General features: G+C 37.0%; 9 protein-coding genes and 3 pseudogenes across 11 annotated transcripts; 9 read left to right on the top strand and 3 right to left on the bottom strand.

Annotated features, from left to right (window-relative positions):
* Window positions 1-6317: 6317 nt before the first annotated feature.
* Window positions 6318-39810, top strand: LOC133869138 (tyrosine decarboxylase-like; annotated as a pseudogene).
* Window positions 6663-23628, top strand: LOC133867983 (uncharacterized). 2 transcript variants are annotated; one of them, XM_062304770.1, is made up of 4 exons: window positions 6663-7045; window positions 7452-7609; window positions 7717-7779; window positions 23217-23628. In XM_062304770.1, the coding sequence occupies exons 2-4, from the start codon at window positions 7520-7522 to the stop codon at window positions 23526-23528; spliced, it is 465 nt and encodes a 154-aa protein (XP_062160754.1). In that variant the 5' UTR covers window positions 6663-7045; window positions 7452-7519; the 3' UTR covers window positions 23529-23628. The 2 variants fall into 2 exon arrangements, with proteins under 2 accessions (XP_062160754.1, XP_062160753.1); XM_062304769.1 differs by having other exon boundaries at window positions 23202-23628.
* A 6389-nt stretch (window positions 39811-46199) lies between the features above and the next one.
* Window positions 46200-47978, top strand: LOC133869137 (tyrosine decarboxylase-like). The gene has a single exon (XM_062306099.1). The coding sequence runs from the start codon at window positions 46200-46202 to the stop codon at window positions 47742-47744; it is 1545 nt and encodes a 514-aa protein (XP_062162083.1). The 3' UTR covers window positions 47745-47978.
* A 10673-nt stretch (window positions 47979-58651) lies between these two features.
* On the bottom strand, window positions 58652-72926 carry LOC133869351 (mediator of RNA polymerase II transcription subunit 19a-like). Its single transcript, XM_062306327.1, has 7 exons — window positions 72761-72926; window positions 71744-71811; window positions 62493-62782; window positions 62104-62301; window positions 60079-60138; window positions 59849-59948; window positions 58652-58842 (listed from the first exon to the last, which is right to left on the bottom strand). Exons 2-6 carry the CDS (start codon window positions 71772-71774, stop codon window positions 59904-59906), a joined length of 624 nt encoding a protein of 207 aa, XP_062162311.1. The 5' UTR covers window positions 71775-71811; window positions 72761-72926; the 3' UTR covers window positions 58652-58842; window positions 59849-59903.
* A 7092-nt stretch (window positions 72927-80018) lies between these two features.
* LOC133868589 (BAG family molecular chaperone regulator 3-like) lies at window positions 80019-85790 on the top strand. The gene is made up of 4 exons (XM_062305518.1): window positions 80019-80397; window positions 81324-81580; window positions 84927-85073; window positions 85497-85790. Exons 1-4 carry the CDS (start codon window positions 80163-80165, stop codon window positions 85635-85637), a joined length of 780 nt encoding a protein of 259 aa, XP_062161502.1. The 5' UTR covers window positions 80019-80162; the 3' UTR covers window positions 85638-85790.
* Window positions 85791-87710: 1920 nt separating this feature from the next.
* On the bottom strand, window positions 87711-89673 carry LOC133869462 (pentatricopeptide repeat-containing protein At4g21065). Its single transcript, XM_062306469.1, has one exon. The coding sequence runs from the start codon at window positions 89620-89622 to the stop codon at window positions 87781-87783; it is 1842 nt and encodes a 613-aa protein (XP_062162453.1). The 5' UTR covers window positions 89623-89673; the 3' UTR covers window positions 87711-87780.
* A 2372-nt stretch (window positions 89674-92045) lies between these two features.
* Window positions 92046-100157, top strand: LOC133867628 (protein BREAST CANCER SUSCEPTIBILITY 1 homolog). Of its 2 annotated transcripts, none has more exons than XM_062304381.1 (14): window positions 92046-92302; window positions 92697-92750; window positions 92849-92919; window positions 94023-94136; window positions 94885-95375; window positions 95841-95951; window positions 96069-97121; window positions 97231-97331; window positions 97911-98097; window positions 98197-98288; window positions 98380-98503; window positions 98595-98760; window positions 98962-99080; window positions 99538-100157. In XM_062304381.1, exons 1-14 carry the CDS (start codon window positions 92247-92249, stop codon window positions 99883-99885), a joined length of 3087 nt encoding a protein of 1028 aa, XP_062160365.1. In that variant the 5' UTR covers window positions 92046-92246; the 3' UTR covers window positions 99886-100157. The 2 variants fall into 2 exon arrangements, with proteins under 2 accessions (XP_062160365.1, XP_062160364.1); XM_062304380.1 differs by having other exon boundaries at window positions 99535-100157.
* Window positions 100158-100174: 17 nt separating this feature from the next.
* Window positions 100175-102030, bottom strand: LOC133867629 (uncharacterized). The gene is made up of 2 exons (XM_062304382.1): window positions 101647-102030; window positions 100175-101283 (listed from the first exon to the last, which is right to left on the bottom strand). Exons 1-2 carry the CDS (start codon window positions 101846-101848, stop codon window positions 100463-100465), a joined length of 1023 nt encoding a protein of 340 aa, XP_062160366.1. The 5' UTR covers window positions 101849-102030; the 3' UTR covers window positions 100175-100462.
* A 4444-nt stretch (window positions 102031-106474) lies between these two features.
* Window positions 106475-109817, top strand: LOC133869524 (F-box protein SKIP19-like; annotated as a pseudogene).
* Window positions 109818-110493: 676 nt separating this feature from the next.
* Window positions 110494-113479, top strand: LOC133869523 (putative F-box/LRR-repeat protein 23). Its single transcript, XM_062306551.1, has 2 exons — window positions 110494-110874; window positions 112761-113479. Exons 1-2 carry the CDS (start codon window positions 110555-110557, stop codon window positions 113404-113406), a joined length of 966 nt encoding a protein of 321 aa, XP_062162535.1. The 5' UTR covers window positions 110494-110554; the 3' UTR covers window positions 113407-113479.
* A 4795-nt stretch (window positions 113480-118274) lies between these two features.
* LOC133869135 (putative F-box/LRR-repeat protein 23) lies at window positions 118275-129907 on the top strand (annotated as a pseudogene).
* Window positions 129908-131294: 1387 nt separating this feature from the next.
* Window positions 131295-134163, top strand: LOC133868723 (putative F-box/LRR-repeat protein 23). The gene is made up of 2 exons (XM_062305703.1): window positions 131295-131725; window positions 133345-134163. Exons 1-2 carry the CDS (start codon window positions 131406-131408, stop codon window positions 133973-133975), a joined length of 951 nt encoding a protein of 316 aa, XP_062161687.1. The 5' UTR covers window positions 131295-131405; the 3' UTR covers window positions 133976-134163.
* Window positions 134164-144179: the final 10016 nt, after the last annotated feature.

Raw genomic sequence — 144179 nt, 5'->3', positions numbered from 1 at the left:
GTAATAACCATTGAATCATACACACAAAAAAAGCTTGATACAAACTTTGAGTAGAACTTACTCTTAAAAATCGACTTCTAAGGGAGAGAGTGTCCAAAAGCTTATATATATATATATATATATATATATATATATATATATATATATATATATATATATATATATATATATATATATATATATATATATCCAGCAACAAGAAAAAGGAAAATGATTGAATAGAAGAATTCTCGAACATTTGGCGATCTCAAATGTGTCGATATCAATGGTAACTCATTATTTCGATGAATCATTTTTTTGGATGAGAAAATTTTGAAAACATTTAATCGAAGTAAAAAATGATTTAGTTCATTAAATTAAAAAAAAAATGTGTAAAAAAACTGTTGCAAATGCTTTTAAATCACATCAATTGATTTATTCTTCATTTTTAATAAAATATATATATATTGAATAACTAAATTAGAGATGCTCTTATTGGGCCGTACAACTAGTGGGCGACCAAAGCATGTGCTTTCCAAGCCTTAAAGCCCAAAGCTAGCATGGCAGGGAAGGGGAGGCTATCCGACACACATACGTCCTTTCTCAACATGTAGACCCACTCTACTGTGCCGCCGTACTTGGGCAAGGAAGCTAGCTATAAGTAACCTACTCTTCCACAACCACCAAACACACCACCCCACCCCACCCCCCCCCCCCCCCCCCCCCCCCTCCCAACAAAAGTCGAATTTGGATCCTCTCTGAATAGGAGAGTATCCGGTTAATTATAAAGCAATAGTATATTTGTCCAAAAAAATATGAAATAACAAAAATACCCTGATATAATAACTAATAGGATACTCTCCTATGCTAACAAAGTCCTCCCAACTACACATCTTCACTTAACTTTATCCAATTCCCTCCACCAAGAGTAGTGATTGGGGGGAGGGAGGGGGGACCCTTCCCTTTTTCGATAAACAAAATAATTTTATTAAAAAATTAATTTTTTTTTATTGATTTTTTTTTTTATTTTTCAATAAAATGATTTTTTTATTGAATGTTGATTTTCTACCCAACCATCTACCATATATAGCTGTCTAGCTATTGTTTTTCTTGATTTCATAATTTACCAATTTTTTTTTTTTTGAACGGGGACATTCATTTCATAAAAAGTCCGAAGGCAAATACACCAGCCCGAAGGCAAATAAACTAGTCTCAAAATCTACAACACAAATCCAGAGGCTAAAGGTAGTGAATAGAGATGAAGAATCTCTAAATACTAAGCTAGGATTAAACATAGCTTAAAGCAGTTACCAAAGCAACAAGCTAAAATTACAAGAACAAACATTTGGCTTTCTATACAATGAAGCACCACCCATCTAAAAGTGAGAAAGCCTGGTCTAGCTGTCAAGCCACCTAAATGTCCAAGTAATTATCATCTCATTACAATAGTAAACTGTGAAAGAAAGTAAGAATATACAAAAAAACAGAAACAAAACGCTAAGCCAGCAAGTGGAGAGCAACTCCAACACCGGCGCGTGTTTTACACGCGCCACACCCGGGCCACCCCTGTTGCAGCCAGTCAACATTCCTTCCCGAAAACACCACCCCGCCAGCCAGAAAAGTGGTTTGTGGCCCTCACGCATAAGCCATACCCTCGTCACGTGCAGACCACGCTCCGAGCGTGGAAGTTCAACGTCGCCGGTGGATGAGGTAGCAAGAACAGAGGTTGACGGCGAGCAAACTCTGGGTGGTCATGTCGTAAGATCTCCGGCGTATCAACATAGATTTAAGAGAAAAGAAAGCTGGAAGAACACGAACGAAGGTCACACCCAAAGATGACTTAAAACGAAATGTATCTGTCTAAACAACAAGAAAACACAAATAAACAAACTTCATAGCCCCAACAGCTAGGAGGACAAACACCACCATCGGAAACTAGCCGGGAGGAACAAAAAGTCCCACTGGAACAAACCAAGGGAAACAAAAAATCACCCTAACTCATAATTTACCATTTGATTTGCCATGGTTGTCCTATATATTACCTGGCCTTCTTACTTTACCTTAAGGCTGTTTTTTTTTTTTTTTTTTTTTTTTTTTTTTTTTTTCATTATAGCATTGCTTTGCGCATGCCAAATTTGATTAAGAAAAAAATTGAGAAAAATTGTATCATTGGTCTCTAAAGTTTATCTAAATTACAAATTATTTCATGTTGTATCAAAATTAATTCAGAGATTTATGTGGTTGGCTTAATTTATAAATCGCTCCCTGAAGTCAAATTCTATTAAAAATTTTGACAAATTTTATTAGACAAGATAGTGGCATGCACTCACTATTATTTTTAAGTAATCATCGTTTTAGTGTACGTAACTGCTAACGTGCCCTCAATATGAAATTAAACTTATTTCTGTCACTAATTAAAGATTAAAAGTAAACTTATAGTAAAGTGATAAATCGTAAACTTTACTTTATCGTCAAAAGTAATATATTCACTTTTTCTCTCAACTTATTTAGTTTCTTTTTTGACATGTGAAAAGACTGCGATATATTGATAGATTTTCTTCATACTTCATTTGCATATATGTGCGGTAATAATTTTTATTTTTATTTTTTTGGTAATATAAGGTAGAATTATAACACATATTACTTATAATAGTTCTCATGTTTTGACTTTGTACTTTATTGGCTCAGTAGAGTTTGAGGCTTAAAGACAATAAGTTTAGGTTGAACATTGTTTATAATTAAATATATATTTTTTTTTTTCTGAACGACTTGCAAAATTTATTTTTGTTAAGAGACATTTAATTTAAATAGATATCATATTTTGTGTTGAGATACGTATAATTTCTTTTATGCAAAATTTAATTTACTTCATTCTAAATATTATTTTAATGGACAATTTAGTCTTAGTTTTAAGTTCATTTAAAATTATGAGTTCATTGAGTTTAGTAACTGCTTTAGAGGTACAATTAGTGTAACAATATTCCATTTTTATTTCTTTTTCTTCACGGTATCTTAGAATTCAATTCTTAATTAAAGAGCATTGATTAAATTTTTTGTCATAATTTGGGCTTTAATTTTTTTTTTATTTTATTTTATGAAAGAAAATTTAATTATAGTATTACTATTTAGAGCCTTATTTAATTGGACAGAAATTTTCTACAAACCGGTTTGTAGGAAATTTCTTACAAGCCACATATAAGATTGACACGTGTCTTTTAAACATGTAAGAATCACATTTTTTTTTATTAATGCTATTAAAAAAGCATGTAAAAAGCACATACTATTTAAATAATATGTGTTTCTTACATGTCAAAAAATACATGTTAATTTTATATGTAAGTTGTAAAGTATTTCTGTCCTATTTAATTAGAGGCTTTAAATGATTGTCTAATTTACCCGACCATTCAACCGGTCCCAGCCTTCAAAGCTTCACGTATATATAAGTATCCTGGATTCCCTTGGCTTGGAACCATATATTGTCAGTCGTCTAGATTCTGACTCTTTCTTTTTGTTTTTGTTTTTTTTTTTTAATTTTTTTATTTGAGGTATAGATCATGATATTTTTAATGTCATCTAGGAACTAGGTCATGTAGATCGGGACCAACATGAACTGTACAAAGGTGGTGCCACTAAGATTCTGACATTTTGTTTTGTTTTTTTAAGTATAGGTCACAACATTTTTAATTTCTTCTTAAACACATGGTAGCTCGCGGTCGCTTAAGGCCCCAATCGAGTAAAGCCCCCAACTAATAATTATATAATAAATTTATATTTTTCTAAAAAAATTAAGTTTCAAAAAAACATTTTAAGGCTCTAATATGGTAAAAAAAATTAATAAAATACTCTCTAATTAAGGCTCCCACTTAATAATTATACAATAAATGTTATTTTCCAAACAAATTTTAAGACTTTAATATGGTAAAAATTTAATAAATAGTTTCTAACTATGGCCTTCAATTATGCTAAAAGTAATTACAAATTGGAAGTCTCATTATTCACATTCACGAAAAAAAAAAAAAAAATCAATAAATTCTTGAAAAGTCCCACTTATTTACTATTTTTAAAAGCCCCACTTTTACATTCATGAAATCAGTCCAATGTGCATAATTTTTTCTCCAACGTTTATTTGAATTTTTTTTTTTTTAGAACATGTAGCCAACAGAAATTTCAAGAAAATTTGAGCATTACACAGACCGGAGGAAACAAGAGGAATATACAACACAAAGCAGAAAAAAAAAAAAAAAAAAAAAAAAACCCAAAAAAGTTTGCTGGCAGTAGAGACAACAGCGAATTCTGCCGAAAACGACGGCGAGTGGAGGACACGCGCCGTCACCGATACTACCCAATCGTAGATCGATCATCGTAGACCCCATCCAACATCGTGCACGGTCAGAGAAGGCGAAGCGTGGCCGTCACGCGCGCCAAAGAGCAAAAGGCTCTCTAGAGGGTGCAGGCCATGCGCCGGACATCGACGACCGACGCGGCCTAAGCTTCTAACGGTTGGAGCGAACGACGACGGGAAACACGACTGAAGGGCGTGGGTCTTGGAAAAAGCAACATAGTTGTGTAGATTTGCCTCCAAAGTTGTAGATGAAAATTTGAAAAAACTGGCCAAACAACCACCGTTAAAAGACACGATCATCGCCACACCCCCAAGCTGGATCACTTAGATTTGAGTCTTCTGCCATAAACAAAAGAAAGAGAAAGAAGAAACACAAATACAAGCCTCAATAGCCTAACAAGGCTAGAGGAACAAAAGCTCCATAGTCCTAATGGCTGGGAGAAATTTAGCTTCCACTGAGAAAAACTCAGGGAGGAAACAAAAAACCTTAGTCCAAGAAGTAAGTCATTCTATATCTAATAAGTTATTAAAAAAAAGTTTTAAAATACATTTTACAAATAGAAGAAAGTGCTCTAATTAACATGTTAAATAAAAATAATATAACATAAATATTAAAATAAATTTAATTTAATTAATATTTAAATATAAGAAAAGAACCTCACTTAAACTTATCGACTTAGGCCTCAAAATTTATCAAGACGGGCCTGACCAGTCACGTGAACGGGTCTAGATTGTTAGATAATGACATTTTGGTACTATATATAATTACAAGAAATAGGGGTATGAAGGAGTTGAGCTACTCCCAAATGAATATTTTATATAGAGGCTATAAAGCTCAGAGAGAGCTACTCCAACCTAATCTATAAAAATGTTATGTACATGTAAGAATCACATGCTTTTTTTAATTGCAAGGACAAAGTTAGAATAAATTTGATTAAAAATGCATTTGCTTTTTCAACTTTGTAATTGCAGTTAAAAAAAAAATGCGCTTCTCACATACAAAATGACACACAACATTTTTATAGATTAGGTTGAAGGAGCTCTCTTTGAGCTTTATAGCCTCTATATAATATTCATTTGGGAGCTAGTAACTCAACTCATTCACACCCCTATTTATTGTAATGATATATAGTAAAGTCATTATCATTTCTTGGAATGATATATAGTAAAGTCATTATCTTGGTTTCACTTGGCTTGGAACCGTATAGTGTCGGCCGTCTAGAGATTCTGACTTTTTTTTTTTTTTTTGAGGTATCAATCAGGACATTTTTAATGTCATATATCTTGAAGGGTAGTGATACATGCACTACAAATGCACTACAAGTGTACAACTCCAAGGCACATTGGGGTGGGGCCTACACATGTGAGTCCTCCCAATGTGCCTTGGAGTTGTGCACTTATAGTGCACTTGTTGTAATTTTAGCATTTCCCCATCTTGAAACTAGGTCATGTAGATTGGGGTCAACCAACATGAATCGTACAAAGGTAGCGGCACTAATTCTGACATTTTGTGTTTTTTTTTTTAGATAACTAGTCAGATAATGACATTTTGGTATCATTTATTATTATAAAAAATAAAGGTGTGGACGAACTGAGCTACTACCGAATGACTATTTTATATAAAGGCTATGAAGCCTGGAGAGAGCTCTTTTAAGCTAGTCTATAAAATTATTATATGTTCTTTTATATGTGAGAAGCATATACTTTTTTTAATTGTAAGGACTAATTAGTTGAAATAAATTTTATTAAAAATGTATTTACTCTTCTAACTTTGTTAGTGCAATTAAAAAAAAATTGTACGTAAAAAACCACATGGCATTTTTATGAACTTGATTGAGCAGCTCTCTCCGAGCTTTATGGCCTCTATATAAACTATTCATTCACTTCATTTTATCTCATCAACTAGCCAATAATTACTCCATAATTGCTAATTTCTTTCCCACACTACTAACTCTCCCTTGTGAAGTTAGAACCATTTCTTTTCTCGGTGCCGAAAATGGCTAGCCTAAATTTCTTTTCTATCTTTAAGAACAATCCACTAGACCCTGAGGAGTTTAGGCAACAAGGGCACAATATGATGACAGACTTCCTTGCTGATTACTATGTGAATGTTGAGAAATACCCTGTTCAAAGCCAAGTGGAACCAAGGAGCATGTTTGGTTACCTGTTTTGGAAACAGTTTTCTATTTCCAAAACAGAAAACCGTGTTTGAAAACATAGGACACCCGTTTGGTTCGTTGTTTTTAAAACAAAAACAATGAAAACAAAAACTCACTGAAACACGTTTTTAGGAAACAATTCTAACCTGTTTTCTAAAACTGTTCTCGTTTCAAGTCTCAAAACACGCGCGGAACATGTCTGAAAAGGTTCTCATTTTAAGTGCACAGTAACAAGGCCACCGTTCGAGCCATGGTACAACATTTTTGAAAGGATTTTATGTACTTTCATCTCCATCTTCGCCCTCCCTTCAACCAACCGTAAATCAGCCTCCATCTTCAAGTCTTCAACCAAATCACAGAAGCCTTTGCTCCATCTTCAAGTAGCCTTTACTCCATCTTCACTCAGCCTTTACTCCTCCATCTTTCTCTTCACGTCACCCTCAACCAACTTATTCAATTCCTGCATCTACTCCAAAACCCATCGCACAACAGGATTCCAGCATCGTCGTGAGCAGGTTTACGTTATGTGCATCATCAGGGCTACCGCATCTGTAATTTCGATTTGGTGAGTAATTTTCCTTTTCCTAGCTTTAACCTAGGTCTACGTTTTGTCACTATGTAGTAGCCGAGCTCCAATGATTTTTGATTTCCTACTATTTTGCAATTCTTTCCAATGATTTTAAGTCATTGTATTGTGCATTTGTCTATTATTGGGGTATAATTGAAGTGGGTTTTGGATTATACTGTTGGGTTGGGGTTGTTATGAGCTGTTCTAGCTCTGCTTGGTTGTTGAGAAAAATGTGGGAAAGAAAAATAAAATTAGACTTGTGTGTGGTGAATTCAACCATGAAGGTCATTCTCTCTCTGTTTAGCTCATGCTGGATCATTTCCCATGTGCTGAAATATAATTTGGCATAAATCTAGTTTAGGATTCTTTTTCAATGCTCACTACTTGTTTGGTGTATGTCGAGTACAATTTTGAAGATCTTCCAAGGAGAATTCAAAAGCTGCAGAGACAAAGCCCAAGTCTGATGAGGATATGTGTGAAAAGAGAGACACAGAGGTGGATACTGGAAAGAAAGCAAACTCTGCTGTCAAGAAGGTTGCTATTGATAAAGAACTATTGCAGGTATTCCTTACCCGTTTGGGTACATTTTGTTGTTATTCATGTTTTTTTTTTTTTTATGGTATGTGATGTTATGATTAGTAGGGGAAGGAGTTTATGTTGTGTTTTAGGTTGAAGATATGAGGTTGATCATCCACAACTTGGGGAAGTTTAGTTCGCATAGGGATGTCAAGGTGAGAATCTGTAATTCAATTACTATTTAATCACCACTTGGTTTTTTGTTTTTTTAGTGTGCTATGTACTCCTTTCTTCTTCTTTTTTTCTTATATATATATTGTTTCGATATTTTGATCTTGATGGTTTGGTAGCTAATGTCTGGCATTTTAGATTGGAAAGGTCTTCGGATTTCTTCATTTTTCTTGAAAATAAATTTCAGTGTATGCCATTGCTTTTTTATGGTATGTGATGTGTTTTAAATTAAGTACTCGCAAGTGCACGAATCATTTTGCAATATAGTGTTATGCAAGTGCGAGGTCGATCCCACAGGGAATTGTGTTGCGAAAATTAATCTCTATTCAAACTAATCCTACTTTAACCTAGTTCCAAATTTAGGGTTTTTTTTTTTGATAAAAGAAAACATAAACAAGAATAATGAAAATAAAGGGGTCTAGGGTTTCGGAATCCACACTCACCAAATCATATCAACCTAATCTCATGCTCATCACACTTATTCGAGGTTGTCACGTATAAATCTTAGGTATGCTCTACATTGCTTCAAAAATCATTTAGATCATTCAATGATTTCGTTCATAGCACAAATCACAAAGAGTACCAATTGAAATCCAAACATCCAATGTATCATTCAATCACAATGGATATCTTCATTCGAACCGATAAAACAATGTATTAGTCAAACGACGCACAATGAATGTCCAATGTTTTGATAGATGAAAAACCAAGCAACCGATTTAATGAAACTTATTCCACATCATCACTTGTATCCGGAAACCACAAGAGATATCAAAACATCATTTCAAGAAAATCGAAGTAGAACAATGAGAAATCAAACCCATAAACTCAAATAGCATGAACAAGCAAGAAACTCGGTTTCTCTTCAATGGTGAGGTTTCATCCTCAACCCCAAACGAAAATATTAGCTACACATGATAAGATAACTACAACTTAAAACATTAAAAGCATAAAAATCAAAGAGTTGCAAAAGGAAAGAAATAAGCTACAAGAAGAAGAGAAGCAAGAAGTTATGTACAAAGAGGCTCATGCCTCTTCTTCTCTCTTGATTTTCAGCCTTGGTCTCCTTTTATAGCCAAGTGGTTTGTGTGGAATGGGTGAGTGGGTGTATGAGTGGAGAGATGAGTGGTGAGTGTTTTATGGAATGAGTGGTGAGTGTTTTATGGAATGAGTGGTGAGTGTTTTATGGAATGATGTTGAGTGGAAAAAAAGGTGATTAAGTGGCTGAGAATGTGGAGAAAAACGTGTATTGGCTCTAGCTTTGGGGAGACAAGGGATGAAGCAAAAGAAAAATAATAAGAGAGATGGTTCCGGATTTTCGGGATGATCCGACGACTGAAATTCAAACAGCTATATCTTTTTCCACGCATCTCCATATTGGCTGAAAATTGTTGCGTTGGAAAGCTGACATCTTGAACTTCAATTTAGACCTAAGAAACTCCCAAAAAGGATATCTTTTGGTCCTGTTATGATCAGTCTAAATGTACTGGTCTGCTGCATCCGAATTTCCTTGTATTTTGCTTGAATTGTATCATTTCTCTCTTATTGTCCTACAAAATATAAAAACACTAAAACTAACCAAAGCATTAGAAAATAACAAAGCTAAAGGTTTAACTAATATAAATTAAGGGGTCCAAATACACAATATTTGGTACTCATCAAATACCCCCAAACTTACATTTTGCTAGTCCCTTAGCAAAACAAAATGAAAAACAAAATCAAAGCATGAAACATAAATCCTCTTTCGTGGGAGACACGATTGCATTTAGCATATGCAACAAGCCTTTTAAACCCCTAGGACTCCCTAGTGGACGAGTGAAGTCTCGTGAGGGTTTGCCAGAAATGATACCCACAAACATTCAAACATTATGCTGTCAACGAGAAAAAGTTTTACCCAGACCATGGTTCATACGTCATTGGCATGCTTAAAAAGACAAACCCCATCATAAACATCAACAGGGGATCCAATCATCAAATCACTCATAAATGGACAGTTAAGACATCACATTTCCTCAAAAGTGTAGAGTGAAATCAACATGCAATTATGAGGTTTCATTTTAATCTCAAGATAAGTACTTCAAAAATCATTGGAATCCCTATCAAATGAAACAACCAAGGCAAGATATGCAAATTATTTTATTTTATTTATATATATATTTTTTTTTGTTTTTTTGTTTTTTTGTTTTTTTGTTTTTTTAATATGTTGGCTGTGCAATGCTCGGCTCCCTTAAGCTTTCTAATTGACCCATGTAACGAGTGTTGGGCCAGTGGCTCCCAAACCAAATGGTCTTAGGGCACTAGATGTAGAAACATCCCTAAGGGCTTAATTACTCAAGTCAAAAAGGCTACGAAGCCAAACTAGCCATACAATTAACCAAATTGAAATTCTCACCTTTTGACACGAACACTCAATGCTTAGTGAGGCAAGAGGCCCGGTTACTCAGTGAAAAACTCAAAATGATCTTCTTTTTCTTTTTTCTTTTTTCTTTTTTTTATTTTTTTTTTTTAATAAATATATAGCTTGCAAGCCAAGGTTATTTATCAATAAGTCATCCAACAACTCTCAAAATACACAATTAAGCACAAATTCATACCCCACAAATTACATGCTAACGTGCTCGTGATAGTTCAACTCAAGTGAAATCTTACTAGCCCAAAAATAAGTCAAAAGACTCAGATTCCTAAAGACATGATGTGTTCAAAAACTTAAGCAAGCCGATGAAATGCAAACCACAGCTATGGCTTAACTCAAACTTGACAACATAATTTTTTTTTTTTTTTTTTTTAATTAAAACATTTTAAGAACAAAAAGACAACTAAAAATAACTAAAAACAATTAGAAAAATTAAATAAACACACAAATGGAAACTTAAACAAACAGAAAATTTAAACAAACAAACAAATGAAATAAACAAACAAACAAATGGACAGAGTGCTTTTCCATACCCCCAAACTTGAATTACACATTGTCCGCAATGTGTAGTGTAGAAATACATTACCAGAAATACGGAAACATCGAGGTGTGAAAGGTCAAGGCGTCCCCCAAACTTAAACACCAAAACACCTGTCAACAAAAACTTAACAGCAACATTTCTCATAGACACAAACATCAAAATGTTAGTTGCTGTTAGAAATAAAAGTAAAATGAAAAGAAATAAAAATGAAAGAAATCAACTATACAAAAAAAGTAAAAGGGAAAAGAAAATTTACAGCGCCTTCTCAGATGGCCAACTTGCTTGCTTCGCAGGATCTTCGTAGTGCCATTTTTTATTATTATTATTATTACAGTCCATAAATAAATAAAAATAAAAATAAAAAAAATAAAAATATAATTATTGTCTTACAAAACGAAGTACTTCTAAGAAAACATAAATAAAAATAAAAAATAAAGAAAATAAAAATATAATTATTGTCTTACAAAACGAAGTACTTTTAAGAAAACATAAACTTGCGAATCGGACCTTTCCTGCAACATCCCCAGAGTATGCTTATACCTGACTAAGTTTCTGGGCGGAAAACCCTGAGGTTTTGGACTACACGCAAGAGGTCCTGGTGTTGCTCTTGGAGACGATTGGTATTTTGCTCCAACTCAGCATACCTCTTCTCCAAGTCTTTCGCATATGAATCTACCACCTTCTTCAGCTTTTTATTTTCTTGCTGTAGGACCCGATTCCTACGCCTAAAGTCCATGTACATTCGCTGCAAAGCCAAAGTTTGAGCTTTTAGCGCTTGAACTTCATTCCCTCGAACTTGCAGACGTCGAGCTATGTTTGTAACTGAAGAAGCACTCTGAATACTGAAAGCCAAAGAGTCATTGATGGCTTGAGCATCAGTCCTATCCGCCAACAACTTATCATCTCGAGGAGTTATGATGCCTTGAGCCACGGCTGCAGCTGCTGCATCATTCAGCATCACAGAGTCATTGGTCATGAGAGGACCTTTTTGCGTTAAGAATAATGGACGCCAAATTTCGGGTTGTACTACTGGCGTAGCATTCAGGTCAAGATTATTTTGGGAAGAGGAAGAAGCCATTTTTCTGCAAAACTTAGGAAACGATGATATTCCTCAAAGAATCTGAAGGAGAGAAGGATAGAAATGAAGCGGTGATTCAAAATATTTGAAGGGAAGGAAAGAGAACTTAATCACTGGGCGAGACGCGGTTTAATCAACGTCATTCTGAGCGCAGCCTCCACTATCACTAGTAGACAGCCGCCCACGAATCACGAGTTCTCTTCTTTTTGAGTGCAGCCTCCATTATCACTAGTAGACAGCCGCCCTCGAATCACGAGTTCTCTTCTTTTTGAGCGCAGCCTCCATTATCACTAGTAGACAGCCGCCCTCGAATCATGAGTTCTCTTCTTTTTGAGTTTTCACCCTTTTCACCTTCTCGAATTCCGAATTTACCCAATGACTTTTCCGGATTCATCGCCGCACTTTCCGCAACTAGCAGTCGTAGAGGGGCATCCCGAGAATGAGCTGGATGAGCGTTCCGAGAAAGGGATGGAGATATTACGATTCACTGTCGGCATCACTTGCACCGTCCCCTCTCAAATTTTCTCTATAAATTTACTCGTCTTCTCTCTGGCAAAGCACACCTATGAGCTCTCAACCCTTCACACTTCGAGAGCCAAATCTTTCTTCTAATCTGAACTCATCATCGCTTCTTGGAAGGGAAGATGTAGTTCATAACCAATTTCAAAGTTTAAAGTTGGGAAAAATGCAGCATCACAACCAGATTCACAAACAACGAAGCAAGACTATTCTTGATCATACTATCCAGAAGCAAGATTATTCTTGATCATGCAAGACCTTCTCTTCCGTCTTGTCAACCTGGACGCTCTTCACATCTATCCTCAATCCGGTGATGGCGATCTATGACAGAAGAGAGAGAGCACTACGATATGAGTACCGCGCTCATATCCTTTCCGGATTGCTTGCCTCGCCTTCTTTGCTTTCTTCACATTCCCCACCTTCCTCTCCTTCGAGGCTTCCATGTTCTCATTTAGCAAGCTTTCCATGGTTCATGTGGGTTGAAATTGTAAGGGTAGTTGGTTGGAGCAAGTGTCCTACCACTAGGTGAAACATGTTGTACAGAAGAATCTCAATAATTATCAAAATAAGAATCCATGCTTCACTTACACCCTATAGCAAGAAGTTATCCCACCATTGAAAAATTAAAAATAAACTAACAAACAAAAACAGACAACAAAATAAGATAAAACAGAAACAAAATATTTAACAAAAATAATTAAAAAAAACAACTGTGCGAAAAGGTAAAAGAAAATTTACAGCGTCTTCCCCGATCATGTGGATGTCCAACCAATCCCTTCCACCCTTTCTTCTTAAAGAATTGATGTCCCTCGAGAGAAATGTTTCGCCATCTTATGTAGCTAACTTGCTTGCCTCGAAGGATCTTTGTAGGACAATGGTTCCTAGATTTGCGCGGTTCTGTGCATAGATCCTTGACAGTTTTGGCATAAGATGGCTCTTTGAGACATTTAAGAATTGAAGCTTGGGGTTCATGAAATGTCTCAAGAGGGATGGTGATGAAGGAATGAGCTTCAGTACTCATTCCGTATTCGGACATATTTGGATTGGGCGGGGGCGCTGCTTGCTCCAGGTGCTCCTCCTTTTCTTCCTCTTCATTTCCATCCACCATTTCCTCACTCTCAATTGTTGATGTGTCTTGGACATGCTCATGATGAAGATTGCTGGAATCATCCTCATCAATCATGTAGTGCCCTTTAGCCATCAACTGACCTTGAAACTCTTCTTCCTCCAGTCTGTTATACTCAGCAACCAGATATTCGAACTGTCCTTCTATCCTGGCAATCGCCTGAGTGTTTTCCAAGGTGGCATTCTTTATTTCACTAATAGCCTGCTTCACTTCATTAATAGATTGGGTGTTAACCAATGTGGCATTCTTCATTTCATGAATGGTTTGGCTTGAAAACTGCATGAAGGCCTTGAGAGTGTCTTCTAATGATGACTGTGGTGTCGGTTGGTTGAAGGATGAAGGATGGGAAGATTGGGTATCGAACTGCGAATATTCAGGATAGTGCAGTTCCTGAAATTGGGGAGCATGATTTCCCATGGCTTGAGCTTGCCACGAGAAATCAGGATGGTCGCTCCAGTCCGGGTTGTAAAAATTGGGATTTGAATCGAATCCCGGGCTGGAGGAGTTTGTGTTCAATTGCTCAGGTGAAAAATTATAGAACTGTCCCCAGGAGGGACAATTACTATCACTATGATAAGGATCAGAGCAATAGGAACATGGTTCATATGGGTGATAATTCATGTTTTACAATCACTTCCTACCAAAAATATGAACCCCTTTTTTTTTTTTTTTAAAGAAATTGCAAGTGGGGCAGACAGAATTCTCTAAGAACCCAGGTTCGTTCCCAGGAAAGTGAGGGGGGTCACACCGGACACACTTAAATCCCAAGACTTTCCTAGCCAGAACTTGCCTCGACACTTAGATAGCGCCGTAAGACCACACTTAGCAAAATATACTTTTTTTTTTTTTGAAGATTAAAATAAAAAAATAGCACAAACAAAATAAATAAATAAAAAAAAATTAAAGACTAACACGAATGCATAAAACAACCAACGACACCAGAAAGGCAAGAATTAAAACTTACAAATTTGGACCAAAAAAATTATTTTTTTGGCAAGAATTTCTGCTACTGAACTATTCCAGGTAACACCTCCGGTGTTGGTTTGATCGATCGACTTCGCAAAATTCCGCACAACCTGAAATAACAATAAAACAGAAAACCTTTTTTTTTTTTTTTTTTTTTTTTTTGGTTAGACAATAAAACAAAAACAAATAAAAATAAAAAGAAACAAAAATTGGAAGAAGAAAAAGAAAACAAAAATCTACCTAAACTAGTAGAAAAATAAAATCAATTCAAACAAAAATCAATTTCCACAAATAAAACAATTCCCCGGCAACGGCGCCAAAAACTTGATGTGTTTTAAATTAAGTACTCGCAAGTGCACGAATCATTTTGCAATATAGTGTTATGCAAGTGCGAGGTCGATCCCACAGGGAATTGTGTTGCGAAAATTAATCTCTATTCAAACTAATCCTACTTTAACCTAGTTCCAAATTTAGGGTTTTTTTTTTTGATAAAAGAAAACATAAACAAGAATAATGAAAATAAAGGGGTCTAGGGTTTCGGAATCCACACTCACCAAATCATATCAACCTAATCTCATGCTCATCACACTTATTCGAGGTTGTCACGTATAAATCTTAGGTATGCTCTACATTGCTTCAAAAATCATTTAGATCATTCAATGATTTCGTTCATAGCACAAATCACAAAGAGTACCAATTGAAATCCAAACATCCAATGTATCATTCAATCACAATGGATATCTTCATTCGAACCGATAAAACAATGTATTAGTCAAACGACGCACAATGAATGTCCAATGTTTTGATAGATGAAAAACCAAGCAACCGATTTAATGAAACTTATTCCACATCATCACTTGTATCCGGAAACCACAAGAGATATCAAAACATCATTTCAAGAAAATCGAAGTAGAACAATGAGAAATCAAACCCATAAACTCAAATAGCATGAACAAGCAAGAAACTCGGTTTCTCTTCAATGGTGAGGTTTCATCCTCAACCCCAAACGAAAATATTAGCTACACATGATAAGATAACTACAACTTAAAACATTAAAAGCATAAAAATCAAAGAGTTGCAAAAGGAAAGAAATAAGCTACAAGAAGAAGAGAAGCAAGAAGTTATGTACAAAGAGGCTCATGCCTCTTCTTCTCTCTTGATTTTCAGCCTTGGTCTCCTTTTATAGCCAAGTGGTTTGTGTGGAATGGGTGAGTGGGTGTATGAGTGGAGAGATGAGTGGTGAGTGTTTTATGGAATGAGTGGTGAGTGTTTTATGGAATGAGTGGTGAGTGTTTTATGGAATGATGTTGAGTGGAAAAAAAGGTGATTAAGTGGCTGAGAATGTGGAGAAAAACGTGTATTGGCTCTAGCTTTGGGGAGACAAGGGATGAAGCAAAAGAAAAATAATAAGAGAGATGGTTCCGGATTTTCGGGATGATCCGACGACTGAAATTCAAACAGCTATATCTTTTTCCACGCATCTCCATATTGGCTGAAAATTGTTGCGTTGGAAAGCTGACATCTTGAACTTCAATTTAGACCTAAGAAACTCCCAAAAAGGATATCTTTTGGTCCTGTTATGATCAGTCTAAATGTACTGGTCTGCTGCATCCGAATTTCCTTGTATTTTGCTTGAATTGTATCATTTCTCTCTTATTGTCCTACAAAATATAAAAACACTAAAACTAACCAAAGCATTAGAAAATAACAAAGCTAAAGGTTTAACTAATATAAATTAAGGGGTCCAAATACACAATATTTGGTACTCATCAAATACCCCCAAACTTACATTTTGCTAGTCCCTTAGCAAAACAAAATGAAAAACAAAATCAAAGCATGAAACATAAATCCTCTTTCGTGGGAGACACGATTGCATTTAGCATATGCAACAAGCCTTTTAAACCCCTAGGACTCCCTAGTGGACGAGTGAAGTCTCGTGAGGGTTTGCCAGAAATGATACCCACAAACATTCAAACATTATGCTGTCAACGAGAAAAAGTTTTACCCAGACCATGGTTCATACGTCATTGGCATGCTTAAAAAGACAAACCCCATCATAAACATCAACAGGGGATCCAATCATCAAATCACTCATAAATGGACAGTTAAGACATCACATTTCCTCAAAAGTGTAGAGTGAAATCAACATGCAATTATGAGGTTTCATTTTAATCTCAAGATAAGTACTTCAAAAATCATTGGAATCCCTATCAAATGAAACAACCAAGGCAAGATATGCAAATTATTTTATTTTATTTATATATATATATTTTTTTGTTTTTTTGTTTTTTTGTTTTTTTGTTTTTTTAATATGTTGGCTGTGCAATGCTCGGCTCCCTTAAGCTTTCTAATTGACCCATGTAACGAGTGTTGGGCCAGTGGCTCCCAAACCAAATGGTCTTAGGGCACTAGATGTAGAAACATCCCTAAGGGCTTAATTACTCAAGTCAAAAAGGCTACGAAGCCAAACTAGCCATACAATTAACCAAATTGAAATTCTCACCTTTTGACACGAACACTCAATGCTTAGTGAGGCAAGAGGCCCGGTTACTCAGTGAAAAACTCAAAATGATCTTCTTTTTCTTTTTTCTTTTTTCTTTTTTTTATTTTTTATTTTTAATAAATATATATCTTGCAAGCCAAGGTTATTTATCAATAAGTCATCCAACAACTCTCAAAATACACAATTAAGCACAAATTCATACCCCACAAATTACATGCTAACGTGCTCGTGATAGTTCAACTCAAGTGAAATCTTACTAGCCCAAAAATAAGTCAAAAGACTCAGATTCCTAAAGACATGATGTGTTCAAAAACTTAAGCAAGCCGATGAAATGCAAACCACAGCTATGGCTTAACTCAAACTTGACAACATAATTTTTTTTTTTTTTTTTTTTTAATTAAAACATTTTAAGAACAAAAAGACAACTAAAAATAACTAAAAACAATTAGAAAAATTAAATAAACACACAAATGGAAACTTAAACAAACAGAAAATTTAAACAAACAAACAAATGAAATAAACAAACAAACAAATGGACAGAGTGCTTTTCCATACCCCCAAACTTGAATTACACATTGTCCGCAATGTGTAGTGTAGAAATACATTACCAGAAATACGGAAACATCGAGGTGTGAAAGGTCAAGGCGTCCCCCAAACTTAAACACCAAAACACCTGTCAACAAAAACTTAACAGCAACATTTCTCATAGACACAAACATCAAAATGTTAGTTGCTGTTAGAAATAAAAGTAAAATGAAAAGAAATAAAAATGAAAGAAATCAACTATACAAAAAAAGTAAAAGGGAAAAGAAAATTTACAGCGCCTTCTCAGATGGCCAACTTGCTTGCTTCGCAGGATCTTCGTAGTGCCATTTTTTATTATTATTATTATTACAGTCCATAAATAAATAAAAATAAAAATAAAAAAAATAAAAATATAATTATTGTCTTACAAAACGAAGTACTTCTAAGAAAACATAAATAAAAATAAAAAATAAAGAAAATAAAAATATAATTATTGTCTTACAAAACGAAGTACTTTTAAGAAAATATAAACTTGCGAATCGGACCTTTCCTGCAACATCCCCAGAGTATGCTTATACCTGACTAAGTTTCTGGGCGGAAAACCCTGAGGTTTTGGACTACACGCAAGAGGTCCTGGTGTTGCTCTTGGAGACGATTGGTATTTTGCTCCAACTCAGCATACCTCTTCTCCAAGTCTTTCGCATATGAATCTACCACCTTCTTCAGCTTTTTATTTTCTTGCTGTAGGACCCGATTCCTACGCCTAAAGTCCATGTACATTCGCTGCAAAGCCAAAGTTTGAGCTTTTAGCGCTTGAACTTCATTCCCTCGAACTTGCAGACGTCGAGCTATGTTTGTAACTGAAGAAGCACTCTGAATACTGAAAGCCAAAGAGTCATTGATGGCTTGAGCATCAGTCCTATCCGCCAACAACTTATCATCTCGAGGAGTTATGATGCCTTGAGCCACGGCTGCAGCTGCTGCATCATTCAGCATCACAGAGTCATTGGTCATGAGAGGACCTTTTTGCGTTAAGAATAATGGACGCCAAATTTCGGGTTGTACTACTGGCGTAGCATTCAGGTCAAGATTATTTTGGGAAGAGGAAGAAGCCATTTTTCTGCAAAACTTAGGAAACGATGATATTCCTCAAAGAATCTGAAGGAGAGAAGGATAGAAATGAAGCGGTGATTCAAAATATTTGAAGGGAAGGAAAGAGAACTTAATCACTGGGCGAGACGCGGTTTAATCAACGTCATTCTGAGCGCAGCCTCCACTATCACTAGTAGACAGCCGCCCACGAATCACGAGTTCTCTTCTTTTTGAGTGCAGCCTCCATTATCACTAGTAGACAGCCGCCCTCGAATCACGAGTTCTCTTCTTTTTGAGCGCAGCCTCCATTATCACTAGTAGACAGCCGCCCTCGAATCATGAGTTCTCTTCTTTTTGAGTTTTCACCCTTTTCACCTTCTCGAATTCCGAATTTACCCAATGACTTTTCCGGATTCATCGCCGCACTTTCCGCAACTAGCAGTCGTAGAGGGGCATCCCGAGAATGAGCTGGATGAGCGTTCCGAGAAAGGGATGGAGATATTACGATTCACTGTCGGCATCACTTGCACCGTCCCCTCTCAAATTTTCTCTATAAATTTACTCGTCTTCTCTCTGGCAAAGCACACCTATGAGCTCTCAACCCTTCACACTTCGAGAGCCAAATCTTTCTTCTAATCTGAACTCATCATCGCTTCTTGGAAGGGAAGATGTAGTTCATAACCAATTTCAAAGTTTAAAGTTGGGAAAAATGCAGCATCACAACCAGATTCACAAACAACGAAGCAAGACTATTCTTGATCATACTATCCAGAAGCAAGATTATTCTTGATCATGCAAGACCTTCTCTTCCGTCTTGTCAACCTGGACGCTCTTCACATCTATCCTCAATCCGGTGATGGCGATCTATGACAGAAGAGAGAGAGCACTACGATATGAGTACCGCGCTCATATCCTTTCCGGATTGCTTGCCTCGCCTTCTTTGCTTTCTTCACATTCCCCACCTTCCTCTCCTTCGAGGCTTCCATGTTCTCATTTAGCAAGCTTTCCATGGTTCATGTGGGTTGAAATTGTAAGGGTAGTTGGTTGGAGCAAGTGTCCTACCACTAGGTGAAACATGTTGTACAGAAGAATCTCAATAATTATCAAAATAAGAATCCATGCTTCACTTACACCCTATAGCAAGAAGTTATCCCACCATTGAAAAATTAAAAATAAACTAACAAACAAAAACAGACAACAAAATAAGATAAAACAGAAACAAAATATTTAACAAAAATAATTAAAAAAAACAACTGTGCGAAAAGGTAAAAGAAAATTTACAGCGTCTTCCCCGATCATGTGGATGTCCAACCAATCCCTTCCACCCTTTCTTCTTAAAGAATTGATGTCCCTCGAGAGAAATGTTTCGCCATCTTATGTAGCTAACTTGCTTGCCTCGAAGGATCTTTGTAGGACAATGGTTCCTAGATTTGCGCGGTTCTGTGCATAGATCCTTGACAGTTTTGGCATAAGATGGCTCTTTGAGACATTTAAGAATTGAAGCTTGGGGTTCATGAAATGTCTCAAGAGGGATGGTGATGAAGGAATGAGCTTCAGTACTCATTCCGTATTCGGACATATTTGGATTGGGCGGGGGCGCTGCTTGCTCCAGGTGCTCCTCCTTTTCTTCCTCTTCATTTCCATCCACCATTTCCTCACTCTCAATTGTTGATGTGTCTTGGACATGCTCATGATGAAGATTGCTGGAATCATCCTCATCAATCATGTAGTGCCCTTTAGCCATCAACTGACCTTGAAACTCTTCTTCCTCCAGTCTGTTATACTCAGCAACCAGATATTCGAACTGTCCTTCTATCCTGGCAATCGCCTGAGTGTTTTCCAAGGTGGCATTCTTTATTTCACTAATAGCCTGCTTCACTTCATTAATAGATTGGGTGTTAACCAATGTGGCATTCTTCATTTCATGAATGGTTTGGCTTGAAAACTGCATGAAGGCCTTGAGAGTGTCTTCTAATGATGACTGTGGTGTCGGTTGGTTGAAGGATGAAGGATGGGAAGATTGGGTATCGAACTGCGAATATTCAGGATAGTGCAGTTCCTGAAATTGGGGAGCATGATTTCCCATGGCTTGAGCTTGCCACGAGAAATCAGGATGGTCGCTCCAGTCCGGGTTGTAAAAATTGGGATTTGAATCGAATCCCGGGCTGGAGGAGTTTGTGTTCAATTGCTCAGGTGAAAAATTATAGAACTGTCCCCAGGAGGGACAATTACTATCACTATGATAAGGATCAGAGCAATAGGAACATGGTTCATATGGGTGATAATTCATGTTTTACAATCACTTCCTACCAAAAATATGAACCCCTTTTTTTTTTTTTTTAAAGAAATTGCAAGTGGGGCAGACAGAATTCTCTAAGAACCCAGGTTCGTTCCCAGGAAAGTGAGGGGGGTCACACCGGACACACTTAAATCCCAAGACTTTCCTAGCCAGAACTTGCCTCGACACTTAGATAGCGCCGTAAGACCACACTTAGCAAAATATACTTTTTTTTTTTTTGAAGATTAAAATAAAAAAATAGCACAAACAAAATAAATAAATAAAAAAAAATTAAAGACTAACACGAATGCATAAAACAACCAACGACACCAGAAAGGCAAGAATTAAAACTTACAAATTTGGACCAAAAAAATTATTTTTTTGGCAAGAATTTCTGCTACTGAACTATTCCAGGTAACACCTCCGGTGTTGGTTTGATCGATCGACTTCGCAAAATTCCGCACAACCTGAAATAACAATAAAACAGAAAACCTTTTTTTTTTTTTTTTTTTTTTTTTTGGTTAGACAATAAAACAAAAACAAATAAAAATAAAAAGAAACAAAAATTGGAAGAAGAAAAAGAAAACAAAAATCTACCTAAACTAGTAGAAAAATAAAATCAATTCAAACAAAAATCAATTTCCACAAATAAAACAATTCCCCGGCAACGGCGCCAAAAACTTGATGTGTTTTAAATTAAGTACTCGCAAGTGCACGAATCATTTTGCAATATAGTGTTATGCAAGTGCGAGGTCGATCCCACAGGGAATTGTGTTGCGAAAATTAATCTCTATTCAAACTAATCCTACTTTAACCTAGTTCCAAATTTAGGGTTTTTTTTTTTGATAAAAGAAAACATAAACAAGAATAATGAAAATAAAGGGGTCTAGGGTTTCGGAATCCACACTCACCAAATCATATCAACCTAATCTCATGCTCATCACACTTATTCGAGGTTGTCACGTATAAATCTTAGGTATGCTCTACATTGCTTCAAAAATCATTTAGATCATTCAATGATTTCGTTCATAGCACAAATCACAAAGAGTACCAATTGAAATCCAAACATCCAATGTATCATTCAATCACAATGGATATCTTCATTCGAACCGATAAAACAATGTATTAGTCAAACGACGCACAATGAATGTCCAATGTTTTGATAGATGAAAAACCAAGCAACCGATTTAATGAAACTTATTCCACATCATCACTTGTATCCGGAAACCACAAGAGATATCAAAACATCATTTCAAGAAAATCGAAGTAGAACAATGAGAAATCAAACCCATAAACTCAAATAGCATGAACAAGCAAGAAACTCGGTTTCTCTTCAATGGTGAGGTTTCATCCTCAACCCCAAACGAAAATATTAGCTACACATGATAAGATAACTACAACTTAAAACATTAAAAGCATAAAAATCAAAGAGTTGCAAAAGGAAAGAAATAAGCTACAAGAAGAAGAGAAGCAAGAAGTTATGTACAAAGAGGCTCATGCCTCTTCTTCTCTCTTGATTTTCAGCCTTGGTCTCCTTTTATAGCCAAGTGGTTTGTGTGGAATGGGTGAGGGGGGTGTATGAGTGGATAGATGAGTGGTGAGTGTTTTATGGAATGAGTGGTGAGTGTTTTATGGAATGAGTGGTGAGTGTTTTATGGAATGATGTTGAGTGGAAAAAAAGGTGATTAAGTGGCTGAGAATGTGGAGAAAAACGTGTATTGGCTCTAGCTTTGGGGAGACAAGGGATGAAGCAAAAGAAAAATAATAAGAGAGATGGTTCCGGATTTTCGGGATGATCCGATGACTGAAATTCAAACAGCTATATCTTTTTCCAAGCATCTCCATATTGGCTGAAAATTGTTGCGTTGGAAAGCTGACATCTTGAACTTCAATTTAGACCTAAGAAACTCCCAAAAAGGATATCTTTTGGTCCTGTTATGATCAGTCTAAATGTACTGGTCTGCTGCATCCGAATTTCCTTGTATTTTGCTTGAATTGTATCATTTCTCTCTTATTGTCCTACAAAATATAAAAACACTAAAACTAACCAAAGCATTAGAAAATAACAAAGCTAAAGGTTTAACTAATATAAATTAAGGGGTCCAAATACACAATATTTGGTACTCATCAGTATGGTCCTGAAAGGGGATGGATTCTTCTCTTATACTTGGGTTTTGGTTTCTGCAATTAGAGTGTTCTAGTGTTTGTTTCTAATGTCTGCCAAAATGCAAAAGCACATTCTTTTGTACTGTTTTTTTCCGATGATAATGAGAAAGATGCGCAATTTGCCAGATGGGCAGCATTTTCGAATGATGAAAAATCTTTAAGCCTTTCGAATTCTCCTTTGTTAACCATACTGATACAGCTGCTTTCGTTGAAGATCACACCACTGGAACACAGCACCTTGAAGATCCTCCTGCAGAATCTCATCACGCATATCACTCAATCATGTGTGACATCAAAGGCAACTCATCAAGACAGTATCTTGGAGATCCTACTGCAGCATCCTCTCACGCATATCACTCAATCATGTGTGGAATCAAAGGCAACTCATCAAAACAAATATTGCTCAAATCAGCAAGTCCACACTTGTCATACTCATTCACAGAAAATAGCCGTAGCCCGCACACAATGGCAGTGCAGAACTTATAAGGAAAGATTGACAGACATCTTTCTCATATATGAGCAATAGTATCATGTCTGATATTAATTTTGATTTGTTGTAAAGATCTTTCTATACGTATCACCATGTACAAATAGTATATAATACAGTGAACATCATTTTATAATTAACCAAGAAAATTTTCTCCCATTTCAAAGTCTTTTATGGTATCAGAGCCTTTCTAGGCACACGCCCAAACAACTCTCACATCCTTAACCTTTTGATGTGGCTTTCTTTACTATCTTCATTCACTCGTAACAATTTATCTATATTCTTTTATGCAAGAAAGTGACAAGTTTGGTTACTAAAAAGGATCTCTTGTTGGCCACCCGAATATAGCATACATCATTAATAGTTTTAAACAAAAAGAGTGTGAAAGAGTTTTGCTTTGAACATCTCAATAATTACAATATATTATTCAAGTCTAATGACATTTAAATTTAACAAAATTCTATTTGGAAATCACCCAATAAATGGAAAAATCAAAAAATATATAGAAACACCAAATAGTTTTCTATTTTCTTCTTAAGTAAAACAGTTTTGAAAACAATTGTCCAAACGCCTTAGGTATTGTTTTCTGTTTTCAAAAACTGTTTTCGAAAACAGTCTGCCAAACACTTTTTTAAAGAAAAAACAACAGAAAATAGTCTTTTGTTTTTGTTCTCGAAAACAATTCTCAAACACAAAAACAGAAAACCGGTTTGCCAAACGAGCTCAAGATATCTCCAAAAACGCTTGCCGGAGTCCACCCCATATAATCCAGAGCCCATCGAAACCATCCTCCAAGACGTGCAGGAGCATATAATTCCTGGTATAACACATTGGCAAAGCCCAAACTTCTTCGCCTACTACCCAAGTACTAGTAGCACTGCAGGGTTTATAGGCTAGATGCTTAGTGCCGGATTCAATGTGGTCAGATTCAACTAGATTGCATCTCCAGCCGCGACCGAACTGGAGACAATAGTCGTGGATTGGCTTGGAGAGATGCTCAAGCTTCCCAAGTCCTTTCTTTTCCCTGGCAATGGCGAAGGTGTGCTAGAAGGGACCACTTGTGAGGCCATTTTGTGCACACTCGTCGCTGCGAGGGATCAAATGCTATGCCGAATCGGGAGAGACAGCATGGTAAAGCTGGTGGTTTATGGCTCCGACCAAACACACAATGCACTCCAAAGCTGCGAGGGATCAAATGCTATGCCGAATCGGGAGAGACAGCATGGTAAAGCTGGTGGTTTATGGCTCCGACCAAACACACAATGCACTCCAAAAAGCAGCACAAATAGTGGAATCCACCCCAAAAATTTCAGAGCCATCAAAACCACAAAGTCAACATCATTTGCGCTCTCACCAGACTCACTGCAATCCGAAATTTGCAAAGACATTAAAGCAGGGTTGGTCCCATTATTTCTCTGCGCCACTGTGGGGACTACTTCCACAGCTGCCATTGATCCACTAGGCTTGTTATGCAACATTGTAAAAGATTATGTTATATGGATCCATGTAGATGCTGCTTATGCCGAAAGTGCAGGCATTTGTCTGGAGTTCCGGCATTTCATGGACAGTGGCCACATGTGCGAGGCATGGTAGATCAGGTTGTAACGAATTGTACAATTTGCCGCGTGTACTGTGATACATGTGGCACAGTGGCCACGTGTATCACAATACACGTGGCACTTTTTTATTTTTTATTTTTAATTATTTTTTTTATTTTGTATTAATTTTTTTAAAAAAAAATTTGGTTAATTACTTTTTTAATTTAATTACTTTCTTTTTTAAAAATTTCTTATTTCCGCCCAAAAATATCGCAAAATCTATTTTACCCAAAAATATTACAAAATTGAATTACACAAATCAATAATTAATTACGTGTTTGTTAATTACACAAAGCAACACAACAATATCTACACATTTGAATACCATATATTAATAAACGTATTCATTACTAACAAAAAATAATTACAAAAAAATAATTACACAAAATATCTATACAGTTGAAGGGTGTCCTTGCAGATCAAGAGGTACTGTCCCAGGTGTGTACTCGCCAATCGGCAATTGCTGCGCAAGGGATGGTGTAGTGGGCGATAGTGTAGCGACAGGGGAGTGCTGGCTCAGCCGTCGTCAAATAAGCGACAACGGACCAATCGTTGACGCATTACTTGCAAGTAATAAAAACAATTAAAGTATATAATATTATATGCAAACTTGAACAAGTAATGAAAACAAATTAAAAATAATTTTGTTGTATACACAATATGAATCATACCTACAGATGCACTACTAGCAGACGACGTACTACCTACGTTTGCAGGTGAAGACTGCTAAGCACCAGTGCATGCATGTGATACCCCCATAGAGGACATGAATGCCTCGAACTGTCGCATGAGCTGCTCCAAGACGTCATTCCTCTCCCGCTCAGCACGTAGCATCGTTTGCATTTCCGCCATCTGCCGGGCATGTTCGACCTAATCCCGAGATGTGCCCTCAAATGGCCCCCCTTGTGAGCGAGCCCTATACGAGAAACACGTCCCACGAACAGGAGTAACGTTTGCCCCAACCTGCCGAACCCTCCCCACGTACTCAGGCCTCCCAACCGCCTGTTCGTACGCATCATTTGGTTCCCAACGCAACATGTCTTCTGAGACGCTCTGCGTGGCGGCCGGATCATTGGATAAACCCTGCGTCATCCTCTCCTGCACGTCGTCAACATAAAATACACATGTATTGAATAATGTCATATCACACGCATAACTTAGAAATATTAGTAAAATAGATCAGTATCATACGCATAGGACCCGTGTACGTTCATTCAGGTAAGTGTCGTCCTTCCTTGTGTGCGTCTTCACGAACGACTCGGTGCGAGTGGGGGGCATGCCAGATGTACATGCCTGTCGCCATCCAGTTGAAATAAATAACAAACAATAATACTATATATAGTGTAAAAAAGAAAAAAAAAATTAGGCACAAATACGAAAAACATATATGATGTGGTCTTTTGTTTACCAAAATATATCAATAATAAATAACCACTCGCAATAGGACGAATCCTTGTAGGATAAGGCTATAGAGAGGGTGTCGAACATCAAGGACTACAGGGGTATTGCTATCAAGTTTATGAAGATTAAAAATAACTAATGAAAAGATTGTTGAATTTGTAATTAACTAAAGTGCATAAAAATAAACGTAAAAGAGAATTGAAATATAAGAGAGAGAAAAAGAGTAGAGTATTGACTTCACCGCTATCCGCACATCAATGGTTAATCATATTTAATTAGAGAAATTCATTCTATACATGCTATAAATAAACAAGAAATTACCATATTAAAGCATAAGTATAATCCATCTTCGGTTGGCACGGACCGTCCACCTAACCACTAAGATGCGGTACGACCCGTCTTCCCTAGGCATGGATTAGCTACGTCTTTAATAGGATACATACAATCAATGAAAAAGTATAACCCATCTTCGGTTGGCACGAATCGTCTACCTAAATTACACTAAACTAGGGTGTAGTACGATTCGTCTTCCCTAGGCATGGCCTATCTAATCCTCTTGATCATATGTCAATTAAACCCGTTGTATAATCATCATTCTCATAATCACAGAAAATAAGAATGATTTGAGTTCAATAAATGTAAAAACTTTCTAAGACAAGAGAAGAATTCTACCAATATTGATTATGAATTGAAGAACAATTGCATTAAAAGATGAAGAACAATATCAAATTGTAGCAATTCTCATAATTATACAACCAACATGCATAAACTAAAATTCTCTAAATTAAAATACAATCAAACCATTGTGCTTGGATGGGGCTACATCAATACCCTACAAAGGTTTTTAGCTGCTCATGAAGTTGCTGCAGTGGCCTCTTGCCATGATTACTTCTCTTCAACTCTTCAAGCCTTCAAGAAGTTTTTCTCTGAATTTACTCTAGGTAGCAGTGTGTCTTTCTTCAATGTTTAGAGGCCTATTTATAGAGATTAGGAGAGGCCTAGAAGCTCTTATAATTCCAGAAAAATCGTCTCTTGAGTCTTCTTGTCCAAGTAGGAGATTGAAACTTCAATCCAAGTAGGAAAAAGATTCCAAATTCGGCCAGAATTGCGGTCCTTTATTGCGGGGCGATTTTGACATAGTAAACGTCCGAATTTGGGAAAAGCTATTTCTAATATATTTGTTGGATTTGTTGTTAGCTTTCCAACGCCACTAATTTTATCGCAATCCAATATCTGATGCAAAAGTTATGATTAAAACACTGAGACATGTGTAGAATCCAAATTTGAACCCAATCCGATTTTGACTCTTATTAGAGAAATTCCGATTTAGTCCTTCCTTTGATTTGATTAAACTTAACTGATGTGTGTTTTAAATAGTACTCGCAAGTGCACGAATCGTTTTGCAATATAGTGTTATGCAAGTGCGAGGTCGATCCCACAGGGAAATGGTCAAATATTGGTATCTTGCTTAATCAACCTCATTTTAACCTAGTTCCAAAGGTTTGAGACTTGATTCAAGAACAAAAGACTAAATGAAAGAGATGTAATAAAATATGTAAAATAAAAGGAACTAAGTTTAAGGAATCCACCAAACCAAATCCTACAACTCACACTCTTGGTTTCCACTTGAACACCCAAAGAACATTAAGCTTAGGGTGTTATTCAAGTTTCTTAACCATAAACCCAAGAACCATTAAATGAATCCAACACATTGACAAATCACAAAGAGTACCGATTGAAATCAAAACATCCAATGTATCATTCAATCACAATGGATATCATCATTCAAACCGATAAAACAATGTATTAGTCGGTTGAAACACATAAAATGTCCTCTATCCACCACTAACCACATTCATTGCAAAAGATAAAGCTTTAAATAAATGGAACTTGAACAACTAACATCATATATCATTAAATGTGCAAGTGGTACAGCAAGGTTGTGAGTGTCATCAATGGAAAGGTTTCATCCTCAACCCTAGTTGAGGTTACTAGCCTTCCATGACTAAGAACACCACAAGAAAATGATGAACAACCATGGAAATGAAAGAAAAGCTCTACAAAGAGAAAGTATTCTGAAAATAAACTACTGAATTACACTACAATAAGCACGAAATTAAAACTAACTACAGAGTTTCTGCTCTATTCTTTCCTCTCCTACTCTCTCTACTACTCTCTCAACAAGGGGATGGCTATGGCTTTTATAGAGGAAAGTCATGGCAAGAAATGACTCCTCTACCCTCCTCTAGGGTTCTTCTGCAGCTAGAGACAACCTCAAACACGAAACCAGCGTGTTCTGCAGCGGAAATCAGAGGGAGGACTGTTTTTTGGCTTCTGATTGGGCGTTCTGGCGCGCTCTGCAAAAGCAGTTTCTGAGAAAATTCGATCGATCGACTTTTATTTCGATCGATCGACTTTGGGCAAATATTCGATCGATCGAATTTTAAGTTCGATCGATCGAATTTTAAGTTCGATCGATCGAATTTTAAGTTCGATCGATCGACTTGTCAGGGTCTCCGAATTTCCAGTTATCTTCTTATGAAGTTTGTCATTCCTCTCTTATTGTCCTACAGAAACAGAAAACACAAAAACTAACCAAAACATTAGAAAAATAACAAGGCTAAAGGTCTAACTAGTGCAAATCAAGGGGTCCAAATACACAATATTTGGCACTCATCATTAACCACATCACATAGGTATTCTATTATGATTGGTTAAGTTTAAACATATCTTCTAGGTCTTCTCAAAGTGTGCTTTAAGCCCAAAATTAATGGAATTAATTGCATCTTTATTTAAAACCTGAAAACATTAAAACAACACAAAATTAAACAAATAACAATGCTAAGGAATTAACATATATAAGCTAAGTGGCTTGAATGTGCAACATTCGACGCTTATCAATATACATATTTCTGTTCATACCTCATCATGATTAAATCTGGCATAACTTTTGGAGCCCAGACAATGAGGGAGGTCATTCTGCTGCCGCATCCGCTTCATTCGTTCACAAGTCGCCTACGCATTGAACATTTCATAAAAATGTAAGCATTGACACACTTAAAGTAGTAATAAAATTAAATGAACTGTTATTAAAAATGAGCTCTAATTTTGTAATACAATCAAAGATCTACGTACCCTTTTTTGCTCAGTGGACCAATCGCTCAGCAGGTACTCCACTTCTGCTGTGTCATACTTCTCAAAAACTTTTTCCGGCACTCTCGCACGTATAATCTCGGGCGTGTCACCGTCTCGAATACCTAGCTTGGTTCTAAACTTCAACTTTCACGAGCGGTGCTTACGGCCAATATCAGCCCACACTTCGTGTTGTGCCTTGCGCTCGTCTACGGATACAGGTAGATAAAACTCCTCCTGCACATTCAATTTAAAGATTAGTTTTAAAAGTTCAACAAAAACTTAATCTTAAGTTTAATTTAAATAAATAAATAAATTATGTACATAAACATACCATCAGCGCGTCCCACATAGCCTTCTTAATGTGCTTATCTACCTTCGCCCATTCGTCCCGCATATGTATGTGGGACCCGCTCCTGACATGCCCGTAGCACGCCTAAAACAATTGCAGGCTCGTCCTACGGGTTGTGTTGCAGCATTGTACTGTAACACAATCTTCTTTCCCCTCGAGAGCACCCAATTCCTCTCGGGGTCCTTAAACAACTCATAATAGATGCTCCCGTCTAGGTTGTACCATAATAAAAAAGTATAAAACATTTCATTGTTTTTTAACTAAAAAATAAATTATATTAATAAATGATATAATTCAATTCATAATTTTTTCTAACGACAATATTAATTATTGAGAACATTATATGGGTTTCAATGATGTATAAATATGTACTTAACCATCAACTGAATTTGATCAATCTGTATGCGCTGGGTCCCTGGGTCGCCTGCATGCTCCTCGCCAACCCCTTCCGCCGGGGAGAGGCTACTGATCGCCATCTGAAAGCATATCCTGGGGGTTATCGGGAGCCAACTGATCGGGACCCAACATCGCAACGTCCCCCTCATGCAGCATCTAGCTCTCCCTCATATCTGGCACCTGACTCTCACCAGAAAGCGGCACATGGCTCTTAGAAAGATGCACCTGGCTCTCCCCATAAACCAGCACCTGGCTCTCCCCATGCCCCGGGCCCTGTCTCAACCCCGTAGCCGACATCTGCATCTCCCCCGGCTGTGACAGCGGGAACCTGTCATCCAGTGTCTCACTATCAGGTCCGCAAGGCATAGGTCCAATATAGGTGTATGAAAAGTATGACATATTAGCCCAATGTGGGCTAATCGCATCATGACCCTCTCGCACCCACCATCGAGTCACATGGCTCGGTGAGGCGATCCCCACCTGCGAGAACGTTGGCAGCACCGAATATGGAGAACAAAAATATCCAGTTGTGCTGGTCTGTCCTTGATCTGATGTGGTCACACCCACCGTACCTGGCAGCAATGGTCTATAAGCAGCATCTGGGTGGTGTGGCCACACCACAGTATATATGCTTTGTACTAGGGTGGAGTGACTTCTTGGTAGTCTTTAACAACTCGTGGTACTTCAATGCGTCCCCTCCTGAGGTTCCTTTATTAACTTCTCCTAGCTGGCTACTGAATGCTTCACCTACTTCGTGCACGTCAAAGGCGTCACGCAACATGGCGTGCATGTCACCACCCTGTTCTAGGCCTCCACCTTGTTCTGTGCATTCAACCTGTTCAGTGCTTCCGGCAACCGAATCCATGACACTGGGATAACTCGGACACCGACCAGGAACAGCAAACCCTTGTACGGTTTCACCGTGCATATACCATAAACTATATCCCGAAGTCATTCCCCTACTCCCTGTCAGGTGGGCAAGAACGTAATCTGGAGCGTGCTACTAGTTATTCCGGCAGTACTTACACGGACAGTAAATTTTGCCATCAGCGACCGTACAGTTACAAGCGGCAAATTCCACGAACGTTCTACACCCGTTGTTATACTGTGTTGTACCCCTACGTGCTGACATCCAAGACTTATCCATGCTTCTCTGTACGTGATTTAACATACTGAAACATTTTAAGTTATTTGATTTCAGCAATTAAAGTTGTTAAATTCCTTAGAATATGGACTTCTTAAAAAATTAACGTGGTCGTTAATCTTGTTTTAATTTAATTTTTGTTTTAAACTGTTGATTCAGAGTATTGTTTAAGGGTTTAGGGTTAGGGTTTTTTTTTTGTGAATTTTTTTTTTTTTTTTCATGGGTTAAGGGTTTAGGGTTAGGGTTTTTGTTTTTGTTTTGTTTTGTCTTTTTTTTTTCTTCTTCTTCCTTTTTATTTTTTTATTTTTTTTATTTTTTTATGGGTTAAGGGTTTAAGGCTAGGGTTAGGGTTTTTGTTTTTTTTTTTTAGGGTTAGGGTTTAGGGTTTTTTTTTTTTTTTATGGATTAAGGGTTTAGGGTTAGGGTTTTTGTTTTTGTTTTTGTTTTTGTTTTTGTTTTTTTTTTTTTTTTTTTTTTTTTATGGGTTAAGGGTTTAGGGTTAGGGTTAGGTTTTTTGTTCTTTTTAGGGTTAGGGTTTAGGGTTAAGGGTTAGGGTTTTTGTTTTTTTTTTTTTTAGGGTTTAGGGTTAGTGTTACGGTTTTTTTTTTTTTTTTTTTTTAGGGTTTAGGGTTTAGGGTTAGGGTTAGGGTTTAAGGTTAAGGGTTAAGATTTTAGTTTTTTTTAAGGGTTTAGAGTTAGGGTTAGGGTTTTTGTTTTTTTTAGGGTTTAGAGTTAGGGTTTTTTTTTTTTTTTAGGGTTTAAGGTTTAAGGTTTTGGTTTTTTTTTTATTTTTATGGGTTAAGGGTTTAGGGTTATGATTTTTGTTTTTTTTTTTAGGGTTAAGGGTTAGGGTTTTTGTTTTTTTTTTTAGGGTTTAGGGTTTAGGGTTAGGGTTTTTTTTTTTTTTTAGGGTTTAGAGTTTAGGGTTAGTGTTTGGGGTTAAGGGTTAGGGTTTTTGTTTTTTTTTAAGGGTTTAGGGTTAGGGTTTTTTTTTTTTTTTTTCATGGGTTATGGGTTTAGGGTTAGGGTTTTTGTTTTTGTTTTGTTTTGTCTTTTTTTTTTCTTCTTCTTCCTTTTTATTTTTTTTTATTTTTTTATGGGTTAAGGGTTTAAGGCTAGGGTTAGGGTTTTTGTTTTTTTTTTTTAGGGTTAGGGTTTAGGGTTTTTTTTTTTTATGGATTAAGGGTTTAGGGTTAGGGTTTTTGTTTTTGTTTTTGTTTTTGTTTTTGTTTTTGTTTTTGTTTTTTGTTTTTTTTTTTGTTTTTTTTTTTTATGGGTTAAGGGTTTAGGGTTAGGGTTAGGTTTTTTGTTCTTTTTAGGGTTAGGGTTTAGGGTTAAGGGTTAGGGTTTTTTTTTTTTTTTTTTTTTAGGGTTTAGGGTTAGTGTTACGGTTTTTTTTTTTTTTTTTTTTTTTTTTTAGGGTTTGGGGTTTAGGGTTAGGGTTAGGGTTTAAGGTTAAGGGTTAAGATTTTTGTTTTTTTTAAGGGTTTAGAGTTAGGGTTAGGGTTTTTGTTTTTTTTAGGGTTTAGAGTTAGGGTTTTTTTTTTTTTTTTTTTTAGGGTTTAAGGTTTTGGTTTTTTTTTTTTTTTTTTATGGGTTAAGGGTTTAGGGTTATGATTTTTGTTTTTTTTTTAGGGTTAAGGGTTAGGGTTTTTGTTTTTTTTTTTAGGGTTTAGGGTTTAGGGTTAGGGTTTTTTTTTTTTTTTTTAGGGTTTAGAGTTTAGGGTTAGCGTTTGGGGTTAAGGGTTAGGGTTTTTGTTTTTTTTTAAGGGTTTAGGGTTTAGGGTTAGGGTTTTTTTTTTTTTTTTTTTTTTTTTTTAACGGTTTAGGGTTAGGGTTTTTGTATATTTTTAGGTTATAGAGTTTAGGGTTTAAATTTGTTTCCAAATTGTTGATTATAATTATTGCGTTTAATTTTGGTTGAAACTGTTGGGTACGATCATTTTATTATAAAATGATGGGGAGTTTGTTTTAAAACAATTTTTGATAAAATTTATCACGAAGGATAATAGCAACACAAATGAACAATTAAACTTTATATTTTTTTAGTGTAAAAAAAAAAAATGCTGAAATTGTACAGCATACTTGTTTAAATTTGATTTTAAACAATTCCACAATTTTATTTTAAAAATGTGATTTTGTATATGTCGACCACTTTTAAAATTCATTTTTTCATATATTGGTTTTTTTTTATTTGTATATGTCGACCATTTATAAAATGCTCATGTTGTTAATAGCGGATATTGTTTTATTTTTAGCACGTTCAAATAAACTCTTAAATTCATAATAACACATTAATATATATATATATAAAAACCTATGCCATCAACAAATAGAACTTAAAAATTAAGAATAATAAAAACACAACATCATAGTGAAAAAAGTACGTGGCTTTAAAAATATAAAAACAAACCCTAAATGAGACTAAAAATTTGAATGAGTGTACACAAAAATTCCATCATCTATATAATAACCAAATACAACAAAACCCAAATAGTCCACAAATACAAAAAAAATAAATAAATAAATACAAATAAAATAAAATTAAAATACAAATAAAATAAAATCAAAATCAAAATCAAAATCATATATATACAAATTACAATAAATCAGTAATAAAAAAAAATCAAACAATTATTTAAAAAAAAAAATTATTAGGAAAAACTACGCTACACGTGCTATTTGCTGAGTCCAAAAAAATAAGATAATATTACAAAGAAATGAACAAAATGTACAAAGATATACAGAAGAAATGAACAAAATACTCACTGCTGATTTCGGGGTTTATGAATTTAGGGTTGCTTTTTTAATACCTGCATATTTGGAGGAACAAATAAGGAAAAAAGTTAAGAGAATATCAACATATATATATATATATATATATATATATATGCGTAGAAACCGATAGAGAGAGAGAGAGAGAGTAAACTGAGCTCGACCAAGTTGGTGATTACCGGAGCAAATCCACGCACGGCCGGAGTACGCTGCCGGAGAGTAGTCCCAGTAGAGAGAGAGAGAGAGAGAGAGAGAGAGAGAGAGAGAGAGAGAGAGAGAGAGAGAGAGAGAGAGAGAGAGAGAGAGATTGCCGGTGGTGGACGGTGACCAAGCCGAAGAGAAGCCGGGAGGCGGTGGAAGGGGCTATCGCTAGCAGTGCTTGACGGAGAGAGAGAGAGAGACAGACAGACAGAGAGAGAGAGAGAGAGAGAGAGAGAGAGAGAGAGAGAGAGAGAGAGAGAGAGAGAAATGGGAAGCTTTCAGAGGAAGCTACCCATTTATATAATATATATTATTAATAAATAATGATTAATGTAATTTTAAATTATTAAAAAATAAATTTCGGATTTTTTTTTAAAAAATCCGGACAGGTGGCGCGCGGGAATTGTCCCGCGCAGTTTGGCCAAACTATTGGCCACGTGTTATAAGTACACGTGGCCAAATGTAAATAAAAAACTTATTTATACATACATATGAAAAATAAAATGACTTCTAATTTATACAAGTATGTGTGAACAGTGTGCAACAAAATATTAAATGCGGAAATTAAAGGAGACAAATATTTTGTTGACGAAGTGGAAACTTAATTAAGAGAAAAACCACTTCGGGGCAGCCAAACTCAGGAATTCCACTATTCAGAAGACAAAGCTAGATACAAGACAGTAACACTCACATATACCCGATGCAGTGGTCGTATCTTGATCTCTGACGTATAACCCAACACGAACGCCTCCCAACCAGGTCTCCTATCTGAAGGGGTCTTCAATGGAATCCTTTACCTTAGGGCCAACCCCTAAGATAGACTTCACGGCTGATCAAATCACACACTTGGCAAAGCTAGAGAGCTAGCAGATCTTCAATATCTCCATAAACACCCTCTCTAAGCTGTAGAGAATTCACCACCGAATTCTATGTTGAAAGCATGCCTAGAGCCTCTTATTTATAGGCTTAGGAAACCCTATTTTGAGTCAAAAATGGAGTCTGAGGCACGTGCATCCGGACAGGAGCCAGGGCCGTCCGGACGGGCCAAGTTTTTCTTGTCCATAAAGTAATTCTGGAATTTTCTGCAAGGCCGTCCGGACGGAGGCCGTCCGGACGCTTCTGGTGGCCGTTCAGACGCTCAAATTACAACATTTTTATTTAAGCTTTCCAACGACGCCAATTTCGTCCCAATCCGATATTTGAGTAAAAAGTTATGACCAAAATACTGGAAGGTGTCCGGACAGATTGATCGAGCGTCCGGACGGTCAACTGCAACCGCCTCTCCAAGATAGCGCTGAAAGCTTCCATAACAAGGCCGCGTCCGGACGGTGTTGCCCTAGCGTCCGGACGGTTACACTTCGACTGCACGAAATTATCATAATAAGTCTTGGAGCGTCTGGACCTTGAAGTCTAACGTCCGGACGGTTGAACTGGTGCACGCAATTTCCATATATGAAGCTTGATCGCCTGGACCAAGAAGGCTAACTTCCGGATGGTTGAACTTGGTATGCACGTTCTTGCCTTATAGAGGACATCGTCCGGACGGTAGCAGCCGTCTTCCCATAACTGTGTCTTGAGGCAGAAACCCTAATTCTTGTCAAACACTGAATGGCGTCCGGACGGTATAACCACGTCGTCCAGACGGATGCACTGAAACACTGGGATTTTCTTGAACTCTGAAGAGCGTCCGGACGATTTGCCATTACGTCCGGAAGGATGCAATCTTGAACTGTTCGAAGCTTCTAGACACTGATGGGCGTCCGGACGAAAAGATCTCGTCGTCCGGACGGATGTTGCTGACTGTTGAGCTTCCGGACGGAATACCACGTCGTCCGGACGCCTGACAGGGAACTGAAATAAATCCTTGAAAACTTCACAGAATCTTCTCGAAGAACATAACTGAAGAGTAGACTCTGGATAAAGCAACATCCCTGTGAAAGTAGCAACATTACATAAAAGTGATTTTGTCCAACAGAATACAGCCAACACAAAAACTAACAACATATATATATATATATATATATATATATATAAGTTTTTTATTTATATATTTATATATATTTATAATTTAATAAAAATTGTAGCATTTTTATTAAATAAAAAAATTGTATTATAATTTAGCCATGTAAACACAAATACAAACCCTAACCCAGCCCTAAGTGTATGTACTGTACATATTGCTAAACCCTAAGCCAAAACACTAAACCCTAAACTGTAAAACTAAACCCTAACCCTAAAGCTAAACCCTAACACTAAGTATACATACTATATATAGCACTACCCTATGGTACCTTAGAGTTGCATATATATATATTTATATATATGCCCATAAAAGTGCATATACATTAAAATATATAAAGTAATATTAATTTTTTAACGTCAATAATTTGAAAACGTACTATATATATATATATACACACACACGCACGCATACTAGATATAGCACAAATATAAGATTAAGGTGGTATATAAATATTAAATGTACAATATAAGGGACTAAACCCTAAGTATGCTATTTATATATAGCATGAATCCGTAACAGTCTCAATAATAAGTGCATTTACTATATATAGCCATAAACCCAAAGGTTAAGGTATATACAAGTCATTATGAATATATATAGTTTTTAAACCGCTTACATGCATGCATGCATGCATACATTATGCATATATGTCTATAGTATTAATTTTTTTTGTTTTTTTAACTTTTTTTATGTATATTTTATTTTTTATAAAAACTTAGAAATTTTTAAGGCGATGGTGTACCAAAACAATATGTAATTTGGTGTTATATATATATATTTAGGGATTATTACTATAGTAAAATATGGTATATATATAGTACCAAATTAGGGTTTAGTTTTATACAATATGCCTATAGCACTGAATTAGGGTTAGGGTTAATTTAGTGTAAAATATATCATACGTACGAATATATGTATAATATACAATGATTTATACGAGATTTGACTAATTGAGAAAATGAGTTGAATTCATTTTTACTACTAAATTGTTAAAGTATAATATAAATAATAATTTGTACTGCGTCCACAAATGTAAACGCTAACCCTAATTAGGGTTAGGGTTTACTTATAAGGAACTCAACCCGTAAACCCTAAGTATACCATGTACATATAACACATAGCTCTAAACCCTAGCCTAACCCTAAGTGTATATACTATATATAGTCATAAACCCTATTTACATATAGCACATAACCCTAAAACTTAATCTTAAGTGTATATATTATATATAGCCATAAACCCTAAAACCTAACCCTTAGTGTATATACTATATGTAGCAATAAATGAACCCTAAAATCTAAACCTAGGTGTATATAATATATGTAGCAATAAATGAACCCTAAAATCTAACCCTAAATGTATATAAAAAATCTAACCCTAAGTGTATATAATATATGTAGCAATAAATGAACCCTAAAATCTAACCCTAAGTGTATATAATATATATAGTCATAAACCCTAAAATCTAACCCTAAGGCCTCATTTGGTTCGCGGAATAAGCCCTTAGAATGGAATGGCTATTCCATAGGAATAACTATTCTTTAGTTTGGTAGGAGTATATTCCATGGAATAGCTATTCCCTTACGAAGAGGAATACCTATTCCTCTAAAAAAAATGAGAGGAATAGCTATTCCTTGGGGTAAAGACGACATTTCTAAAAAAAAACTCATTTTTTATTTTCTTTCAAATATTTTTTTATTAAAAAAAAAAAGAAACAAAAAAAGTAAATCTAAACCCCAAAGTGGTTGGCCAGGGGTGGTCGCACCACCCCTGGAATGCCTCGGGGGGGACCACTGAGGCATTCCGGGGGTGGTGCGACCACCCCTGGAGTAAGTGGGGTTGGCACAGGCCACCCCCAGTTCTCATCGGGGATGGCCGCGGCCACCTCCGGTTCAATGGTGGGTGGCCGACCACCCCAATGGGTGGTCAGCCACCCCAATGGGCGGTTGGCTACCCACCAGTTTAGTTCAAATTTTTTTTTGTTTTTTTTTTGGGGTTATATATATAATGTAGGGTTTTTTTAGTAATTTTTTTTTAACTCTGATTAAAATGTGTGAGTTATTACCAAACAAAAAAATAGGAATAGCCATTCCATTCCACCACCTTTTATTCGCAGGAATAGCTATTCGTTTTCCTAATGGAATGACCATTCCGCAAACCAAACGAGGCCTAAGTGTATATAATATATATAGCTATAAACCCTTAAACCTAACTCTAAGTGTATATACTATATATAGCCATAAACCCTAAAACCTAACTTTAATTAAGTGTATATACTATATTTGTTTCTTTTTTTAAAAGAAAAACAAATATTTGGGAAAAAAAATTAAATAAAAATTACAGTTGGCCACGTGGCATATGGAACAAGTGGCCATCTAGACACTTGTATAAATACACGTGGCGGACAGTCAGTCAGCCACGTGTATTTATGACACGTGGCAATGTTGCCGCGTTTCACCATTACACATGTCCATGTGGACACGTGTAATTAATACACGTGTCCATGTGGACTCGTGTAATTATTACACGTGTCCATATGGCCGCGTGTAATAAATACACGCATCCATGTGTATGCCTGCTACATCTAGCCATGTTTCCGTTATGACACGTGGCTATACGGACGCGTGGCTATAGTAACCGATATTGTAGCCACGCGGCGAATTACAGGGTTTTTTATAGTGTCATTTAGTCTCAATGCGCATAAATGGTTCTTAACCCCTTTAGATTGTTGCTGCCTTTGGGTAAAACATCCGAGTGCCTTGGTAAAATCACTCTCAACCAACCCTAAGTTCTTGAGGAATAAAGCCACCGATGCAAGGCAAGTGGTGGATTATAAAGACTGGCAGATAGCCCTAAGCCGAAGATTCCAAGCCTTGAAACTTTGGTTTGTGCATGCTTAGAAGCTATGGCGTGGCTAACCTTAGGAACTTCATGAGAAGTCATGTTGAAATGACCAAGCTTTTTGAAAGGCTTGTAGCAATGGACAAGAGGTTTGAAATCGTGCTCCCTAGATATTTTGCTATGGTTTGTTTTAGGATTTCGCCAATAGCAATGGGTAGGCTAAAGGCAGTGCACGAAAGTGCTAATGTTGATGAGAAGAAGAAAGTTCAAATGAGATTAACCAGAAGTTATTGGAGTCGATTAACATGCCAGGCCGCATTTACTGGACGCATGCAATGGTTGGGAATGTGTACATCATACGGTTTGCCGTCGGCACGACTCTTGAAGAGGAACGGCACATTATCATGGCTTGGAAAGTGGTTCAAAACCATGCATCTGACATACTAAGCACAAACTAAAACTAAGACCAGTTAAAGAGGGAAATGAGAAGTGGGCTATTTTGTTTTCTAGTTGTACGTTTTGTGTGGTTGAATTGTATTTGCTAGTTTGGTGTTTTCAGAGGATTGTAGCTCGCCACCCCTTGTGTGTGTCTGAAAGAGTACAATATATATAACGAATATCTTCCATATTCCGATCCTCAGATGAAGTAATCATTGCTTTTGCTCATATGAGCTATATAGTCACCTCAAAGAGTATATATATATATAATTTGCAGTGGCTGGTATCCTTGGTCTACCAAATATATATAAACAAATTAAAAACAAATAATATATTTGGTAGACCAAGGATACCGGCCACTGTAAATTATATTAGGCTTCATATATGTGGTAGACCAAAGACCCATTGCAAATTATATTAAAGAACACGAACGACAAACGATTGACTGCAATGTAGGGGAATAAACGGAACAACCCATTGCAACGTTGTTTGTGTTTAAGCTTATATTATATAAGCTTCTAATCTTTATTAATATTAAAGAACACAAACAACCCACTGCAGCGTAGGGAACAACCCACTGCAAGATAGTTTGTGTTTAAGCTTATATTGTATAAGCTTCTAATATTTACTCACACCCGCAGGAAGATTTATACTTGTTAAACATGTATTATCTTCTATCCCTGTTCACATTCTGGCAGCTTGTTCTCTTCCAAAGGGAGTCATGAAGACTAGAAACTCTTTGATGTCCAACTTTCTGTGGCTGATAAAACCAATGACCATCGTAAGCATTGGATTTCATGAATCGTCAGTGCACTTGGTTGGGAAGACTGGGTCGAGTTCAAACCCGTCCTCATTGCTCCCTTTTGTCATTTAGCAGGGGACTCAAAGTTGGTCATGAAGATCACCTTGAGACGTGAAAGTTGAAAGTCGTGGGGAACGCAGCAGATCCTTAGTTAAACGGTGCGTTTTGAAGACAAAACAAAAATCCCTATTCGTCTTCAACCTTCAACCCTTCTTCAACGTCTGTAATATTTTTTTTAACCTAATTATTGAAACGTGAGGCTGTGACAAAAAAAAATAAAAAAAATGTGAGGCCCTATTTGGTACGTATGTACCCCTTTCGCTTTGTACGTATAATATGGCCAATTTTGATTCGTACATGCCATGTGCAAAGAAGAGCAGTGTTTTGTTTATGAAATGATCAACACCTCAACTTGATTAACCATCCATGATCCAACTTTGGTACGTGCATGCTAAGATATATTGGCCAAAAAATGGGGTAATTACTTTTTTCCCCATGAACTACCACCTTCTTCCAACATGTCCCCATGAACTAACAACAAAGACGAGGGTAAAAGAGAAAAAAAAAAATAATAATAACTAGAACGGCACGTGACTCGTTAACCATCCAACATAACAGGTCTGACTGACGAAATGAGGCAAATTATGTAACGTTGGTAGTTGGATGCTTTATTTTGATCGAAGTGTCAGTTCATGGAGGTATATTGACAATGACTGGTAGTTCATGGGAGGAAAAGGTAATTACCCCTTATGGTTTTTTATGTTATGAATTTGTAATGTTATTTTTTTAAATGTTGAATTTGTAATTTATGTTTACTTGCTTTATTGTTATGCTCATTGAATCGTTGATAAAAAAAATAAAAAAATTAAAACATATATAAGGGTGTTTCTTGTGAGCATTGATTATAGAAATATTTTGAGGTCGTATCAATCATTCTTTTCTCTTTTTTTTTTTCCTTAATTCTACATATTTTTGGTGTTACATTATATTTTCAAAACAAGCGCAAAAGACTAAAAATTGATCAAAATTATTTTTAAAAGCATTTAAAATAGGCTTATTACCTATTTGTTGATAGCGGATATTAACCGCACTGAGTAACCGCAATAACCTCGCGAATACGAATAGTAAAAAAATGATACAAATGTGGATATCTAAAAGTGATATATGCATTTTGCGGGTGTGGATAAAAAGGTACGGATTCTATGGCGTGGAACCTTATAAAGTTTTGGAGGTGTGATTCACATGGGACGGGAAACCGTTCCCACCCGCCCCTTTTCATGAAAAAATAATTTTTTTTATCAAAAAAAATAACTTTAATTATCGCATCAAAAATTATTTTTTGATTAAAAAATTATTTTTAATTAAAAATACCAGTTGAAAGACGGATAAAAAGGTCCCCACAAATCATTTCTGAAAGTTTTGATAATGGACGTACGGATTTCTTGTAGTAGTGTGCACGTGATTTCTCTTTACCTAAATGCAACCAAACGGTGCATTAAATTCTCTGCATGTCCTATTGGCTACTGCCACGCATTACTGTGTTATTTACTGTCTGACATAATAGCCCTTACGTACGTAACTTTGACGTGCAGGACCACAAGCTTCACCTCATACTTGTTATTTGTTCTCAGACTTCCTCCGGCTAGGTATAAATTGTTTTTGTTGGAATAATAATAATGCTATTTGTTATTTTTATATTTTCTTTTTTATATTTTTCTAAAATTAATGTGGCTCTTAATTAAATTACTATTGAATTTATGGTAAATTACTTTTAAATTTATTTGATTCAAATATAATTTTAAAAGTCACATCAATTTTAGGATGACACAATGGTGATAAATACCATTACTCGTAGCTCATATTCTTTTGAGCATGGAAAGTAATACGAGAATACATACCAGTATATAGTTACCAGTTGATGGAGTATCGTGACAGTACAAGATATTTTAGGATTTTCTATATATATCCGTACAGTAGGATTTTATTATTAATATGTGATATTGTAACCTTAAATCATTGTTAAAATGGTTGAATTCCTGTAGATGTAGGTACATTGTCAAACCACGTAAATGTCTTAATTTTTTTTTACTATCTCTCTTTTTAATTTTATATTATTCATTATTATTTTGCACAGTATTAACATCGGCCAATGTAAGTTTTAACTGCTAACATGTGTACATTTTGTTATTTGCCATATAAAAAATAACACGCACACATTTTGTTACATCAATTTTTCTGTCTCTGGCTTTATAACCATACGTACACATGGTACCATTTTTCTTCCAGTAATTCAATGTGGCACTTGTCTATAAATATATGGTTTATAATAGCAGCACCATCCATGTTAAATATAGAGAGGGGCTACCAAGAATCTTGAAAAAGAAAGGCAACATGCACGTGTTTTTTCAGCCATAGGGAAGGGGAGCCTAAAAGGACGTTTGAAAAAGTCCTCACCATCCCACTTCTACGTACACCTAATTTTCTTATACCACACATACACATTGTGACATGGGGTGAGTTGAATAGCCTCTTTTATATATATATATATATATTACTTTTATTTAATTACAAAATACATTTTTGTTTTTGTTTTTTTTTTTAAAAAAAAAAAAAAGCCTAATCTTAATCTGAAATGGTTTTTAAAAAAATAAAAAATTATGATCTTTTCTATGGAGACTCTTTAACTTCAATAAAATAAATAAATAGTTAAAGGCTCAATAACACAACAATCAATACCAATAAAAAAACAGTGCATTTTTTCTCTTATTAGGAGACTCTAAAACTCCTACATAGAATAAAAAAAAGGATTTATCTCTCTCCCAAAGAGTGTTGTCATTCACGAGTAATTCTAAATGTTCATTAAGTGTTCATAAAAAAAATGAGATGGCTTTTAAAATTACCATTTGATCAATCGCACGCCCAATGATAATTTTAAAAAGGCAACTCATTTTTTATGCACACTTGATGGACACTTAATGTACATTCAGAATTACTCGTCATTCACTGTTGCTCGGGTTTCTCTTCTTCTTGTCTGAAGAATGTGTTTCTCGCACACAACAAAGTGGACCCAAAAATGTGTCATCTATCGCACCCTTCCTTTTAAGGACCGAAGCTGCTTCAGCTTTTCAACAAAACCTTTTTTATCCTCACTTTTTTTTCTTTTCTTTTTTCACTTTCCAGAAGCTTCTCACTTCCACACGGCCTTTTTCTTTTCTTTTCTTTTTCTTCACAAAGCTTCCACAATAAGCTTCTCAAATCAACAGTGAATGACGAGTAATTCTACTTGTTCATCAAGTGTCCATCAAGTGTCCATAAAAAAATGAGGTGACTTTTAAAATCACCATTGAGCATGTGATTGATCAAATTGTGATTTTAAAAGCTACCTCATTTTTTTATGGACACTTAATATACTATTAGAATTACTCACTAAAAGGATATGGAATACAAGGAAGCCAATGAAGAGAGTGGGGCCCAGGGAAAAGACTTGTTGAAATACAAGTCATAACTCTACAAAAACAACCAGCACTATAATGGATAATCGGAGCTGCAAAATTTTTTTTTTTCTTTATTCTTTTTTGTGCGGACTGCTGAGAGTTCAACTTTGATGTTTTGTAGTCATAGATTGAAAGAATATATTAGATGATCTTTTTATAATGGGAAAGCTAAAAGGTCTTCAATAAATCAGGTTCTATTATTCTTTTATTATAATTTTTTTTTTATCATAGATCATGTTTCTTTTATTTAAAAATATTGTTTTAGTTTGTTAGAAATATGCATTTGGATATATAAAAAAATTTAAAAAAGAGAAGAATAAAACATTAATTGAAACTCAAAGAAAAAAAATTATATAGATTAGCTATGAGCAATATAACATTGAATCTTAAAGGAGATAAGAATAATTTTTAGATTAAAATATAATACAAAAATTAAAATAAATTATATTATTTAATATTTAAATATAAAAAAGCTTCGTTTAAAATTCTCACCTTAAACCTCAAAATATATTGAGCCGGCCCTAACCGTCCATCGCCCTCTCTGGTGCCTCGCCGTCATCATGGGTCATGCATGGGGAGATAACGATAATACAAATTGTTTTATAATCACCCCCATTACCTATTTGCGGATAGCGAATAATAACCGCAATAACTATGCAGATACTGATAGTAAAAAAAGATACGGATGCGGATCTGGATATCCAAAAGTGATATCCGCATTTTTTCGGATGCAGATATCGCAAATAACCATGCGAATATCCACATGTACACCCCTAACATATACCCTCAAATTACTACTTAATTGACAACCGTGGTTAGTAAAAACATTATGTAGATCTATATATCTAAAAGTGATATCTGCATTTCGCAAATGTGGTTACGGATATTGTAAAGACCCACCAAAGCAGAATTCTTGCATAATTTTTAGTTTTTTTTTTTTTTTTTGAATTTATAAGAATACTTTTGACTTATTGAAAAAAATTTAGGGTGATTTTTATTTTTCTTCCTGGCATTGGGGGACATTGATAATTTTTTGGTAGATTAAAGAAACATTGTAAATTAAGTGATAATTTGAAAGGGATATGTGATTTTTTTAAAAAAAAAAATTAAAAAATGGTTAATTATAATGAGACTGAATTTCTTTTTTCTTCCTTCTACAGCGGCCGATCCACAATTTTTCTCTTAATGAAATTTGGCATGCGGGCAGGCCGGCAGCTATGCTATAATGGACAAACCCCCAACACCCCCCCCCCCCTCCAAAAAAAGAAAAAGCCCTATGGTGTGAAAATTTCGCACCAAAACTTCAAAACAGCGTCATTTCAACATTCACTTTTGTCTTTACATTCTTTAGTAAAAATGATTATACTTGAATCTTTAAAAAATTTTAAAAAAAAAAATTAGTAGTTTAAAATTTTTGATAGAATTTAAAAGAAAATTTTAACGAATACTTAAAATTAAAAAAAATTGAAGTATGAATATTTTAAATTAATACTTTTTAAATATAAAAATTTTAATTACAAAAATAATGAAAGATTAAGAACTTTAACAGAAATACTTATAGGTCATATAACAAATAACACGTGCGTACACATTTTGTTACATCAATTTTTCTATCTCTGTCATCTATATATATATATATATATATATATATATATATATATATATATATATATATGCTTAATTTATAACCATACGTACATGGTACCCATTTTTCTTCCAGCAACTCAATGCATGTGGCACTCTTATAAAAAAAAAAAAAAATCATGTGGCACTGACTCTATATATGATTTATAATAACACCATGCACTGTCCATGTTATACGGCTAGCTAGGACCCCACAGACAAAAGTCCTCCTCATCACACATCTAGGACGTACACCTAATTTTCTCATACCGCACACACATTGCGACATGGTGTGAGTTGAAACTTGAATAGCCAACTAAAAAAATAGATTTTTTTACATAAATATCTTAACAAGAACCGTACAAAAGATTCAACATAAATATCTCATCAACCAGCCAATACTTACTCCATAATTTCTAGTTTCTTTCCCACACTACGTACTATACTCTCCGTTGTGAAGCTAGAACCATTTCTTTTCTCTTTGCCGAATATGGCTAGCCTAAATTTCTTTTCTATCTTTAAGAACAATCCACTAAACCCTGAGGAGTTCAGGAGGCAAGGGCACATGATGATAGACTTCCTAGCTGATTACTATGTGAATATTGAGAAATACCCTGTTCAAAGCCAAGTGGAACCAGGATATCTCCGGAAACGCTTGCCGGAGTCCACCCCATATAATCCAGAGCCCATCGAAACCATCCTCCAAGACGTGCAGGAGCATATAATTCCTGGTATAACACATTGGCAAAGCCCAAACTACTTCGCCTACTTCCCATGTTCTAGTAGTATTGCAGGGTTTCTAGGCGAGATGCTTAGTGCCGGATTCAATGTGGTCGGATTCAACTGGATTTCATCTCCAGCCGCGACTGAACTGGAGACAATAGTCGTGGATTGGCTTGGAGAGATGCTCAAGCTGCCCAAGTCCTTCCTTTTCTCTGGCAATGGCGGGGGTGTGCTACAAGGGACCACTTGTGAGGCCATTTTGTGCACACTCGTCGCTGCGAGGGATCAAATGCTATGCCGAATCGGGAGAGACAGCGTGGGAAAGCTGGTGGTTTATGGGTCCGACCAAACGCATAGTGCACTCCAAAAAGCGGCACAAATAGCTGGAATCCACCCGAATAATTTTAGAGCCATCAAAACCACAAAGTCAACATCATTTGCGCTCTCACCAGACTCACTACAATCCGAAATTTGCAAAGACATTAAAGCAGGGTTGGTCCCATTGTTTCTCTGCGCCACTGTGGGGACTACTTCCACAACTGCCGTTGATCCACTGGGGTCGTTATGCAACGTGGCAAAAGGTTATGGCATATGGGTCCACGTGGATGCTGCTTATGCTGGAAATGCATGCATTTGTCCGGAGTTCCGGCATTTCATGGATGGTGTTGAGGGTGCGAACTCATTTAGTCTCAATGCACATAAATGGTTCTTAACCACTTTAGATTGTTGCTGCCTCTGGGTAAAAGATCCGAGTGCCTTGGTAAAATCACTCTCAACCAACCCTGAGTTCTTGAGGAATAAAGCCACCGATTCAAAGCAAGTGGTGGATTATAAAGACTGGCAGATAGCCCTAAGCCGAAGATTCCGGGCCTTGAAACTCTGGTTTGTGCTCAGAAGCTATGGCGTGGCTAACCTTAGGAACTTCATTAGAAGTCATGTTGAAATGGCCAAGCTTTTTGAAGGGCTTGTAGCAATGGACAAGAGGTTTGAAATCGTGGCCCCTAGATATTTTGCTATGGTTTGTTTTAGGGTGTCGCCAATAGCAATGGGTAAGCCAAAGGCAACGCACGAAAATGGTAATGTTGATGAGAAGAAGAAGGTGGACGTAGAAGAAGAAAGTTCAAATGAGGTTAACCAGAAGTTATTGGAGTCGATTAACATGTCAGGCCGAGTTTACATGACGCATGCAATGGTTGGGAATTTGTACGTTATACGGTTTGCCGTCGGCGCGACTCTTGTAGAGGAACGACACGTTATCATGGCTTGGAAAGTGGTGCAGGACCATGCAACTGCCATACTAAGCACCAACTAAAACTAAGCTTCTGTTATCATGCCGGACAACATTTGACAGACCATTGAAAGAAGGAAATGAGTAGTGGGTTGTTTTGTTTTGTAGCTGCATGTACGTGCTGCATGTGTGGTTGAATTAATGTATTTGCTAGTTCGGTGTTTTCGGAGTATTGTAGCTGGCCTCCTTCTATTCAGTTTTTTTTCTTTTTTTTCAGTTTTCATTATTAAGGGTGTAAATGCGGTGGGATATTAACGGCATGCATTTGTCCACCTAATAGATAGATACGGATGGCAAAAATCACTATCCGCACGCACTTGGAGATAGTGGTTACCCGCACCAGCATATATATATATATATATTCCACTTATGAATGTGTAATATTTAGATAATTTATGTTTTTTATATTGGATTTGTAATTTATGCTTCTTCTTTTTTCTTCTTTTTTTCTTTTTTTAATGTTTGTTGGCTTGATTTTTATGTTCATTAAATTGTGGATAAAAAAATAAAAATAAAAAAACATATGTAAGGGTGTTTCTTGTTAGCATTGATTACATGAATGTTTTGAGATTGTATCCAACATTTTTTTTTCCTTTTTTCTTTCTTTTTTCAGTTCTACATATTTTTTTGTGTTGCATTATTTTTTCAAAAGAAGCCTAAAAGAGAAAAAATGGGTCAAAATTATATTTAAAAGCGGCTAAAATAGGCTCATTATCTATTCGCGGATATCGAATAATAACCGTGCAAATACTGATAGTAAAAAAAGATACGGATGCGGATCTGGATATCTAAAATGATATCCGCATTTTCCGAATGTGAACATCGCAAATAACCACGCGAATATCCACATGAACACCCCTAACATATACCCTCAAATTACTACCTAATTGACAACCGTGGTTAGTAAAAACAATATGCAGATGCATATATCTAAAAGTGATATCTGCATTTTGCAAATGTGGCTACGGATATTGTAAAGACCCACCAAAGTGGAATTCTTGCATAATTTTTAGTTTTTAGTTTTTTTTTTTCGAATTTATAAGAATACTTTTGACTTATTGAAAAAATTTTAGGGTGATTTTTATTTTTTTCCCTGGCATTGGGGGACATTGACAATTTTTTGGTAGATTAGGGAAACATTGTTAATTAAGTGATAATTTGAAAGGGATATGTGAATATTTTTTTTTTTTTTTTTTAAAGTTTGGTTAATTATAATGTGACTGAATTTCTTTTTTCTTCCTTCTACAGCGGCCGAGCCAAAATTTCTCTTAATGAAATTTGGCATGCACGCAGCTATACAAAATATATAATAATAAATAAATAAAAATAAAAAAAATAAAAAAAGCCCTATGGTGTAAAAATTCCGCACCAAAACTTCAAAACGGCGTCATTTCAATCTTTATATTCTTTTGCAAAAATGACTATATATGCTTCAATCTTTGAAAATTTTTATAATTTTTTTTTATTTTAAAAAAAAGTGTATTTTAGAAATTTTGATAGAATTTAACAGAAAATTTTAATGCAAGATTAGAATTAAAAAAAATTAAAATATAAATATCTTAAATTGACACTTTTTAAATATAGAAACGCTAATTAAAAAAATGATGCAAGGTCAAGAATTTTAACAGGTATATTTATAGGTCATATAACAAATAACACGTGCGTATGCATTTTGTTACATCAATTTTTCTGTCTCTGTCATCTATATATAATATATATATATATATATATATATATATATATATATATATATATATATGCTTAATTTATAACCATACGTACATGGTACCCATATATGTCTCTATATATGATTTACAGTAAGGCTCTGTTCTTCCACGTCTTATTATTGGCCAGGACAACGTCTAGTGGCCGAGCAGGGAGGGGGGGTTACCAATGCTGGCAGGGAAGGGGGACCTAAAAGGACGATTGAAAATGTCCTCTAACCACACAAGCACATCCTCTCTCAAGAACATAGTACACACGGTTTACCATACGAGAATAGAAGCTAACTAACTGAGAAATGTTACATGTACTTAAACTTTTATAAAAAGAATTTTACTAATTGATGTGTAGCTTATTCATTGGAGATGATCAAAATAATTAATAAAAAAAAATGCTACAAATACTAATGAATAATCTCTACATTATCTTAATAAGGCTCTCTTTGTAAAAGTTTCAATACGTGTAGCATTTCTATAGCTAGCTAGGCCCCCACACACAAAAGTCCTCCCCAAATTCATCTATGACGTACACCTAATTTTCACATACCGCACACACATTGCGACAAGGTGTGAGTTGAAACTTGAATAGTCACCTACAAAAATAGTTTTTTTAACCTCTATTCAACTCATGTCACTCAGCGGTATGAGATGAATATGATAAAATGAATGTAAAGTATAGCATTATATTTTTTGGTTTTTTTTTTTTTTTTTTTAAAAAAAAAAAAATGAAACCTTCCTAAAAAAAAAATTGAAATGTCTTGTGACCGTGGTCCCAATAGAACTAAAGACATGTTTGGTACACATAAAAGTAATAATTATTTCTATGGAACATCTTTTCTGTTATTTGGTACGTAGAAATGAAATAACTTGTGATATGTACGTGGTCCCAACTCATGACTTTAGCGGCCCTTACCTGTCACTAGCTATTGCCGTCTCTGGAGGCCCTTTCCCATCACTTGTCATCACTGTCTTTGAAGCCCCTCTAGAGTGGCTTGAAATCGTGGTCCCTGGATATTTTGCTATGGTTTGTTTTAGGGTCTCACCAATAGCAATGGGTAAGCCAAAGGCAGCGCATGAAAATGGTAATGTTGATGAGAAGAAGAAGGTAGACGTAGAAGAAGAAAGTTCAAATGAGGTTAACCAGAAGTTATTGGAGTCCATTAACATGTCAGGCCGCGTTTACATGACGCATGCAATGGTTGGGACTGTGTACGTCACACGGTTTGCCGTCGGCGCGACTCTTGTAGAGGAACGGCACGTTATCATGGCTTGGAAAGTGGTGCAGGACCCATGCAACTGCCATACTAAGCACCAACTAAAACTAAGCTTTTGTTATCAGTTCTCATTTTTTATATTTTTTATCTTTAGTTTTCATTATTAGCAGTGAATATGGAAGCGGATATTAACCACATGAATATGTTATCCACACCTAGTGGATGTGGATAGTAAAAACAACTATTTGAGCGCACTTGCGGATAGCGGTTTGAAAGTATGCAGATGCGAGTTAAATCTAATATATATATTTATATATAATTCACTTATGAATGGGTAATATTTAGATAATTTGTGTTTTTTATGTTATGAATTTGTAATATTATTTTTTTATGTTGAATTTGTAATTTGTGTTTTTTTTTTTTTATTACTATTAATGTTTATGTACGTTTGCTGACTTGATTGTTATGCTCATTAAATAATAATAATAATAATTTTTTTTTTCTTTTATTGTTCACTGGTTTGTTATGCCCATTGAATTGTTGATAAAAAAAAAAACATATATAAGAGTGTTTCTTGTGAGCATTGATTACATAAATAATTTGAGGTCGTATCCATCATTCTCTTTTTTCCTCGGTTTTATATATTTTTTGTATTGCATTATATTTTCAAAACAAATTCCCTCAAATTACATTTTTGTCTTAATGAAATTTGGCATTAACGCGGCTATGCTATAATGAACAAAACCAAAACCAAAAAAAAAAAAACAAAAACATAGAAAAAGCCCAAGGTACAATAACAAGGCCAAATAATATATAGGACAACCCTGGCAAATCAAATGGTAAATTATGAAATGAAGAAAAACAATAGCTAGCCAGCTATATACGGTAGATGGTTGGGTAGAAAATCAACTATGATCTCTCTTATATATATACATTATAAATATATATAATAGGTCGCCGTTGACATTAGATTTAAAACCATGCCATTTTGTTAATAAAAAATTGGGAACCAATGGTGCTAAGGTGAAAATTTCGCACCAAAACTTCAAAACGGTGTCGCTTCAACATTCACTTTTGCCCTAACATCTGTTTGCAAAAATAAGCATATCTAAATCCTTGAACATTTTTATAATTTATTTTTTAAAAAAAAAATAGCGGTATTTTAGGAATTTTTATAGAATTTAATAGAAAATTCTAATGGATGGTTGAAATTAAAAAAAAAATAAAAAAATAAAAATAAATAAAAATAAAAAATTGAAAGATAGATACCCTAATTGCAAAAGTGATAAAAGATTGGGGGTTATAAGTAAAGTTATCTATCAATAAATGGTATCAACATTATTGTCCTTAAGAAGAAGAAGAAGAAAAAAAAAAAAAAAAAAAAAAAAAAAAAAAAAAAAGAAAAAGAAAAAAAAAGAGACATTTCCAAGGCGTGGGAATCTTATAAATTCTTGCTAAACACTACTTAAAATCGAGCTACTAGTGTCGTTTTAATGAAAAACAACTCCACTTTGAGTCATTTAAACCAAAAATGATTCCACTTAGAGTCGTTTTAACCAAAAACAATTTCACTTAGAGTCGTTTTAACCGAAAACGACTCCACTTGGAGTCTTAGGGGTCGTGCGCCACACTCCCAGCCGTAGGAGTGTACAACCGGTTACGGTTATTTATATTTTTTTATTATTTGTAATATATATAATTATTTATATTTTTAACCGGTTTCCTAAAACCCTACTGGTTATTCGGTTGCGACTATTTCTGGTTTTTCGGCTATTCGATTAGCAATTATTAGCAATTGTACACCCCTACCCGGCCCCATCACATTTAATAATATATCTATAACCCTAACCCTATATACTATATATATCACTAAACCAAAATATGAGTAGTTATATAGTTATATATATATATAAGTTTTTGTATTTAGTATGTCTATTATATATGTATAAGCCCTAACACTATATATATATACTATATATAGCACTAAATTAACCATCTTACATAAGTTGTATTTAGTAGTACTATATACTATATATGTACAACCAAAATATATAAGTTATATATATATATATATAACCCTAACCTCTATATATACTATATATAGCATTAAACTAAAATATATAAGTTATATATTGGTATATATAGTATAAATATATGTATAGCCCTAATTAACGCTATATACTATACATAGCTCTAAACCAAATATTTGCTCGTGTTGAAGTAGATTTAATAAATTTAGCATTGAATGCTTAAACTATTAAGCATTCAACACTAAACCCTAAACCCTAATTAATGTATTTTTGATAGGTATGTACAGTCAATTCTAACTATCAAAAAATATAGAAAACTTGCCATCAAAGAAAAACTCATTCTTCATAGTTTAAATAATATTAAAAAAAAATTGAGTAAAAATTAAAAAACAATTGGTGTCGTTTTAACTAAAACGACTACACTTGGAATCTTAGGACGCATGCGCGGGACATTTCACATATCCCTCGCCACACCCCCCTAAGATCTCTCTCTCTCTCTCTCTCTCTCTCTCTCATCACGGCCACTCCTCCCTGGCATCCTCCACAACTAGTGGCACCACCGGCCAGTTCCTTGACAGTTTGGTACATTCTCTCTCTCTCTCTCGCTGGCCAGCCTCCTCCCCTATTGTGCCGCTGCCACCACCACTGCCGCCACTCCTTCCACCTTAATTTCCAGCATCTTCATTACATCTAGGTAATAAACACTAGCTATTTTTTTTTTAATTAATTTGATTGCATTATATAAGAAAATGTTATTTAGTAATATTATTTTTGCATGTGCATGATAATGTAAAATGCATACATGCATGATGCTTAAAACACTGCTGCATTATTGTGTTGGATTTCAATATTATATGGATGCATAATTTTATGGGAAGAAAAACAAAAGAAATGTACATTGCAAAAATATCCATGCATTGTGTTTGACGGATATGCATTGAAGGTTTTAAGAATTTTAGGGTTTAGTGTTGCGTGTTTGCTGTTTGGTGCACATGCATGTTTGGTGTTTGGTTTGTTTTGTAGCTGTACGTGCTGTGTGGTTGAATTGTATTTGCCGGTTTGGTGCTTTCTGATGATTAATGTAGCTGGCCTCCCCCCTTGTATTCATTTTTTTTTTTTGTTAATGCATTACTTATTCAAGTTATTCCAATAAACGTACGTACACGTTGTTTGAAAAATATTTGGCTTTGGCTTCACACTTTGGTAACCTGTTGCTGTGAGTTGTATTAATAGAGTTAAGTTTAAGATCAGTAATTACAGCTATTGTTTACAATTGTAATTGAACTACAATTAATTATATCTTATATCTATTTCTTGATTATCTTTTGATCTATATCTCATCCTTTCTTCCCTTGGTGTACACGGCTCTGTACGTTGTTCATTGCTTTTTATGTATGCAATGACTTGTGATCATCTTGTGTCATCATACGCCCGGCCCCTCAATTAAGCTCACTCGGAGAGAATTGACGTTGAGATTGTCCCTGAGTATGATTACTTTCGGAGCTGGAAGGGGCTTTGTGAAAGCTTCCAGTTGATCTTTAGATGATATAAATTTGACAAGCTAGCGGATCTGTCTGTGTCTATGCTTCATAACCATACACATGCTACCGATATTTCTTCCTGCAACTCAATGCATGTGGCACTGTCTATATATGATTTATAAGAGCAGCATTATTGTCCATGTTAAATAACAGTAAGGCTCTGTTCTTCCACGTCTTATTATTGGCCCGTACAACGTCTAGTGGCCGAGAAGGCCAGGGAGGGAGGCTACTGATGCGGGCCAGCTAACATGAGTATACCCGAGAAGGATGATTTAACAAAGGCTCATGCTTCAGCCCAATTAAGTCTACAAGCTCAATAGAATGTAAAGGCCCAAATTGAAGAAATTCTGATGCAGTCTAGAGAGTTCTAAAATGCCTTGTGTCCGTCCAATTATCCATAATTTCCAAAACATGCCTAGGTCTAATTTTAAGTTCAAAATCTTATCTTTCCAACAAAAAGGATTTTATTCCAATTGGAGTTGCGTGCCAAAAGTTATGACCGTTTGAAGTTGAGTGGTAAAGGCTTCTAGGGAATATGCATTAAGGTGGTTGTTTGTTCCCCTGTCTTCTGCCCCTAATTGATGATTGTTTTCTGTTATTATTACTTGTTTAACTTCATTAGATGCTTATCCTATGCTTAGAGGGTTGTTCTAAACTTATATAATACTTGTGTGTGGAAGTGTAAGGTAGATTAGAGTTTTGTGTTAAACACCAGCCTTTGGTTTGTAAGAGGAGAGTTCTCCTTATATCTCTGTGTATCTGTTTGGTATGATCCTTAGAGTTGTGAGTTTCTAAAGTTCTGTATCCCTTGTTGTAATCCTTTGAGTGGTGATATTCTATATCCCTTTGATGTTATCTCTTGGGTGGTGAACTTCTATCTTTCATTTTGAGTGTGAGTTTGTGTAGTTGTTTCCATCCATTTCTGTCCGGTGAGGTTTTGGAGATTTTGAAATTTTGGGGGAAAGAGTTTTCAGAAGTGGGGGGAATGGTGGTTCAGGGGTTTGGGTTTTCTGATTCTAATTTTTTTTTAAAAAAAATAAAATGCTGCCACGTGGGGCGAGGGTAGGACGAAAATGTGACCCTCGTCTCCCATATAGACAAACTCTTCTACGGTTTTGACATTTAACGTGTAAATAAATTGCAATAAATTTATGGAGATGTTAATCTTTCGTGGTCGTCGATTTGGGTGACTATAATCGTGGTGCTGACATGTGGTGGTGGCTCACAGGCCGGCCACCGTACCCCCTTCCCCAAAGGAGTTGTGGCAGCCACCCCTTCCCCAAACCCTCTTTTTTTTCTTTTCTTTTTCTTTGTCTTTTTTTAAAAAAAAAAAAAAAAAAAAAAAAAAAAAAAAAAAAGCTTTTAATTTTTAGGTTTTATATATTTATATTATTAATATATTAGTCTATTTTTTTATTAAGAGTTGCACGTGTTATCATTCTATTGGTGCTGCCGTGACACACTAATGGAATTCGTCAAGTGTTTTGACGAAATTTGACTATAGAAACTAAATTTTTATTTCGGCCAACTCCGATGACCTCTGAATTATTTTTTATTTTTTTATATTACAGTGAGCGATTTGTAATTCATGCCAACAATAGAGACTGGTTTTTCATTTATCCTTTAGTTTTAGCTATTTTTTAAAAATTATTTTTTAGTTTTTATTTCATTTTGAAATTTTTAATTTTTTTTTTAAAGTCTTAAATATTGATATTTTTTATTTGATGGTATTTCTGTCTTTTAACAAGATTTAACGTTTAAAAAGAGAATATTATATCCAATTTAACGATATTTCCCAACGGAATGAGGGTTTTAGTAAGTAAATGATAGTTCGATGCGGTTGGGTGTGAGAGTGTCAATTCATGGAGGCATATTGACAGAAACGAATAGTTCATGGGGAAAAAGATAATTACTCCTAAAAATTAAATCCATCATTTTCTATCAATTTAAGATTTTAGAATACGTTGTAATTTAACATAATGTCAGAACAAAAATCTTGAGTTCGAGCTTTAACTCTACAATATATCTCACATTTTCAACTAACATAGTTCACGTGTCATTTGCTCCTAAATAATTATTTAACATGACATCATATCAAAGTTAGAGGTCGTAAATCCATGCCTTAACTCCCACAGTTTACCCTTTCATTTTGGTGTTAAAATATTAATTAGGGGTAATTACCTTTTCTCCTCATGAACTACCAAAAAATGCACGATGCCCCCATGAACTACCAACTCGACCAAAATAGAACATTCAACTACCAAAGACAACCATTTTCCCCCCTTCCGTCAGTCAAAGAGGTTAAAACAAACGGTCAACGGGTCACGTGACCGTCACACGCCGTTTTACCCTCATTTTCTTCATCTTTTCCCCCCATGAACTACCACCATCTTCCAACATGCCCCCATGTAAAACGGCACATGACCCGTTGACTGTTTCTTTTAACCACTCTAACTGACGGAAGGGGAGAAAATGATTGTCTTTGGTAGTTGAATTCCCTATTTTGGTCTAGTTGGTAGTTCATGGGAGCATCGCGCATTTTTTGGTAGTTCATGGAGGAAAAAGGTAATTACCCCTATTAATTAACATGGGCTTAATATATTGTAGGAGCTAATTAATAACCCTAGGTGACACGCCTAGCCAACTTTATATATATACAAATATTTACCAAACAACATGGGAAACGTCACATAAATATCATAGCAAGCTTAAATTATTTGATCAAATTTAAGAGAATTCGGACAAACGATTATAAAAGACTACTTAAAAGATCTATCCGACCGGATAAGTGATTGGACAATCTCATTTTTATTTGGTAAAGTAAGTTTTATAAGTGGTCTCTCACAATCGTTCATATTCTCTTAAATTCGAACGGATAATTTATAATGATCATAATCAAATACGTGGAGCTCTAAGCCCTAATTTATCATCCATGATCAGATCCTCTTCATCATAATGCCGCTTTCAGAACATTAATTAGTTTGGTCGGCTCAAAAACATATGTTAAAAAAAGAATCAACCGTCTCGCTACGTTCGTAGGCTCAACAACCTTTTGATGGGCCCCCAAAACCTATCTCTTTGGCATTCCGTGATAGGTAGATTTATTCAAAATTTGTCTTATTTTATGCTTTTAGGCTAAATAATTTTTGTTCGGTCCTATTTGTTAAAGAGAAATGATATTTCGTCACTTAAATGCATAATTATTGACTTTTTTTCAAAAAACTTTTTTAATGTTTTTTTTTAAAAAAAAAAAAAACACAACCAGATTCTAACTTATTTCTATGATTTTTTTTTATTTTTTGTTTAATAAAATAAATAAATAAAGTTAATAATTGTGTCGTAGGGTGGCAGTATATCATATCTTTTTATTAAAAGGTAGTCCAATTATATGACGCTAGTCCCTGCCTCTCAGTCCCAAACGTGCTAGAATAAATAAAATAAAAAGTGGTCTCAAACTCTATGCAAACAACGTCGCGGCTCTTCCAATTCCATAATTTTTACCAAAATATAGCATCAATTTTCAGGTAAGATTGTCCAATATTTTCTTTATTAATAAATAAAAAAAAAAATCTAGTATTATTTTGCTGTGTTTTTATTACAAAGAATAATAGAGTCAAGAGCTTAATTAGTGTCTGAACTATGACGCTTAGGAGCTCTGTTTGCTTTTGGGTTTCTTGGTGCCATGCAATGGGTGGTGAAAAGTACACGCGAAGCTCTGTTTGTTTCTCAGGAAAAAAAGAAAAGAAAAAAGAAAACAGAGGTAATCGTTTCAGATGACGCCCAATGACTTGGTTGTAGTTTATATAGAATGGATCAGGAAAACCCAATATTAGAGCGCACTTAGAAATAATTTTGGTGGTACAAAATATTCTTGTCGATACTAAACCATAATAATCCGAAATAAAGAATAAAGTCAGAATAAGGAAAAATCCCATACTGCTATAGAATAATAGAAGAGCGTCGTTCTTAAATGTTGATTCGTTCCTTCCGGAGTATATAACTCGGTGTGATTCGATTTCTTGACACGCAACATCTCAAAATTAGACTATAGCATTTATATTCATTAGAAACACATTTCCAAGAACGATGATCAAATAGAACCCTTTGATTAAAATGGATGAGAGACTTCAAATATTTTGTGTAGAGAATCTAATAGAATAGTATATGGCTCAAAAAATGTTAGGGATACCAAATTTTTTATCAAGAAATGGTTACCAAAATAATGTGGAGCTTATTCATTAGTATTAATTGTGTTGATTCTCTCCAATGAATAAGCTCCACATCATTTTAGTAATCATCTCTTGGTAAAACATTTGGTATCCGTAGCATTTCTCTATGGTGAAGCCCGGGTTGAAGTACACCAATAGGAATTGAGTTGCTGTCATTGAAAAACTTCCAATGTATTTATAACAAACGCTAACTCAATCCTATCGTTCATAAGCTGCAGTGTTTAGGTGCCGCAAAGAGTTCAAAACTAGATTATATCTAAATATCTGGTACAGTGTTAGGTTCATCCATTGAAAAAGGCAAAAAAGAAAAGCTAACAAGACTGCATCAAACAATAATATTGAATCTCTCAAAGTTCAATTGCTCCCTCAGCATGATCCGCCGCTTCTCTGCATCAAGAGAAGAAAAAATTTCAGTCAGAGAGCATGGAGATGAGATTGAGCAAACGTCATGGGTTTTTATATCCCTATGCCAGGCACCTTTTCTTATTGTTGATGAATAAAGGCTTTTCAAACTAATCCTAAAATTCATAGAGTTTTTCAGTCCATCCATTCCTACCCAACAACAGTGGTGAAGTCCATGCAGTTTACTTGATTTGCAATTAGCTCCATGTGGTATCAAAATGAACTCAAAGGTCCCTGAGATATGCCGAAAGAAAAATTTTCACCCTACAATCACATTTTGTCCACAAAATTAATAGGTTCCGTCAGAGTAATACTGAGACTTAAGTAGGACATGTGTCATAATTATATTGGCTCTGACATGTCGCACTATCGGAATCTGTTAATTCAGTAGACAGAATTTGGTTGCTCGGAGTAAATTGTTCTTTTGGTATACCTTAGGGAGTTTTAAGTTCATTTTGATATCACATGGAGCTAATTGCAAATCAAGTAAAACACAAGGATTAATTTTCCATTTTTCCCAAAAATTTGTGTACATATTTAAAGAGAGCAATATGAGTCAACAAGAAAACTGATAAACCACTGTCGTTTTGCAGTATGCATATCAGGAAGAGACAGATGAAACATTGTGGTTGCATTATGGCATCCGGAGTAAGATGAAGTTAATTAAACAAAGAGAATTTTGTCTCAGGTTGTATAGTTGTTTACAGAAGCTACACATGCCCAGTGGCTATAGTGGGAATGCTGAGACAAAGCTGGTAAAGCAAGTATGGATTTCACTTTAAACAAAGAAGATGACGACGACAACAACAACAACAAAATCATATTTTTACTGCTCTGGCATTAGATTTCACATCAGTCTATATCAAGAAGAATTACAAGCTTCCAAAGGATAAAAGCTGACGTACATGGATAATAATTTTGGTTTTTATATACTTCGGTTAATTGGTTGTTCTCTTGATTATTGTTCTAGATTTAAGTGGGTAATTCGTACCTGAAGGTTGTTAAGAACAAAGAGTAACATCCCAACCAAGCCAAGCGAGTTGTTTTCAGCCCGTAAACTTTAGCTTTCCCGTTGCAGTTATCATAGTGTTCTGATGTGAAAGGAACTGTTATCAGACTAGCACAAATTGCAAGTAAAATGCAAAGCATAAAGATTGAAAAAGGAATGAGCACCAGGAGCATTCATGCCAAACTCAATTAGTCCAACTTCCCCTTCATTACCTGGATCTTTTGATGTTTACGTGTATCAAGAAGATCTCCATTTCCTTCATGCTTCCTCTTCTGAATCAACAAATTAAAAGAGCTATATTAGGCCCATTCAAGATGTTAAAAGAAAGTATTTAAAATTTAACTTACAATGGCAAACTGGGCGCAACCACAACCAATCAAAACTGATGACTTTCTTGGATCAATTCAACATTCTAAATATTTTAAGAAACAAAATCTGGGGTCAATTTAAAACATTAGAAAAATATGGTAAAGGGATGAGGTGGGGATCGAGAAGATCCTATCTGTCCAAAACTTATCATGCACAAACAAAAAAAAACAGAGTAATTTAAAAATTAATGAAATTTTACACACTTTTGGGATTAATTTAACATATTAAAGTCTTCAAAAAAAATTCAAATTCCCCCATCAATTACTTTGAGAAAGAAAATCCAGGATCATTTTAAAATATTTGGGAAAGATTGTAAAAGGGTTAGGTGGAAATCAAGGAGATTAATAAATTAAAGCGAGTTTAAAAGAGAAAAATAAAAAACCTGCTCTTTGTTTTCCTGTTTATTTTTCGTATCAGTAAAATAAAATCAGCCACCACTCTCCTCTAAAAGATTTTCCTATAAGAATTCTATATCACTAAAATTCATCTCAACCATGAATCTTTATATAATAAACATCACTTCTCAATCTTTGCACCAAATGAGTTTGTGACTACATGTGGGTGCATATAAAATGGAAAGAAAGATTTGTGTTTTGCAAGACAAGACACAATTGTTCTTTTTTTGTTCACTTGGTACCAAAACTTGATTGTTTGTGGCTGAATGATCTTTTTCTTCACGTTGTTTCTGCAGAAACTGTAGAGAATAAGCTTTGCATATGTTCAGTGTTATCCATTTGGGGGCTCCATACCTTTTTTTATGATTTTACTAGTTTTTTGTATTTTCCTTAGAGAACACCCTAGAAAATGGACAATTTCGTTTTAATCTGTTTTACACACATATATATTGCTTGCTCTGTAACTCATGCACCAGACATAATTTGAACAATTTGAAAGCACAACCATAACCACCACAGAACTTATAAAGGGTGGAAGTGCCATTAGGCTCAAAGGCTACTGAATTATATATGTAAACTATACCATGGTATTGTTTATCACATTGAATGCTTGGCTATTATTCTTCCAAAAAAAAAAAAGAATGCTTGGCTATTATAAATCGATAAGCAATATGACAGTACAGCTTACACTTTCAAAGTAGAATTATCAACTCGGTTAGGGTTTATAAATCTCTTATATAGTTTTTTTAAAAGTGCTTAAACTTTTTAATTGACACAGCACGAGCAAATCCAATAGTTTACTGAGATAACCTAAAAAGAAAAAAAGGAAGTTGTTCATTGCCCCAACTCAAGAAAAATCCTAGATCCAATACGTAAAGCGATGCTACCATTGAAGGTTAGTTAGGTTGTTCCTGTGTACTTAGGGACGCTTTTCGATTTTTTAATAAAGTTTTTCTTACTTATCAAAAAAAACCATTGAAGGTTAGACTTTTTAGTTTTGTAACAATCCCTGGCTAACTCTTTATTAATTAATTATTACATGTGCACAATTGAAAGATCAATAGAAAATAAATTATAAATTGCACTCAAAACTTGATATTTCTTTAAAAGTGGGGAATGTAAGAACCAAACCAGACCGTAGGAGTTGGCCTCTCAACAGGCACAATGAGGACCTAGGGTAACTAAGCTTATGTTTGACACTAGAAATGCTACTAGGTAGTGATGTAATTTAAGCTTATGTTTGACACTAGAAATGCTACTGGGTAGTGATACAATTTAATGAGGATGTACAACCTCACCCCCCCCCCCCCCCCCCCCCCAAACACAAAAAAAAGTGGCTCATAACCTATCATAACGTAATATGATCCCATACTTTATCACCAAATAAAAAAAATGTTTCATCCAAAAAGAGTAGGAAGATTGTTTGAAGCCACGACATTCATAATATGACAAGAAAAGAGATGATATGGAAACCTTGTCTAGCTGTTTCGAATCATGACGCTTGTTTTTATTCTTGTCCTTATCATCACTTTCGTCTTTGTGGCGGTGTTTGTGCTTCTTATGATCCTTATCCTTCTTCTTGTCTCTGTCTTTATGCTTTTTATGCTTCCTCTCCTTGTCTTTGGAGTCACCATTTGACTTCACCACTGCAGTAGAGATCCCCTTCTCAGCCTGTTAACACCATACAAAATGACACAACTATATGTCACTGAATTCACACAACAAGATCGGTTCAAGTCAGAAAGTTAATGTAATCATCCAGCTCAAGACATCACAGAAGAAAACCAAAATTTAAGGGAAGAGGAAGACAAGTTTAGATAATAACAATAAGAATACAGTTACCAAAGTAGAATTGGTCTTACAGCAGGCAGGTAGACAGGAGTTGTCTCTCTCATTTGAAAGGCCTCCCTGAGCACATCCAACTCAAAAGCATGTATATGTGTATTTCTCTGTCTACTATAGGAAACATTCTGAAAGAGCTGATCCAATTCCATCCCCTCTCCTTTCCTGATTTCCGTGTCTCCCACCACATTGTGTAGATAGTGAGTCTGCGATATTGACAAAGGAAGCGACTTCTTGCAAAAGAATTCATGATGCGGCCAAAGCTTGTACTGATTTATGAGGTCAACAGCACCACCAAGTTCCCTAGGCCCTGATTATTAAGAAAGGGCCTTGGTTATATGAAATGTAATGAAAACTGAACTTTAGCAAGGGAAGGAGAGTTAGAAGGGAGATAAAAGAAAATAAAAAAATTCCTCCAGTAGCATGATTCCTAATAGCTAGTCCCTTACAAAACCATCAAGAAAACAATTTTTCATGAACTCCTATGACCATTTAGAAAAAGGCAACTAGGGCTGCAAGAAAGGCTTGTCTTAAGCCTTTAAGGTCAATTCCACTAGGACCACAGTGTCTGCCCTCCCAAACCACTGCACTCTTGAAGCATTTTCTTGATTTCTTTCCCTTTTTTCTTTTTTCTTTTTTTCCTGATAAGTAACTGGCTCATTAAGTCATTTATACATCCATTACAGAATGAAAAAAACCCCCACAATAGTTTATCATTTTATTTTCCTTGTGCATAGAAGAAAAAAAGGATCATCAAATGTTAAGCATAAAGAATTAAAACTGAAATCTTAATCAACCATCAATTAATAATCAAAAGACGGACACATTCACACAAAAATTCTGAATATAGAAATATTTGTTATGTTTGAGTAATTGTCTTCTCAAGGCTTCCAAGTTCCAAGTGATCATTTCACGATCAGAAGGGTTAAGTGAAGCTCAGATTGCTATATCACTGTGTTTAAACCTCACGAGACACTCTTTCCAGCGTGAAGCTCTAATGAACAGTGACTCAGAAAACATGAAGGATTCTGAAAAATAAAAATAAATAAATAAACAGATAATGTACACCAATATATAAAGGCAAGGGCAATGTTTTGTATCTCACTGAGAGACACAAGCCTTCCATTGTTTCTCAAGTATATCAGTTACCTAGAATTAGACTCCTCAGCAAGACAGCTACAAAGGAGTAAAATAAGAAGAAAAAGCAAAATGGTAAAGATATAAAAGTTTCAAAAAGCTATTCAAGATAGCTATTCCAGAGAAAACATCAACGGCAGATAGTGCATCACCAAGTCATTTGTACAACCACGGGTCAGTAGGTCATACCATCATGTTAAAAGAATGTCTAATGCTAAAACAACCAAAAATAATCAAAATCGTGTAAGCTTTAGTGGAAACAAAGAAAGCCTAATGGCTAGGACTGCTTTCAAAGCACATTTCAGCACCTCCCAACACCAACCTTTCTGTCTAAATTGCTATTGGTTCAATCCAAATCAGCTTCCCTACCAGTTTTTAGCCAAAACCCATGGTTGGACTGCATTGTGACCGTTTCTGGCCAATTCAATTACTTGTCCAGAGTCTCCAGACCATCATAAGAGCCATACTGGCTTTGTAATGCCCCAACTTTTCACCTACTTTTTTAGTTTTTTTCCACATCCATGAATACCATGAGGTACTACTACTATGACTTGACTTTAAAAACAGCTGCGAAAATTAGTTAAGCTATAACTATAAGAATACCAGAACACTAACTGAAAACCTCTTTTATATTTATCCACATAATTGTACAACTATGTTCATACTAACATTCTACTATTACATTATTTCACATTTCTTAAAACTATATTTTCATATTTACATTCTAAAACTATATATATAAACAAACGATACTATTACAACCCAAACCTAATCAATTCTCTCTCAAAGCTTCGTTTGGGTTTTGAAAATACTATGGCTCCGTTTGTTAAAGCTTTTTAAAGGGTGTTTTTTGTTTGAAAATGTGTTATAATTTGACTTAAAGATGAAAGTAGTTTTGAGTTGTTCGTTAATGTTTTTGTTTTGAAAATAGAAAACAAAAAGGAGAATGAAAGCGTTAACAAAAAGGAGAATGAAAAAGCCTGTCTTCCTTGGACTCTAAGGGTAGTAGTCCAAGCTATCTGACTCTCCTAGGTCTCAGTCCTCTACAACTGTAATGTTTTTTAACAATTTACAGTTGGAACTGTGAGCCCGTGGTTCAGTAAGTAAATGCAATTAACCATGTTGTATATTTATGTGAGCCCTTTAAAATTCTCTCTTTTGTTAATGCAAGAAAATCCTTTTTTATTGAACGTCTAAAAATGAGACTTTTTTGATTCCAAAGTTTCCTGAACAAATGTATTTTGAAACACAAACATATATATTATATTGTTACTGAACTAGTTCCTTAGCCTATGTCGAACTTTCAACCTCATTCAACTAAAGGGTGTTGAATGTCCTCCCTCATTCAACCCTTTGGTTGAGCAAACCACCTTGCTCAACTAAATCTCCGAATGATTGACCCCAAATAAATTGGGCTTGTTGAATCTCCTCCCCCATTCAACTAAAATGGTCGATCATGCCACTCTGCTCAGCTAGGGCTCCACAAGTTAACCTCATACGGATTAGGTTTGTTAAGCGCACCACACCGCTCAACTCTAGGCAACGAATAATTAACCCCATTCGCTTTGGCCACATTGAGCGTACTACTCCTACTCAACACCGGTTTTCGAACGTATAAACCCCAATTGAAATGAGTTTTTCCAAGGCAAACTTGTATACTGTGAACTCACTACTTTTCTTAAATCATAAAACTTTGAAAAATAACCTTTTAAAAATATACCTGTACTATGTATAATTTTCAAAAATCCTTTTTGGAAAAATAAATAAATAAATAAAATCTCAATTAAATTGCAAGTATTATAAGGCTCCTCATATCCACAATTCATGATAAAATATAAATATTGTTGTAGGTAAATAAATTTAGCTGCGGATGCATGCAAAAACTTATTGAATACTTTAGATGGTAGAATGCTTTACTTACCGGTTTCACTTAAATCTTCGTTAAATTTTTCTATATGTTCATTTATTAAGATTCTCAGTCTTTGAAAATCCTTACCTCATGTCAAAAACCCTAATCTTCAAACCTTTAGTCAGTCTAATAAAATCTATGCAGCATAAGCTCTAATATACTATGATAATCAATATGGAATTTAACTACTACTGAAACGAACGGGAAGAAAAATGGGTAGAACCGTTACCTCACTGAGCTTCTTGCAAGATTTCTCTCTCGGACTTCTCCAATTGTTTCCCCCTTCCTCACACTATTCAACACTCTCAAAATCTCTTTCTAGTTGTTTAGGAGGTTTGGAAAAAAATTTATGAAAATTTGAAATCAGAGCAGCCCTATTTATAGAAAAAATTAGAGGCTCAGTCGACCGAGTTACTTGATGTGGCAAAACTAACTTGTGACAAGTGGCAGGCTAACTCAGCTTTTGACTGACATGTGGTATGACACGATGCCGGACAGTTTGATGATGTGGCCTGCTAACGTGGCACTTAACGCGGTTTTGATGGCATGGCATGCTAATATGACATCTGATTGACACGTGGCATGACATGGCACCATACACGGCTTTGCTAGCGTGGCACTGTATGCGGTTTTGCTGACGTGGCATCTGATTCGACATGCCATGCCATGGCCTCGAACATGTTTTGCTGAGGGTGCAGTTTTGGTGCCACGGTTTTGCTAACGTGGCATGTTGAAATGTCACCTGAATGACACGTGGCAAGCTCCAACACTTGGTGTTGTTGATATGGTAGGCTCGGTTGATCAAGCCCCAAATCTCGATCAACCAAGATATTTATTTTTGTATTTTTCCTTAATTTTTTAAATTTCTTAAAAAACTTATTCCTCCTTAAATTTTCAACTTATTTTATTTTTCTTGTCTTTTATTTTTTCTATTTTATTTTTATTTTTATTTATCCTAGTTACAGGCTTACTAGGCAGGTGATGCAGCATAGCCTAGGAAAATTCAAAGTTTGGTGTCTAGCAGAAGGAAAGAAGGTGGCATAAAAGTAGATAGCTTTTACAATGACAGAAATGAGTAGGATAGCATTCTAGGGACTGCTTTGATGTGTAGATGAAAGCAGCAAAATAAAGCGATATTGCATAGAGGTTAAAATAGAGCCAGCAGAGAACTAAAGAGAAAGATTAACTGGAAGGAGGCAAGCAAATGACGGGAGGCATTACAGGTTGACTAAAAAAAGCAAAGCTTCGTAAAGAAGTAAGAAACTGGACAGCCTACGTCCACACTCAAATGCTGAGAATACCATCCTGAAATGTTTGATTAAAATTTACCATATTTAAAACTGGTAGCCTTGCATGGCAACTAAAAATCTTCCACTGATATGGAAACTACATAAGACTCGATTCCAACCAAAATAAAATAAAAATTAAAAAATTAAAAAAAAAAAATATAAGATATGAGAAGGTAAAAAGACACCTCATAAATGATAATCCAAAGACAAGAAAGCACATTGGACTACTAGAAAAACCATAGACTCATGACAACACGAAAGTCAATGCTGTGGAGGACTTGACCCTATGAGATATTGCATGAGGCCCTATACATAAAACCTTAAATTGGCCAATCTAAAAATTACATCTGAAAAAAGAAATACCAATAAACCCCTTTTTACCATATACATCACTGGATTACCAGTTTTTCAATTCAACTGACCAGGCCAACACAAGGTTAACAACCATGCTTGCAACAGGTCAATAACAAACATCTTGAAAGTAAAAACATTAAAACCTCTAAGGTAAACCCGCAATTCCCCCTCTTCCCTCCTTTCTCTTTCTCCCATATTGGTTACTTTGAGTTTTCAATTAGTATTGCAGGGGATATTATAATGTGGTTTATGCTTTTCACTTTTCTAGCTAGTTTATCTTTTAAGTTCATATCACTTGAATTTTTCAATTGATTATACTTCAAAGGATTCACTAATTTTGCAATGATTTCTTTTTCTTTCTTTTTTTATATATAAGCAATCAAAATATCAATTAAAAAAAAGCACTAAGGCACAACTCAGGTACATAGGAAGTACACAAGATATATACCTAGCCAAATAGATAAAGAATTTTTTGGAAATAATTAAAATTAGGCAAATAAAGATAGTCTAAAGAAATTGTCTACTGGTAAAGAGTATTGAAGAAAAAGACTTTAGCTCCACCACCGTCCTCTCGCGCTCTTCAAAACTCTTATCATTTCTTTCTTTTTTTTTGATAAGATTAATAAAAGCGTAAAGCGCCCCTAAGTATACAGGAACCAAAGCTAACCCGCAAAAACCCAAAAGAACCAATACGACCCAAACCCCCGAAAACGAAGAAAAACCCCGAAACAAACTACAATAGCACCCAACTAAGAACAAAACAACCCACCCACCAAAGCACACAAACCTACATCATGTGTGCCTTGCCTTTCCTACTCCTAGAGGAACCTTTAGCATCACCATAATTGATGGAGCTATGCAGATTTAGAAACTCCCTTTTTCCTTTAGACTTTTGGCGCGCAATCATCTTCTCCAGCTGAAAATCTTCTTCCATGGCATCCCTAATTGCCAAGGCCTCCTCCCCAAAATCCCCTTCCAATGCCCAATCCAAGGGCAAACCATCCCAATAATCATCTTCCACCTCCTCCCAAACTACAATCTCCCCGTTGTGGTCAAAACCGACAGGCCAATTTCGAGAATGGGAGAATCCATTTCCCTCAACAGAACAAGGAGAGATGCAGCCACTTGGAGGAGAGGAAGGACGAACCACCCCAACGTCCTTAACCTCCTGCGGCAAAACGGGGGGGACAGAAACAATTGGGGGAAGATTAAGAAATCCCTTCCTAAAAAGACCCTTTTTCGCTGAAGATTCTGTCTTCTTTTTCTCATGAAACTCTCCACCCGTATCCTTAAAAAGAACAGGTTCTGCGGACAGCTGCGAGGCTTCCAAAGAGTCAGAAAGAAACCCATCATTCCATAACACAGAGTGCCCTGCCCTGAGCTCCCTAGCCCTCCTGAAATATCGCTGAAACGGGCGACTATGCAGCAAAGGGGAGGGGGAAGAACGAATCTTCTTCCCCAACTCAAAGGCCCCTGAGAGAGAAGGAACAGAAGAGGTAGACAGATCTGCACCACACAGAAGCCCAGTCGACGCCGGAGAAGCAGCCAAAGTCGCCGGCGACGGCAACTCAACAGTCGGCAGATGAGGGAAGACAAACGGAGGAACCGACTTAACCAGAGACGACCCACCCCCAGATCGGTCTTTGCACAAAGGAACCCCAACGGAAAACTCCGACAGATTGAGATCGCACGGCCCAGAAGAAGCCACCAGCATCGTCTCCGTCGAGAAACACGACGATCGGAAGGAAATAGGTTTTCGCAAGAAGCGACCCAAACGCAATCCCTTTCGTCTCAGTCCATTCCTTGCAAGCCGGCCCAGAAGCTTCTTAGCAGCCCAGCCAAAAGCCAAGTTGAAACCTATGACCCGCTTACTCCACGTGCGCAACTTTGAAATTTCAAATTTCAAACTCGCATGTGGGAGAAAAGTCTTACCCATCGAACGGTGAGCCTGGTCCTTACCCAACAGATCAAACGAAGAAGACTACAAGGTTGAACAGTCCAACGCCGACCTCAGATCTGCATCTATCCCCCTCACCGCCAGAAGAAAGTCAAGCTCACACTGATCCACTGGCGTAACCATTCTCCCGGACAAACGACCCCCCACGATAGGTGCCTTCTTCACGGCAGCGGCCGAGCCAGCCTTCAACACCTCCACAAAGGAGGGCCCCTTCATGAAAGGAACTAAACCCGGCCACGCCTCTACTTTCTTCCCCTTATTCTCCACCGACTCATGCAAGAGCCCAGACCCCCAGCCCATTGAAGCAGAGAAGGAAACAGCGGCCTTCCTCAGCTCGTCAGAGAATTTGATCCAACCCCACCCTCCACGTCCCTCAGGGATCAGAATAAACCTTTTCCGGCCACCCAACCCGAATGAAGCTGCCTCTAAGAAACGGCCGGCTTGGTTACACCCTCTTCGAGCAATCAAGACTCTCGATCTTCCCTGAAAGATTTGATAAAAACTTGATCTTCCAGAAAATCCACAAGACACTCCAACGTCGAAGCCAACCACTCAGAGCACAAAGAACTAATGAAAATTTCCCCGGAGAAGCTTTTTCTCTTCTCCCCCACCCTTAGCGTCGACGCCCCATCCAGAACCGAGAAGACAAAAGTCTTCGACTCCACTATAAAACTTCACTCCATCTCAAAAAACACCCATAACCCAAGCGGCTGACCCAGAGAATGATCACATTTTCGACTGAAAGGAGCCACAAAGACACGAGCCCCACCGGCTGACGCCCCTAAACGAACAACTAGCGCGACCCACAAACACCAGATGCTCAACACACTATCCTCGAACAGCAACCGAGCGTCTGATAGGCGAATCAAGGCAAACTCCTACGCAACGCGCTCTCATGCGCCGCCACTAGGGCAGAGAGAGAGAGAGAGAGAGAGAGAGAGAGAGAGAGAGAGAGAGTTTTTCATTGCAACTAAGGAGGGAACTTGATTAAGCCCAGAAAACAACTCCTATCATTTCTTTCCCTCCAAAGACACCACATTAGGCATGATGGAATCATCTTCCACACTGCTGCACTCAGACTGCCACACAACCCTCTCCAGCAAGCGAAAAGGCCATAACCCAAGCTAACCCACCATGATTGAAAATAGCAATACATAAGGCCCTAACAATCTCATAATGGAGCATAAGATGATCCACAGACTCCTCACTCCTCTTACACATACAACAATAATCAACTACTAAGACAGCCCGCTTCCTTGGGATATCCATGGTGAGCATCTTTCCTATGGCAGCTGAGCAATAGCAATGATTTCTTGATTGAAGCATCATTCTTTGAGGTTGCGGTAGGAATTTTTATTCTTAAACTATAATTATTTAGATGCCCATTAAGGAACGGTTACTAGCTGTCTAATACGTAATATTGGCTTAGTCGCATATGATGGATCATGTTTTTGTCATATGAGTACAGAAATTATCCTAACAGAAGCTTTTAGAAATTTGTTGGTTATAATAAAAAATTGGTGGTTCATGATCCTTTTGCATGTTAAGAAGGCACTTAAAAGGCAAAACCTGTGGACATGCATCACTAGTGCCCAAAGGCAACCAAATTATTGGTCATCCAGTATGTAAAAAATACCACATTTTGGATCGCTGAAGGACTGCATCACAGAAAATATTAGTGATTATAAGCATTGTCCACAAGGGAAGCAAAAAAATAATAATAAGAATAAGAATAACATATATTTGCAGGAAGAATTGATAAGTAATTTAAAATCTCCATATTCTTGGATTATTTTTACAGGGTCAAAAGATGGATCATCAACAAGTCCTGACAAAATGAACTTTTTAATGGTTATAGAACTCCTTAAAATAAATTTTGTCTGCACTGATGTTCATACCACATTCCAAATTTATTTAAATATAAATCTTTAAGTTCACGTTACTGCCAAAATTCTATTTCCCAAAGCTAGACATCACTACAATCAAATCTCACTAATAGAATTGAGCATTCCCCTCTCTGTAGCCTAGATGCCTGCTGTGCAAGTATGTCAGCTATTTGGCTACCATGATAAGCCTTCCATATTTATGTTATGCATATCAAAACAAAGAAACCAATACCATAACTTTTGAAACAGCCTCACACATAAGAGAATGTGGATCTATAGCTCTCTCAAAACGGGAACATAAACAATCAACTTTAACCCTTGTTCTCAAAGCAAAAAAGAGAATTAATTTTCCCTATATTTAAGATTGAGCCATAAATTATAGCCTATATAACCGTAGTGGGTATGATCAACACACTCTGTCCAGACATAATTAAGAAAGGAGGAAAGATGACCAATGAAATGATACTAAGAATCAATAGAATCTCCACTAGTAAGAATGGCAAAGACAGTTTCTTCCCATTGTTGCCCTATTGTGATGAGCAACTTGACAAACTCCCATGTCAAAACAAAGTAACTCCACAACCCTCTCACATTAGTTCTATTTCAAAAGTTTGGAAGGGAATTACAATAACTATTTTCAAAAAAGAAAATTACCGTATCTCAAATATTTAATATCTATAGGACTTTAGCTACACAAGTACAGCAAAAAATCAGATAAGCAGCTTATTAAGCTTCTTACCCCTTCCAAACTTTCTGCCTTCAAGATCCATCACTGTAATGACAGAATCAGGTGAAGCTCAAGTTCATCTGTCAATAAATGTAAAAAATAAGAAAAGGAAATACACACATGGATACACAAACATATACATATATAGCACATATCAAGTGTAGGTCAGTCCAAATATAGCCTAGTAGCCAGACTACTCAAATTTAGTGAAACAGAATTGAGCATATATTTTTTCATAAAATTTCAGATCCCAAAGTAAGACAATCCATCTCATGATTCTGCAACCAAAAAATCAGGATTTGATCCCCAAATAAATTCAAACAGGCTGCATCAGCCTTAGACTGGGATAGATGACCATGAATGTTATTCCTAAGACATGAGAAAAGAATATTAAAAAAATCAAGATTTACATGTAAATGCAGAGACTAGATTTAAAATTACTGATAAACAAAGACCCAACACCATATGTAGTGAGTGGAAATAAAAATAATGAAATAGACAAGCTTTGTTTCGACTAGTAGGTAAGATATGTTACATTGGATTATATATTGCTATGAACGTAGTAGAAATCAACTAGAGAGCATCTAATTTAACATGTTAAAAATACTGAACTCCTTAAATCAATCATCCTTTAAGTGAAAGCATCAACAGCATCGTAAATCTCCATTCTTCTTGTTGTATTCTCGAAAAAAAATGTATTAAATTTCTCATACCCTTCCAGCAAAAGCAACCCAAATAATAATAAACTCAAAATCCTCAAAACATGATTTTCTGAGAATTAGTGTTTCTTATTAACCAACTGAACTAAAAACATTAGCACGTATAATCAAGTCAAATATCACCCTTACAACATATAGCTCAGGAAAAATGTGGCCCAGAAAAACCACAACAGCCTATGACCCAACAAAAATTACCAGACACCCATCAAAAAATAACATGATTATGATCAAACCAAAGCGTCAAAACAAAAACCCATGTCTCATATTCCTCTAATTTGCTTCAATGTATTCTTTCAGGCACTGCAATCACCTGAGAAAGACAAGTCGGAGTGAAAGTCGAAAACCAGGAATTGAACGGTGGAGCGGTTTGGATTGGCAGCCAGTGATCGTTGATGGGATTGAGAGGGAACGGAAGGTTCGAATTTGTTAAGCAAGAAAGTCCCACCGTTGAGAGAGAGAACCCATAGCGCTGCCTCATATTTATTTCTTTTTAATACTCGACACGAATTCTCGTCTTGCTTTGTGACATAAGGTCTAATAATAATTTGACCTCACTATCTTTATTTCTTTTTTCTTTTTCTTTTTTGTTGGAAGAGTGACCTCACTATCTTTTATTTTTTAAAATAAGAGGAATATTCTAAAAAAATATGGTTTATCAAATTCTCTATTCTATTTCTAAATTGGCACTTGTCAAATTCTCACTCTAAATTTGGTTCAAAATTTTCTTTCTCTATTGATTTTTTTAATATTTTCACTTTTTATTCAATGCCTTCACTTTCGGAAGCAAGAGCTAGAATTCGAAGAAAGTCTTAGAGCATTCACAACGAGCTCTTTAAATTTAGTTTTTTTCCTACATTTTTAACAAAACACACAAAACATACAATTTAACAAACTCTTTATCAAAAATTAAATTTAACATCTGTTATAATCACTCTCTAAATTTAAAGAATCAAAAAATGATTTTTAAAGTGTTTTTTTAATATATATTTTTGCATTGAATGCTTCAAAAGGTTTAGCTTGACTTGAATTTAATACATTGAATGCTTTTAGTAGTTAACTTTATCAATAAAAAAAATAGTATTTATTTAAAGTACATAAATATTTAGAGAGTTTGTTATTTAATAGCTTTAAAAAGTTACTAGCTAAATCAGCAAAAGTATATTTTTGGAAAGAAAAAAATTAAAAAGCTCATTGTAAATACTCTCAAATTATTGAGGTCTTGAGCGGAAGCAGGAGATAGAATTCACAGAGCAAAACAAGACTTGCAAAGAAAGAAGGTATATATCATTTCGATATTTTATAAGCAATTACTTGAAACTGTGTTTGGATGCTAGGAAAATGAGATTTGTGATTCTATGATTGTTTCAATGTTTGGCGTATGTGAAAAAATTTGATTTTATTGTCATTGATTGATGGGCATTCGTTTGAGACTATGTTTAGATGCCGGGAAAAAGTGAGTTGTGATCAATAAAGAATTATATTTTTTTTGAAATAGAGAAATATTTAAAGAGTTTGATGAGTAATGTTTTGGAGAGTGGTTGTTAAAAATTAAAATAGCAAAAGTATAATTTTTTTTTAGCTAAAATTTGGCCAAACTATGAAGAGCTCACTATAGATACTCTTATTGACATCATTTTTAACTATAAGTGTATTTTTGGTATTTTAAGATATGATACAAATGAGGGAATTTTGTTTCAATAATGGACGCGCGTAATAAAAGAAAAATACAAAATCAATTCATGATGTTATATTGATTTGTTGTAAGCTTTATGTGGTATAAAAAAATTTTAAGAGCTCCTTGTAGTATACAAAAATAATAAATAGGTCTATGCTATAAACTTTCATCCAAATTATTGTCAAACTCTGTTATTGTGCCATGTCAGATTCAATTATATAATGACCATGTCTAATTTTATTACTGACTTAAAAAAAACTCATATATAAGAATTGCCACGTTTCCAATTATATAACGACTCGTGATGTGAATAGGTGATATACGTGGCAATTCTTACATGTTTTTTTTCTTTTAATGAACATATATTATATACATGGCAATTAGGTATCATGAAATGGAAGTTTGAAATAGGGATGGAATCCTATATATTGTATGATGGGAGGAGGGTTTGAATATTTTGAATTGATTATAACTTAAGGTGCAATAAGATAACTTCTACTACTATAAATTACACCAAGTAATTACGTGTAAAAAGCTAGCTAGACAAAACCTTTTTTTTTTTTTTCAGCTAGTTCTTCATATATACACTATGGGGTGATGGCCAGGTCTTTCTTTTTCTTGTCAAGTTGTACGGACTACTATAGTATTGCCTTAGTTGGAAGGTCAAGAATATATCATAAGCAAGAGTAGATCGATCTACAGTAGTTAGATCTGTTGCCTCAGCCCTCCCTTCTTATGTCATGCGTACCTTCTTGTTACCCTCCAACCTCTGCAGCAGCGTTGATAATCTTCTAAGGACTGCATGTTGGTGGGGCTTCCCTTCAGGAAAGAGAAGGAATTTGACATTAAAATCTTGGAGCTCTGTCGCGTGTATCTCCATCACTGTTTCACGAGCTCTCCAACCTCACGGATTCCAGCTTCTCAAAAATAATGTTGGCTAGGACCTTCAAAATATCCTAATGCCTCGTAGGATCCTTCGCCTACTATACAATCTATATATAAAACAATACATGTTTTAGTTCACGACTTAGTGAGTATAAATATGCTTGGCGTACACGTTATCATATGGTAAAACCAGATGTTTTCTGTATAGATCACATGCAACAATGCAAATTCATAGTTCCTCATTTGACAAGATTATCATGAATGCAATATAAATATAATATATGTTGTGATAAGATAATAATGTCATGATTCAATTCCATATAAACTATCTAAGCCCTTAACCGTACCCCTTCTTGGTAGGGTTGACGTTGTCCCAAAGAAACCATATTACTTAGACTTCAAATATATGATCATGTTGTATTCTCTTCTTAACATGTTTTATAACCTATATAATTATTAATATCTTTATTATTTCTGAAGTGTTACTTCTGATCTCGCTCCTTAAAAAAATTTATTCCTCGAAATTTTAGCACAGCTTATCTCTAACAACAATGTCAACAATGTACATGTAAGGCTACTACAAAAAGGAATGATACATGTCACCATTTTTTATTCTTCCGCCACCGTATCAACACTTTTGGGATAAGTGAATACATTCGAGCCTGGGCAGGTTGTCACTGCTAATAGTTGCTTCCCTGCAACTTTGATCCTCCCACAACTGGGTTTGGGTCATAAACGGGTCAACTCGTTTATGACCCATTTATCTCGGTCTGGCTGGTCGGGGGTGACCCGCCAGACACGATTAACTTTTTTTTTTAATTTTTTATTTATATATATATTAAAAAAAAAAAAAAAAAAAAGGGGGGGGGGGGGTGGAATGAGCATATGTAGGTCATTCAATAAATCAAGACTCAAGAGTTTAAAAAAAAAAAAGAGGAGGGGAGAAGGGGGGGGGGGCGACAATTAGGGGTGGGCAAAAACTGATCCGTCTCACACAAACTGCCCCGATCTGACCTGCACATACCAATTTTTCCAGTGAAATTTGCGGGCACGAGTAATGTTTGTGTAAAACTGTGCGGGGCGGGTCTCAGGCAGTGTTTTTTAAAAACCTCAGGTATTCGCCCCGCCCCGCCCCGCCCAGCACAAAACCAAAAAAACCCCTAACAAATTACATATCTAATAGTATGTGCATCATTCGTAATGATGATGTAGTGTTTTTTTTTTTTTTTGTTATTTGATTACACAATTAAACATATTAAGTGATTTGGTGCTAGCCAACTAGGAGACTAGGAGTAGGAGTTTAGAGATGAATTGCTAAAATTATTATTATTTCATTTAAATGCCCACAAAAAAAACCCTCCAAAATAATAATAATAATAATATTTTATTTATTTTTTTTTATTTTTTTTTTAAAAAAAATACTTATATGTTGAACGGGTCGGGTTGGCCCGATTCGACCCATTATGTTAAACGGGTTTCACGGGTCATGTCGGGTGACCCGTGAAATTATCGTGTTCGTGTCGTGTCTAGAGCCCCGACCCGTTAATATAAACAGGTCGTGTTTGGGTCTAGGCTAAACAGGTCGCGAGTCTTAACAGGTCGTGTCGGGTAACCCGTTTTGCCAGCCATAGACGTAAGTGAAAATATATCATTTTCCACGTGATGCTATTACATCTTATTACACGTAGAGGAATATTTTTTTTTAAATTTTTTTTTTCCTTTGATCAGATAACCATTTCATAATATATCAAGGCTGCTAAAGAGAGCATCTATATTAAATAGATATTTACATTGTGCTTTTACATTTTAAAATACACACTAATATATTGTATATCAAAAGGTGCCATATACAGCACATTAGAAAAACATACATCAAAAATAGACTAAGCCAAGGTAGTCTATAACAAAAAAGAAACTATTGTAAGCCTCAAATACAAAACCCTAGACTAGCGTATGGATCCTCATCCTCCGCCTCCTTTCCTGCAACATCTATGAAATTGTAGAATTGCCACAATTTCACAGGTGCATATATGAGTCCCCAGTCCCAATAAGTATATAAATTACTAACCTTTTAATAGAAGCATTCTTTTTAGAATATATCCCTAACATATGTTTATAACAACATCTATATAGGGTTTTCCAAAAAGATTTATTTTTCATATAAAATTATAACCAATAAGATAAGCACTGTTGAGTTTTTTAATAATACATATATATAGAAATCCTCTTATCTTTTCATTGGCATTTTCTTTCATATATCATATAACATCATCATATATATATATATATATATATATATACATCATACGTCCCATAACCGCGAAACATGTACATACATTTATATCTAAAACAATAAAGCAATTCATCAAATCATATAAATCTCACCATCTATTCATATGCAATGCAATGTATCACCCCGTATTTTCTCACATTTCTTAGAGTAATTCTACATGTCATATAAACCAATAGTGATTTTAAAAGTCACCTCATTATTTGATGGACACTTGATGAACATTTATATGACATGTAGAATTACTCCATTTCTTAGAGACTTATGCCTTCGGTACTAGAGGACTCCAACCCCTGGTTAGCAGCTTACTTGGGGACTCCAACCCCAAATTCTAGTGGACTCCAACCCCCAGTTCTCTCTTAACTTTTATTATTTTCTATTAGTACTAGGGTCTCTAACCACCGGTCTTGGGGACTTTAACCTGATACTTTAATATTTTTTAACAATAAGTATAATATGACAGTATACAATATCATGTCTCATTAATTCTTAAATCAATACTTCTCTTTCCATAAATCATCATCTTAAAAACATGTGAAATTTATTGAAATCATATAGTCATATCATTTGTAACATAAATATCATGCTTTTAAATTAAATAGCAAAACTCAGTAAGTATTATACTTACAGTCTCCCGTAGACTATTGGAAACTTTCGATTCAAGAACTCAATGCAATTTATCTCATCGCGCGTGACAATGTAATATTAGTCTATCATCGCATGTTTACAGTATCATAGTACGACTTAATTGACATTATAAAGATATATCTAAAATATTATAAGGTCACTTGAGCATTAATTATAACAGTTATATAGCATTTTTCACGTATTTTCAAACTAACATTACTACGAAATTAATATAATATTTATTTAAACACTTCTAACTTATTCAAGCATTACAACGGTGCTATTGTAGAATGCCTAATTAATTGTATATAGGTAGCACAACAATACTATTTAACTAATTATTTATAGTTATTCAGGCATTATAACGACGTATTTAAAACTCTAAATGATTTAAACAAATAAAAATAAAGTTAGAATTTATACCGAGCAATTTATCTCTTTTAAATGCATGCTCCAATTAAAGCTTTGAGATATAAAGCCTCATTTTTCTCCAAGTATTTATTTCCCACTATTTCCTTTAAACTTATATCAGATACTAGCTAGAGAGAGAGAATTTCATAAATGAAAATTCTACTGGAACTCAAACTCTATTTCTAAGCAAAATTTTATACCTCCGTTCGAATTGGCCGGCTAGCACCTAGCTAGTTCGAATGACACGTTACAATCAGTGGTGCGAGAAGTTTTCCTAAAGCTACATGAATCTATCACAGTTTGAACTACTACCAAGCTACTGTTTCTCCTTCTGACAGGTGTTTTGGGCAACAAATTAGCTCTTATAATTTAAAAAAAAAAAAGAAAAAAAAAAGAAAAAAAAAAGAGGGTAGCATCTTCATCAATCATCATCACTATCTCATTCATGTTACATTTCATCTTTTTGTCTTTCATGATTCCCACCTAAGTCCACTAATGTATTATGAGTAGCTTTAATTTGTTTCAACTAGAAAAGCTTTGCATTGAGTTCGTTGCTTGTGGACGAGAACTAGTCATAATTAGAGGTTATAGGGAGCTTCTACAAAATTGACCTCCTACCATCTTTTAGTGAATATATGGAGTCTGTTAAACTACTATTGGACTTTGCTCTATCTACTATTATTAATGCTTACAAATATTTCTCACTTATTATATATTATGAGCAAAAATTGATCGATCCCACCACATGATCCGATCCCAACATCCCTTAATGTTTAAATTTTCTCATCCTCGCTAGCTCTATGAGATAAAAAAATTTAGAATTTGATATGATCGAAAATGTATAGCATTTCATGGGACTTAATTAGTATTACTCATGATGAAGGCAGATCATTAATTAATTAATTTACTTTAATTAGGATTAGTATTACTCTTATCATTTAATTTGTTTAAATCAAAAGATGACCTAGCTAGTCAACCATACTAATTTCAGGCTGTTAAACCTTAGTTATCACTTATCCCTTCCTACCACATTATTAAAGTAAACTAATTAATCCAGTGGTGTCAATTGTCAAAGGGTTAATCACTTTAATTTGATTTGGCCATGCTAACTGTAGGTTGTTAAACCTTACTTATCCCTTCCTAACAAAATCAAAACTCCAAGCAACATTTATGCTCATTAATTATGATATTTTTAAACCCTCCTCGATCCACCCTCCGATTCACTGACTTTTATTCGATCCGACGGCTGCGGTGATCCTATCATCTTAAACAAAGTTAAACCCTCATCTGCATGCAATCACATCAACATGTAGCTAGGCCCCAAATGACTTCACTTGGAAACCTTTTTCAATTTGTAAACCAACCTTATATGCGGAAGTCACCCCGCGCCATCAGACCGGGACCGACACCGTCACCACCCAATCCGTGCCCTCCACGTGTCCAAGAAACACTATGCGCGAAGCAAACTAAACTGGGTTCCGCTTCACTGGCCAGGGGAGAATGGGGATGCTTCCTTTAGACTGTCGGCAAGTTCTCTCTGCTTTGCTGTCACTACAAACAATCTCACAGACACCAACACGTGGCCAGCTTCCCATTGGTCCGAACATTTTCCCGTCATTTTCCGCATGTTGTTGTTCCTAATAAAAATATTTTAGTTTTTAGTTCCTCTTTAAAACAGAACATTTGTTTACAGTATAAAACCCCACACCCTCATGATACACTCTGTTTGTGTCGGCAGAGAAACAGCCTATCGATTCCTTAGAGATATTTTCCTTCTCTAGCTAACTCGTTCTTCGGGAAATTTTGGGTTTCCTGGAAGAGACAATGATGAAGAAAAGGTCAAATGGGTATGGTAAAATGAGTGAGAGCTCAACGACGACGACGACGACGTCGTCTACATCTAGAGAAGAAGAAACTGAGTGGGAGATGAGACCTGGAGGAATGTTGGTCCAGAAAAGAAGCGAGAGCAAGGATATTGTTTCGGCTCCGACTATACGGCTTCGAGTCGCTTACGGTGCTCTCCGCCACGAGATCTCTGTGAATTCTCAGGCCACGTTCGGTAAGATGATCTGGATCTATCTTTCTACATTTTTTTCACCCATCAACATCATTCTTATTTTCTGTTTGGTTGCTGAGAAAGCAGATGGAAGAAAATGATAGTGCTTTAGTTAATAATTAATGGTAGGAAAGATTTAAGAAAAGTAGGTTTGGAACCTTTTTTACGTGTGGGGTCGGTTGCATGGTTCTTGTAAGATCTACTTATGCTATTCTCTTGCAAAGGAAACAAATCGGGACAAAGTACAACCGCCATGCTAAACCAATGCAATAATTATTATTAAAATAACATTATTTGATTCCTTCCATTTTCTTTGTATCCAAACAACTTTTTACCCTGTTGTTAATGATGTTTATTTTCACTGTTTTGGAGGGAAACTATATATAGATTTTGAGATAATTACATCACTAGTCCCTGGAGTTAGCCTAAATTACGAATTATTCCATGTAGTACTATAATTAAAAATCACTCCCTAAACTCATTTTTCGTCCACTAAGTAAATAAAGTTCGTTTGTAGATTACAATACAAATGATATTTAGAAATTGTCTCACTATTTATATGACGTGGCAAACTAACGAATTCTGTTAATTTAGTAGACGAAAAACAGGTTTAGGGAGTGATTCGTAATTATAGTTTACCACAATAAATCTCTATGAATTTTTTGTACCACATTAAATGGTTCGTAATTTAAGTTAATTTAAAAAAAAACAAAAAAAAAAAAAAAAAAAAAGTAGTTTTTGTTACTTTAATATTAAATTACCATACTACCCCGTTAATTTACTGTACTGACTAATTCAAATATTTAATTGTTCTGTGGTAGAATTTATGATTTACCTGTGGTTAAAATAAAAAAAATTATAGTTAGTAGTTCTATTTGTAGTATAAAAAGGTATAAAAGAGATTTGTTTTGGGGTGGGTTGACTAACAGGGGAGGTGAAGAAGCTTCTGACGGCGGAGACAGGGTTACAGCCGGATGAACAGCGGGTGATTTTCCGGGGGAAAGAGAGAGAGAACGGGGAGTACTTGGACATGTGCGGGCTCAAAGACCGGTCAAAAGTCATACTAATGCAGGACCCGTCGAGCATCGAGCGGAGAGTCATCCAGATGAGGAGGAACGCGAAGATCCAGAGCGCGCACCGTGCCATCTCGGACGTGTCCATGGAGGTTGATAAGCTGGCGGAGCAGGTAAGCTAAAATAAATCTCATTAATTTCCTAGCTTTGTCGCATGTTTCTTGATTGACTGTGTCGTGTGTGTGGCCGGGTGAATATCAGCCGTTTAGATTGGGTGGGATGGGTGACTGAGCGTCATGATCGGACAGCTGGAGGGTGATGTGGGCCTGACATCATAATTAGGCGTAGAATAATCTGGACCAACAAGTAGCATTTGAGCGGGGGCCACCTGGCCAGGTTATTAACTGGAGGAGCAATTAGGCAATAGGCAGTAAAGGTTCCCGGTTCCCGGTTCCCTGGCCACTAGTTGTATTGTTGGAGTACAATTATTAAGGAGAAAAAAAGTCACATGGTCCACGGACCACCAGTGTCTCCATCTCTCTCGTAAAGTTCAGATGGTCCTGGACCACCATGGCACCATATGTTGGATACTATATTTGTTGTCAGAGACCAGACCGCTTAATATAAGTTATAGCATTATAAGTAAGACAGAAATTTTTTATAAATTGGTCTAAAAATATGTTGGACACGTATTTATATATATATTTTTTAATGTAACAATGTCAATCAGTCATTAAATATTTCTGTGTTGCAATAGAAAAAAAAAAAAAAAAAAGGGGAAAACTTTGCTTTAAGTTCATGATATTTTGGCACTTTTACAATTATATTCTTAAAACTTAAAAAGTTGCAATGTTGAGTTTCTATGTTTAAAAAATTTTGCAATGTAGCCTATTGTAAAAAGAAAATGTCCAAAATACCCTTTAAGAAAAAAAAAATTTGCTCGGCGGTCGCATCCAAACCATGGGTGACCGAAGGTCGTGGGTCTGATTCCAACAAGCTTTAATTTTTATTTTTTTTTTAATTTCAATTTTCTTTAATTAATGGTAAATTTGTATTTTTATAAACTTTTTCAAGAGTATTAAGTACATTTTACTTGTTTTCCATATGATTTAACCTTAAACACTAACGGTAGGGGTGGTTGCAAAATATTTAAACATGAAAATCCGATATTGTAACTTTTTTAAAACTTTAAGGGTATAATTGCAAAAATGCCAAAACATTATAAAGGTAAGTAAAATTTTCTAAAAAAAAAACTAAGAGCTAATTGGCACTGCCACATCAACAATGTAAAATAAGATAATAATAAGAAAAAGTATGATTTTTAGCCTTTGTTTTAGGTTTTGGTAGGGTGAGCTTTAGTGACTAAATACTATATATGGAAGACTAGTTGTTGTACATTATTTGTTGATAACCTAACCCTACCTTACGCTAGATCAGGTATATATATCTCAAATGGGGTAGGAATAGGATTGTTGGTCCTTTGTAGAAACATTTATGATGAGCTTTTGTGAGTTCATTATGAGCCAGTTGCATAGAGTTTGAAAGAAAGGCATTAAAATTATTGGTCAAGAACAATAAGATATACACTTTACTAGTGGTCTTGAATCTTGATGTGTGGCAGTTGGATCATTATTATCATGGAGTGAAAAGTGAGAAACTGTGGTTCAAAAAGAAAGAGAGAGGGAATGAGTAAAGCTTTGAATTATACAAGACATCAAAGCCCTACCAAGTGCCAACCAGAATAGAAAAGACTTCCATTCTTTTGTAGGTCCTAAAGTAATGATCACATTTGTTTATGCCACTCATCAAATTTGCGTTTTGCAGTAACCATTCTGGTAGGTATGGGCTGCTCCCCCAGAAGACAGATAGTTCATAGGAGACAGAAGGGTTGGCTTGCTAGGTTTGCAAACGGAAAGGAAATGAAGAGGAGTCGGTTAATTATAGAATAAGGGGTAAAATTGTCCAAAAAGTTGAAATGACAATTTTACCTCTGATTTTATAACTAAATGGCTCCTCTCCATATCATTTGAAATGGAGAGGATCCGTTTCCACTAGGTATGGTTGTGTATGAGAAATGATATTTGGTCACCCCACGATACAATTATTAGCTTTTTTAAAAATTTATTATTTATTTAAAAAAACCACAAAACCATACCTTAACCCATTTACATGGTTGTGTGGTTTTTTTTTGTTTAATAAAAAAAAGTCAATAGTTGTGTCATGGAGCGGCCAAATATCATTTCTCGTGTGTGTGTATAGAGTTATGCTATTTGTACATCAACTAGATGTACATCCAATGCATTTTGATAGCATAAGACCCACATCACATGTATAGGACCAAATCAAAAGGCATTGGGTGTACACTGTACACCCAGTTAATGTACAATCAGCATTACTCGTGTGTGTATATAGGATGGGGGATCAAGATCGCTTGGTATTGCAAGCGGTGTGATAGCTTCTGAAATATGACACGATGGGTCTGTTTGGGTTTTCAAACGTGCGATTTCAAAACGTGTTTTTTAAAAACGCAGTTCACCGTTTGGCCTTTAACATTGTACGTTTTCAAAAAATCACTCACTTGCCTGCGATTCGAAAAGACTGATTTTTTACGTTTCAAATTGTAATTTTTTAAAAATGCAGTTTCAAACGATTTATTTTATGCTGGTCGACCCACCCCTAAAAGTTAGGTTAGCCAGAAAGATAGGTAAAGTCCAATACGTATAACATTTAATTGAAATGGAAGGTGAATGACGGATTTAAGGTTCGAACTCATGACATTTTACTCTAATATTATGTTAAATCACAACTTATTCTAAAAGCTTAAACTTATAGGAAAAGAATTATTTAATTATTTAATTTATATTCTAACAAGATCTATTTTGGGTTGGTTTTGGAAGTGTTAGCTAGGTAGAAATTTTTTTCTTGTGGAAACTTCACTTAACCCCTAATGAATTTGTGGCCGCTTTTGCAATTATCTTCATAAACTTAAAAAACTCGCAATTTTGTGTATCCATCTTTCAATTTTTTTTTTATTATTTTTTTTTAATCCATTAGGATTTTTCGTTAAATCCTGTTAAATTTTTTAAAATATTCCAGTTCTTTTAATAAAAATTTTTATTTTTTTTCAAAGATTCGGTCACAGGTATTTTTTGCAAATTCTATTAAATCCTAACTGATGCCTAAATCTTGCAATTTGTTTTTTTCCAAAAAAAAAAAAAAAAAAAAGAGGAATAATTTGGAAATTTTGAAAAAAGAAAAGATCGATATACTAAATTGACAGTTTTTTAAGTTTAGGGAGGTAACTGCAAATACGATAGAAGTTCAAGAGAATTAAAGGAAGTTTTCTTATTTCTTTTTTCTTTCTTCTTTTTCTTTTTGGCTTGGTTGGAAAAACTAAATTGAATCTGTGACTTTTTTTCTTTTTTTCATTTTTTGGCCGGGCCTCGGAATTATTAATGTTGTAAGTGATTGTATGAAATTCTTCATATGAAAAATTATTATTTCCCTCTTCATCAATAGGTCTCTGCCATTGAAAAGTCTATCACAAATGGGGTTAAGGTACCCGAAGTTCAGATCACTACACTAATTGAGATGCTCATGAGACTAGCAATCAAGCTAGATAGCATTTCTGCAGAAGGAGATGCTCATGCTCAGAAGAATTTGCAGGTAAATTGCCTTCTCATATTTCTTTTTGCTTCTCTTATTCCTGCCTATGATATGATCGTGGGAATACTTCCGTACCATCCCTGACATTTCACAACTTTTATAAATATGTTTACAAACTTTAAAAAGTGTCAATTTAGTGTATTAATTTTTAATTTTATTTTTTTTTACTTTCACCTCTCCGTTAGAATTTTCTGTTAAACCCTAACGGAATGGTGAGGAAATTCTCAAAATACTCATTTTCTTTTTTAAGGAAAAAAAATTTGCAAGGATTCGAGTGTTGGTCATGATTTAACTGAATTTGAAAAAACACTCGTAACTGAATCTTTGAAAATATTTATATAAACATGATATTTTAATTTTTTTTACATGATTTAACGAAAAATCTTAACGGATGAAATGAAATGAAATGGATTGATTTTGTAGGGGAAGAGAGTGCAAAAGTGTGTTGAAACCCTTGATGTGGTGAAGATATCAAATGCAAGAGTAAAGCCTGTTATTGTGACAACCAAGTGGGAGACATTTGATCCTCCACCGACCACACCCCAATGGGAATTTTTTGATTGATGTAATATGCATGTAGTAATTACCTCGAGAGGAAGGAATATAAGCGTGCTACTTGCCACGCTACTTGTACTTATACCCCCCCTTCCTCCATGATGAACTCTGCCAATAAGCATTGATTGTGATAAAATATATAATTGAAATTTTGTTGAAACACTTTTTTTCTTCTTTTTTTTTTTTTTTTTTCAGTTTGAATATTGGTGAACAAGTTGAACAAATCATCATTTTTCTGACTATGCTATTGCTCATGTGTTGGTTTTTTTTTTTTTTTTTAATGACAGATTTAGGTTGTTATTGGAGCATTAGCACGGGCTTCCTTAAATTTCATTATCTTGACTACATAAAGGGAAAACTCTTAAAAAAAAATCACTTGAACCATATTTTCTTCTTGTTCCATAAACTAAAGAAACACTAAGTGAACTAAAAGTTGTATTAATTTATACACTAGGGAAGCAAAAGTGGTTCACTTAGCATTATTTTAATATAAAAAACTCTCTTTCATTTCTCATTCCTTAGTCCTCTAACATTTATTTGAAATAATATTTAAATGATTTATCTTTCATATCTATTTCTCTTAGCATTTAATTTAAATAATATTTAAATAATATAAAGAAAGGATAATGAAAGCTATTGTGGATCAAGATCCTCTCAAATTATATGCTTAAATTCTCTTAAATTCGGGCAGGTGATTGTGAGAGATCACTTATGGAACCCACCTGACCAAATAAGTGATTGGGTAGTCCAATTTTTATTTGGTCATGTGTGTCTCATAAGTGGTCTCTTACAATCACTTGTCCAAATTCGAGCAAATAATTTAAAAAGATCATAATCCATCTATTGTGGAGTGCATTTAAATAGGGAAACAAAAAGTAGTTTAATTCCCTAAATTAAGGAAAACCTTAAGGGAAGATGTTGCTATTGCTCTTACTCATGATAGATTTGTGTTGTTTAAGGTTTAGGTATAAAATAATTTTCGTCATAATAGGACTAAGGGCCAAGCCTTGTTTGTAAAACTTAATTATTTATATACTCACTAACAAAGATGTGACAGCATTGACATCATATATACCGGTCACCTAATTTTAAATAGCTTACATACCATATTGACGTGCCAACATTAAATTTTTAAATTAGAATACCATATTATTTAAATTTTGGAAAATATGTGACAATATTAACATCATATATATCATTAGACGCACAAATTTTAAATCTTCATTATGAAATAAATAATATCTATTTCAAATGAAATAAAGAGGATCCAATTCATTTTCTTTTGAAGTGCTTCTAACAATAAATGGCCAATTGACTAGTGATCAGGACTACCGATTGGGTTTCTTCACTCATCTAATGGGTTGGAACTCAATTTTGGGGGAGGCTAAAGAAAGAAAGTTGCCCCTAAAAAATTGTCTCAAGATCAATTTTGATGTAGTGATTCACTAGTCTTTCTCCTATCGGGACTCTTTTGGGATTTATCTTTTGCCTTGGGTAGAAAAACTTCCCCCAAGAGATCCTTTAGTGGATGAGGCTGCTTTACTTGCAATCAAACAAGTCTTGGGAGAAGGTATCAACAATAACTTTCTATAGGGTGATTCATAAGTTGTAGTGTCTTATTTTTTCTATAACATAACCAACCGCTAGAGTGGCAATTACAATCATTTATATCTGAAGCTCACACTGACGCACACTTTTGTACATTAGGGGTGTATATGCGAGCGGATATTAACCGCCCGCATCCGTTATCCGCAACTATCTATACATGCGGATGCGGATATCGGTTTTAAGATATTAACAGCATCTGCATATCCTTTATATATATACTAATTATATATATTTATGGATAGAAATTTCTTCTAAATTGGATTGGAAAAATTTCCTCCTACCCAATCTATAAATTTGTCATGTGTCCCTTAAAAAACATGTGTTTTTCACATGCTCAAAGAAAACATTACAGTATTATAAACTAAGTTGAATGAAATTCTTTCAACCTAATTTGAAGGAAATTTGTCTTTGTTGATATACAAGAAACAACTCGTTCATTTTTTCATGGCCAGTAGGAATCAAGTATCATCCAAATGAATTGATTATATGAATGCATACCTCTATCAAATGAATTTAAGCAAAGAGTTGCCAATTATCCCACAAGTTACCAGTAGTCTCTACAAGAACAATAACCATCTCTGAAATGGTGAAACCGACTGCGATCCCTCATGACAATATCTCGCTTATAAATCTTTGATATGAGTTTAATCGCGAAATGACAATCAGTACACACTCTCAAATTCTTTACCACCCTAACTGGGGTCCCTGGTGCTGTATTAACGAGCATAAAAGCAATTGCAATTTTCTCACTGTGATAAGACAAAGCATTCTCCTTTTCCTCCTCCTCTATGTCTGCAAGCACATTTGCTGTATGAGGCACATAACCTTCCAATTTCAGCAACTTTGTGATCTCTGCTAGCATCGCATATATATCCTCACTTTGAGGCTGAGACCTATCACCCATGGTAAATTCATAAACCATATTCCCTAACTCAACAAGGCTATACCCTGGAGTTTTCCTCACCCCATCCATAAGCATTGTATTCCTCACCTTTTGCACATCTGACCACTGACGCTCTGCTGCATAAAGATTGGAGAGGAGCACGTAATCCCCACTATTTCCAGGCTCTAATTGTCTGAGCTGGGCTCTTGCAACCTCCCCAAGAGCTAGATTTCCATGAATTGTGCATGCTCCCAACAAGGTCCTCCAAACAATGGCATTGGGCTTCAATGGCATGCTTTGAATATATTCATATGCTTCTTTCACCTTGCCTGACCTACCCAACAAATCAACCATGCAGCCGTAGTGTTCTATTCTAGGCACAATGCCATATTCCTCTTTCATCCTGTTAAAATAATTAAACCCCTCATCCACCATTCCACAATGACTACAAGCATACAGCACCCCAACAAAAGTAATCTCACTTGGCAACAAACCCTCTCTTTCCAACCCCTTGAAAAGCTCGAGTGCTTCCTTGCCGAACCCATTAACAGCCAACCCGACTATCAAAGAAGTCCAAGAAACCACGTTCCTTTCCTCCATCTCATGAAATAACTTTTGTGACTCTCTAATGCTCCCGCACTTTGCATAGAGGTCCAAAAGGGCATTATTAGCGTGCATGTTCGTATTCAAACCAACCTTCAACATATAAACATGGGCCCTCCTACCCAATGCCAAAGCTCCAACCTCAGCACAAGCAGACAACAAACTTACCATAGTGAACCCATCTGGCTGAACATCCTCCAAACCCATTTCCCTGAAAAGGGTCAGAGCCTCATTGGGCATCCCATTAAGAGCAAACCCATTAATCACAGAATTCCAAGCAACAATATCTTTTTCAGGCGTTAACTCAAACATCCTGTGCGCATTCTCAGCATGCCCACAAGCAGCATACATATGAACCAATGAATTCTGAACAAAAACCAATGACTCAAACCCATTTCTTATAGCAATAGCATGTATCTTTTCTCCCTCTCTAACTGCAGTCAACTTAGCCACAGCCTTAAGAAGAAACGGGTATGTGTGTGTGTCAGGTTCAATGGAGGACATATGCATTCGGTGGTACAGTTCAACAGCTGGCCTTGGATTCTCACTCTCAGCATAGCCTCTAATCATGGTATTCCATGCGAAAATGTTGGGATCCTGGATTTGCGAAAATATGTGCTGGGCATAAGACATGGGAGCTGAGAGGGACACAATGGTGAAGATGAGGTGCTTGCCCATGTCTGGGTTGGATACTGGGACACCATGCCTGATTGAGAAGGCATGGATTTGCTTCAGTTTCAATCTGGAGGAGGCATATAACTGCAAGAGAGCAATGCATTTCTTGAGAAGATATGGTACTGGGTTTTCTGGGAAAGTTGGGTTTCCGGGGTTGTGAGGTAAGATTGGTGTCAAAGAAGGTAGAAAGGATGAGCGGAATAGTGAAGGTTGCTTTGAGTGCATCAGATTGTGTTTGTCTGAAAATAGAGCTTTCTGCTCTGCTCTCTTGTCAAATGAAATGCTACAAAGTGGCCAACTAGTTGATAGTGTATTAAGCATTTAAGCATTAACTAGAATACTAGATCAATGATCTTAAATGAATAATCAAATAAATTCATTAAACTATGAGATTAAAATGAAAAAAAAGAAAAAAAAAAAGGAATATCGAATGATTAAATTGCCTTTAACTTCTAAAATAAGGATGAGATCCGCTTCAGGTAAATTCTAAATACAAAGAGTAATATTTCATGCACAACAATTAATAATTATATACGAAACCAGAGCAAGTACTATACAGAAACAAACCTAAAAAGAAAAAAAGAAAAAGAAAAAAAGGGTTGGTGTCACGAATAATAAGTAGGGCGGACCTACTTAGGGGTTGGGAGTCTTTGGTAACCTTAAATTTTTTTAAATTCCCTATAAAAAAGTAGCATAGCTCCGTTAATGATAACTTTTTCACCGTATAAATGGCTAGATGATTTGGCTTTTTATTCTACTGCTCTTTGTATTTATGCAGTTATTTCTTTATATAGCTTCGGACCTCCCACGCAAAAAATCATGATTCTGCCTCTAATAAGAAGCGCAATTATGAGAACACAACAAAAATGGGAATGTTTCCACTTTAATCGGCACGTAGAAGTAGCTCATCTAATGAGATTATATGCATACCAATCAGCATTGCAATGAACTTTACAAATCTCCTGGATATGGATGGTATGTAGTATGTGTGTACATGCAGATGTGACTGTGGTTATTTGCAATATTAGCAACTACATCCGTAAGATATAGATATCATTTTTAGAAATTAGTATCCACATCCGTATTATGTTTTTATTAATCGCATCCGTGCGATTATTGTGGTTATTAAATACGGTTGTTATCCGCTATTCACATATTAGGTAATGGGCCTTTTGAGTATTATTTGGAGCTTTATTAAAGCTTATGTTAAACGATTTTAAAAATAATTTAGGCCATTTTTTTTTTTTTAGTGTTTTGGGCTTATTTTAATTTTTTTTAAAAGCCTTAATATTTTTAAAATATATTGATTTCACATTACTTTTTAAAATATATTAAAAGCAAAATAACCAACAAAACCAATGTAAACATAACCTATGCATAATCTAAAACAATGTGAATTTATTAATGAGTTGGATTTTGGCCCTTTGGAGGTTGGTTTGATAATATTTTAAAATCATTAAGTCAAATTCCAACTTTAAATACAAAACAATTAAAACTACGTTTTATATCACATCATAATATATATTTTATTTTATTTTTTTTAAAAAAACCCTATAAAAGGTTTTATCTAAAGAATTCCTAAGTTTTAGGTGTTTGACAAATAGATGTTTCTATTACATTGTCGGTCCAATTTAAAGCAAAATGAATGCCACTTAATTTTTTTTTTAAAAAAAAGTCAAATGTGTCTATTTTACCACGTATCCCAACAAAAACTCGCCACGTATATCTCAACTATCAAGTACCATGTCATGCTCTCCTATTTTAGCCATGCCATATATGCACATTATAAAAATAAAATTTAAAAAGAAAAAGTTGAAGAGGGTGGACGTGGACCTCTAGAGGAGAGATTAAAGTTTTAGCCCTGCTATTTACACATATAATTTCCTATTTAAAATTTAAATATTTAAGAGTAATGCTTTTGCTTGGCTCTAAAGTGTAAATGGCTCGTTGGTAACTTTTTTATGGTAGCTTTTTTCCTTTTTAGCCAAAAAAAATAAAATAAAATAATAATAATAAATAACTCAAAACAAAAAGAATTCAAAATTATTCTCACAAATATGTTACATCCAAAAAAAAAAAAAAGCAAAATTTAATAATAATTTTCAAAATTTAAGAGTATTTTTGTAAATTTTGACCAACATTTAAATTCTATCATTTTTTTTCCCCTAAAAAAGAGAGAGGTATTTTGAAAATATTTGTATAATTTAACAACAAATCCTAATCGAGTACCTGTTATTTAGACGTTTTAAAAATTAGATACCTTACTTTGAGACGTTTTGAAGTTTAGTACTCTTAAGTCAAATAGGCTGATAATTCAATATTTTTAAATCAAAATTTTCTTATTTATTTTATACGGAGCGTATTTTAGATGATTTTTTTTTTTTTTAGTGACCGAACGTTATTAATAAGTACGAACTACGAAGAGTTACTTACTTAATATTTAATTATCGAAATTCATTGCTGTCCCTAAGGGGTAGCTCAATCAATTGAAGACCATACTTTATGAAGCGGAGGTCACTAGTTTGAATCTTCCCTTCCCTTCTTGTGGACATGTCAAAAAATAAAAAAAAATTATCGAAATTCGTTTTAATTGGAAGGACAAAATTGAGGGTAGTACCAAATTGTTCTTCTTACCCCGCCAACGCCGAAAAATTAGGCGCGCGCGACCTTGGGACTTGAGAGAGGTTTTGGCGGGTCAAAAAAATTCAAAAAGAAAGTGACTCTTCCTCTTCTATCTTTTTTGCCTTCAAATTTTCGATTTCGCATTGAAAGACTGTGCCTCTTCTTCTTCTTCTTCTCCTTCCTTAACTCTCTCGCTCTCTCTCGTATCGGGAATCATAGGAGCAAAAATGGAGGATCCGAGCCACCTGGAGAGGATGGGCAGAGAACTCAATTGCCCCATTTGGTAAATGCCATCTCTCACTCCCTCTCAATCCCCATAGCCTCATTGTTATTTTTTATTTTTTCCTGAAAATTTGAATGTTGATCTCAGTGGGATCGGACAAATTGGAAATTCTTATAGATTCTATTTTGTGTTAAAGATTTTCTCAGCTGCCAAACAGACCCTTAGTTTTTGATTGTTGTCTTAACAACTGGGTTTGATTCCATGTTCTGATCTTTGACTGTTTAAAACTAAATCCAATCTGAAACGGCACATGTCGAAGTTTCTCATGCGATTCGTTAGTGTGACTCATATGTGTTGCTTGGGATTTTGCACGAAATTTATAATATTAGGGTTTGGGAATACCTCATTTTGGGGGTCAATGGGCTGAAATTATCTTATTGTTTTGATTTCGCAGCCTGAGTCTACTGAACTCTGCGGTTTCACTTACGTGCAATCATGTATTCTGCAAGTGAGCTCCTTTCCTAGTACACTTCGTATCTCATTTGTGTCATTGTCTGGCAATTAGACTTTGGAAAACTGAAACATGACTTTTCTGCTTGTTTCCAGCTCTTGTATTGTGAAATCGATGAAATCCGGCTCCACTTGTCCAGTTTGTAAAGTGCCATTTCGGCGTAGAGGTATGTGGCAATGGATCTGTTTGTATAAAGTAATGTTAACTTTAAGAGAGCTTGTTGGCTTTGTGGCTGCATATAGACACATCTATCACTTGGTTTTACTAGATGAGAGAGTAAAAATATGGCAACCTTAATTGTTACCTTGCTGATGTTGTTATTATCGTTACTACTGCTACTACTATTGTTTAATAGCATACGTTACTAGTATCAAGATCTTTAAAGGAAGGCTCATACACCAATGAATCTTTCAACTTGAATTACTCTCGTGTAATTGATTTCCTGAACAATAACCCCTTGCAATAGGTTTAAGTTAACTCAGTCTATTTCGTGGTGCCCTTTCTTGCGATCTCTTCATTGGTGAGGCAATCCATTATCCACTGAGGTCCACCCATGCCCATTGACAAGGGCTTGAGTTGCGACCTACCCATGCCTCCTCTGCTAGTGAGGGTGTGGGTGGGTGGGCCAACCCATCCACGCCCTCTATGTGGTGGTGGAGCCACTCCTTGTTGGTGGGAGGGTGATTCCTCCTTGTTCTACTTTGTTTTTTTTTTTTTGCCATGTGTCAAGTTGAAGGGACACATTTCTATGTGTGGAGCTATTTTTTTGGGTTTGATGTTGTCTTACACTTACATATCATAATTTTCGTAAAAACCCTAACAACATATGTACGGAGAGAGCGATTCGATAACATAGTATACCTTAAGGAGTGATTTGATCAATTTTAAACCTTAGCGTTTGATTTGATAAAAAGGTTAAACCTCAATGACCTTTACAACATTTTTCCAAATAAAATAAGTATGTGTTTTTACAAAATACGTATGTTTAGTATTTGTTTCTTTAAAAACATTAAACATTAAAAAATTTATGAAATAATTTTCTTCAATGGATCCCATAGACAACACTTTTCAAATGTGAACTCCACCGAAAACAATTCTCAACTTTCATGACATCAAAACTCTTTTCAAATCAAAACACAAAAAATGCTTTTCAAAACATTTGGCAAATATAGCCCCAGTTCTTTAAGTTACGTGGCTTTTTCACTAGCTTCAGCCCTGCTGGATTTTCCTCTGGTTATTTTTAGTGCTTATGGATTATTTTTGCTGCAGAGGTTCGCCCCGCTCCTCACATGGATAACTTGGTGAGCGTTTACAAAAGCATGGAAGTTGCTTCAGGAATCAATATATTTGTCACTCAGAATGCTCCCTCAACTAAATTTTCAGGTGATATTTCAGTAAACACATGTGACACAGTAATGCAAATTGTTTGTAGGAATCACCCTGCTGGTATTAGAAAAAATAATAGTCAATTGGGCTTTAGACACATTGATATCATCGAGTTGCACATGCATTAAATTTTACTTGCAGATGGGGGTATCTATCACCAGAACTAACATTTGTATGTCAACTATCTTTCTGAAATATGTTTCTTAATTAGAGCTATTTCCCATGCTTTCTTTTAGCATATCTTGTACTTAATACTCCTTTTTAGTCATTATTGTGAATGTGAACCATGAAGACTGTCACAGTGCTGTGCCACACCACCTGGACCAAATGGCATGTCCTCTTGTAGATAAAGGGCGGGGCCTCAGGTTACTGATTCAATCCCTTAGGGGGTACTGTTCAAGTTCAAATTATCTATAAAAATACTCGCAAAATGAAAGCATTTAATGCAAGAGAAGATTAATTTTGAGTTTCATTAGCACAAAAGGAGGAAAATGAGATTTATGCACGCATTTATAGTAGCCCAAACACCAGTTTATTGTCTTGTACATCAGATATACTCATTCTGCTATCCGTTGACCGCATCATTTGTAGTCTCCTATATCTGTTAACTCAAATACTTATAGCTATAACTAATGCATCCATTTTTCGTTCAAGTGGAGCAAGCCATTTTATTTTCTTAGGTTATTACACTCAAATTCAATTAATATGCTTCTGCTTTTTGTCACACCATTGTCTTGTGTTTCAGATAAAGAAAAGCAAGCTGAAGGTGAAGGCAACCATGGTGAACAAGATAGCAGCGGAAACTGTCAGGATAGAGCAGAGAAACAAAATACCTTGAAAGGAAAAGGGTCAAGAAAAACATCTAAATTGAACATGAAAAGTTCTAGTTCTACGTTTGTGAAACCTTCATTTCCAACCAAGAAAAGGGTTCAGGTGCCACAGTGTCCTTTTTCAGAAAGCCCAACAGGGCTTGCAATATTAGAAGGTGAATTGAGTGAAATTGCTAGGGAAGAACCCAAAAGAAGTTCAACCATTTTAAAGGATAAGCCTGTTCTAAAGGACAAGGGAGAACCTGTGCTTTCACCTTTCTTTTGGTTGAGAGAGGAGGAAGATGTAGAAAAGTCAAGTCAGCATACTGATGAGGGTGAATTTATGGATATGACACCACTAAATGCTCCTGCCTTCAGTGATATCAAGGACTCAGATGATGAATACCCTTCTAATTCGACCCCAACTGTGAGTGCATAGTCAATTTCTTAAAAGCTTGAGTGATTATTGTGAAATAATCAGTAATGTTGTTTAACTGACTTGGCAGTTAATTATCAGTATTTATTATGTGTCTTATAAAATGTCAATAGGCTGGTTCTGGATTTGTAGAAAACTCTTTTAGGTAAGTTGACAGAATTTAGTACTTGACTAACTTGACAAGTTGCACCATTGTGCCCATTTGAAATTTGCAAGAGTCATCTTAGAAATAGTTCCTCAACTTTTCAAACTTACACTAGCTGACCTTCCTCCAAAAACTAGTGAAGCTATTCCAGTTTACTGTTCCTGTCATGGATTGTACCAGCTTTAAACTAAAACAGGTTGACTTGATCAAGTTATGTGTAGTGTATGATGGGGTACTTCATCATATTGGCTTTGATTGTTTTTTTTTTTTGCCAGAATTTTGTTTTCTTATGTTTTGCTAATATTATATAGGGATTACATGGCAAGTGCTCCAGTGTTGCAGATTTTTTTGATAGTGAGATGTTTGAATGGACACAAAGACCATGCTCTCCCGAACTTTGTTCAAGTCCCTTTAAGATGCAGGTATTGATATCATCATTTGTATAGTATTGCATTTCACCTCATACATTTGTTCTCTTTCTTGATTTCTGATATTGCTCAAGTCATTTGGCTTTTACTAAAATTGGAAATGAAAGGCAGGTTGCAAATGTTGAAGAAATCAATGAAATTCAAGAGAACGAATTAGAAGCAGCTTTACAGGATGTGACAACAAATGAAGAACCAAGCACCAAAAATGAGAAATACAAGAATTCTAAACAAGGAAGTGGTACTGCAGATGTGGTCCTGCCCAATCTGTCCTCTCCCAGAACTGAAGATTCCAATGACCAAATTGGAAGTAATAAATCTAACAAGAGTGGTAAGATTAGGAAGGCAAGTGAAAGAGCTAAAAAGAAGTGCCCTAAAAGGCATACAGATTCAGATTTTGAAATTTATGTTGATTTGAATAAAGCATCAGAAAATTTTATCCAAGAGCAAACTCTCGACAATAATTACAGCTTGGATAATACCAGCAAACGGAGTAAGAGGTCTCGTAATGGTACAAGTGCAACGAAGCCAACACCTAAAAATATTCATGCTGTCTCTGTGGGAACAGAAACTTTGAATCATGGCGGCGGAAGTGCGGTAATTGAGACACCTCTTTCATTAGGTAAGAAAGAAGTCAACAATGAAGTTTTTTCCTTGAAGAAGGCTGGAAAAAGGTATAAGAAGATTGATTCCTCAGTAAGGTCAGAGAAACGAAAACTGGATTCTCTGAAGGACAACGTGCTTAAAGAATCAGTTAAAACTCAAAATCAAAAAGATTTGGATACTAATCCTGAATTGGCACCTTTATCTATTGCTATGGCTGATTATAAGAAAGCCTCTGATTTCGGGCAGAAACCAAGCAAACCTGGAAAAGAAACCAAGTCGCGTGGTCAAGAGCTGAGAAGTAGGAAAAAGTTGAGAGTTTCCTCTGATGCCATCTTGAACGATGAGTTGGTCAACAACATCCAAGAGGGTCATACTTGTGATCCTGCAAGGGAAACCCAACTCATTGAAAAGGTTCAGGGAAAATCTGTTGTTAAAGTTCAGGATGATTCATCAGTTGTACAGAAGCTTCCTTCTCTGATGAATAACGTTGTCTTACAGAAATGTGGGACTATTTCTAACAAGTTTCAATGCGCTTTCTGTCTTTCTTCAGAAGAATCAGAGGTATCCCTTACTCCCTTGATTTTTTTTTCCCACATGATTTCCCTTTTCCTCATTATGCTTTAATTCTATGGATCAATAAACCAGCAGTTTTTCTTTGAACCAAATGCAGGCATCAGGAGAAATGGTCCATTACTATAATGGAAGGCCTGTTGTTGCAGATCATGATGGAGGATCCAAGGTCATACATTCGCATAGGAATTGCACTGAATGGTAAACATCCTTCACATCACCAAAAAGAATTGATCTGAAATGGCTATATTTCTCTGTTTTCATACTGCTTCTTCTTCTTCCTCTTCTTTCTTTCTTCTTTCTTCTTCTTCTTCTTCTTCTTTTTTGTAAAATTAAGTCCAAATGAGGTTTATCTACATTGCTATTTTGGACCAGATGATAGCCTGTTGGTTTAAAGTGAAGGTTTTCAAAAATTTGTTTTACCTCCTGAATTTTGATATTATTAGAAAAATCTGAAAGAGTTGAAATTACTTATTTAGCAGATTCATTATCTGCTGTCTAGACCAAACAAGAAGTTTGTGGAATACGGGTAGTCTGGATGAGGATAAGCTATTTTAAGTGCTTATGTATTGCCTGTTATTACTGATATGGATTTCAAATAAGATTATGCGATTTATTGACAAAAAGATTATTATATGCTCATAAATTAATGAATTTTTGCCATGATAATGAATATTAGGGTTGGACCAATTTAGAAAACTTTGTTATCTGGTTCACTTTTCAAATATCTTGAAATCGCCATGGAACTCCTATCTAAGGTATTCAAAAATATAAGTGCAGGGCCCCTAATGTCTATTTCCAAGATGATAATGCAATTAGTCTCGAAGCTGAATTAACAAGAAGTCGAAGAATTAAGTGTTGTTGCTGTGGAAATAAAGGGGCAGCACTTGGGTGCTATGCGAAGAGTTGTCGCAAGAGTTTTCACGTTACTTGTGCAAAGTTGATCCCTCAATGTCGATGGGATACTGTAAGTGATATAGAGAACCAAATGCAATCTAAAGCTTTGTAATAAATATCTTTATTAAAAAATGTTTATTTTATTTTAAGTTTTTATCTCTTGAATCAGGATAATTTTGTCATGTTATGCCCTCTTCATGCCTCTTCTAAGTTGCCTAGTGAAAGCCCTCAAGAAAGGAGGAAGAAATGTGCTCTTAAAGGGTATGTTGACCTTTTCCTTGAAGTTACGTTCAGTAACAGATAATAGATCATTCTCCAACACAATATTCTCCTTTTATTCCATTCTTTCCAGGAAATCATCTCAATGTGATGATGTTGCTAGTGAAAAGGACATCAGTACTGGTAGAAATTGGAAGTTTTGTGCATCCTCAAAGAAATTGGTTCTTTGTTGTTCAGCTCTCACAACTGCAGAGAGGGTAAACAATTCTACTTATATTACTAAAATCGATTATTTTTTAAAGAAAAAAAACCTGATTTTTATTATTTTCTTAATGGTTAAAACTGCAGGAAACTGTTTCTGATTTTGAGAGATTATCTGGAGTTACAATTCTGAAAAAGTGGGATTTGAGTATCACCCATGTTATTGCATCAACAAATGAAAATGGGGCATGTAGAAGAACCCTCAAAATATTGATGGGTATCTTGGAGGGAAAGTGGATACTGAATATGGAGTGTAAGTACCTTTTTATATCATTTGTCCAAAAAGTATAAGTACTGTACTTTCTATTAAGAAAGTTAAGAATCTAGCTTGTATATTTTTACAGATATAAAGGGATAAATATGCTTTGGAGCTATCCATCCCTTTTCTATCTACACACACACAAACACACACACATATATGTAATTAGCTCACGTTTTCTTTGTGTGTCTACAGGGGTTAAGGCTTGCATTAAGGTCATGGAACTTGTTGATGAGGAGCCTTATGAAATTACTGTCGACATTCATGGGATCAGGGATGGGCCTCGACTTGGAAGGCTAAGATTGTTGAACAAGGTTGGTTACTGCTTGCCTTCAACTGTAAAGATTATCATAATGAATTCCTTTGACACTCTTCTAGAAGATATATATCTCATATGCAATTTCATAAATTAACAGTATGTAAGCCCACTCCAATTATGATTCATCTAAAATAGCTTTTATCATGTTCTTCATGGGCCATCTTAAAACTCCATGTTCTAATGTCAGGTGGGTGTTTTCTGTCATCTTAATTTTTCCATTTATTTAAAGACCTGTGATTATTTTGTGTTCATCCTTTGAGTTGCAACACATTCTGAAAATTAAATGATAATATTTAAACCTAATCCGAATGTTGTATCTTTCATTTACTTGGGGAGTATTACATGAGCATCTAACCAATAAAATGAAGATGTGTGCATTTGCACAAGAACATACCTGGTTGTGTGCAAACATGTGAACCTGCTTCTTTTAGTGACACTTTTACATGCAGCAGCCAAAGCTTTTTGATGGGCGTAAGTTCTATTTCATGGGAGATTTTTTACCCGCATACAAGGGGTACCTACAAGACCTTGTAATTGCTGCTGGAGGGACAATTCTGCATAGAAAACCTATTTCAGAGGACCAAAAAACCTTGTTTTCTGGTTCCTCAACAGGCCAAACCTTCATAATTTACAGTATTGAGCTTCCTGATAAATGTGATCCTAGCAAGAAAACTACAATTTTCAACCGCCGCCGGTTGGATGCAGAGGCCCTGGCAACATCAACTGGAGCCAAAGTAGCAAGCAATTCGTGGGTTTTGAACTCCATAGCAGCCTGCAATTTACAAAATCTTGCCAAATAATATATCTTTTCCAATCCCAGGATCGGAGCTTTGTACATGTTTAGGAATCTTCTTCTGAACTAGCTATAAGTTTTTATTTATTTATTTTTCCTTTAGTATGATGTAGACATGTATAAACATCATGCTCATGTGACTGCATGAATAAAGGAAATATAATTTGGTGATACAATCTTTTTACTTTGCTGTGTAAAGTAGGATATATAGGTGGGTGAAAATGTCAAATGTGTGGGAGTCAGTTTTAATTGTTCCATTATAAGAAGATTATTGCTGGGATAATTGCCGCTATTACCGAGTTAAAACATAATCATATTTGCAATAATTCTGGAATTATACATCAATTTAGGGCCATTTGAACTTTAATCTAGAAACCTGAATTAGGCTATTGCACATTAACAACTGCTTCCCTCTTATTAGTAATTCCAAGCTATGATAAAATTCTGTTTTTACCCCTTTCTAGACCACCAAAAAAGAAAAAGAAAAAGTAAAAATTCAGTCTAGGCTTGTGTCTGACTTTAAGTCAATGATCCCCTTTCTTCTCATGCAAGAACAGGTTACAGAAGATTCACTGGAATTGATCTCAGATTTGGGTTTTGACACGATGAGTACTCTTCTTGTGCCCATGCTTTGATATCTTTATGTTAAAGCTTTCAAACATGTTCTCCAGGGCTGAAATCTCTTCAATATCCACTTCTTTTTCATTCCTTGAGGCCATCTGTTGCCTGAAGCTGCGTACTCTGTCAAGGCCAGCTTGAACTCCCATCCCCATTTCCTCCATTGTTGCAAGAATTCCAATGTTTTCCTCTTTGGCTTCTTTGAACTTCCTCTTCAAGGATCGATACCCGTCAAGCGACTTCAGCAGTTGCTCTGAAAGTGCTCTGTTTCTCTCATGGAGGCCTGCATTCCCCTGAGCCGCCTCTCCCCTATTACACTTCTTCTCTATGTGCTCTTCCACACATGTCTGTACTTTGCGCAACAACATCTCGTTTTGAGCTTTGAGATCACTGATAAGTTCCTCCATTCCACACAATTCTTGAACCTTTTTCGAAAGCTCCGACGCCATAATCTCCTTCTCCTTCCCCAAACTTGAACACATTATTTCAAGGCTCTTCCGCGCCGCCAAGCTCGCGTTGAGCTCTTTTCTTAGCCTTTCTTTCTCATCGGTTATCGGTTCATTGGACGTTTTGTTGACCCTTGGTGCATTAGGCCTAAGATCTGTGTTGCACCGCCTGAGCTCCTTCTTGCCACTAGATTGACATTTTTCAATCCGGGATTTAGCATCATCGATGATCTTTATCATTCCGGCCACCCTTTGCACCTTTCGGTCATCATGTTCTTTTGTGCTTGCCTCACTGTGATCTTGGATTAGTTTCAGTAGCAGCTTTATATTGCTTGCGATACCTAAAATATTATAAACACCACTCATATAAGTGAATGTTTCTCTGCATATGAACAAAAACAAGATACAACAATAATTTTCCTACTGTTTCATCCATTTCATGATTAAAAAGATTTCAATGTGTTTTTAGAACCGAAACCTTAAGGATTTTCGGATGGCTCGTTAACCTGTCCAGACACGACGCCATCACATAAAACCTAAACCGACTTTTAAGCTTCAAGGCTGATTTTCACAAAGTCTATATGTCTACAGCCATCGTCTTCATGGCACGAAATGCTGCAAAATTTAATTCCAAGAAAAAGATATATACATAGTACATACATATATAGGTGTAGATATAGGTATACATTATAGGAATTAATCACCTTCTAAAGAACACTCTTCTGGCATTTCGATATGACTTGTGGAAGGAGGAGGCGCAAGGTCTGGAGATGAAAATGCTCGAGCGCGGCTCATCACAATATTTATGCAGAAGATGAAGGAGAAAGGATCTATAAGGAGAAGAAAAACACTGTGGTCTGAAATGGAAGAATAGGCAATGTATAGAAGAAATGTATCATTGATCATTAGAGTCTTGTTTCATGGTAGAACATTGAGAGATCCGAGAAAGAGAGCATCTCTCCCTCTCTCTCTGAGATTTGTTTCCTCTGTTCCTGCCTGTAAATATTATTTGTTTTCTTGGTGTTAGGCTTAGCTGATATTGGATTAGTTGGTTTCTGGTAGGATTCATGCGCAATTATTGGTGCTTCTTTGATTCTGTTACTGGCTCTCGTTGCTTTTGACCTTTTTTTTTTTTTGTTTTTTTTTGGTCACAAAAAATGGGAATAAATCCTCTATTGAAAGTTTCCTTTTGTTTAAGGTGGTCTGTGATTTTGCTTGTTAATTTAGCACCCATTTGAGATTGGATCAACTTCTAATAAGAAATACATTGATGTCATGTGCAGGGAAAATGTTTTATAATACGACTTATATGTGAAGCAATAGTCTTAGCTTTTCATAGGTGGAGCTCTGATTTTCGTCCAATCATGTAATGTTATTTAGTAATTTTCGTACGACTTTTATACAACTTGATTGAATAAAAATTAGCTTTTGAATCAAGACTTGTAAAAAAATAAAAAAATTAAGGATTAATTTTTACTGACATATCATCTAATTGTATAATTGTTGTACATGAATCTATTAAATAAAATTACTCTTTATTCTATCATCACAAAAATTGGAAAAGAATAAGAAATATTAATGAGATTAAATTCTCTAAACTTGCATAGCATATTTATATATATATATATATATATATATTAAGAGATATGATACATTGATATCTCACGACACAATTCTTGACCACTTTTACCCACGTGACAACTTTTACTTTTATTTATTTTTTAGAGAAAAAACCCTAAAGCTAGATAGGGGACCCCTTGCCACATGGGCAAATTCATCAAGAGTTGTGTCTTGAGATGGCAAAAGATCATATCTTTTTTCTTTTTTTTCCTAAAAAATATAAGTAAAAGCTGCCACGTGAACAAAGGTGGTCAAAAGTTGTATCTTGGGGTAGCAATGTATTAATTAATTAATTAATTAATTTTTTATAGCATCTAAGCCAAATTGGAGGTGATATGATGGACATATAGTCAAGAGATATGATCTTTTAGCACCTCAAGACACAACTATTGACCATCTTGTCACGTGAGTAAGGTGGCCCCCTAACTAGTTTTGGAGTTTTTTTTTTTTTTTTTTTTTAAATTAAAAGTAAAATTTGCTATGTATTTAGGTGGCAATATGTCATATCTCGATGGCGAAACCTCTGTCACCGACTCACCAAGGTCCACGTTCATGGCATCTTGACCAGACGTGGAGTCAAATCTCCCCATCCCCTGAGGCGATGCATGTGGGTAATGGGTATGAAGACGCTCCCGGATGTGCACTCTGTTTTTTTTTTTTTTTAAATAAAAAAAATTATTTATTTATTGAAATCCATTTGACCTCTTCGTATAAATTGCCCTTGATCTTTTTTATTATTAAGTTATAGACTTATCAAAGGGTTTTTGAGCTATGACTTACTTTTTTACCTTTTTTCTGAAAATATTGATGGGATTAAAAGAGTGTTGTCAAAGATACTACTAATTTTTTATTATATTTCTTTACAAATTGGTGGGATAGTCACCCGGCTAAGGGTGCCACGTTATTATTTTTTTTTTTAAAAAAACAAAGAAATAATAAAAAAGTAGAGGCACCGTTAAAAAAAAGTGATCAAATCGATAGCAACAATAAAGTAAAAAGAGAGCTGATTGGTGCATAACAGTTGTGTAACTATTGTGCACTTTTTGTAGATATATAGGGTGAGACCTATGTGGTGAGTCCCATCACAATAGGACCACATGGGTCCTACCTCATGTGTCTACAAATTTGCACAAGCTGTTGTGCAGAGGTCTTTTCTCAAATAAAAATGACCAATTCATAGGTTTAGTTTTTGACTTGTATTTGGCACCTAGCAACCCTTTTTTTTTCTCTCTAGAACGGCCAATGTAGCTTATGGGGGGAAATTTAATGACGTAAGTTCTAGGCAGAATATAAAAAGATAACTATGCATTTACTTTATAATGAATCTACTCCATTTCAAATGGAGAGGATTCAAATTCAAGTTTTATGGGGACCGATCTTGCAATGGTGCTCTCGGATCTGGATTTTCTCAAGCCCTAGGCTCCTTGGCTAGCCACATGGTAAGTGCACTTGGGCCCGTCATGGGTCTTGCGTCCTGGGCTTAAGGCGATCCTTGGGCCTTATAGGAGTCCCTCATAGCCAATGAGAAAATTCAAATTTTCTACTTTCTTCAATTTTCAATGAAAGTTATTATTTTTTTAAATAGAATAACCACGTAACCTTCGTGTATGGTTTCAAATTATTGGTTATTGTTTTTGGAAAATATAAATTATTATTCCTGAATTGTCTAACCAAAAATGGTAAGATAGCCTTTTTTTTATTTTATTTTTTATTTTATTTTATTTAACAAATAGCATGTGCTATTATAAATTCTGCAAATCATACATCATGAGAAATAAAGGGACAGGACCCCCTTACACTCTAAGCCAGAGGGATTTGACTTAAAAAACAGCTGCCCGTGCAGAAACGAAACCTCCAACCCTATTAGAATTACATTTGAACCTCTCTTACATTAACGCTCACACTCAGATAAAAGAGTGCCGATCTAGCATCTAGCCAACAAAAATTCCAATAAAATCTGAGTAATATACAGCCAGACTGTACAGAGAAACAAGAGAATTCACAACAACACAAAGCAGAAAAAACCAAAAAACAAAGCAACCGGCAGAGGAGACATGGACGTAATCCACCAGAGATGGCGGTGCGTGGGAGACACGCGCCATCACCAGCAGCACCCAGCCGTAGATCCGCCACCGTAGCCCTCGTCCCCAACGAGCACGACCAGAAAATGGTGGAGTGTGGCCTTCACGCGCGCCAAAGAGCAAAGGCCTCTCTGGCGCGTGCAGGCCACGTGCCAGTCTCCGACGATCGACGTGACACGTACTTCCGGCAGCGGGAGCGGACAACGACGGAGAACGAGGCTGAGTGGCGCGTGTCTTGAAAAAAACAACGGGGTTGAGTAGATCTGGCTCCGAAAATCGAAAAAACTGTTGAAGAAGTATGCCAAAAACCACTGTTAGGAGACACAAACGGCCGCCATATCCCCACACTGGACACCTTGCTTTTAGCTTTATTGCCTGACAGAAGAAAAAGAAGAAAAACCAACACAAATGCAAGCCACCATAGCCTCCAGAGGCTAGGGGAAAGTCAGCCACCACTGGATCTACCGGGGGGAACAAAAGCTTCACAGCCCTAGTGGCTGGGGATATCTAGCCTCCACCGAGAAAAATTCAGGAAGGGGACAAAAGACACCTTAGTCCAAGAGGACTAAGGGACACAAGGAGCCGGGGGGAGGGAGGCAGCCTCCCTCCCCCGGCAAGCAAGTATTCCTGGGGGTGTTTCTCTAGAGAGGGTCGAGAAACAAAGTACACTTTTTTAAGATAGCCTGTTTCTTAATTATAAATTGTTGACATTGTGAAAGTGAAATTGGGACTCTTGTAGATAGTTATTTCTATCTTTACATTTTATAATAAATTTATAATTTCTTTATTAGAAATTTGGATATTGCGAAATTCAATGCAATGCATTTGTTTTCAACAAATAATTTCGTGAAAACAACGTTATTTTGCTCTGGGATTTGGTTTTTTTCATTTTCATTTTTTTTTCCTATTCAACACGGGAAAAGAGAAAGGTGAAGATTACAACAATGAAGAGAAAAACAAACGGTATGGCAACCCAACAACAACTAAAAGCAACCATGGCAGTAAAAAAAAAAAAAGAAAAAGGGCCAAATGAATGGACCAATCGGCCTAAACAGGCAGTTTGAGAAGGCAAAGCCAAAACAAGGTTGCTAACAATCCCTACTGGAGCAACCAGAGAGGAGAGCCGCAACGAAAAAATATGCACCGAATAAGTATGGATCATCGAAGATGAGCACTAACCTAGCGTCCAAAGATGAGAGAACCCGGCACAAGAAGCTTGTAGAACACCAAAGAAGAAGAACAACAACAATATTTGGGAACCTCCATACACCAAAATAAGGAACCAACTATGGAGAGCCATTATGTGAGGAACGAGGAAGATATCGAAATGACGCATGGACCAAGAGGGAGCGGGCCAAGCGGTGATGGCGGTGGCGCATGGACAATACCAACGGTGACGTATGAGCCGTTAAATCCGGTGGAGAAAAAAGAAAAACAAAGAAAAAAATATAGAGAGAAATTAAGAAGTTAATGGAGAGATCAGAGAAAGGAAGGGAGAAGGGAGAGGATGAAGAGAAGGCCATACCTCCTCCCTTGAGGCCCTCGCCAAGGAGGCTGAGAGAGAACTTCTCTCACAAAAACGAGAGAGAAAGAAGCGGTTGTGTTCTTGGATGTGGTTAATGTTTATAAATTTTCTCCAAACTTTCTACAAGAATTTAAATCAAATAATAATAAAAAATGTTTAATTTCATTTTCTTGCACATTTGTTATATATTTTTTTCGTAAATTAACAGTAGAATTTATAAGATCATCTACGTTTTTTTGTATGAAAATAGGCAAAAAAAATAAAATAAAACTAAACATTTATCACAATATATGTAGCAAGAATTTATTAATTATTATTGATAAACACGAGGTTAACAAATACCAACCCCACACAACACAAACACACCCCAAACCCCATGACTTGATCTTCCCGGAAAATCCCAGCATTTTCGAGAAAATCTCACGATGGACCCTCCTCCTGACCTCGCAGACGAATTCCGCAACTGGCTGGACCTGCCCCGAGACGTGACGGCGTCGATCCTACTGAGACTGGGCGCCATCGAGATCCTGAAGAGCGCGCAGCTGGTGTGCTCGCTGTGGCGCAACCTCTGCAAGGACCCGTCGATGTGGCGCGCCGTCGAATTGCGCTACTCTGGCAACCGCTGGGGGTTCCCCTACCACCTCGAGAGGATGTGCCGCCACGCGGTCGATCGCAGCTGCGGCCAGTGGTCGATATCAGCATCGAGTACTGCGGCACCGACGAGCTCCTCAGGCACATCGCTGACAGGTATTTTCTTTTTTCTTTTTGTTCGGATTTGATTTGAATTATGCGCGAGAAATTAAGGTTTTAATTGATATGTTTATGTTTAATTTTTAAGATTGAGGTACAATGTGATTGCTGGGAGTCTTGTGGTTGTTTTGGATTTTGGTAACTACTTCGTGTAATTCTAGTTTATTGATTAAGAGGTTTAGGGTTTGTTGGTAAACTGGAGATATTTGTGTTTATCAATTCTATTGTATTTCTCTCGTCAATCAACAGCACGGGATTCTTACATTGTCTAAATGTGCTTTTTTGTGCTTGTCTTGCTGCCCTTGCCTCTGTTCTTACTACCAGCATCCAAAATTTTTATTAGTCGTATGAAGTAACCGAACCTCAGCCCATAACAAGCAAAGCTGTCACAAACAGTGTGACAACTCATTCTTTTTCTTCTTCTTCGTCTTAAAATTTGTTTTCTTTGGATATCATCTTTCATGTTATCTATTTCAACTTATGACTATCGAAATCTCTTTGTTGAAACATTTGGATTGATGTACTTTATCCTCAAGTAGTACCTGGTTAGAGGTGCTTAGCTTTCATAGTGTTAGGTGTTACATGTAAACCTTTCTGCTAGCCTTGATCACGCTTAAGGCAAAGATAAAACGTGAATTTGAGGGTCATCAAAAGTTACGGTAAATAATATTGAAAGCCTATCACGGCAAAGATTCTAACTGAAGCAACAGAAGCCGGATTCCTGAATGGTAGGCAATTACCTTTGAAAAAGAGTTGAGGTTGTTCTTTGATGAAAACTGCAGCTCATCATGTTTGAAATCTTCCACTCTAGTAATCTTGAGGTATACTCTTATTTGTTGATGAAAAATCAGTTAAATGGGGTTTTCGTCTTATATACACTTCTGTACTGTTATAGTTTTATTTACCCAAAAAAATGAAAAGCTTGATGGGATCTATAGTTAGCTGTTCCTTGAATGCAAGCTCCGCGCACACCATGTGGATACAAATGCACAATTTTTTAGATGTAATTGGTGCAGCAGTGACTTATCTAAGATTGTGCCACGGGCACAATTTTTTTATGTAGTTTCTTACAAATGCCTATATTAAAGAAAGCTTAGTTTCTTTCAAGTATCAAAAAATATGCAAGGTTATATTCATTTATAGGTGATGGGTACCAGTCAAAGCAAAGCCAAATACTTGTTATTGCAAGGAAGAAAGAAACAGAGTTACATATAAAAGCAAAGCTCCACTTCGGGTAGGAGAACATCCAACAAAATAATAGTTTTTTTGCTTACAAGCTACACGACAAAAGCTATCAAAGAAGTCCCTACTTTAAATACAAACAACTAATAACTGGTCCACATAGAGCCTCGTTTCCCATTAACTGCTCCAATTCCACACACACATCTCCTTCCCCATCACACACGGCATGCACCTTCTCCAATTCCTAAGCTCTTCTTTCTTCTTAACTGCCCATGATGAGCAGTTACTGCATGTCCAAGGGCTTTGAGTCCTCCGCAGTCTATCATTAGGTCCATGAATATATTTATATTTAGATTGTACTACTATAAACTGTATCCTTTAGATCACAAGGGATAGCTCAATCGGCTAAAGATTATGCCTCATGAAGCGGAGGTCATTAGTTTGAATCTCTCATTTCTCCTCCACTTTGGGTACAAAAATTTAAAAAAAAAAAAAAAAAAAAAGAGTTTAGGAAGTTTTGGGCATGGGAATTAATAAATTGGTGGATGATTTGGCCGGGAAAATGTTCCCAATTAGACATTGGCTTTCTTTTCTTTGAATACTTTTTCTACATAGAATCGAATATAGACAGCACCCCGCCACTTTTTAGCCCTCCTTGAATTATAGGCCCTCGTGGGGGGCTGCAATGTAGGAAAATATCTCTGATACAGTTCACAATCTATGTGGTGGATTGTGGATTCAATCTCTTTATTCCAATAATGAATTTGCATATACAAATTCTTCCACATATTTGTGTTTGCCTGTCTGTTGATAACTGCTTGTTGATTTTTTTTTCATTTCCTTTCATGGTGTTTTAACAGTTCAAGTCAGCTCAAACGCCTCCGACTTGTACTCTGCAATAGCATTCAGATGAGGGATTGAGTGAAGTGGCTGCAAAACTTCCATTACTAGAGGAGCTTAACGCTTCACACTGTTCATTGTCAAAAGAATCTCTGGAAGCTGTGGGCCGCCATTGCCCTCTTTTGAAATCACTCAAATTCAACATCCCGGCCTATAGAATTCCTCACATAGAGTGTGATGAGGATGCACTTGCTATTGGAGAGAACATGCCTGGATTGCGCTGCCTCCAGCTTTTCAGAAATAAGCTGACTAATGATGGCTTGAAGGCCATCCTTGATGGTTGTCGTCACCTTGAATCACTTGACCTACGCCAATGTTTGAATGTCAAACTGGCAGGGAATTTGGGAAGAAGATGTGCTGAGCAGATTAAAGACTTGTGGCATCCCTATGATTCTATTGATGACTATGAATTTGAGGCTGAATTTGATGATTATGGTTCTTCTTTTGATGACGACTACCCATCTGGGTTGTCGGACATAGATCTTTTGTCTGTTGATACTTATGGAGATTATGGATTCTCAGGTGACAGCAATTTCTCCGACTTCGAAGACTACGATGACTTAACCAACTACTGAGATTTTTACGACGCAGATTTTTATTTTGACTACCGTAACTGAAATGACTTCTACACTGCACTCAACTCTCGTCTCCCAATATTTTGAATGTTTAGTATTAGTATCATATTGACTTTATTAAGATAGTTAAATGCACAAATTTTAAATTTTAACTATGAAATGAATATTGGATCTTTGTATGCAAATACTGTCCACTCAAAAGTAGCATTGCATTTCAAGGAGTCTTTCTTTATCATATAATTCTATTTAACGGTCGGCCTTTTGAAAGGTAAGAATGGTAGGCTTCAAATTATATATCTTATTTATACCTTATTTGTTATATAGTTTATATATTTTTCCTAAGCAAATTATCTTGATCTATGCATATATTGTGCACGCCCATTCGAAGAAGGTTCGAACGTGATAATCATTGAGGTAGATCTGAGAAGTTTGGTTGCAATTGCGAACCTTAGAACGCTTTTGAATGCACTACTAACCTGTTCGAACGTTGCTGCCTCTGGTTGTGTTTTTAGAAATTGACTTTCTCATAATACTTAGTTTTTTTCATATCCCATATAATCTTCCTTATACATAATTTTCAGAACATCCCGAGGCCAATATTTTGTGAGCTAAGAGAAAACCCTTGCATCCTTATACTTTCAAATTTTGTGTTTAATTATTTAATTATTTTATTTAATTTTGGTGATATTATGTGTGGTTACGATATTTTGTTGCAAATTATTGCTTATTGTTTTTAGAAATCATTTTATGTAAATTTATAACTTATTTATTAAAAATATGGCTATTTACTTTAGAATAATCAGAGAAATTCAATGCAAACGCAATTGTTTTCGACAAAAAATTATTTTAACGATTATAAATTATCTCAAAAACTTTCCACAAATAATATTGTAGCAATCAAATAATATAATTTATTAATTATTATTGATAAACACATCACAAACGCACCCCAAATCAGCTTTTTTGTGAAAATCTCGCGATGGAACCTCCACCTGACCTGGCAGACGGGTTCCCCAATTGGCTGGAGCTGCCCCGCGACGTGACGGCGTCGATCCTGCTGAGACTGGGCGTCGCCGAGATCCTGACGAGCGTGCAGATGGTGTGCTCGCCGTGGCGCAACCTCTTCAAAGACCCGTCGATGTGGCGCACTGTCGACATGCGCAACCGCGGCGACTGGGATATCTCCTACGACATCGAGATGATGTGCCGCCACGCCGTCGATCGCAGCTGCGGCCAGTTGGTCGATATCAACGTCGAGTACTTTGGCACCGACGAGCTCCTCAGGCACATCGCTGACAGGTATTTGCTTTTTATTTTTTGTCCGGATTTGATTTGAATTATGTGCGAGAAATTAAGGATTTGATTGATATGTTTATGTTTAATTTTTAATATTGAGGGCCTTTTTGTTGTACAATATGATTGCTAGGAGTCTTGCGGTTGTTTGGATTTTGGTAATTACTTCGTGTAATTCTAGTTTATTGACTTTGAGGTTTAGGTTTGTTGGAAAATTTGAGATATTTATGTTTATCATCTGCTACATCCTGTGCTAATTAAGTTTTGATTTTTGGAATGTTTTGAGATTTTGATGGTGTTAGTGATTGCTGGGAGGGTTGTAGAATTTTGATTCCTCGTTTGAATTTTGTTTTAGCGTGACTATCAGAAGTTGTTGGCGTCCTGGACTTTGAATGTTATTGCCGACTGTTTGAGCTTGGCTCGGGCTTGAGTTGAGCCACAAATAATTTTAGAGGACTTGGCTTGCAAGCCTGTCGCATTGAGCCCGTGTAGCTTCTAAACTATTCTGGCTCCTTACTTAAATCAGTTTGTATTTCTCTCCTCAATCAACAGCATGGATTTCTTATATTATCTAACCATGTTCTTTGTGATTGTCTTGCTTCACTCAACTCTGCATTCCATTACCAGCATCCAGAAGTTTATGATAGTCATGCCGAAATCAACAACACGGGTTTCTTACATTGTCTAACTGTGCTTTTTGTTGCTTTTCTTGCCGCCCTTTCCTCTGTTCTTACTACCAGCATCCAAAATTTTTAATAGTCGTATGAAGTAACCGAACCTCAGCCCATAACAGGCAAAGCTTTCACACACGGTATGACAACTCATTTAAAAGCTTTAAAACATTATTTTTCTTCTTCTTTGTCTTAAAGTCATTGGATATCATCTTTCATGATATCTATTCCAACTTAAGACTATCAAAACCACTTTGTTGAAACATTTGGATTGATGTGCTTTTTCCTCAAGTTGTACCTGGTTAGAGGTACTTAGCTTTCATAGCGTAAGGTGTTACATGTAAGCCTTGCTGCTTGGAGGAGGATGTAGTTTTGATGATCATCAAATAACATTGAAAGCCTATCACGTGTTCAAGTCAAAGATTCTAACTAAAGCAACAGAAGCCGGATTCCTGAATGGTAGGCAATTACCTTTGAAAAAGAGTTCAAGTTGTTCTTTGATGAAAACTGCAGCTCATGATGTTGGAAATCCTTGACTCAGTAATCTTGAGGCATACTCTTATCCGTTGATTAAAAATTGGTTAAATGGGTTTTTCATCTTGTATACACTTCTGTATTGATATAGCTTTATTTACCCAAGAAAGGAAAGGCTTGATGGGATCTATGATTAACTGCTCCTTGAATGCAAGCTCCGCAGATGATCCATTTGCAGTAATTTATGCTAAGATGCCATACCATGTGATGTGTCTCCAATCAAGTGTTTAAACTCAGTTGTAGTCTTGGATAACTTTGTATGGCCCAAATTTTAATTTTACTTAGCTTGCATCTTTTATTGAATTTCTGGCACCATAAAGTTTCCTCATCAGAAAAAGAATTTCTGCCACCATAAAGTTAAAATTAAAATTCTTTTGAAGTTGGGGGGGCAATGTTCCCAACTAGACATTGGGTTACTTTTCTTTGAATAATTTTTCTACATAGAATAGAAAATAGACAGCACAACACCACTTTGCAGCCCACGTTGAATTATAGGCCACGTTGGGGGGGGGGGGGGGGGGGGGGGGGTGTTGTTGAAATACCTCTGATACAGTTCACAATCTATGTGGAGGATTGTGGATTCAATCTCTTTATTCCAATAATGAATTCTTCCACATATTTGTGTTTGCCTGTCTGTTGATAACTGCTAGTTCATTTTTGTCATTTCCTCTCATGGTATTTTAACAGTTCAAGTCAGCTCAAACGCCTTCGACTACATTGCGATGATGACATTTCAGATGAGGGATTGAGTGAAGTGGCTGCAAAACTTTCATTACTAGAGGAGCTTGCCATTTCACATTGTTCATTGTCAAAAGAAGCTTTGAAAGCTGTGGGCCGGTGTTGCCCTCTTTTGAAATCACTCAAATTTAACAACGAGGGGTATAGAACTCCTCACATAGAGTGTGATGAGGAGGCACTTGCTATTGCAAAGAACATGCCAGGATTGCGCCACCTCCAACTTTTCGGAAATAAGCTGACTAATGACGGCGTGCAGGCCATCCTTGATGGTTGTCCTCACCTTGAATCACTTGATCTACGCCAATGTTTCAATGTCACTCTGGCAGGGAATTTGGGAAGAAGATGTGCTGAACAGATTAAAGACTTGCGGCGTCCCCTTGATCCCACTGATGATTATGAATTTGATGCTGAACTTCATGATTATGGTTCTTTTGATGACGACTACCCATCTGGGTCGTCGGACATAGATCATTTGTTAAATAGTTATGGGTATTATGAATTCTCAGATAGCAGCAACTCCGACTACGACGACCAAGACTACGATGACTTCACCAACTATAGAGATATTTATGACCCAGATTTTGATTTTGACTAGTGTAAATGAAATGACTTCTGTGCTTCACCCAACTCTTGTCTCCCAATATTTTGAATGTTTAGTATTTCTATCATATAGACTTCATGCGCACAGTTAAATGCACCATGAAACGGATCCTCTCAATTTTAAATGAAATGGGGAGGATCATTGTATGTAAATACCGTCCACTCAAAGGTAACACTGCATTTCAAGAAGTCTTTCTTTCTTGAGAAATGCTACACTTTTCAAAATTTCTTTCTTAAATTTGCTTTTCAAATGATTTGTCATAATTCTATGTAAATTACAATCCTACGATTGTGATACATTATTTGGGGAGCAAATTTGAAAGAGAAATTTTAAAAAGTCTCGTTTTTTTTTCTTGATTACATAATTCTATTTAACGGATGCCATGAAAGGTAAGAATCGGTATGCTTATATTTTTTTAAACTTTATTTGTTATAAATTTTATTTATTTTTCATAGGCAGATTATCTTGATCTGTCCATATATTGTTCAAGTCTTATCCTTAAAAAAAGCATATTTCAAAAACTAGTCAATGATGATCCTCCAATGGATTTGCCCATATAGGCCACAGCTAAAGTTGCAACGAGCTCAAAACATGAGATGGGTATAGTAACCACGGAAGATGCTAAAGAAATAAGAACAATGATCATTAATCTAATATAATCTATCTGCTCTAAAGAAATAAGCAAATTTCATAGCACAAAGAGCATGGTAAATAGTAAACAGAGGTTAGAAATTTAGGAGGGGAAACTAAAAAGAAGACTTTTTGGAAGAGTAAAAAATTAATTTCTGACTGTTTATTCCATAATATATATATACTTTACAACAAATTTTAAAATTTTAGGAGGCAGTTCAGTATAGCTTGTTCCGCCAGCATTGATCTATAGTCTCTAATATTTGAGACAAGTTTAAATTGTTTCTACATGCCATGTTAATAAATGATATAAAATATTTAGATTTTACATTTTATTCAAAGAAAAATTTGCTTCCTTGTCAAGAATAGAACAAATTCCCCCTCTTTTCACACCAATAGACTACGGGTGTGTATATGATATAAAAAGTGGAATGTTTTAAAGTTAACATTTTTTTTTTAAAAAAAAAATATGAGGGTGATTGCCAAACAAGACTATCCGTTTGGGTGTTGAATTTTTGAAATCAGGATTGGATTTTTATTTTGTTTGCGAATTTTGAAGTTTGACTGTTTAGAAAAAGTTGAATAAAATATGATTTGTTTTTGAAAATGTTGAATAAAATATGATTTATTTTTGAAAAAAGTAGAATCAGAATCATATTCTGTTTCCAAAATTCTGTTGCCAAACAGATAAGTTGTTTGGGAGGTAAATACTTAAAAGAGTCTTCAAATCAAATTTCTTTTCATATATAAGTCTGTCAGCACTCCCATTGAGGTAGTCAAAATAATTCGAAGGTTATTTTGGCCAGTCCTAGAGCAAAATATTGAAAAAACTTCACTTACAAGTTATAACTCATGAACTTTCAACACAATTAAGTACTTCAACTTTAAAAAATGCTAGTTTATAGTATCCATTTTTTTTTTTCAATTTCAACAATTCGTTGGAATTTTCCGTTAAATTCTATCAAAATTTCTAAAATACCAATTTTTTTTTAGGAAAAAAAAAAAACAAATTTCAAGGATTTAGGTGTTAGTCAGAATTTAATGGAATTTGCAAAAATACCCATGCCTGAATCTTTAAAAATTATATATATATTTTTTTAAAAAAAAAACACAGGTATTTTGAAAATTTTGATAGGATTGGACGGAAAATTCTAACGGATGGTTGAAATTGAAAAAAATAGAACGATGGATACCATAAGCTGACACTTTTTAAAGTTAAAGTACTTAATTTCAAAAGTGATGAAAGATTAGGGGTTATAAACGAAATTTTTCTGAAAATGTTTCTAAAAAAGCTCCACATCCAGTTAATCAAAATAGTTAAAGATTTGCCGAGCTGTTACAGTATTAATCAAAATTGCTAAGCACCGTAGCTCAACAAAGTATAATTTATATTAATAAAAAAATCAATATGTTTTTTTCTCTCTTCTTTGGAAATAGTGAAAGTAGATTAAAAGAAAAACAATTATATTTTAAATGAAAAATGTGAAAGTGCATAGTTAAAATGCCAAGCCGAATGTGAGTGCTTTAAAAAAATACGTAGCTAAAATAGAAAAATATGTTCTTTAACTAAATATTTGGTGAGCAAATTATTTTGTTGTAAACTTTAATCGAGTGAGCCGAGTTTTATACGAGTATGAATCATTTAATAATTTATACGAGTATGAATCATTTAATAATCGAACATAGTTCATGTTCACGAACATCTCATTTAATAACCGAGTCGAGTTTAACTGAGCCGAGCGAGCTCATAAGTAACTTTGTTCATTTACAGTCCTAAATTCATGTCAACCATCTACCAAGTCCACCAATTTCTTAAGGTTTATCATTTTATTCTTACATTTTCGCATAATTTTGTATAAAATGTATAATAATTCTCCAAATTCATATAAAGTCGTCCAATGTTTGTGTACTTTTAATTATTATCTTTGTTTGGCCTTCCAATCTTAAGATTTAAGTTACTCATTTTTTTTTGACCTTTCTTTGTTAATGTATTTTGGATGTATATTTTTTTTTTATATAAAATAAAAATAAAAATTATTTTTATGTTTTTAAGATATTGAATGTTAAAGCAATCCATATCTCTTGCAAATGATTTAATTGGCAGTTGCGATCAAATTTATTGCCATACCTTTAAATTTTGATTGGAATTTTGGCGGCTCAATGCTAATTACAAGGTCCAAAAAACTTTACCTAGTAATTGAATATTATTATTATTATTGGAGATATGATCTTTTGCCACCCCAAGGTCCTCAAGATAAAACTATTGACCACCTTGCCCATGTGCAAGGTGGTCCCCTAACTAGCTTTAGGATTTTTTTTATTTTTTTTTTCAAAAAAAAAAAAGGTAAAAGTAAAAGTAAAAGTTACAACGTGGGCAAAGGTGATCAGGAGTTATGTCATGGGGTAACAATTATTTTCATTAATTCTAAGCATAGTACGTTTAAAGTTGGAGAATGAGTTTTATTTAAAAATGTCTTTAATATTATTTGATTCTCTTATTTAATACTATCAATTTTTTATGACTTATTTCAAGAATGTAATGTTGGAGATTAGTTTTTTAGGAGAAATTAATGATATTAATTTTTTTCAAATCACTTATTACTATAATTAGGCGGCCTAAATTAACGAATATTAACTATAATTAAGCCTTAAAAAAATATTTATTAATATACATTAATTGGAGACCTTAGGCGACTGCCTAATTCAAACTAACTCATCGTTTCTACAATTTATTTACAAGCTTCCCAAAACGCACACTTCTAGTCTAGTGGATGCCTTAGCTGCCGGACCCTTCTGAAGAACCCCCAGAATTTCTTTCTGTCGTGTTCGAACCATTAGAGCTAACCTTCATAGTCTAACTTCTAACTAGACTTTCTAATTACTGAAATTTTTCATATTGCATTAAACAAGGAGTTAATTTGAATTAGACTTTTGTAGTTTAGGCAATGTGGGACATCAAATTGTTGGAGAAGAGAATAATTAAAATTTGAATTATAAAGAGATGAGTTTATAATTGAATAAAATATTTTGAAAACTTTTCATCTTTGCATTTAATTTTCTTTTCTTTCTTTTTTTTTTTTTTTAAATGTTGGACTTGTGTAACATAATTTCTATCTTTTTAACGTTAACTTTGAAATAAAGTATATATTATTAGCTTTGAACGATAAAGCAATCCATTTTACTTGCAAAATTTATAGTTGTCCCTTTAAATTTTTAGGGTTAAATACCCCAAAGGTACCTGAGTTTTACGTGTTTTTAAATTTAGTACCTCAGTTTCATTTCGTATCACAGGTAGTACCTGAATTTGGAAGAAAAAAGCCCTAGGTAGTACCTGTCAGATTTCTCGTTCAAATTCCAACTTCTCGCCACGTGTCAACCGCTGAGGTTGACACGTGGCACCACATAAAAAAAATTTAAAAATTAAAAATTAAAAATTAAAAATTAAAAAAGGATTAAAATTAAAAAAATTAAAAAGAAAAAAAAGAAAAAAAAAGAGGGGTGGCTGAGCCACCCCCCTTGGCCACCATGGGGGTGGCCGGCCACCCCCTTGGCCGGTCTGGGGTGGCCGAACCACCCCATAGGGGGTGGTTCGGCCACCCCACAGTTGAAAAAAAAAATAAAAAAAATTTGAAGGGTTTTGACCCTAGGGGGTGGTTCGGCCACCCCAAACCGGCCAGACCGGCCAAGGGGGTGTGGCTGGGCCACCTCCTTGGCCAAAATGGGGGTGGCCGGCCACCCCCATGGTGGCCAAGGGGGGTGGCTCAGCCACCCCTCTTTTTTTTTCTTTTTTTCTTTATTTTTTTTAATTTTTTTAATTTTAATCATTTTTTTTTATTTTTTAATTTTTAATTTTTAATTTTTTTTATGTGGTGCCACGTGTCAACCTCAGCGGTTGACACGTGGCAAGAAGTTGAAATTTGAACGAGAAATCTGACAGGTACTACCTAGGGTTTTTTTCTTCCAAATTCAAGTACTACCTGTGATACGAAATGAAACTAAGGTACTAAATTTAAAAACACGTAAAACTCAGGTGCCTCTGGGGTATTTAACCCAAATTTTTATTAGAATTTTGGTTGTTCAATGCTAATAACAAATTTCAAAAAACTCTGCCTACAACGTGATTAAATATTATTCTTATTATTATTTTTATTCTCTCCATCATTTTTAAGAGATAAATGATTTTTCTACTTCTCTTATTTAATATTATCAATTTTTCAAGATTTATTCAAAAAATGTACTGTTGGAGAATTAAGGTTTTAGGAGAATTAAATATATTAATTTTTTTAATTACTTATTATTATAATTAGGGGCCTTAAAATTAAAAAATATTGACTATAATTAAACATTTAAATATATTTTTATTAATATTCATTAAATTAAGGCGTTAATGACTGCCTAATTCGATTAATCCCATACCCATAGTTTAAAAAATGTGTAGAGTCGGCCCTTATTCTTAAAAAAAAAAAAAAAAAAACTCATATAATTCTTTTTACATTTATTATTTTACAAGCTTTCCCAGCCCATCTTTGACTCACACGTGGCCTTGGATTGTGTGCTTTGACAGCTTCGTCTTCAGCATACTTCTCGAATCTTCTTTCATTCTTTCTTTTTCGAAATCAGACTATTTCTGTAAACCGTTGCCCATGTCCGATACCCCTTACAGAGAAAATCTCACGATCTCCTGACACTGAAGACGAATTCCGCAACTGGCTGGCTCTGCCCCGGGACGTGACGGCGTCGATCCTGATGAGACTAGAGGCATTCGAGATCCTGACGAGCGCGCAGATGGTGTGCTCGTCGTGGCACAACCTCTGCAAGGACCCGTCGATGTGGCGCGCCGTCCACATGCGCAAGCCCTTCACCCTCCGGCAGTGCCCGTACGACCTCGAGAAGATGTGCCGCCACGCCGTTGATCGCAGCTGCGGCCAGTTGGTCGATATCAACCTCAAGTTCTTTGGCACCGACGAGCTCCTCAGGCACATCGCTGACAGGTATCAACCTCAAGTTCGCATTAATTATAAGTCTTGTGGATTCAATCTCTTTATTCCAATAATGAGTACTTTGCCTCTCTGTTGATAAATGCTAGCTGGTTCATTTTTGTTGATGATATTTTTGGGCTGGTGACATGGCATGATCAGAGACGTCCTTTCTTCCCCGTTGATGAGTGCCAAAAAGTGTATATTTGGACCCCTTAATTTACATTAGTTAAATCTTTAACTTTGTTATTTTCTAATGATTTGGTTAGTTTTAGTATTTTTATATTTTTTGTAGGACAATAAGAGAGAAATGATATAATTCAAGCAAAATACAAGGAAATTCGGATGCAGCAGACCACTAGATTTAGACCTATCATAACAGGACCAAACGATATCCTTTTTGAGAGTTTCTTAGGTCTAAATTAAATTTCAAGATGTCAGTTTTCCAACGCAACAAATTTCAGCCAGTTTGGAGATGCATAGAAAAAGATATGACTGTTTTAATTTTAGTCGTTGGATCATCCCGAAAATCCGGAACCATCTCTCTTAATATATTTTTTTTCCCTCATCTCTTGTCTCCCCTTGCGTGTCCCCTCTTTCAGAGCTAGCAGCAGGAGCAGCACGCCCAGCAGCTCCACCAGACAGCTCCCATGCCATTCTGCAACAGCTTCCACGCCAAGGACAGCAGCTGGACAGCTTTCCATATTTTATTCTCTCCTTCCACTTACTCGGCCAGCAACTCCAAGGCAGCAAACACAAGACACAAAGCAGCATGGGCAGCAGCACCTATCTCCATGCCAGGCAGCACCTCCACGCCACCTGCAAAGACAACATAAAATACCACCCATCATCACTTTCCCACTCCAACATAAAATACCACCCATCATCACTTCCCCACTCGCACATAAAATAATCACACCTCATTTCACCACTTCCAACCGTCCACTCTTTCACATGGGCAGCAGCTCCACAACTGCAGCATCTCCACGCCACGGCCAGCAATTCCAAGACAATGCAGCACATTTTTCTCATCTTTCTCGGCAGCACTTGCAAGGACAGCATGGGCAGTAGCACCCATCTCCACGCCACCTGCAGCAGGCACCAAAGAAGTAGCATAGGCTGCACGATTTTCCCATACCTAGCAGCAGCATGGGCGTAGGAGCTTGCACTATAAATATGGCGTTTCTCTCTTGTAAAAGGGAGCGGGGGGAGCGAGAGTGTGGGAGTAGAGGCGTGAGCCTTCCTGCTTCTCTCCTTCTTGTTTCTTTCCTTCTTGTAGATTATTTTCTTGGCTTTTGTTCTCATACAATTTTCTTTTTTTGTAAGTCTTTTATTTCATTTATGTCTTTAATAAAATTCTGCATTTTATTTTTATCCATGAGTAGCTAATATTTTCAACTAAGGTTGAGGATGAAACCTCACCTTTGAAGAGCAATTATATTTTTATGTGAGTGTATACCATCCGATTTAATTAGATTTAATATTTCCAATATTCTACTTCTTTTCAATTGTTGAGATGAATACTTGGGTATCTCTTGTGATTTCCGGATACAAGTGATGATTTGAGAATAGTCTCATTTAATTGATTGCTTGGATTTTTCGTTTATCAAAATATTGGATATTCATTGTGTTTCGTTCTACGGATACATTTGATGATTTGGTTAAAAACCGGATATCTTTTGTGATTTGTGCAAAAGAACGGATTCATTGAATGATTTAATTAATTTTTGAAGCATAGTAGAATACACAAAAGATTTGTAAAGTGACAACTTCGGATGTGTATTTACAAACTTGAGAATATGTTGTTGTGATTAGGTGGGTGTGGATTCTAAAACCTTAGTACATTTCTCTTTTCTTGTCCCTTATTTTATTTTATGTTTCTATTATTCACCAAATTCGGAACTAGGTTAAAATAGAATTAGTTTAAATAGAAATTAATTTTTGCAACGCAATTCCCTGTGGGATCGACCTCGCACTTGCATAACACTATATTGCAAAATGATTCGTGCACTTGCGAGTATTTAAAATTACCACATCACCCGTGCTGGCCTGCAAAACAGGAAAGACCCGCCGGGGGTTAGCCGGCGGAGCCTCCTCCGACGATCAAGTCAGTCCAGTATTTATGTGAAGAGGGGAGTCAGAGAGATCTCAGAGAATAATAAAATTACCCTTTAATAATTTTTATACTCCATTTTTATACCCCTATGTGCTATATGTCTCTTTTACCCCTATCAAGCGCAGGGCTCCATGTAGACGTTTTATATCTTCTCTGACTTGATTTGACTGGCCTAATAAATACTAAAGGCTGCTCATGACCGAGGCTCAAGATCCAAAGACCAAACCGGAGTCCGAAGTCCGGGATTCCATTATAAAGGCAAATCTGGCCCCACATTGATAGGGGACGAATATTCCCTAACAATTACCCCCAAATTCTCCTATTTTTGGTATAAAGGTACGGATAATTTACCTAATGAAATCTCTGTTATTTGACTGGCTCATCGACCATTCCTCATCCAACTTGCATAATGCCCTCCTTTGATCCCATGAAAACTTGAGCGTTTCTTTGACTGTCGTTCCACGCGGCTCCAAGCCATTTATGGCCAGCAATCAAGAATTTATTTCCATCATAAATTCGCCTTTAGTTAGGCTCACCTAACACCCCGTAAATCATGCGTGCATCGATTGTCATTATTCTCCTATTTATTCGCCACTTCCTTTGCTAGAAGGTCATTGGTCTCCAGATTGCTCATTTGAATAGATTTTCCTCTCTTCTCATTCCTGTTCTAGAGATCAGATCCTTTCCTTTCATCCTATTTGAACTCTTCAAATTTTCTCACAATGTTCTTCATCCCCGGTGCGGTCTTCACGACCGAGCATATTCACAAATCCATCAAAGATGGCCCTGGAGCATTCGCTCTTCATGGTAGTTCTATTGAATGTGTGATCTCCGGCTTTAGATAGACAAGGGTGTGTGACCCCCGACTTTACGCCAACCTGTTCCTGTCCAGCCTACAGGAACTGTGCAGTACCCAAATTTTTCCCAAACAGCTCGTGGGAGCCCAACTGTTCAAGCCGTGCCTGGAATTTGCGCGGATGATCCCTTCAAGATTCTCGGGCAATCCCTCTTCGCTGTGTTAGGATTACTTGTAATCAGGTGACTACCCCGCATAATATTCTTTCAGGGTTGTCTGTTGTCTTCGATTATTGTAATTTCTTGAACATCCTCACTTTGAAGGACATCTCTTCCTCGTTGGGCAAATGAAATGACTTGTATCCGGTCTCACACTTTTTTATAATGAACTGAGGAGACTCTTTATTGTTCGGGGTGACCACGTTCGAATCACGACGGGATGTCAAGATGATCCCTATCCCTTGAGGCTCATTGCCATCACCGGCATCCCGAGCTGGCCCTTTTTAAGGCCGAGTGCAAAAATATTCCAAGCCCCAGATTTATCCATGTCGGATTTTCCTGGTCAATTGTATAGGCTCCGATCGTTCACTCTTTCAAGTCATGATCTCTACATCAGAGGCGTTCGAGGAGTCCGTTCTGGGTAAGTATGGTAGTCGGGACCCGAAAAGGGTTCCTCGATTCACAATTTGGGGCCTGCTCGCTCAAATTGGCAAAGTTATGCGGATTTCCCTTCTACCCCATGTCTGGAGAGGAGTGGGGCCCGAAGTTGCCCAGAGCTACCCCCTTCTATCCAAGAAAAAATAGTTACTGGGGTTGTCTCTCCATCCGAGAGAGGGTAATCGTCCAAATCCAAAGACATGGTCTTTCGCCCGATGGAGGTCGGCCATTATAGTTATCCTTACTTCATCACGTGTTTTTCGGGGGTTAGATCGGTCTCCTCATCCGAGGTAAGTTTCCACTCTATCCCAAGACGAGCTTTACTCGCTACTTCCTTTCCAACTTAGTGGATCCAATCTGCAATGAGCTGACGCTCGATTCGTTCCCTTATCCACCAGGGGACGTTTTGTCCGAGGGAAATTTTCTAGTTTCCTCATCCGAGGCAAACCTCCTTATACAAGGAGGAATAGTCCACGGAACATCCCATTCCTTTTTGTGTTATCCTACCATAGGAGTCCGAACATCAATGGCGTCCTGGGAGCAAAATCTGTTGTAGGGGACGTTTCCCTAACCCGATTTGTTAAAGGGGTTCACTCCCCGTTCTCAAGGGTTCCCAAGCAACAAATGATCTTGAAGATGGGGAATTGTAATTTCCCAAGCCGAATCCGTTATCGCTAATCTACAGCACTCGGTAGATCAACTTCTCTGGCGTTCTTAGCAATCATTTCAATGTTATTTGTGGACGGACTTGCTTCTATTTTCTTGGACTCGTTAAGTTATCCGAAGGTCGGGATGTAGGCATTTCGGCCTTATCCAATAAAAGGTTTCCTCACAGTTCATGGATGAGATTCACATTGTTAGGCAGGGAGGCGGCGTCCGGGATTACCTCTTTATTCAAGAGAGATTCACTATCCCAACCCGACACTACCCTCCATTCTTCAGAGGAAGATAGTCTCGGACTGCTCCCTTTTCAACTTTATATAGGCAATATGCTAGACGTCAACGTTTTTCTCGTCTCTTTATCCGAAAGAAGAGTCTTCTATTCAAGAAAGAACTCTACGAGTATTCTCCCCAACTTAAAGAAGTTGGTCCTCGGGAGGCATTCCTCCTTTTATGCATATACAAATATAGACCTGACAACGCAGGTCGTCATCGGTCACAATTTCTTTCTCAGTTCTGCATGGGCGGGGAACGACGCTCAACCCCGGAAGATAATTCTGATCCCCCGGGAATGTACCCAGGGAATATTCAATAATCAATTCTCCAGTCTCCTACCCCCCCCCCCCAAATCACTTCGGTCCAAGTAGAACTGACCTGAGTGATTTGTTCTGGGAATACAGAGCTAGCCAGGTCACATAGCAACGTGAGCCCCTATCCTCAACCAGGAAGGGTGTCCCTGTTCGAGACATCGGACGTTTCTCATCACCCCCCTGTCCTCATCCAGGAAGGGTGTCCTTGTCCGAGATCGGACGTTTTTCCCCCTGTCCAAATCCGAGGGGAGGGGTCCATCCCCCTCCCCTGTCAAAATCCGAGGGGAGGGGATCATCCCACTCCCCTGTCCAATCCCAGGGGGAGGGACCCATCCCTCTCCCCTGTCCAATGAGGTTATCTCCTCTCTTTGTCTTGTTTGTTTTTATGCTCTTCGTGATTTTTTAACGAGGTTGTGCTCCTCGTGATTCTTTAACGAGATTATGCTCCTCTCCCCTTAAACTAATCCGGAAATGTCCTCAGAAGTTAATGTCATCAGAAATGTTAACGGGATTTTATATATTAAATATTCAATAACTAAACTCCCAAGCTCTTACCCCCCCCCCCCCCCAAAGCACTCCGGTCTGAGGAAAGTTAGCCGGAGTGATTTGTCCTGGGAACTCACAGCTTGTGAAAATGAATCAACGCTAAAATACCAGAAGCCGACAGGGGGTGGAAAGTCCGAGGTCGGACATTCTCCCGTTAGTCCCCTATTAAGGGTGGGCTCCTTTCCACTCCCCTGTCCATAACCAGGAGGGGGCCAAGTCCGAGGTCGGACGTTCTCCCGTTAGTCCCCTATTAAGGGCGGGCTCCTTTCCACCCCCCTGTCCAAAACCAGGAGGGGGCCAAGTCCGAGGTCGGACGTTTTCCCGTTAGTCTCCTATTAAGGGCAGGCTCCTTTCCACCCCCTTGTCCATAACCAGGAGGGGGCCAAGTCCGAGGTCGGACGTTCTCCCGTTAGTCCCCTATTAAGGGCGGGCTCCTTTCCACCCCCTGTCCAAAACCAGGAGGGGGCCAAGTCCGAGGTCGGACATTCTCCCGTTAGTCCCCTATTAAGGGCGGGCTCCTGATTTTTTAACGAGGTTCTTACTCCTCTCATCCTTTGTTTTTTAACGAGGTCACCTCCTCGAATCCCTTGTTTTTTAACGAGGTCACCTCCCTCGAATCCCTTGTTTTTTTAACGAGGTCACCTCCTCGAATCCCTTGTTTTTTAACGAGGTCACCTCCTCGAATCCCTTGTTTTTTAACGAGGTCACCTCCTCGCCTGTTAACTAATTTAGAAATATCATCGCTCCCAAGCAGTGCTCTCGGAATGTAACTTCGAGAGCTTTCCTTTTCGCTTTATTTGTTTGTGCAATAAAAACGAAGTCCCTGCAAAAATGCTGCGGAAAAAGATCAATAAATCCAATGGGAGACTATCAAGATGGGATCAATTCCCGTCTCTGTATTATGAGCTCCAATATTTGGTTCCAGGAGAATTGCCTGTGTTGCTAAAAGGTTGGAGCTACCAAAGCTCCTCTCTTTTTCTTCTACCCAAGTCTGACCTTCCGAAATTTACTACCCTTGTATTTTATCCTAAGGGGTACATATGTATGTATCCCTATCATCAATATTTGATGTTCAGAATTTAATAAAATAAAATAAGAAGGGGAAAGAGAACTTATCTTTGGTTCAAACCTGGGCCTGATGCAATGGCAAGCCCTTTCCAATGTCAACACCCGAAACCTTCAGATTCTCAATCTGTGGCTCGTCACATAGTGGCTCCCATCGACTGGCGTTACCGCCCTATCCCGTGAAGCATCCACGCTCGTTGCTCGTCCTTTTCCCTTTTGTTTTTGACTTTCCGGACTTCATGATTGACCGGAGCATCGAGGTCGCCACCGTCTTGGTGACGAAATGGGGACCCGGAGAGCTCCATGTATGCCAAAGTCAGATCCCTCTTCCACGAGAGCAAACAAGAGGCCATGGAATTCATCAAGTGCGTGAACGGCCTTCAGAAGACCATGAACGCCTTGGTCTCAGAGAACTCCACGTCAGAGAAGCTCGTCCGCGCCTAGAATCTCATGCAGATCGCCATGAAGAGGCTCCAAAAGGAGTTCTAGCAAACTCTCTCCATGAGCCGGGCCCACCTGGACATGTTCCCGGAAACGACCTTGGACCCAGCCACAATAAGTGCCCCTGAATCTAACTCTCTGGGTGATGTGTTCGGGGTGTCTTGATCTTTGAGAAGGAAATCATTTCAGACCGGGGGGGGGGGGGGGGGGCCTTCCTCGGACGAGTTCACATAGCCCACATCACTATGCGCCCTTAATTTTCGAGCCTCCTTAGTGCTTCTGGTACCCCGGAAATCTCATGTCGAGGCTCCTAAGCAATCCTGCTCATGTCTGGATTAAACACCTCCCGTCTCTGTGAGGTCCCAGCTTAGTCTGGCTGTTTCGGAACTCCACTGTGGGTCATGTCCACCTCGACCCCTTTAATCCCAACGGTCTCCAAGTGTGAGTGAAGCCCCTCGCACATCTGATCAACGAGCTTTGGTGGGGCCAACTCGATCCCAGCTTCAACGATTTTATCCTCCGCCAGATCCTCCATGGTCATCTCCAACCCCGGTGAGAGCTTCGGCCTCACAACCATTGATTCAGGGAATCCGGGCACATTGGGCCGGAGACCACTCCAATACCCACACAGCGCGTGCCACACATACACGTAGTCCTCACTCTCGAACTCCTCCTTTAAGTCCTTAGATAGTTTACCGCCTGTGATCAACAGCATCTCTTCGCCGTGCCCAACTCAAGCTCCATCTCCCCGGACGTTGGACAATCTCTTGGAAATAACTTCAGAGATGACCATGGACACGACCTCAGAAGTAGTTCCGGAAGGTTTGGCTGCACATCTTGTAACCCAAACCTTCCCCGGACACCCACTTGCAATTCGACCTTGGTATACTCTGTACCATGTTCTGAAGCCGGCTCGACTGCACCTTAAAAGCGAGAGCCCATCTCTTCCGCAGGGGTCAGAAGTTAACGTCCACCGGGGTGGATGCGACCCAGACTTCTCTTGTTCCAGGACTGCTTAGTAACTGATCCGATCGGCATCATCCTTTTGATGAACGCTCCCCTAACTTATCCCGAACAGCCTTGTCGGGTCTCCTACCAAATTCTGTTTGGGTTTCCACCCACACTGAGATATCTCCTCAAATCTCTGCTCCACACCGAAGATTTTCGTAGTCCAACCAGATGGCTCCACGTGAACATGAACTCCTAGCTGTGCATCCGCTTGCTTGTGAGCTACCAGCTTCTCGGACTTGCTGCAAGTATACTTGTCTCCTCCGGTTCACCAGCCTTAAGTCCTCGACAACACAAAACTCGGCGCTACCATCTCACCATCTCGTAAAGATTGACTGGTCGGTTCTGTTCCCGAACATCGGTTACCCAAGAGAACCTCCCTTGCCGAGCCATTCCTTTGGTTGCTTCTAATCTCAGCAGGCAAATATGCTTTCACGTTAGCCCAGTAACCGACGAATTGAGACCATTTAATGCTGCTCCAGAATTTGCGAAAACACCACCTTTACGTGCTTCTCGGTTTATTCACATGACCATACTCGTGTTGGCAGAAATCGTAAATTGAAGCAAGATGGGGGTTTTAGTTAACTATCTCTGCCCCGGTCTATCAAACCAAAACTTGTGCCACGCTCATCATCAGCCCAATCTGATCTGTGATCCAGACAAACAAGCGGCAGTGGACCTTGAAAATACTCTTCCTCCCTCCGAGTTCGCTCCGCGCCCAGAACCTCATGCAGATGGCCACGAAGAGGCTCCAGAATGAGTTCTACCAAATCCTCTCCATGAGCCGGGCCCTCGGTCTGCTCGATCGTCACACACCTCCACGAGATCAAGCACTTTCGATTATGAGGACGATGAAGATGTGCAGACCGCTGGGAATGCCCTCGACGAGGTCGAGGAGGTATCTTCCACTGCCGTGGTGAACTTGAGGTCTATAGCCACATGCATGATCCCCTCCGGAGACTAGGCGTGGAGGAACTGAGCTCTCCGCAGTTGGATATCTCCTCAAACAAATTTCTTGGACCGATCCTGCCATTCTTCTTCTCTCTGTCTTCAATCTAGCATCTTAGTTTGGCCGACCATCGATTGAGCGGGGCTCTTCCTATGAATATACCATGCAATGACAAGGTGTAACCATCTGCTGGTGGGACCCATCAGATGTCCGGGCATGTTCAGCTCCCATGCAGAGAGGTCGGCGAGCACAACCTTATTTTTTCTATATTATTTTTATAAAAAAAGTGGAAAACTCAAACCTTCATCAGTTAAGAATTGGCTACCGACCATACCCGGAGTTAAATGTTGTTTCATAACCCATCTCCTTTTATTCGTAATAAATGATGCTGTTAGAAAGACATCATTTTCCATAAAAACTGATAAAGCAAGGCCACTCTTCCCCACGATTTTTCCTTTTTCAACCTGAAACGTGGCCATCTCTCATCCTCATGTTTCTCGGCAAAGTCGCTTTCAAGACAAACGAATAAAATACAAAGTACTTTTCGGAAAATTGTTTCTTTCTACACAGGTTAGCGAAAATGCAAATGCAAATTTCTACGTCCAAATCATAATAAACAATAGAAGACTTATCCCCCATCATATGTGGTCGGCCATCAGCTGATGTTAATGAATCCAGGTTTTCATGTTCTCCGTTTGACCCTTACCACAAAGGACCTTCTAGCCCAAAGGGAGGGGGCTAAATGCACGTGGAAAACTAGGTATCAGTCTGCACTCGGCAAACTGTCCAAACGAATCAAGAAAGCTTTCCTCTCTTTCAACAAGCTTCCTTTGCTAATCCGTGCTTGCAGATCTGGTGAAGGCAAGCTTTGCTCTTCAGCGCAACAATGCTCAGAAAGCCAGAACAAAATCGATCTTCATAGATCTGAATATTGAGTACAGATGCGCTGCTCTTAAACTCAAATCTGTCCCATAAAGGCTCCGATTTGCCACACTCTCCTTCCCTTGATGAAGGATACCTCTGATCATCGGTCACCGTTCTGAGCTTTTGTTTTGGTAGGAGCGACCACGTCGTTCCCACAGACGGTGCTAATTGTTGATGATATTTTTGGGCCGGTGACATGGCATGATCAGAGACGTCCTTTCTTCCCCGTGCTGGCCTGCAAAACAAGAAAGATCCGCCGGGGGTTGGCCGGCGGAGCCTCCTCCGACGATCAAGTCAGTCCAGTATTTATGTGAAGAGGGGAGACATAGAGATCTCAGAGAATAATAAAATTACCCTTTAATAATTTTTATACTCCCTTTTTATACCCCTATGTGCTATATGTCTCTTTTACCCCTGTCAAGCGTAGGGCTCCAAGTAGACGTTTTATATCTTCTCTGACTTGATTTGACTGGCCTAATAAATACTAAAGACTGCTCATGACCGAGACTCAAGATCCAAAGACCAAACCGGAGTCCGAAGTCCGGGATTCCATTATAAAGGCAAATATGGCCCCACATTGATAGGGGACGAATATTCCTTAACAATTTTTGTCATTTCCTTTCATGGTGTATTTTAACGTACAGTTCAAGTCAACTCAGATGCCTTCGACTTGTAAGATGCTATGACATTTCATATGAGGGATTGAGTGAAGCGGCTGCAAAACTTCCATTACTAGAGGAGCTTGAAATTTCCTTCTGTACACTGTCGAAAGAAGCACTGAAAGCTGTGGGCGGCTGTTGCCCTCATTTGAAATCACTCAAATTCAACAGCTGGGGGCAGGATTATAGAGTGTGCGATGAGGAGGCACTTGCATGCCATTGCAGAGAGCATGAGTGAATTGGGCCGCCTCCAGCTTTTAGGAAATAAGCTAACTAATGACGGCTTGCAGGCCATCCTTGATGCTTGTCCTCACCTTCAATCACTTGACTTGCGCCAATGTCTCAACGTCTCTCTGGCAAGGAATTTGGGAAGAAGATGTGCTGAGCAGATTAAAGACTTGCGGCGTCCCCATGATTCCACTCATGACTATGAATTTAATTGGCTATTTCTCCTACTTCCAACTTCGATGCCCGCGTAGACTTGGAATACTTGAGATTTTTATTTATGATGGGGATTTTTTATTTATTTATTTTTTTTAACTTGCATAAATGAAATGTATCTTGTCTCTCAATATTTTAAATGTTTAATTTTAGATGCATTAATTTTATATTCCACCAATACTTTATATATTTTCATTTGAAATGGAGAGAGATGATGGCCGGCTTAAAAAGTTCAAATTCTATATCTTATTTATAACTTTATTGGTCTCCAAGGGGTAGCTCAATCAGTTGAGAACCATGCCTCATAAAGCGGAGGTTACTAGTTTGAATTCTTCCTCTATTGTGTGAAAATGTAAAATAATAATAATAATAATAATAATAAAAATAAAAATTATAACTTCATTGTTATATAATCTATATATTTTATTTATTTCCCTTAATCTGACTACATTGATCTGGGCATATATTGTACAAATATGCTTTGTCCGCGGTGGAACTAGAATTTAGGAGTAGCATTTTTTATTTTTTTTTAAAGAAAGACTTTTTTTGGTTGAGTAAAAATTTGATTTTGGAAGTTTTATCCCATAAAAAATATTTGATCTACAAGAAATTATAAATTGGGTGGGGGCAGTGTACACAGCTTGTTTTGATCTAGTGTCTAACTAATAACTATATATCCCAACACTATCTCATATATATATATATATTTGTCAATTCATAATTTTTTTCTTGGAAAAATAAACATATTTTCTTTAAACTCAACTCAATTGTCAATGTCCTTTTAATGACATGTGTTATGTCATATAAACATTGTGTTTATTATAATCATAAATTAAGTGAAATACCACATAGAAGTGACTATTTATGACTATATATTTTGTTAAGAGTAATGATTCACTACCACCTGAATATATAATTTTTCACCACCTTACCTATGTGGTAAAGTGGTTCCCTACCTTAATTTATTTTTAAAAAATAAAAAAACTCAAAAAATAATGGGGGACCACCTTGCCACATAGACAAGATGGTGAAAAGTTGTATCTTTGGGTGACATTGAATCATCGTGGTATAGAATTGCATTATTATAGGAATAATGATTCAATGCCACCCAAATATACAGTGACATGTTAGTTTGACACGTCACTAAATAGCGACGTGTTAAATTCAGTCACGTCATTAATAATTTAAAATTTAATATATTTTTAAAAAATTATATTCGTAAAAAATATAATGACGTGTTAAATTTTACACGTAACTAATTACATGTTATTAAATATTTTATTTGACATGTCATTAATTAGTGAGGTAGGAAAAATTACTATTCACAAGTCACTAATTTTTTTTTTGTTTTTTTTATTTTTTATTTTTGGCCTTTTGTAGTGAAAACTTCGTCAATTCCGTTCTCCAGCTGGCACGAAACCTTATCGTCACGCAGCTACTTATTTTCACTTCACTTCCTCTCTCTCAATTCTTCAAAGTTCCGATTTTTACTTTCCTTCTACAGCTCTTGACAAATTTCTGCTAATCAAAACGGCGATGGAACCTCCTCCTGACCTGGCAGACGAGTTCCCCAATTGGCTGGAGCTGCCCCGCGACGTGACGGCGTCGATCCTGCTGAGACTGGGCGCTGTCGAGATCCTGACGAGCGTGCAGATGGTGTGCTCGCCGTGGCGCAACCTCTTCAAAGACCCGTCGATGTGGCGCGCTGTCGACATGCGCAACAGTGGCGACTGGGATCCCTCCTACGACCTCGAGAGGATGTGCCGCCACGCCGTCGATCGCAGCTGTGGCCAGTTGGTCGATATCAGCGTCGAGTACTTTGGCACCGACGAGCTCCTCAGGCACATCGCTGACAGGTATTTGCTTTTTACTTTTTTTTTTCGGATTTGATTGATATGTTTATGTTTAATTTTTAATATTGAGGGCCTCTTTGTTGTACAATATAATTGCTAGGAGTCTTACGGTTGTTTGGATTTTGGTAATTACTTCGTGTAATTCTAGTTTATTGACTTTGAGGTTTAGGGTTTGTTGGAAAATTTGAGATATTTGTGTTTATCATCTGCTACATCCTGTGCTAATGAAGTTTTTTGATTTTTGGAATGTTTTGACATTTTGATGGTGTTAGTGATTGCTGGGAGGGTTGTAGAATTTTGATTCCTCGTTTCATTTTTGTTTTAGCGTGACTATCAGAAGTTGTTGGCGTCCTGGACTTTGAATGTTATTGCCGACTGTTTGAGCTTGGCTCGGGCTTGAGTTGAGCCACAAATAATTTTAGAGGACTTGGCTTGCAATTTGCAAGCCTGTCGCAATGAGCCCATGTAGCTTCTAAACTATTCTGGCTCCTAACTTAATCAGTTTGTATTTCTCTCCTCAATCAACAACATGGATTTCTTATATTATCTAACCATGTTCTTTGTGATTGTCTTGCTTCACTCAACTCTGCATTCTATTACCAGCATCCAGAAGTTTATGATAGTCATGCCGAAATCAACAGCACGGTTTCTTACATTGTCTAACTGTGCTTTTTGTTGCTTTTCTTGCCACCCTTTCCTCTGTTCTTACTACCAGCATCCAAAATTTTTAATAGTCGTATGAAGTAACCGAACCTCAGCCCATAACAGGCAAAGCTTTCACACATGGTATGACAACTCATTTAAAAGCTTTAAAACATTCCTTTTCTTCGTCTTAAAGTCATTGGATATCATCTTTCATGATATCTATTCCAACTTAAGACTATCAAAATCACTTTGTTGAAACATTTGGATTGATGTGCTTTTTCCTCAAGTTGTACCTGGTTAGAGATACCTAGCTTTCATAGCGTAAGGTGCTACATGTAAGCCTTGCTCAGTTGCTCCTAGGAGGAGGATGTAGTTTTGATGATCATCAAATAATATTGAAAGCCTATCACGTGTTCAAGTCAAAGATTCTAACTAAAGCAACAGAAGCCGGATTCCTGAATGGTAGGCAATTACCTTTGAAAAAGAGTTCAAGTTGTTCTTTGATGAAAACTGCAGCTCATGATGTTGGAAATCCTCGACTCCAGTGATCTTGAGGCATACTCTTATCTGTTGATTAAAATTGGTTAAATGGGTTTTTCGTCTTGTATACACTTCTGCATTGATATAAGCTTTATTTACTCAAGAAAGGAAAGGTTTGATGGGATCTATAGTTAACTGCTCCTTGAATGCAAGCTCCGCAGATGATCCATTTCCGGTAATTTATGCTAAGATGCCATACCATGTGGATGCAAATGCACATTGGGTTCTTTTCTTTGAATAATTTTTCTACATAGAATAGAAAATAGACAGCACACCACCACTTTGCAGCCCGCCTTGTTGAATTATAGGCCACGTGTTGGCAGTGGAATACTGAGTTTGCAGATGCAGAATTCTTCCACATTTGTGTTTGCCTGTCTGTTGATAACTGCTGGTTCATTTTTATTTTTTTTTCATTTCCTTTCATGGTGTTTTAACAGTTCAAGTCAGCTCAAACGCCTGCGACTTGTACACTGCTATATCATTTCAGATGAGGTATTGAGTGAAGTGGCTGCAAAACTTCCATTACTAGAGGAGCTTGCCATTTCACACTGTTCATTGTCAAAAGAAGCTCTGAAAGCTGTGGGCCGGTGTTGCCCTCTTTTGAAATCACTCAAATTCAACCACAAGGGGTATAGAACTCCACACATAGAGTGTGATGAGGAGGCACTTGCTATTGCAGAGAACATGCCTGGATTGCACCGCCTCCAGATTTTCGGAAATAAGCTGACTAATGACGGTGTGCAGGCCATCCTTGATGGTTGTCCTCACCTTGAATCACTTGACCTACGCCAATGTTTCAATGTCACTCTGGCAAGGAATTTGGGAAGAAGATGTGCTGAGCAGATTAAGGACTTGCGGCATCCCCATGATTCTACCGATGACTATGAATTTGATGCTGAACTTATTGATTATGGTTCTTTTGATGACGACTATGAATCTAGGCATTCGTCTGATGAATTCTCATTCTCAGATGGCAATCATGACAGGGGCATAGATCTTTTTTCTGATGAATTCTCAGATGCCAGCAACTCCGACGGCTACTACAATGACTACGATGACCTCATCTAAATTCACGACGCAAATTTTTATTTTGACTAGAGTAAATGAAATGACTCATGTGCTGCACCCAACTCTTGTCTCCCAATATTTTGAATGTTTAGTATTAGTATCATATAGACTTCATGCGCACAGTTAAATGTGCCATGAAACGGATACTAACCATTTCATTTGAAATGAAGAGGATCCTTATTAGCAAATCTTTGTCGGCATTGCATTTCAAGAAGTCTTTCTTTCTTTCAAAATGCTACATTTTTCAAAATTTCTCTTTCAAATTTGCTTTTCAAATGACGTGTAGCAATCATAAGATTGTGATACTTCATTTGGATAGCAAATTTAGGAGAGAAATTTTGGAAAATTTAGGAGAGAAATTCTTGATTATATAATTATATTTAACGGCCACCTTGAAAGGTAAGAAATGGTACGCTTCAAATTATATATCATATTAATACTTTATTTGTTATATATATTATTTATTTCCATAGGCAGATTATCTTTTATCTGTGCATATATTGTGCAAGTCTTATCCTTAAAAAAGCATATTCAAAAACTAGTCAATGATGATCCTCCATGGATTTGCCTATATAAGCCATAGCTAAAGTTGCAAAGGGCTCGAAACATGATGGGTATAGTAACCACCGAAGATGCTAAAGAAATAAGAACAATGATCATTAATCTAATAATCTATCTGCTCTAAAGAAATAAGCAAATTTCATAGCAGAAAGAGCATAGTAAATAGTAAAATAACGCTGAACTATGCTTTTTCAGTGACAGATTTAGAATTTTAGGAGGGGAAACTAAAAAGAAGACTTTTTGGAAGAGTAAAAAATTAATTTCGGATGGTTTATTCCGTAGATATGTACTTTAGAAGATCTTTTAAAATTTTAGGAGGTAGTTTATAGCTTGTTCCGACTGCATTGATCTACATGCCATGTTAATAAGTGATATAAAATATTTAGATTTTACATTTTATTCAAAGAAAAATTTGCTTCCTTGTCAAGAATAAAACAAATTCCCCGTCTTTTCACATCAATCGACTACGGGTGTGTGTATGTGATATAAAAAGTGAAATGTTTGCAGTTAACATTTTTTAAAAAAAGAAAAGAAAATATGAAGTTGATTGCCAAACAAGCCCTATATCATCCATCCCTTGTCCAATGACCCCCTTAAAAGCAAAAAGCAATTCTATATGTTATATTAAAAGTTGTTTGGGAGGTAAATACTTAAAAGAGACTTCAAATCAAATTTCTTTTCATATATAAGTCTATAAGCACTCCCATTGAGGTAGTCAAAATAGTTCGAAGGTTATTTTGGACAGTCTTAGAGAAAAATATTGGAAAAACTTCACTAATAATTTTAGATTTTTTTTTTTTTTTTTTTTTTTTTTCACTTTTACAATTAAGTACTTAAACTTTAAAAAGCGTCAGTTTATAGTATCTATTTTTCCTTTTTCAATTTCAACTATCCGTTGGAATTTTCCGTTAAATCCTGTTAAAATTTTTAAAATATCTAAAATTTTTGTTTTAGGAAAAAGAAAAAGAAAATTCAAGGATTTAGGTGTTGATCAGAATTTTACGGAATTTGCAAAAATACCCATACCCGAGTCTTTTTTTTTTTTAAAAAAAAAACACGGTTATTTTGAAAATTTTGATAGGATTTAAAAGAAAATTCTAACGGATTGTTGAAATTGAAAAAAATAGAAAAATGGATATCATAAACTAACACTTTTTAAAGTTTAAGTATTTAATTTCAAAAGTGATGAAAGATCAGGGTTATAATTGAAGTTTTCTTGAAAATGTTTCTAAAAAAACTTCTGTTGGTACAGTTTCCGGTATGGTGACGTGTTGCTTGGTGATTTGCTAAGTCAGGAAATTGATCTTATTTTCTGAGATCAATTAGGAGTAGAAAAGTTGAGGAGATAAGGTAGAAGACGACACAAAGATTCAAGTGGTTCCCTCAAACCGAGGTACGTCCACTGTAGGTAACTCAGAGAAAATTCACTATTAAAAATAGTTACAAGGAGGAAATCATTCTAAGCCCGAAGCCCCGATACACCCTGATTTCCTCCACTCGTTTTCTCACTTGTCTGCTCATATATCTTCCCTTCTCTTCTTTTGTATTTCTTTCTTCTCTTTTCTTTTGCCTATTTTCCGCCCACCTCTACCTATCTTGTGTCTGGTGCCATGATCTCTCTTTATATGCTTGTAGTCTTCCTTCTTTCAATTCTTCATGTCCAGTTTTTCCGGGAGTCTGATTCCTCGCCCATTCTCCCATGTCTGTTACTTTCCAGCACTTTAATACCTATTTTTGTAGTGTCATCGAGTGGAGAGAGTGTTTGGAGATTACTTTATGCTGAGTGGAGATGATAATGAGTGGAAAGAGGTTGGTAGAAAGGTGCATGATCTTGGGAGGAGTGAGTGGACGGTTACTTTATAGTTGAGTGGGATTATTTTATTGAGTACATGTGCTGTCCAAGAGGCTTGGGGAAAGTGCCGCCTGGAATGGAGAAAGGTATCGCCCATGCTGTCTTGATGTCGCTCTTCAGCAGAGTTTCGTCCTTTTGCAGGTGCTGGCAGCCACTTTGGAGGAGTGCAGTATATAGGCGGAGAAGCTCAAGCCTACATGTCTTTGGAACACTTTATCCTTATCGTACTCTGATACATCCGCTGTAAACTTTCAACCAAACGCCGAGATGGTGATGTCCGAGACATGTCTGTTCTGGGTTGAAGACCTCGGGATATCGCCGCACCATAAAGGAGTTATAAAAGGCCGAGACGTTACTGTACCGAATTGATATTACCTCCGAGATGATGTTACTCCGAGATATAAATACCCGAGATACACTCGCTAGCTAGAAGATCTCGGGCCGTACCGCATTCCGTGACTTGGAGTGTTAAGACCGAGACGTTGTTATGCCTCCGAGATGCATCTGCACTTGGGCAGTCTTTTCTTTGCTGGTTGGAATAAATGTCCGAGTCACAGCTCCGAGACGTTTCTGAAGCCACGTGTCTCTAGGGTTAATTTTATCCCTAACAGTTACCCCCCTAATTCTCTGATTTCAGAGATAGTTGAAATTAGGGAATTATTCTTCGCCCGCCATTCTGTACTTATAACTGTGAAAGCGCGTCTTTTTAACAGTTCAAAATTTGAATTTGACAGCTTCTCTTTCCAATGATGACGCCAGCCCTGTACAGCCGCCTCTCTGTAATCATGAAACGGTATTGTCGAGGCAGTGCATTTAATCCTTGAATACGGAAGGCGCGCCTTTTCACTTCCGAAATTTTGAATTTTGACAGCGCCTTTTGGTATGCGTTGGACACGTGGGGGAGGATATACTCGAAGTTTGATATTTCCGAATATCTTACTATTCACTCTTCGTCTCTTTCCTGCTTTCTTTCTCGATCTCCATTGTTGAGCTTTCTTCCTTCTCTGTATTTTCTGTTTCTTTTTACTCTTCTTCCATGGCTCCGAAAAAAGCTGTCCCTGCTACATCTCGGGTTCGGGGAAAGAGATCCGACGGCTCTGTGGATCTTTCTCCCATGGAGAGTAGGGTGGATGCCATCGTATCCGCGAAGCACGAGAGTGTCCTTCGCTCAAACTACGAAATCTCTCCAAGAGTGAAGCTGTTTTTCCAAACCCCCGGAACTAGGGTTATTGACGGTGGCGACATCACTCTGTACGAGAGGATGTTTCTGGCTGGGCTCCGATTACCGTTCCCGGAGATTGCTCGGGACTTCGTCCTCTTCCTGATGATCTCGCCCAGTCAGATAATGCCAAATGCTTGGCGATATCTGTTTGCCTCCTACATCCTCTGGAGGCTTGTTTTGAAGAAGGAGATGAAAATCCAGCAGTTCTTCAATATTTATAGGCCGAGGCAGACTTCAGAGGGGATGGTCGAACTCGGTGTTCGTCACCCGCCTGTCTTCATAAAGCTCAAGAGTGGGCTGACAAACAACAAGTACTGGGAGATGCAGTTCTTCAGAGTCTCCGGGGAGTGGGAATGCCCTGAGGGTATTCTTCTGCCAGAAGACCGCAGGGTGCCTCGGACTTGGCAGCTGCTTCGTCCCGACCGATGCGACCTTCCTTCACTCAGTGTATCTGACATGTCGGATGTCAAGGAGATAAGCAAATGGTCAGCTGTTAAAGTGAAGGCTGAACAGTTCGAGGAAGTCGATTTTGACAACCTTGTGACCGAGGAGAATATGCGGCAATTCCTCGGGTATAAGATCCCGAGAAACAAACAGCTTATTACCAAAAGAGGAGCTGTCAAGAAGAAGACCGAGGCCCCTCCATCTCCGAGACCTGCTGCAAAAAAGAGGCCATTGAGGAGTTCTGGCGAGGTTTCGGAGAATGTTCCTGCGCCGAAGAAACGAGTCGTTCCTTTAGCTGCCTCGGGTTCAAGGAGAACTCCTCCCTCGGCTCCGTCTTCTGGAGTTAACGCTGAAGAGGGGTCTGCAAGCTTTCGGGGTTTTATCCCCGAGGTTTCTCCCACTCCCGAGGCTAGCCCAGCTCCTTCCTTTGTCTTAAGGGATGAATCTGGCTCTGAGGCTTCGTTCCAGGGTGAACAACGTGCCGAATCTTCTTCTGATGAACCTCCTCTCGGGGCTTCGACAGCGGAGGTCCCGGGGCCCGAGATATCTGGAGAGGGACAAGGAAATGTGCCTGAGGTCCGAGACGTTCCCGTCAGGCGCAGGGTGAAGCATCCAGCAAGGAAGCGGAAGCCTTCGGCCCAAGACCGAATCGCTCAAAGTCTTATGGACGCCGAGCTGCTGTGGGGTAAGGTGGTCATAACACCTTCCGACGCCGAGGAAGTGCGTCAGGAATCTTTTGAAGAGGAGGAAGTCAGCACCCCCCGAGATGAGCCTCTTGCCGAGGACCCTGAAGTCGAAGGTATTCCTCGAACTCCCTCTTCTGAACGTTCAGATTCATCTCCAATTCATGAAGGAAACCGTGAACCGGGGCATGCTACCCCCCAAGTTTCATGTTCTGCGCCTGCTCAGACTGTAAATGTAGAAGAGCCTGGCGCATCTCGGGATGTAGTTGATGAGGAGGTACCGGGCTCTGCTTCCGGAGCTGAAGGCATAAGTCAACCCGAAACAACCCCTCCTCTCGGAGTTCCTGAAGAGTCTCGGATGGATTCCGAGAATATCGTTCCCGAAGCTAGTGAGCTTCCCGAGACTTCTGCAAGGGGCGAGTCTCGTGCTAGGGCCAGCCCTTCTGGAATAAGGCCTGATGGATCCGAGGCGGCCACAAGCACAAGGACTATCCCTTCGGTGGGTCCTAGCTCTTCTTCCGGGATCTCGGCCGGTTTCGAAATTTTAGGCAGAGGCCTTCTGGGGCATCCCATGGAGGCCATAAAGAATCTTATCCCCGAGGGATATCTGGGAACCACCGGGGTGTCTTCTCCCGAGAGGATCGCTCAAGGCGTTCTCATCTCTCATTATCAAGTAAGTTTCCGACACCGAGCCTTTTCATTCTTTATGCATTTTCGAATTTCGATTTTGCTTACTTTTTCCTTTCCAGCTCCTTGTGAAGATGACGGCCCTCTGGCAGAAGTATGAGAGTCGTCCGGCGCCCCCACCAGCTCCTCCTGCCCCTGAAGTGCAGGCTCGTATCTCGGGCTTGGAGAATGAAGTTGCAGCATTAAAGTCTCTTCTTCGCTCCAAAGATGAGGAGCTCGCATTCCGAGATTCTCTCATATCCGAGATGCGCTCAGTCAATGCCAATCTGCGGACAGAATTGAAGGAGGCTAATGATCGATATGCACATTCTGTTCAGAATCTTTCAGCCGAGCTGGATCATATCGACCAGCTAAATCTTCGTTTGTCGGCCATACAAAATGAATGCTCCGAAGCATGTAAGAACGCTATGAGTGCCGAGGCCGAAAAAGACAAGCTGAAAGATATAGTTGAAAGGCTCGAGGCCGAGAGAAATAAAGCAGTCAAGGCGCAGGATCACTCGGAGAGTCTCTTGATCAGGCTGAGGACTCGGTATGACACGGATCGTGCAAAGCTTAAGCGCTATCTCAAGCAGTTGAGCTATGTGCCGCACATTCGGGATCACAGCTGGGCCCGGGGGTGTCATTGGGGTTTCGAAAACTTCCGAACCTTAGTAACAAACCCCCGATATAAATTCGACCCCGCCACAGTTGATCCGATGCTTGTAGGCTTTCCTGAAGAGGCCATCCAGGAGATGGAAGATTTCGGGAAAGACTTCATGCCGGATGTCCCGAATTGGAATATTGATGCCCCGAATCCCCGAGACGATCCTCTTGAAGATCCCGCAAGCTAGAAGCCGCGTCTCATTTTGGAATTTTTACCTTCTTCTTTCTTTTTACCTGTATAAAATATGAAACATTTTGAATGAAACTTTACCTTTTAATTCTTTCGTTTCTGGTTGTGGCATTCGAAGAAGCCTTTTATTCAGGCGTTTTCTTTTCTGTTTTCGGTTTCGGACAGACCGAAAAACCTTTCCTGCTCTCGGTGTTGAGGGACCGAGAGACTTTTTCTGCTCTCGGTGTTGACCGACCGAGAGACTTTCCTGTTCACCTTAATGAGCTACCCCCCATAACCTTAGTCTGCGACAGCAGGCTAAGTCGTTTTGATGTAGGTAGTCAGGTTCTTTTCAGAAATCCTTGTAACCTGTAAGAGGCATTATATATTGCTGAAATAAAATCATGATATTTTTATCTTTCCTTATCTCTGAATGCTCCAATCCTTTAACATCTGGAGACCTTCAACCGAGAGTTTTCTTGGATATTTTTGTCCTTCCGGAAACCTGCAATCTTGCTCTCGGTGTTGAATGACCAAGAGACTATTCCGGCTCTCGGTTTGTACAAACCTACAAAACCGAGAGACCTCTTCTGCTCTCGCTGTTGAATGACCAAGAGACTTTTCCTGCTCTTGGTGTTGAAAGACCAAGAGACTTTCCGGCTCTCGGTATGTACAAACCTACAAAACCGAGAGACCTCTTATGCTCTTGGTGTTGAATGACCAAGAGACTTTTCCGGCTCTCGGTATGTACAAACCTACAAAACCGAGAGACCTCTCCTGCTCTTGGTGTTGAATGACCAAGAGACTTTCCGGCTCTCGGTATGTACAAACCTACAAAACCGAGAGACCTCTTATGCTCTTGGTGTTGAATGACCAAGAGACTTTTCCGGCTCTCGGTATGTACAAACCTACAAAACCGAGAGACCTCTCCTGCTCTTGGTGTTGAATGACCAAGAGACTTTCCGGCTCTCGGTATGTACAAACCTACAAAACCGAGAGACCTCTTATGCTCTTGGTGTTGAATGACCAAGAGACTTTTCCGGCTCTCGGTATGTACAAACCTACAAAACCGAGAGACCTCTCCTGCTCTTGGTGTTGAATGACCAAGAGACTTTCCGGCTCTCGGTATGTACAAACCTACAAAACCGAGAGACCTCTTATGCTCTTGGTGTTGAATGACCAAGAGACTTTTCCGGCTCTCGGTATGTACAAACCTACAAAACCGAGAGACCTCTCCTGCTCTTGGTGTTGAATGACCAAGAGACTTTCCGGCTCTCGGTATGTACAAACCTACAAAACCGAGAGACCTCTTATGCTCTTGGTGTTGAATGACCAAGAGACTTTTCCGGCTCTCGGTATGTACAAACCTACAAAACCGAGAGACCTCTCCTGCTCTTGGTGTTGAATGACCAAGAGACTTTCCGGCTCTCGGTATGTACAAACCTACAAAACCGAGAGACCTCTTATGCTCTTGGTGTTGAATGACCAAGAGACTTTTCCGGCTCTCGGTATGTACAAACCTACAAAACCGAGAGACCTCTCCTGCTCTTGGTGTTGAATGACCAAGAGACTTTCCGGCTCTCGGTATGTACAAACCTACAAAACCGAGAGACCTCTTATGCTCTTGGTGTTGAATGACCAAGAGACTTTTCCGGCTCTCGGTATGTACAAACCTACAAAACCGAGAGACCTCTCCTGCTCTTGGTGTTGAATGACCAAGAGACTTTCCGGCTCTCGGTATGTACAAACCTACAAAACCGAGAGACCTCTTATGCTCTTGGTGTTGAATGACCAAGAGACTTTTCCGGCTCTCGGTATGTACAAACCTACAAAACCGAGAGACCTCTCCTGCTCTTGGTGTTGAATGACCAAGAGACTTTCCGGCTCTCGGTATGTACAAACCTACAAAACCGAGAGACCTCTTATGCTCTTGGTGTTGAATGACCAAGAGACTTTTCCTGGCATAAATCAAGTTGATTCTTTCGATTCCTGCCATTGTTAATAAATTCTAGAAATAGATATTCTTTATTTATTGAAAAAGCTGATAAAAACAATAAATCATATAAAATATCTTTTCAAGTGTTCGGCATTCCATGGCCTCGGAAGTATCCTCCCTGTCTCGGTCATCAAGCGATAAGCTCCTTTCCGATGACATCCGATTACCCTGTAGGGACCTTCCCATCCGGGTGCCATCTTGCCTTCTGTTGGATCTTTTGTCATTAAGCTCATCTTCCTGAGTACCCAATCTCCGAGCTGGAACTTTCTGGGCACTACTCGTTTGTTAAAATATCGGGCCGTTTGATTCTGATACGCCGCCCATGTGACATGAGCGTCATCTCTTTTCTCCTGCAAAAGATCCAAGTGTACCTTAACATTTTCGTCGTTGAGTCCTGGGTTGTAGTGAGCCACACGGAAGCTTGAAGATCCTACTTCCACCGGTATCACTGCCTCGGTTCCGTATGTAAGTGAGAATGGTGTCTCGCCCGTCGGGGTCCTTCTGGTGGTTCGGTATGCCCACAGCACCTCTGGAACATACTCAACCCATGCTCCTTTCTTCTTATCCAGCTTTTTCTTCAGGAGCTTTACCAGGGTCTTGTTTGTCGCTTCTACTTGACCGTTCGCCTTTGGGTATTGTACCGAAGCGTAATGGTTTCGGATATTGAATTCTGAGCACCACTCCCGAAACGGTTCACAGTCAATCTGTTTCCCATTATCTGTGACGAAAGCATGGGGAATCCCAAACCGGCACACCACCGATTTCCAGAGGAAAGCTATGACATTCGCCGTTGTTATAGCCGCTAGTGCTTCTGCTTCTGCCCATTTGGTGAAGTAGTCCACAGCTACAACCAAAAACTTCCGTCCACCTTTTCCCACTGGCATTGGACCGACTATATCCACCCCCCATTTCGCAAATGGCCACGGAGAAGTGAGGGGGATGAGCTTTTCGGGACTTGCTTTCATGATTCTTGCAAATCTTTGGCACTTGTCACAGGTTTTGACAAGGAGAGCTGAATCTCTCTTGATTGTAGGCCAGTAGTAGCCTGCTCGGATGACCTTTTGTGCCAGCATCCTTCCTCCTGAGTGGTCTCCGCACGCACCTTCATGAATTTCCCTCAGAACATAATTCGACTCGGCCTCGGAGAGGCATTTGAGCAGGGGTTCAGAGTATCCTCTCTTATACAGTATCTCCCCGAGAAGGCAGTACCGTGCTGCTTGCATCTTCACTTTCCGAGCCGCAACCTTATCTTCGGGCAGCAACCCATGTTTGAGAAACTGGATAATGTCCCTTGCCCATTCTGGTCCCTCCGGCGCTGACTCTACCTCCATAACCTTGGTTCTCGGGGCTATCGAGGGTTCGGTCAGAACAATAACCTGCTTCCCCGAAGCTTCGATCTCTTCTTCTGTTCCTGAGGCAATTTTTGAGAGTTCATCGGCTTGGATGTTCTCCTCCCGAGGTATTTTTGTGATAACGAACCTCTCGAAATGGGATTGGAATCGCCGCACCTCTTCCAAATACCTAGCCATTCTGTCTTCTTGTGCTTCGAATTGCCCTTGGACTTGGCCTACGACAACCTGAGAGTCACTCCGGATTTCGACATTTGTTACTCCCATTTCTTGGGATAATGCCAATCCTGCTATCACAGCTTCGTATTCAGCTTCATTGTTCGTCGTAATGAAGTCCAGCTTTACGGCAAAACCGAACTCTTGCCCCTCGGGATTCCTGAAGAGGACTCCTACTCCGCTTCTGCTCCGTGTGGATGAGCCATCAACAAACACCACCCAGGTTGACTCCTTAGGCAGTTCTTCTGCCTCGGGAATGTTGCAGAACTCTGCCAGGAAATCTGCTAGGACCTGTCCTTTGATAGCTGTCCGAGGATGAAACTCGATGTCAAATTGTCCGAGTTCCACCGCCCAGTTTACTAATCTTCCCGAGAGGTCAGGTT

The sequence above is a fragment of the Alnus glutinosa genome, chromosome 5 (genome assembly GCF_958979055.1).
Source record: "Alnus glutinosa chromosome 5, dhAlnGlut1.1, whole genome shotgun sequence".
Classification (NCBI taxonomy): Eukaryota; Viridiplantae; Streptophyta; class Magnoliopsida; order Fagales; family Betulaceae; genus Alnus; species Alnus glutinosa.
Note: the sequence above shows the minus strand (reverse complement) of the source record. Positions and strands in the feature narration are given on the sequence as shown.

Excerpts from the sequence above, each read along its gene's own strand:
- LOC133867629 (XM_062304382.1), bottom strand. The coding sequence starts at position 101,848 with ATGATCAATGATACATTTCTTCTATACATTGCCTATTCTTCCATTTCA. Across the intron at positions 101,284-101,646 it reads AGAAGAGTGTTCTTTAGAAG|GTATCGCAAGCAATATAAAG; the intron begins GTGATTAATTCC and ends ATAATATTTTAG.
- LOC133869137 (XM_062306099.1), top strand. The coding sequence starts at position 46,200 with ATGGCTAGCCTAAATTTCTTTTCTATCTTTAAGAACAATCCACTAAAC.
- LOC133867983 (XM_062304769.1), top strand. The coding sequence starts at position 7,520 with ATGTGTGAAAAGAGAGACACAGAGGTGGATACTGGAAAGAAAGCAAAC. Across the intron at positions 7,610-7,716 it reads TTGATAAAGAACTATTGCAG|GTTGAAGATATGAGGTTGAT; the intron begins GTATTCCTTACC and ends GTTGTGTTTTAG. Across the intron at positions 7,780-23,201 it reads GTTCGCATAGGGATGTCAAG|CTGCTTTCGTTGAAGATCAC; the intron begins GTGAGAATCTGT and ends ATACTGATACAG.
- LOC133869523 (XM_062306551.1), top strand. The coding sequence starts at position 110,555 with ATGGAACCTCCACCTGACCTGGCAGACGGGTTCCCCAATTGGCTGGAG. Across the intron at positions 110,875-112,760 it reads CTCAGGCACATCGCTGACAG|TTCAAGTCAGCTCAAACGCC; the intron begins GTATTTGCTTTT and ends GTATTTTAACAG.
- LOC133867628 (XM_062304380.1), top strand. The coding sequence starts at position 92,247 with ATGGAGGATCCGAGCCACCTGGAGAGGATGGGCAGAGAACTCAATTGC. Across the intron at positions 97,332-97,910 it reads CATAGGAATTGCACTGAATG|GGCCCCTAATGTCTATTTCC; the intron begins GTAAACATCCTT and ends ATATAAGTGCAG. Across the intron at positions 99,081-99,534 it reads GGCTAAGATTGTTGAACAAG|CAGCCAAAGCTTTTTGATGG; the intron begins GTTGGTTACTGC and ends TTTTACATGCAG.
- LOC133868589 (XM_062305518.1), top strand. The coding sequence starts at position 80,163 with ATGATGAAGAAAAGGTCAAATGGGTATGGTAAAATGAGTGAGAGCTCA. Across the intron at positions 81,581-84,926 it reads TTGATAAGCTGGCGGAGCAG|GTCTCTGCCATTGAAAAGTC; the intron begins GTAAGCTAAAAT and ends CTTCATCAATAG. Across the intron at positions 85,074-85,496 it reads ATGCTCAGAAGAATTTGCAG|GGGAAGAGAGTGCAAAAGTG; the intron begins GTAAATTGCCTT and ends TTGATTTTGTAG.
- LOC133869462 (XM_062306469.1), bottom strand. The coding sequence starts at position 89,622 with ATGCACTCAAAGCAACCTTCACTATTCCGCTCATCCTTTCTACCTTCT.
- LOC133868723 (XM_062305703.1), top strand. The coding sequence starts at position 131,406 with ATGGAACCTCCTCCTGACCTGGCAGACGAGTTCCCCAATTGGCTGGAG. Across the intron at positions 131,726-133,344 it reads CTCAGGCACATCGCTGACAG|TTCAAGTCAGCTCAAACGCC; the intron begins GTATTTGCTTTT and ends GTGTTTTAACAG.
- LOC133869351 (XM_062306327.1), bottom strand. The coding sequence starts at position 71,774 with ATGGATCTTGAAGGCAGAAAGTTTGGAAGGG. Across the intron at positions 62,783-71,743 it reads AGGCAGAAAGTTTGGAAGGG|GGCCTAGGGAACTTGGTGGT; the intron begins GTAAGAAGCTTA and ends CTTAATAATCAG. Across the intron at positions 60,139-62,103 it reads ATTCGAAACAGCTAGACAAG|AAGAGGAAGCATGAAGGAAA; the intron begins GTTTCCATATCA and ends TTGTTGATTCAG.